A 105,582-nucleotide genomic window follows, 5' to 3' on the forward strand; every position below is an offset into this window, starting at 1 on the left:
TTTCTTTTTTTTTTTTTTTTTTTTAGTATGAACCAAATAGTTTAAAAAATGTTTGTTGGATTTCTGTTTGTAGTAGCCATACTTTAATGACAATAAATCATAATAATAAAGTGAACTTTTCTAATGTGAATGACAACGCAGAGTACTTGTATGTATGCAGATGCTATTAAGTTTCCTGGAATGTTCCATAGTAAGGCATTAAGCTTCGTTTACTCCCTGTATTGATGAGGGATAGCGGATATTGACTTGAAAAATGCTGTTTTTGTGAAACAGGATACCCACAGGAAGGTCAAATGTGGTTGTTTTCGTTGAGCTGATGGAGAGTAGATATATTTGGAAGATTCAGATATAGAAATATTTTGTTGTAGACTAAAATCTTGGAGTTAGCTCTTAGTATAGTATGGTTGAATGGTGCGTGCATATTTTTCGTGTGTCCAAGCTCGGAGGTGGACAGTGTTGTCAGCAGTAATCTGAACTCTTTCATCAAAGTCGCACGTACACAGGGCTACAGCAGCACGCCTCATGTGGAGCAAGTGAGACAGGAGCTGCTGAGTCACCATGGAGACGACGGGCTTGGCGGCCATGACAGTTGAGCTGGTTTTGGTACTGCATGATGACACCTTTATGTAATAAATATGTAGCTCATTCATTCATATTGTACTTCATTCTCACTTTTACATATGAATGACTTATATTATATTATACACTTTCTTGTTTTTGTTATATAATTTGCCCTATCTTTTAATTATTTTAATCATATTTAACACTTTCTTTTTTGTACTGAACAAGGCTTTGGTTGTTTTAAGTTGTTGTAAACATGGTATATAAATAAGTTGATCTTGACCTTGACCTTTTATTATTTGGAGTAAGTTGTATCCACATTTTTGTGCTTTTTGGGTTAGTCCTTGTTTAGAACTACTTCTGGTGGTACTCAGAAAACCAGATATACTCAGTTTGATTATTTTTATTGGTTTACTGATCATGGCCATATTTCCCTCATAGATCAATCAAGTTTGTTTGTGTTTCAGTTGAAGAAATCAGCCATTACTTATTTGAAATGCACACTGTATTTTTCTATCTTTGTTTTGTTTGTAGGATCTTGTAAATAAGCAGTATTGCGCCTAGTTTAGTTCATGAGTAAAGCAGTTTTAAAGCAGACACATCAGCACATCAAGTGGAGCACAGCTGCAGAAGGTGTAGCTAAATGTAGTCCTACACTCCACATAAAAATACTACACAGCTTTCTTCACCACCAGATCTGTTTTTAAGCATGTCTTTCTGGTTATGATCTTATAATACATTTCTGTGAACATAAAAAATAGCCAGGCAAGTTTATTGTTAGTAGTTAAGACTATATGTTTTAAAATGACCCATTCATAAAATCAAAGTTGAGTGAGTTTGAGTGAAATATGAACTGCTAAACTACAAGAATCAGATTATGTTTTAGGACATATAACTATCAAGTATTTTGATAGTTTGGTTGTTTGCAGAGGAGTGGCTTATGGATTCAAATAATTATAGTCTATATAATGTGTTAATTGCAACCCTGTCTATTTGATTCCTAACCTATTTTAACCTCCGAGTTTTGGCTTTATTACCCCTTCTCCTAAACACATAGCAATCTCCAGTAACTTTAATTCTGCACATTCACTGTTATTACCATAACACTGAAACTGACCTAAGATGCTGTTTTTGAGCCAACAACAGTGAAAGTGTGGTTCCTGTGGCGATAGACCTCTTCATTCATCAGGACTGTGTTACATCATCGGGACATGCTCAGATCCTCTGGTGAGTCATAGGCCTGGCTGACCAAGGGCGGCAGAGTAACTTCGATTTGATTAGATTATAGTGAGTGTAGGGGGGCAAACAGCTGTCTGCTGGGACGGGCTGAGTCATGGTTTGGGTTACAGCTTAAACTAACAGAGATACAAAATCTTGGCCAAATCAGACACATTTTATGATTGAGTTTTCAGTTTTCATCTAGTGAATTTTAACTTAGATTAGTTCAAAAATATTAACTGTGCAGTTCAATTTTGGCTTCACCATTTACTTAAGTTAATATTTTGCATGTAACTACCTAGGACTTGACCCCAGTTGTACACACATAGGAATAAATTCTCATGAGATAATTTTTCTTATGGGTGCACAATCTTTTTGTAATTTTGTCTTGTGAGATCATGTACCATGAGATCTTATTCGATCTCTAACATGAACAATGCATAATAAGAATAAACTAATAATTATTTTCTACTACTCGCCAGTGCTACTGCAATGGAGATATATATTTTTCTGTTTTATTGTCTTACCATATCTTGAATAGAAATTTGCAGATATTAGTTATTGTTCCAGTTTTCAGGGTAATTTATATCTTATTATCACATATTTATCACTTACCATTATTTATTGTTTGATTGCTGTACAGCATCTTGCTGTGACTGTGCTAAATATAGGCCCTGCCTCCGCTCTCCTCGAATGTGACAGTTTGTTGCTACTGGGTTCACTGCGGGCAGAGTTGAAAGTTTGGTCATGTTTGTGTTGTTGTTGGTGTATTAGAAAACAAATCTAAACCAAGCTAACCCTATATGTTATGTCCTAGGTTCATTGAGTTCATGTAGAGGAGGAGCAAAGGATTGTGGGTAGACAGGCTGTTAATCCTTAGGAGTGCAACAGCTGTCTCACCCAGCAAACGCGTCATCAGTTCGGAAATGATAACGTATACAGTATATAATAATGTCATGTATTGTGTTAGACTATAGATTACATCTTTAAAGGTGTAACTTTTCCTGTAGCTGCCACCTGCCTGCTTGGAAATTATCTTGCTTTACCTGGAATGTTACACAGTGCGCTATTAAACTCATCTTGCATCTATCCAATAGAAGCAAAATAAGTTATTGTGTTTTGTGTATTGACTAAAAACAAACACCTTGAAAAACATACTAGTGGGGTTATGTTTGCTGCTCTGATCTGTAATTTGTCTCTATGGAGATGGATAAATGCAATCCCATATGGAAATACTGTCTCCATGGAGACAAGCAGGTGGAGGACCCCATCAAAGTTATAGTATACCTTTAAATATGACCCTATTTTCATTACCAATAAACTAATTATTACTAAAAGAATAACATTTCTTTTCAATATTTCCATTATTTTCAATTGCCACGTGAACTCATTGACTTTTTGTACTTGCAATCACAAATAGGGATTACATAATATTTTTAGCAGACCCAGATCCATGCTGCTTGAAGATGAGGTTTCTACATTTTCTTTATGTTAAGAAGTGTTAGTCAGCCTTTTAGTCCACAATTTGTCAAAGTCTAAACATTGAATATTGAACAACGAATTGTTCTAGTCTTTGTCTATTAAGAGGGGAACACTGTGAACACTGATTATAATAACACCTTATGAAACTTATCTAATGGAGTGATAAACAGCAGATTTATGAATAATTAAATGGGGATCAGGAAGCTCTGTTTTAGGTACTGCATTAGAAAAATTGCTGAGTACAATGCTAAGTGCAGTCCTATCTTTTTGAATACAATGCTCTACAGTTTCACTAACTCCTTACTGTACATCCAGGCTCTGGCTCCCCTCCATGTACTGCAGTTGTGTGTGTTTGTGTGTACTTGGGCGAGTTGTGAGACAATGGCAGCCTGTTCACTGGGAGCAGGGGAGATGGCGTAAACAGAAACACAAAGAAAGGGCCAGAGAAGAAGAGTTTGTGCAGGGGTCACACTGTCAAAATGTCGGGACAGTAGCTCTATGGTTGAGCTTGGATCACAGTTGAGTGGGTTCAAAGTTACTACAGTGTGTGTGTGTGTGTGTGTGTGTGTGTGAAGGAAAAAAGGAAAATTCTCATACCCAATATGTAATGTACATATTAAAAACGCAATTTAAAACATTAAACCTCAATTGAAAATGGTGCCTTGTCCTTCCTTGAATTGCTAAATTCAAGATTCAAGTACCTGAAATATTGCTTGTTTTTGTTTTTTGTTGCTGCTCTTTGTTTACATGCAATGTGTTGGTCAGAATCATAAACTAACTTTGCACTAACAATATAATTAAGAACAGAGCTATGTAATCAGTTTTGGGATGTTAACATTATAGACATTCCTAAGGTCCTGTTTCTTATATTACGATATTCCCAATGTCATTTCCTCACAGTGAAAGTCAATATATCTAAAACCTGACCCTCCAGGGGCTGTAAAAAATGTAATTACTTTGATTTTATTCCTATAACTTATGTATTTTTTTTTCTTGCACAGATAAAGAGTTATGGACCTGAGCCTGCGAGATGCTCTGGGAGGAGGTGGAGGGGGGGTCCCCGGGGGGGCTCCCGCTGAGGCCCTGCTGAAGAGAGACTTCATGTCCACTCTGGAGAAAGAGCCCTATGACGACAAGGTGGGAGAGAGTGTGGCCAAAAGTGACTACAGACCCCTGCTTGACGGGAAGGACCCAAAGTGTGGTGAGTCCAAACACTATGCATTCAACATGTGTCCCCAAGTAACAAACAAGTACTTACTTTGCTTTTCCCTCCTGAATAATGGCAGGACTGGTACGTTTACAGGTTGTCAGAGTACTTATAGATTGTTTTATACCGCTTTTCCTTTCTTTTTGAAACAGTGAATGACACACTATATGATGAGTGACTGGAGTATTGTTTTTCTAAATATCTTTTGAAAAGTGAATGAATCTAGTAATAACTTGGCAGATGTATTAACCACTAAAGCATTAGACACAAAATGCCCTGTCATATATTCTTGCTGTTCACTGCCCTTCATCAGTGTAATGCGATGTCAGCTGAGACACTGCTGAGGTGGCCTTCATACTGCTCTGTACAGATTTAGCTCGTAGCAGAACTCTGTGCTGGGAGTTGCATGTTAACCTGCCCCATTGTGTGGCACGAAAGTATCCAGGACTAGGGGGAATTTAAATCATAAGAAGGATACAGTGTTCAGTGAGCTGCTTATTAGAGGCTTAGAGAATTTATGCTTAAAACTTGGAGCGTTAATTACATTTTCATTGAAACAACTTGTTTATGTTCATTAAATTAAGATTGAAGATGTATATTACCATATATTATTATATTTATATGTAATATACATAAGAAAAAACAAAGCACACAATATCTTAATTTCACGTTACAACAACAAAACAAAGTCAAAAACATATAATAGCAGTTCAGTAATGTACATTGCAAGTCCTTCTCATAAGCAGTGACAGACACTCTATCCTGAAAGCTGATGATTGGTTTGATATGTCCCTCACTATCTACTCATGGCTAAATACTCATTCTCCTTGCATACTGTCATCTCATAGAGTCTGACAGGTCCCCCACACATGATACAGCTATGATCCACAAACAGAGCTGTGACTTGAGACTATGCAGTAAGATATTAGACAGTGATGGTGGATACAGGGCTCTTGGCTGTATTTTCTATTGGCCATATGGGAGGTGTGCGTGATACTGTAGAGCAGATGTTTTACCATGGGGCTTTTTCTCATTTACATATCAGAAAGCACGTGAATTTAAATTTTAAAAATGTTAGGCATGTGGGTGCTGTCTTGAATATCCTAAAGTGTCATGAATGAATATTTGATAGGGCTATTTGATAGGGTACACAAAAATTACGGATTGGTACATGCTTTGGTTTTGAGGTCACAATTCGGTTAATTTTTGGTACAGTATGGGAACAAAATGCAAAACCATTTGTTTATTTGTATGTTTATTAAACCAACTATTTGTTTTAACATTATAGAAATGGGAAAATAAAATAAATGCAAAGTGCTGCTTGGTAATACTAATAAGTTAAATAAAATATTCTCAAATAAGCAACAAATGTATGAAATATTATAAAAAAATAAATTCCTTGTAAACAGTAAACAAAACTTTTCAAAATGTAAAGTGCAGCACTAACAGTTCCAGCATGAAATTTTACTCAATCTTCATATTTTTGGCCAGAAAAAACAACTTTTGACATTGTCTGCAGTAAGTGCAGATCTGCTGCAGTTACAATGTCCCCAGTGGTTGAAAGTACCTTTTCACTAAGGACAGAGGTTGCGTGTATGGGGAGGGAAGCGGAGATTCTGTGCTGGTGAAAGGCGAGAGTGAGGACCGGGGCGAGACAACCGTAGTTTTGTGAGGATTCAAGTGGTTCGGATGGGGCGTAGTCAAGGCGGGGGGCAATTGTTGTCAGTGTGGCTGCCCTAACTATAAAGCACTTCGGGAAACACTGCCATCCCAATCACGGAGAAGATCCCTTGTGAATATTAAAGAGCCAAGCCTTCCATGTAGCTGCACATGTTGTGGCGGAATGTAAACACTCGTGCACAGCCCTGCACCGAACCGAACTTTCCGTACCGAAACAGGTCGGCGCGAATATATGTACCATTACATCACTGATAATTAATTGATATAAACTATAGAGGGCAACAGAGGTACCTATTTTGGAGAGAAAATCACTAAAATGTTATTCAGTTAATGTTTATGTTTATACATTAAAATTGCTTTTGTATTTTGGGAAAGGATGCAATAAGCAATAATTTGGTGTGTTGAGAGTGACAATAGGTAAAAATTATGAACAAAGCATCCACAGTCCCAGTGACATTTTGACATTTTGAAATTATGTTGTAAGTCCTGCTGTCATTGTAAGGCATGCTGTTATATATAGCCACATTTTCAGCATGTATTGTTTATGTCTGCATATCTGGAATTTATACTGTCACATGGATTAAGATAAAATACTAAGTAAGTAAGCAAGTTTTTACCTAGAATTTGCATGTTGTGCCTATGGTTTTCTCTGGCTCTGCTTTTGATCACCATCAACCTACATCTTACACTATAGGTCAAAAGGTCAACTTTGCAGCTATGTAGTCCTGTCCGTGAACCTGTAGAAGATCAAGACCTGCAGAAGGGTTTCTAGGGTTACACTGCACTCATCCACTGCTCCTGACAGGTTGACTCAGCGGTATGGACGTATAGGTCAAATTGTACCTTAACCTTAAATATAAACTGCATTTTGAACTAAAATTTATTTGACAGTGCACTGTGCCACTTGCTTGTCTCCATGGATAAGTTAATGTCATATTGTGGGACATTCTAGACAAAGCAATAACATCCACTGTTGGGCAAGTTACTTCAATTCTATAATATGTTATTTATTACTTGTTACTGTCATTTCAAAATAATACATTACCTTACAGTATTACTACATTTAAAATGTAAGGTATTGCACGACTATTGCATTACTTTTAATTTACTCTCACCAAAATAACTGTGTGAAGATGCCGAACTTTGTGCCGTATATGGACTGAAGCAGGACTAAACCAGGACTGAACCGAGAACTGAACCAGGACTAAACTAGGTCTAAACCCGAACTGAACCAGGACTAAACCAGGACTAAACCAGAACTGAACCAGGTCTAAACCAGGCCTGAACCAGGACTAAACCAGAACTAAACCAGGCTTAAACCAGGTCTAAGCCAGAACTGAACTAGAACTAAACCAGGACTAAACCAGGTCTAAACCAGAACTGAATCAAGACTAAACTGGGTCTAAACCAGGTCTAAACTAGGTCTAAACCAGGTCTAAACCAGGACTAATCTTGGACTAGGACTTGGAATCTAGGACTGCCCATGAGAGAGCAGGGTGTCCGCAAAGCGCGATCGGATGTCAGCTGCGATTAGCCCCATGGGGCGTGGAGTTCTGCACTGGTCCTTCTGGCTTGTCCCAACATTTGGAACCATAACGATGGCGTTTCACCACTGCTGATCTTGCAGTGATTTTAGCAAATTTGTATGAAGAAAAACTGTAACTGCGTTACAACAAAAAGCAATGCATTACAGTAATTTGTTTTATAATGCATTACTCCCAACACTGATAACATCTTTATGGAGACACTCCCCCAGAAGACTAAAATTGACAACATCAATCAATGGATATAATCGGGAATTCACACATTTGTCTACTTTTGTTCTGTTGGTATTTTTAGAACCCCAATTGCATTTGCTGCTCCCTCCTCCCTGCAGTGCTACTTCCCTTACTGTATTCCTCGCTGATAATGATAAACGAGAGCACATACCCATATACACACACACACAGATAGGATATTCAGGTGGTGTATTAAGCCTGGTGGCGCAAGGGCCTCTGAGAGTGAGCAGGCTCCAGGACTCCGCAGTGACATGTGACTGCAGTGGTCCCACGCACCTTCACTGTCAGGGCGTATAACTCAGTCGGTTACTTTGTGTTGTGTGTGCTGGGGAGGCAGATGTGTGAAAGAGGAGTATGATGCAAGAGGAGCACTTCTGAAGTAAAGCTCCCAGACTGATGTGATGACGCTGCCACATCTGAACTACAGTGTCTGGGTTTAGGGCCTGGTTAGAGTCTACACAAGCAGAAGTGATGATGTGGCGGTTTTATATGTGTGTCCTTTAGTGTCACTCAGTTGATGGGAAAAGGCAAAGATGAAATTACTTTAGAAATACAAATGTTTCAGAGGTGGGAGGAAGGTGGGTGAAAAATGGACAATATGGCAATGATTGTTTTGGAACTATGCAGAAATAGCATGTGTGTAATCTTTAATATAAAAAACACAAGAAAGAGCTAATTAAAAATAAAATAAACTTAACTTTTTAACTTAACTGATTATTTGGTTAATTCATCATTAGTGCTTTACTTCAATCACCACAAAATGTAAAGTATAGATATATTATTGCCCACTACAAAGGGCACATGACTGAAAACAACTTGTTTAAAGCAGTTTTAAAGATTCTCATATTCTTGAATGTAATGATTAGTATGCCCTTTAACTGAAACATTACAATCAATTCACTGCAGCTCCATTATTACATCACAGGACTAACTGCATTAGAGACATGCTTTGGGTTCGGCTCACCAACAATGTTACTGTAACCTTGACACAAAACGGTAGCATTAGCTTATCTGTAATATCCTTCAGAAAACAGTTTATCTCCCAGGGGAATCACAGTGTTTGAGTGACAGTAGATAGAGAATCTTTTGTACTGTGCTCACACCCCTGGAAAATACGAGCAATTGTCTTTAATAATGTACGTATTTCATGTATTGTTCTCCTCTGTAAATAAATTATATTACTACTTGCTTAGTTAACTTTATTTTCATGTGTAAAGAGCGAAATTAAACTAGAACAATGTACTTTTTGTCACAGTTTACAGATAGTTTACCTAAGCAACCAATTTTACTTCTACTTTGTATTTTACTATGGAGCTCAAGACATACACGGTAGATAAATCTATGTATTCTATGTATGGAATTCTAATAACGTAACTGTAATGAAAGAAATTAACCTAGTCAAAGTATGCCATCTTCTAAAATTAATGCTGTTTGAAAGATCCAATGGACTTGATTGTACACTGTTGTCTTTATGGTGAGTCTATATGATGTGTCTGGGAGTAGATCTTGACATTGAGCTTGGCATGAGACATTGATCTATAAATAGTGGATGCAGGTCAGTCAAGCAGCTGCCGGGCGTCATGTGGAGACGGCGTTGTTTGTGTGGTTTGTTGTTCTTTTTCTTCTTTCTGGTGTCCACTACAAATGCACTTAAGGGACTCTCACAAGATGCACTTTAACCTTTGTAGTATGTTACATTATGTATGTTATGTTAGTTTGTTTATTTTACAAATAACTCAAAAGATGACCATGTGTCTTTTATTACCCCAATACAAGTGTGAATGTTTTGTGTATTTTGACAACTTTGAACTTCTTCATCCATTGTAAAATAACAAAATTGCAATGTTTTTTTTTTTTTAAGATTTTAGATTAGCCCTGGTTAATCAATGTGACATTACACGACTATTGATTCACTTACAAAATATTTTTCTCAATTTGTGAAACAACTAGCCCATGAACTACTGTACAATTGGCAATTAGCTGTCATGCTGGAAGCGTCTTCACATAAGACACAGGTGTCAAACATAAGGCCCGGGGGCCAGATCCGGCCCTCCAAGACCTTTAATGTGGCCCTTGGGTGATTTTCTACTTAAATATTGTAATGATATTTTCTATTAAAATCGTGTTAATTTTCTGTGGTGTTTATCACAGCAGCGTCTCCAGCGTCTCTGTACGTGGCCCCTCCCACCAGAGCAGCACAAATGAAGACTTGTCTCTTTCCAAACGCTCTTAAAGGACGATCGTTTTGACTGTTGACCGTGACACCCTCATCAGAAAAATGTCCAACATGAGAAAAGTGGAGCCGAGTGCAGGATTTTACAACAGAAATTGACTTATTCCTGTTGGCATACAAATTATTGTTAAAACATTGTGTTGAAATTGAATTTTTCTTCAAGTTTCAGGTTGTTCATAATATTATAATATTATAATAAGAAAGAGTTCATCAATTAAAAAAGATTTCTGTAATAGATTTGCGTTTCTCTGCACAAATATTTGAACTTATTGTTATTTTTGGGGTTTATATGACATGAGTTTTCTGATCTGGCCCCTTTGGGATCAAAGTCGGTTGGATACGGCCCCCGGAACAAAATTAGTTTGACACCCCTGACATAAGACATTGTCTATATCAGTGTTTTGTTGAGCAAATACAATCCTACAATAACATAATAACATAACAACATACATAGCAAACAGATAGCAAGAAGATATTTTTCTTTAATTCCCAAAGCCATATCCTTGGTGTTGAATAATTTGGTGAGTTTTTCCTTACTGGTAGAATAAAGTTTAAGGGGATTCAAAGGCACCAGTGCTGAAAAGATCTTTAGGCTTATTTCTGCTTTTTGCCTCTCGTGTGCTCAAAGCACTTGCACTTTATTAGTTACTAAACCAACATAAATATTTTGCCTCTGCATACAGCATACATTTGTCTCCTTTAGGTTGTAATGTATAGGAAATATAAGAAAGGCTTAACTTTGTCTTTGTCTGACTCAGAATACAACACCAGTAACCTTGGGAGGTTTCAGGACTCAAACTCACAGTAAATGCACAAGACTTTAATTATTTATAACATTCACTATTACACTGATGTACTCAGAGTACTAAAAATAAACCAACCTGAATATTTATAGAAGCAATTTAGAAATCCATGAGAAGTCTTAGCATGAAGCATGTTTCACAACCACCCACTGACAAAATTATGCTATATTTTAATGTATAATTCATGTTTTAAATTTATTTTAATTTTTTTAATTTTTTTTTTTCTTATTTCACCTACCCCTATCTCCACCCATTGCTCTATACTCAGAGAATTAATGATGTGGATCTATTCAACTATAATGTTTGGTACCAAATATGTATCACTCAACTCTTGCAATACCAATAATAACAGATGTCTGTATTTATTTGTGATGATAAACTTTAGCCTGGTTGGCACTTGTCCACTGATCCCTGAAGTCTGATCAGCTGGCGCCTGGGTTGCCCTGGGAGACACAGATGATGTTGATGATGTCGTCCTCTTTTTCCGTTACCATAGAGACAGCCTGGCAGAGCTTGTTGTGTCTGGGCGATTTACTGTCAAAAGATTTAGACACTGAGAGGCAGCTGCAATTGAGAAATACAAATTCTCAAATTGACAGAGCAATCCAGAAAGACAAGAGCATAACAGATTTGAACAGATGACTTACTGAAGTACATTGATTAAAAAGGTCAAATTGTTGAAGATGAGCTGTTTTTGTACTGTGGGCCTATAGTGTGTTAGCATGTGTAATAAATATATAAAACTGTGATTATTTTTAATAGAATATGTATTTACATATGTTCTTATGGTGTTATTTTGTGCTTTCTTGCAGGTCCTGGAATGATGTCCTCCTTAATGTCCACAGGGGGGCGCCAAGACCCTCCAGGACAGACTGCCTTCAGTTCTGACTATCTGACTGGTGAGGAATAAAAAAAAAAAAGATTTGACTTTGAAAGAACAATAACAAGGCAGTAGTCTTCTTTATAGCATTATAGTCTTTCCAATCTTCATTGCAGTTTATGTTTAGATTGCAATTTATGTTAAATGCAAAATGCAAATTCGTTAACAATTCAAATTTTTTGAATAGTGAAATGTTTTGTTAATCAGTGTATAAAATCAATAAATCAGAGTAAAATTTGTAAAAAGTATGTTTTAATAAGATTAACCTTTACATTTTGCTTCTGGTCAAACCACTCATCAAAATATAAACGTATTTTAAATATGCAACTAAATATGACCTAAATTGGACCACAGCAGCATTATGCTAGAGGTGCCAGTGTGTCTTTCATTCCTTAATATTTAAAAAGATACAATGACAGAGTGAAAGAAAAGAAACAACTGTAAAAGGTCATATGAACTCTTAGCTCCCTTATAACCTTAAGCTACAGTATTTTATCTGGTGATTTGTGTGTAACTATTACAGCTTTAAAATGATTTATCATAAGTTTCATTATTGAGCCTTGTCTCCATTCTTGTCTGCCTTCCTTTCTTTCTCAGGTCCAATGATGGGAGGGATGGGAGGTCAGTGGAGCCCAAACAAGCCCAAGGACAGCAGCATGACTGACTCTTTTCTAGGTCCTTTTCTCCTTATCAAAACCAATATACTTCCAATATAATTCAGTTTTATGTGACCTGCTATTTACTTGGCTACATAATTCCATACATCTTACTTCATATACTTTATGTGCTCTGTATGTATATCAAATGTAGAAAGTATAGAAAAAAAAAAAAAAAACATTGACTGTTATAAAAAGAGCAAGATATAGAAACATCAGACATCAGGTTAAGTCACAGGTCAGATCTGTGGAGAGATGACCATGCTCACAGTGAGAATGCAAGAGTTTTTGAACAAGAAAAACGCGTTTTTATAATTGAATATAGGGCTGGGACATATGAGAAGAAACATTTTCTATTAGAATTTCTATAGTTTTTTTAATTAAAAAAAATCAAAATGGCTAACAGTACAGACTTCTGTGCCATTTAACACAAAAAGTCCTCTCAATTCAAAACCCCCAAACATATCTCTTGATCTTTCAATTAATTGCCCAGCCCTATTTGAATACATACAAGATAACTTTAATATCATACTGTTAAACATTATAAGCAAAGTTAAATAATCTTGAAGAAAAGAAGAGCTAGATCTAGGTTAAGATTAATATACAACAAATTGAAATTTCTATTGGTGTAAGTATATAGTATAAGGTCTTTTTTTTGTTGTTGTTTTGTAGGCTTTTCACAGTCTGGCCTGGGTGGTACTGGACTGCCTCCTTTCCAGACAACAATGGGACAGTCCGCTTTGGGTTCCTCAAATCTAGAGCCTCAGAAATCACCCGGACTTTTCGGTTCAGACCCCAAAGCTCCCACCAACACCAACAGCTCAGGAGGAGGCCTGTTCAAACCCAGCGAGCCCCTCTCCACGGGCGGGATCGGGATGCCGTCCACAGACCACACCACAGGTAACAGTGACTTCTTATGATGCATGTGTTTTTTATGGGCAGTTGGGAGGGCGCAGTCAAAACAAGATGGTTGTTAATCAGGAGAATAAAAATGTAATAAACATCAGTGAATTATCAAGTAGCTGATGTTAAGAATGAGAGGTAAATTAAACTCTCTAGTATTGACAGAAGAAAGCTAGATTTTCATAAATAACAAACATTTATGTATATGGTCCTTAGAGCATCTTGCCAAAGATTGCAATTGGTAAAAATGCTGAAAAAATAAAAAATATGTAATGTGAAATATGTACTTAATATGTAAAATATGTACTTTGCTCATTTGAACAGCAGAGGGCACTACTTTTTATAGATCTAATTCTGCTAAAGCTTCTCTGCAGCTTCTACTGTGATTCTCATTTTTTGAGCTCACTATTATATTTTGAAACTAACAAAAATGTTTCCGTCTAGTATACTCTTCTTATATCAAATAGCTGCATATTGCAATTGCTATGAAAAGAACACATTTATAAAATAAAATATTGGCAGATACCTGACCGTTTTGAACAGCAGAGGGCAGTCTTTTCCTTAGATGTAATGCTTCAGTGCAGCTTCTACTGTGCTTCTTGTCTCTCTAGGTTACTAATTTTTGCTTGGTCAATGAAAGTATGTGCTTTACGTTTTATTGATCTTTATATTACATTTCATATATTCACACTAACATTTTATCTTCATAGTGAGAAAGAAAAGTACGCAAAATTATAATATTTAAGAATATTTACTTCTATGTGTTCTGTAAACTGCCTCGTCCATACAGTTACATAACAAATACTGCTCAGCTAAATGCTATTATGATATCTTAAAACTTTAAAGATTCAGTATTTCAAAGATTGTCTATTTTCTTTCTGTAGTCTGCCACTAGATGGGGACAGAGTGATATATAAGTTAATATTGCTCTGATGTTTTCAAACAGTCATTTACAACAAGTTTGGATTAGATAACAATGTGCTCTCTTCATGAATTTGAAGAAACACTCTCTCAAAATACTGTTGCATAAGATGTGTTTAAAATAGCCGTGCTGCTGCAGTAATGTTCCTCTTGGCAGTGCTCCGGTCCCAGATTAAGATATACTCCCATTAATACCTCATTACATCAAATATAGATAAAGACTTCCTGGAGCCTTTATAACAGAGAGGGCCTTGGAGAAAATATCAGCCTCAATTAATACATGCAAACATTGTGTTAAATTTACAATAAAATGCAAGGTAATTTATGAATGTGATTGACAAGGTGTCATAGGGAGCATTATATTGTAGGGAATTCTTGTGGGTGCATCCAAGCATGCTTTGTCTCTTCTGTTGTTTTTAGCTTGTTTCCATGTGCACAATTTGATCTACTCGATGTAAATGCAGTATTTTATTTTGTTAAGTATATTTTGTTGTGTATGGCTCTGCAAACTGCATGCACTAGTGTGGAATCACACATTTCATTTGGTGTGTTATGTTTTTCTTTTCATGCCTGCTTTCTAAAAATAAGATCTGCCCCTGATATTTGAATGTGATTAAAGATGTCTCCAAATCCGTTCACACACCTGTGTACTATAAAGGGTTACCATATTACCATGATTAATTGAGGAGTCTCAGCCTAGTTTAAAATAGTTTGTTTTTCTCTTCCTTACTGGATCCACTAATAGAATTGCAGGTTTATTCTCCTCGTAATTACTTTCTAGAGAACATTGGTGTATTTATAAAAGTACTGACCATCACATACTTTTATTTATTGCGTCAGTTGCCTACAAGCAATCAGACCACGGTTACTCTAATGCACAGTTATGAAGTATCTGAATATAATTTCATTCTTACAAGACAGCCTCTTTACAAACACTGGTAACTTTGCAGCGTCCTTGGAAAAGTTCTCTTGAGTAATTGAGTTTGTTTCCTACACAGGTTTGGTGAAGAATATTCATTAAGGTTTAATTATGCATATAGTCATCAGGAGGCTAAGCTGTCTGCTGTAGTAATTACAGCTTCAGTTACATGTCCACAATTAGATGCAAAACACTTAGTTGTCTTTTTCTCACAGATAAATATATGCTGCTACTTTGACTTTCTTTAACACATAATTAGACACAGGTAGCAATAAAACAAAACTTAAAGATGCATTATATAACTGCTATTGAATAAGTGCAAGATTTTAGTTTAATGACATGTAGAACATTCCAGATGAAGCTTTAAAACCACATTTAACATTTTAATGCCATGTCATTGTACCAAGAACAGAAATCTTAGAGAAATCTAAATCACATAAAAGTTTGGTAACCAGTGATTCTGAGTATGTGATGTGATTGGGTCCCCCTGTTATTTAAAAAATTATACATAAAGCAATGATATACTTAATATATTTGGTATTAAAACCATATTTATGATGTTAATGTCAGTATACCACGAATCTTAGTGAAATCAAAATCACACAGGTAGTAGTTTGGTAACCAGGTGATTTTGCGTGAGTATGTGATTGGTTCCCCCTCTTATAAAACCCTCCCCTCGGCAGCTCCTGTCCTCTCTCCCAGTGGCTCTTTGGATGACAGCAGCGCCACATCGTCAACCTCCGAGCCCATGAGCCCCGAGCGGTCCGGGCCGGGGGGCGAGCTGGGCAAGCAGAGACGCAGGAAGAAGAAGAAGAAGGGGCGTGACGAGGTGTACGACTTCCTGGACAGACAGGAAAACAAAGAGGACACAGGGGAGGCGGAGGAAGATGAAGACGACGAGGAAAACTGGGAGTGGGAGATCAGAGAGAGCGGAGGTGGGGGGCGGGTGAGGGGCAGGAAGACCAAAACTCGGGCCAGACTACCGGAGGAGTGGGGTGCGCCTCAGCAGCCGGTCTCCCCTACACCTGCAACTGTGGCTCCTTCGTGGGCTGATCCTCTTTCTAAGTCTAGTCCTAACCCAGAACAGCCCACAGCCCCTTCACCAATACCCACAAGCTTCAACCATTCCCACACTGCCACAGACGCCTCTCCACGCTCTTATGAACCAATGTGCATAGACAAAGAAGACAGTAAACCCATAGCTAATGTCAGCACAGCAGCTAACAACACTAACAAAGCTGGTCTAAGTGGGGATGTTAATAGTAGTTTAGCTTTAATGACTGGAGAAAACTTGAGCCCGGTTTCCCAGACTTTCTCATTCCTGGATTCAGTGCTCCAGACCCCTCCTGGTTCAACCCCCGATTCGCAGACCACCACCCCAATGACCACCACCCCGGCGCTCGCGACTGCCCCCCTCGCCAAGACAACTCCCCCAGAAACAACCAGTGTCCCGCAGTCTGCTGTCTTCACCACTCCTAGTACCACTACCATTGGATCTGGCCTCAATGTTGACGCTAAGCCCTTTGTCCCTTCAGCTGCTCTCCTGTCCTCTACCGTTACACCCGTCGGGGCACCTGCTACCGTAGCACCTGTCACCAGTGCTGCTTTTGCCCCTGCTCCTGTCGCCACCAGTGTTACCCCATCCTTTAGCCCAGCCACCACTGCCCCTCCCTCCTTCACTCCTGCAGCCCCTCCCTCTCACCCTGCACCCTCTGCGCACCAGGAGTCCTCGTCGCCACTGCTCCCCCCACTGGAAGGTTGGTGAACTGCAAAGAAGAATCCCAGTACAAAATCAGGCTAATTATGTCAGTTAAGATAGCAGGAAGTAACTAGTATTGTATTGTCTTCCTGTTTGCATGGCTTATTTCTGCTGATCGAGCACCAGGCTTGCTTGGTGTTGGATCTGTTGTGTGTTTGTAATCATCATGAAACAGCGTGATGCTATTTTATACACCACGGTTTACGAAAAACACATATCTAGACACAAAGTAATGGTTTTACATCGTATATTGGTCATAAATCGTTAAAGTCCCACATTCAAAAACAATCCTTTGCGTCTAGATATATGTCTCAGCTTGTCTCTATGTAATTGCTCTTAACTGGTTTGCTGTTTTGATAGCTCTACCCCTTTCTCTTTGTTTCCTCCCTATATGAATTAAATACTCATGGTTATTGTTTTTTTTTTGTACCCAATAATAGGACTACATAGATAATTTACTATTTCTCAGTTACCAATAAATCCAAATGGTTTGCTGAAAGTGTAATTTCATGATTAAAAACAATGTTTAATAGTTATATTTGTGCTTATTTCTAAATTTATCAGTTCTTCTTGATAATGGGTTTTCCTACTTTCTGATGCAAACCAATAGTGGCGCAATTTATAGCTGCAAATATCAAGAACAGTTCCCATTCATGAACTGGGGATGACGCAATCAACTTCACCCTTGTCGTAGTAGTAGTCTAATTTACTTTATTACCACTATTCCCAAATATCTTCAATTATTATTCAATGATTCTTGAGTTTTTGTGCTGACTAAAATGCCTTTCTAAAACTACAGCTTTCTTTTCGACTACTTCAGCTATGTTTAATCCTGTTTTTTTAAGCTTGCATACTGGCCCACTTAACATAGCAATTCATGAATTATATTAGAATTACAGTAATGAGCATTTGACTATTCTATTGTAATGATCCAGTTAGATTTTTAGGATGTGATTTCTAATGAACTGTTTGTAACTTTATTTCAGCGAGGCAGAAGTGACTGAACATTTCCTTCTTTCTCTCCCTTCCCTGCTTTCTCCCTCTGCTGCCAACAATAATGTGATCAACAACAACAGGTGAGTACAGTCTATATGTGTCTTTGCATCTTTTTAAAAGGACTACATCTCATCATCATCATCATCATCATCATATTCTGGTGAAATGTCTTTGATTAAACATGCGTCAGCCACACTACAAGGGAAGTAAAGGCATAAGATTAGACTATAGCTTGAACACAGAAGCTCAATTGTGCTAGAAAACATAAAATTACATAAAATAGTAATAAAATAATAATTACATACAAGAATATGGAAAATTATGAATCAAGAAAATAATAACCATAATAAGTAAATACAATCAGTAAATATGGTAACACTTTAGATTAGGGACCACATATTAATACCTAGTTAATAGTAAAATGCATAATAAGTGCTTAATTACATCTTTGTTAGTATTTATAAAGTACTTTCTATGCATTTTTGTCTATGGCCGTTTTTTGTGTGTACTAACCCATTACCTATTTTCCACCCATTAAAGTAGAGGAGATCACAATAGATGTTTTTGTGCATATACTGAAATCTTAATAAGCATTAATAAGTGTTTGATTAATACCAACTAAAAGCTAAGTAACAGCTAATTAGCATACCAATTACCACTTAGTTGGCTATTAATATGTGGACCTTAAATTAAAGCGTTACCTACATTTCTATACACAACTAAACAATTTTCTCAGACTCTCGTGAATAATTCAGAAAAATAAAATAATATGCAATGCAACACTTTTGTCAGGTTACACCACTGTTGTTTAGCCGGTTTGACTTCGTGGAAACCATTTGACCTCACAGCATTAGGATTTGTTCGCTCGACTGTAGGCAGGTATTTGTTTTTCATTTAACCAATCGCTGCTATTTGGTCATGACGTATGTAATGCATGACTAATGGGGCTAACTGGTATATTAAGCTTTTCCCAAATCTCATAGGAAGAAGGACAATAACGTCTTTCCCCTTGATAAAATTCACTGAACACTCACTTTGTTACAACTTTAAATCCTCGTTGCCAACACAGAATGTATGGTTCTTCACTGATTGGCTGGCGCTCGAACTCGCACTTCCAAGGTTTTTGCGAACTGTCTAGTGTATTCTGATTCTTGACCTAGTTGCTGGAGAGAAATTAAATTGAGTGGAGGCACTAGGTGGTGCTAGCCTGGCTAACTGTTGTTGGGATAGGATCTCAAATCCTTTTCAAATTTATGAGTCACTTTGTTTTGGTAGCAACATGTGTTCAGGAGGAGTTGTTCCAGAGAATCTCTATTTCACACCACACGACGAATTGTTATTGTGACACTATTGTGAGTGTGAGAATATCCCTTTAATATCAATAGCACAACAGAAGTTCCCATTTTCATTCCCAGCATGAGTTATGATGGGCTATGTTGGACTGGCTTCAATCTGATTATGTCTGTAGGAAGTTCATATGTCTCCTCTGCTAGAGATAACAGCACATCCTTTGGCCTTATTACCTGCCTGTTTGCCTTATATGGATATGTATTACAATATGTGACCTACGTGTCTGTGTAAAGAAAGAGAAAGCTGAAGTAAAGGCATTATATAAAGATGACAGTGTAAACAATATCCCTGAAGTGATCCAAATTAGCTTTAATATTCATTGCTTGTTAAAAATGCACTGTGTAACCTTTCTACTTACCATGGATATGTTGCTTTGCTTCATATTTGTTTATTGCTGCTTTAGCTACCTGCAAGACTAGAAACCATTATTCTAAAGTACTATAGAAATTATACTGCTGAACTTTGCACTTTACATTTTCGTATAAAATGAGTTTGTTTTGTGCTTGAGTTTCACCTTTTGGCCTTTCCACATTCTGCCAGTTGTGTCTAAAAGTATCTCATTATTTCCTTTTTAAACTTTATACCTGCTGTGCATCTCCATTACCCCTGCTCGTCATCTGTCTTATGATTTGACCTTCATTTGTCTTCTTTATATCTTTATCCTGTTTGTATCCTCCTCTGCTCTCTTACCCCTGTCTAACCATTTTATTCTGATAAGGCACAACAAGATATTTCCTATAGGTATGCTGTGAATGTAAAGGGCCTATATTAAGTGAGCTATAAGACATGTTAGAATGTTGTTATCTTATCAAAAACATACCTAGACTTTGCTGCACATCACTTGAAGTTTTATAATTTTCTATTATATGAAAGAAAGAAAAAACATTGTAATGCAGGGGTGCAATTGCAGTTATTGATTAAGGATGTAACAATAACCGAAATATCGTGATATCATGTCATCAGAGTTCTCACAATAATATCGTGGACTGTCACAATATATCGAATCACAAGTTCCTTTGCTTAAATGCATTGTTTTATAGTGGCAACATCTTATAAACATAGAGAGCTACACATCCCATGATTCATTTCAGAAGATGAAGTGATCCATTTTTAATTTCAAAATATCGCAATAAATATTGTACTGTGAGATGCATATCCTGATAATATTGTTCCATGAGATTTGGATATTGTTACATTCCTAAATGTGACAATAAATGACTGGTCAAAGCATTTTATAATGTCAGTCTTGTTATTATGTATATATCGTAATATCGTGAGCCTCCCAACCATATTGTGAGTTTTCCCACAATACTGCAATAAATATCATACTGTGAGGTTCATACCATGACAATATCGTATCGTGAGATTTGAATATCGTTACTCCCCTTTTAATGATTTGTGAAGGCAATTGTATACATAGATTTATTATAACAAATGCAGTACATGACAGAAAAATTACCAGTTTACCTCATTTAAGCACTTCTTTTGTCTTTGGTGTTTGCTGAAATATCTTTGTTTAGAATATCATCGTTGTTAGTACATGCAGAAATTGTCGAACATAATCTGCTCATTAAATGCAAGTTATTGGCTTTCAAAAGTACAAAATGCTTATAGTGACCTAGATTCCTCAACTGGATGTTTAGTCTTGTTTATTTTTTGTTGTTAAATATTAATTAAGGTTAGTTAAGTCCTTGAATATTCTTGTATTAATAAAACTGATGGCATTTGGTTTGTATGCATGTAAATGTGAGGCCCTCAGACATCCAGCTCTGTAATGAGGTCGAAGTATTTCATTAGAAACAGAGGATCTTTGACCTTTTTGTCTCGCCTCATTCCCCTGTATCTCCAGCCACGCTGTAATAATCACTGTGCATCGACTGGGGGGTTAGGGATGGGGTTGCCTTTGGGGGGGTGGGGGGGTGCTGGTTGTCAGGGAGACACAGGAGGCGGTTGCTGTGGAAACAGTAGACTCTGCTCGTGAGCAATGGTGTACTGGGTGTGACAGTGGTAAAAATAGAACCGCTCTGACAAGATCCTGCTTCCTCCTCACACCTCCACAGCAGCCCCTTCCCTCTCCCCACGTTGCCGCGGACGACCAGCTGCGCTTCCTCTGCCTTGTCTGCAGCTCGCGCCGTTTGACCTTCAAAAACAGTGCTCCGGGTAACCTCCAGTGTTGGCCCGCACAGAAAGATGATACTATGATTTGATTTGATCCACTCTCTCAGTCTTCCCTAAACTAAATATACAACTTATTTTCTTCTCAACAACACAAGGGGGAGTGACAAGTGGAGCCACAGTAACATGGGTGAAGGTCATTTGATTGAGAAGCAGGAAGGCTTAATAATAGTACCAGACAATATTTAATCATTTTGCCTATAACCGCAACATTTATTTGATCAGATACACCTTTAAGCTTAGAGTTGTATAATTCAACAGGAATTTGACTGATATGTCTTGCTGCAAAGCTGAAATCTTTAAATCACAATTATTTTCCTTTTTAAGCAATACAGAAAACTAAAAGAAACATACAGAAACAGACACACTGACACACTGACACACTGTTTGTGAAAGTTACATTGCACTAAATGACTAGTACTATATAGATTAACTGATCAGTTTCAGGGTTGGCAAATATTCCTATCACCTTTCACCTTTGACCTAAAGTCCTCATTATTGCATAATATCTGCAGCATGAACAACACTCCGCTGTTCTCCCCTTCTCCCCTCTCCCTCTGCCATACAGTAGACAAATTGTTTATGGAGGATTATGCAATGTCACCCCATTTGTTTTCATTCATGCCTAACGAGTGGCTTCTTTGCCTCGGTCTAAGTCCTGAGGTGAGATGAGTTCACTAACAAGGGACAGGTCAAATTTGAAATCAAAAAGCAGGTTTATAAGTTGCATTTTTCGTATATTTCTTTTGTATGGTCTTCTATGGTATCTGTCACTGCAACAAACAACAGAGAGTAGTTAAGACAAAAATAACAAAAGTTGCTGTAATCTGCATCATAAAATAATGTAACATTTTAATTACGACTTGACTTTGCAATTAATCTATGGATGAGGGAGATTATTCATTTGCCATTTTAGAGGTCAAGATAACTGCTAAAATCGCTTTGAGCTTTTGAGTAATTGATTTTCCACAAAAGTCTAAAAATTTAATGTAAAGTAATTTTTACAAGATTTGTGCAAAGAAGAACCAATAAAGCACTTGACATTATATTTCTGTGCCAGTGCAAAAGTACACTCTGATTTATAGTTATCATAAAAATTTGTCATTGGAAATCAAAAGTATTAAAGTATTAAAAAAAATAAGAAACTGGCTTCCACAGCATTTTCTGAATTTAAAGAATAGATAGTATGCATTCTTTTGGCTTTAATTATCTTTTAAACATGCTTTTGGTCATTTTGAAATAAGTCAGATGCATGTCTGCAATTGGAAAATATACTTTATGAGCTTCACGTCTGTTTCCAAGTAGGCATTTAGGCTTTGGAGCTCCATTTGCTGTCAGCAATAGGAATTAACAATCAGAAAATTAACAGTTGATGTCCTTATCCCCTGAGAATGTAGCACAGCCAAAAAATGTGTAATGAAGAAGAAAAAACATATATAAGTCACACCGGACTATAAGTTGCTTACTTTTTGGGGGAAATTTAATTTAGAAAATCAGCGACCAGGAACCGACATTTCATCTTGAAAGGCAAGTTATTGTAATAACAATAGAATACAGAACAACAGGCTGAATAGGCGTCTGGTATGTTAATGTAACATATAAACAATTATTCCAATAACTATAGCATAAACAACAGAACCTAACAACTTTACCAAACTCTCCATCTCATTCCAAATCACTAAATCCATTGAATTCTTCATCCTCGGTGTCACTTCTGAGCAACTCTGCAACCTCTGGTGGTAAACAGAGCAGCGCTTCCTCTTCTGCGTAGCTGTAGACTCAGCATTAGTTCCAGTTAGAATTATTCTGGCCTTTCTGAATCCTGACAGGATGGTTTCAGTTGTCACTGAAGTCCAGGCTCCCGGTTGCGTCATGCAACTTTCCTGAAAGTCATTGGACGGTTGCCATGAAGTTCTCCATTCCCCATTTTCTGCCAGTTCCTCACAAGTGTCTTGCTCACTCCAGACTTTCTTTCTGCTTCTCAATTTTGGCTGAATATTTCACTACTTGCAGCAGGACAGCGGCTTTTTCTGCAGGAAACATGTGCAGTGGTACAGCGCTAATAGGAGTAGCACTGGCACACAAGCCTAGAGCACCCTCTCGTGGCTATCAGTGTGAAAATTTTAATATATAAATCGCGCCAGATTATAAGTCACAGGACCACCCAAACCATGAAAAAAAGTGCCACTTATAGTCCAAAAAATATGGTATGCTAATAAAGCCATGAGTTTGTTGTAAACATAGTTTGACCGTAGATTGAGTCTGGTGATGATTTATGGGTTTTAAAACTGCGTAGGAAAAGTTCAGAGTTTTACCTGTGACACAAGTAAATAGCTAAAGGCAAACAGGGCATTTTTGTTTGCTCAGAGAAGACAACTTTGGATTAATTGGTTAATAAAACAAGCGTGAATGAAGCAAAAATACAACTCCAAAGCAAGACTGCGCCAAGTCACAGCAACATTGCGTGACTCTTCTGATAATGACTGCAGAAAGTCATTGAAATATGTCAAAGTAAACAAACAAAACTGGTTTGTTAGATGAAAGCAAAAAAGTAATTTGAAGAAAAGAAGACCAAATGAACTTTTTGGAACATGAGATTTTAACTTAATAATAAATACATTTTGATTTGAAACTTTTTAATTTATTTTATTTTAGATTTTTGCTGTTTTTATAGAAAAGCTTTTTTGAGGTGGAGCTTCTTAAAACATAACTCAACAGCGATTAACTCTCAGATGTAAACACATATTTTTCAACATTGCCATTTAAAATTATACATCCAGTTCCATAGCTCAAATACAATAATGCATTTATTTATGTATTTACTACAGTAATGCACACCATGCGTACAGGAAGTCAGGGCTAATGTTATCATGTTATGTTTCTCTTTTTAACCTTGGTGGAATCACTGCTCAGACAACCATTCATTTTTATTTCCAGTGGAGAATCTGGTGAGAGAATACTTGTGTCCAGATGGCTGCACTCCTTGAAGTCAAATTATACACTTTCTGCTGCTTGAATGGAGGTCTCAAATTGTGTTAAGAAACATGGTGAATGGTCACTTTGCAAACCAAACACATTTCAAGTAGGGATGGGTGATACTGAGGAAAGAATATTGCAATATCTGTTTGGATTCTCTAGAATGATATTCAACAAAAGATGAACTATGCATTAGGAATGTGTTAAAATGTACTTGCAGATGTTTTGGTTGCTCTCAAAATGTGAATAACAGCAATTATAATATTATCAATTCTATGTATTTATTTATTTTAAATTAATCTCCCACCTCTAGTCTCAAGCACTTATAGGATGTTATTTTAGTAAAAATAAAAATAACATCCTATAATGTCACATTAGGGCTGAAAGATTAATTGCAATCAAATCAAAATCTCAATTTGAATGGGAGCAATTTGCCAGACGCGAAGGCTGTAATTTTTGAGATACCATATTTTTTCACAAAAAACTAAATATCCTGTCTTATTCTAAAAACTGCTAACCCTGTAGTTTAGATCTGTACAAACATGTCCTTCTATTAGTTTTTTTTTTTTTGAGCCCTACTTCAGATAGCCTTTTTAAGTGTAATGGGGTACCGTACTGTGTTTGCCCCCTATAGGATGAAAAGACACATGGATATCAGTGTATATGTCAGGTGCAGCAGTAGAGCAGCAGCAGCAGCAGCCCACAGTGTCCCGCTGTGATGTTCAGAAAAGACCAAGAGCACAGAGACTGCATTTAATGAGTATGTTACAGGGAGGTCATTAGGCTTTAGGTCCCTCACACTGTTCATTAATGGCTAAAGCCTCTCCGTCGATGAGGCAGGCTAAATAATTAGACTGTTATGCAAAATAGCATTAGAGCTAAAGTAAATGTACATGTCTGGATTGTAGCATGATAAGTTATTTTTGTTGACCAATCAGAGGTTAGAGATACTAAATGAGTCTGGAGAAGCTTTTTTCATATGCAGTATGGAAAGTAGCCTACTGTAGAAAGAAAAATACTTAAATGAAAATTGTTCTACAGTACTGAGCTTAAATTATATGTTCTGCATTCATTCCATGTATGGCTTTATTGCTTAAAGAAAGAAAACATGCACACTTGTTGTGAGACGTTTGCCTCTCCAAAAGTTTGACTTGTAACTTGGCTTAGCTATACAGTATTTCCATGGAAATACATGAGCTTAATGCTATACTGTGGACCATTCCAGGTGAAATAATAATACCTCCATGGAGATTAGCAGGTGAGGAGCCCCTGGAACTTAGAGAAGTTACATAGTGTATCTTTAATGTAATCATTTTTTATGACAGTATAATAATAATTTAGCTACATTTGATAGACAAGGGATTACATCTATCTTTAGATGTGTATGTACTTGTATGTAAATTCTCTCCTCTGGTTTTCAGATGACTTCACAATATATTATAGGTCCACTATGTTTAATTGAGATGGAGGCAGGTAAAATGAATGAATCATTGTACATTTTTTCTATACTGAAAATATTGTACAAAAACTGCTTGCTGCCTCATATACTCTAGATCCTGAAATATATCCTGCCAGTTACAGACTGGTTATTTTCAGTTTTACCCATTTTACAAATGTATGACTCAATTTCTACCTCAAGACACAGTGAAGTGCATGTTTCTCTATTTAAACCTCACTCTTCCTCTGTCATATGATAATCTCCCATATTCAGATGTAAATACAATCCCTCTTTTATCCAGTAGATTAAAAGCTTGATCTAAGATGTTTCAAGTATAGCAAAGGCTCGTTGCATTTTGTACTATCCTATTAAATATCATGCAAATGAATATGGCATGTACTGTATTTAGTATTATTGTGTTATAATGCTCAATGGGTGGTACTAAGTGGTCATTAAAAGAATCATTCCATTTTACTTGGCTTTCCATGTTTCTACTTGGCATATTTTGCTTGTGATTGTAGGACTATGTGTAATGTATTTTCAAAAACACACAACCAAACTTGAATATGCTGTATGTTATTAAATTTTGTATTTGAGGAATTGCAAATATGATTCACAACTAACTACTAAAGTGAATTAAAGAAGTAAAGAAGAGCTAAATTACAAGAACTGAGAAATTGCTAGTGTTATGTTCATTGTTATGCTAATTTTGACATTTGTGTGCTGTTTTGTTTTGCTTAATACACTGAATACTTGTGTATTGTTGCTTTTATTGAAGACCTGTTGGAAATGTTTACTTTGCTACTGTTTGCTTTTAATTGTTTCTACTAATGTTTTGCTTTTTAGTATTGGTTTAAGAGGGAATATATCAAACATTCTGCACACTGAATCTCATAATAATCTCATTCTCACTGGCTGTCTATGAGCAGTCCCCATCAGCTGCTTGTTTTGACTGTTGCTCCGTGATCTCGTTCTCTGCTGTTACATGTGACATTATGTATCTTCCATCTCCATGTGCCTCCATATGTATTCGTGTGCTTTGTCGCTAGGAGGCTGGGCACTGCATCGATGTGTGTGTGTGTTTTTTTCACCAGCGAATGAGGGAATATTTGGGGGAGGTCACGTGACGGTGTGATGTCAGAGGGGGAGAGGGATGAGGATAAAGAGAAACAGACAGACAGAAAGCAAAGGGAGAGCAAGGTGCAATTTACAGCTGATCCGCGCTCGGAGAGAAGCTAGAGCGGACACGCGCGCACTGTCTCTTTCACTCCAGTTATTTATACATCACTTTGCATATGGACTTTTTACGCCAACAAGAACTAGGAATTTCAAAGAGAAAGGTTACATTACATCTACTTCACGCAACAATTTGAAAGATTTTTTTTCTCTTTTGGAAACCACTTACTTGGAATAAAAGAGGAGAATTGTATATTTTGCTTTTACCTTGTTCAACAATTTGGAGACTAAAAACATTTTCTCAACCATCTGGGAGAAGAATGATCAGGAATACTACAAGATAAACATAAGATCTGCTTTATGCAACAGTTGGGATAGTGAAGCTATTTTTGCATCAGACAAAAAACATATTCAAAACAACAAAGGGGCTGGCATCTTAATAGGACAATGTCTTTCCTCTCTGGCTCCACATGGCAGCAGCAGCAGTCTGGCATCTTAGGCAGTAACAACAGTGGCTACATACAACCCTCCGGTGGGCAACAACAGAAACAGAACAGCTCACCTGCGACCAGTGCCCCTAATATTATCACTTCCTCTGCTCATAATCACACCGACTGGCACTGCTCCGGCCAAGGCACACAGGGCACCCAAGAGATCTCCAAAATGGACTGGACTGGCGATGATGTTAAATTTGGAAAAAACAATAGAAATGAAGGGACTCTGAGTGCAGGGTTACTGGGCAGCACAGGACATAGCCCAAGTAGTCCACTCTCTCCCTATTCATCACCCTCCTCTCCTTCAATATCACTCGGAAAAGACTTTGTAAATACACCAGTTGAATCGCAGTCTAACTTCGGGCACAATAACTTGCATCAAAATTATAACCCAGCTGCTAGTCGAGACAGCACAGACGCGTTTTACATCCAAGGAGCGCAGCTGATCACTCAAGGACAGGGAAACCAGGACTCACTACCTGTTGATAGCAGCAGAAGTGTTGAGAATAAGACATCTGGGGACCTACTTTGCAATCAGAATGCTGCAATTACAGGTCTAAGTGGAAGTCAAATTAAACCATCTTCGGGAAAGCATAATGATGTTTTGAATGTTTGTCCGACAATGCAGCAAACAGGAAGTAAAAATAGTTTGGGATCTATTTCTCTCTCTTCAAATGCAGCTAAAGAGGATGATTGTAATAAAGAGTGTAATGTATTTCCTAAGCCTCAATCTCGTACTAATCCCTCAGTGAGTTCAAACCCAAAGGATTCAAATGCTGATGAGAAAGTACTTGGATCTTGCACTGCGTTGAACAAGGACATTAAAACTACCCAGCAACCTCAGCGGAACGTAGTGAGAAGAGCTATGTCTGACTGTTCGCACCTGGCGGTTCCCATGGTGATGACCGGCCCATATCCGACCGGGATGGGGGGTTCTCCGGCGATGGTTCCACCAAATGTCCCAAACTTTGCCTTGATGGGAACAGCGTGTCCCCCCAGACCACCATACCCTCATGTGGCGGTGAGACGCGCTTTCACGGTGACGGACGGGACGGAGGCGGCAGCGGCGATGCTCATGGCAACGCCCCTCACACCTGTCGTGCCTTCATCTCCGCCCCCCAAGCGGCATCATGGGAGCACGGAGACAAACCTGTTACTGCCTGTGCCAGCGTCTGTCAACAGCAGCACAGATGGGAAACCAAATGCTACAGGTAAAAACATGTACATGTGTTTAATGAACAGGAACCTTGAAATGACCATTCATTGCTAATAAAAGTTTGAATGGCAGTCTAGCTCTTGTTTAGACCCTGGGAAGACAACAGCTGCTTAAAATGCCCAGATTACACTATGTTCTGATTTATATTATAATGTCCTTGCCTCATCACAAACCTACCATGTCTTAAAGCTCACAAGAGTCCATTCTGTGTAATATAGGACCTTTATCATGCATACACCAAACACAGATCTTAAAAGGACAAGTGCGTGTATATGTGTGTGTAATTTGTGTGTTGATTTGTCTAAATGCCAATGCACCAGATTAGACAGTTAATACTGTGAAGTTCAGTGGTTTATACTACTTTTGACAACAAATATTTGACAAAACCAATAGATTCTAGCTGGTACTATATGTCTGTTTTGTTTTTGTTTAGTTTAGTTTTTTGCTTGGCCATTTCATATCAGCATCTATAATCTACAGGTCTTTTGTTGTGATTTAAAAGAGTTGTTTGATCCAGAGGTAGTTTGAAGAGCACTTTGAGTTGTTTGTATATTAAGATAAATGGCCATCTGTCAGTGCGGCACTGGTGACCTCTACCAGAGCTCATATAACAGCCCTCTACCTTTTAATGACCAGAGCTGAGAGAAGCAGCTTTATGTTTCCTAGATATGCACATCTCATAAATATGAAGTTCATACTGTCTATTAACTTATGTAACTTCAATCCTGAAAGATTACACCATTACTGTCGCATGTGTCAGGGTTTTTTCGCATTATGTAATCCTTAATCCAACAGTTCATTACTTCCTGTTGTGTCTCTTGTTGCCTTGTTGAGATGAAAGTAACTTTGCTTTTAAGTCTACGATTTTTTATAAAATACATGTTGGACAGCCGCAATAACACATTTTGAAGTGTGATATATTGCTTCAGAAACACCTCTTCATGCCAATCAGTAAGCCTAAATGACAATTCTAGTAAACCCTTTCCTAAATGAATCTAAATAAAATGAGTTTCAATTTACTAAATAACACAATAAAAACTAATATAGTCAGTATCGATAATGAGTCATAGAATGGAAGTCAATGCGATGTCTCCAAAAAGCATTTAAGAGCAACATGTGTGTGCATGTGTGTTGCTTTGTGTTGTTTGTCAGTAGCAGTGCATTGGTCACACTCATTACACTGATGGCTGTCTGTGTTAATGGCTTCTTCCAGTCTCTGATCTCACAGCTGACCGACCCTTTAATTTGGTTAACCTGGGCTTGATTGGTTCCAGGCATACTTTGAACGTACAAATTGAACTTTCTTTTATGCTTTTCGCTGCACAATAGGAAATCAGGAACTCAATTGAACAAGGCGTTGCGTTAGTAGCCAAACTGTGAAGATTGAATGTCAAGTTTGATTTTATGGGAGCTATACAATATTTGATGGAACTATCCAGACAAAGAAACAGAAAGTCCACAAATGTTGGCGTAGACTTAGACAAATTTTATTGATCCGCAAAGGATGTATATGTACAAGTAAACAGAAATAAAGTGATAAAAATATAACTCAGATATATACAAGAGGTTGTAAGGACCCGTAATGTATTTTGCAACAGTAAGTACAGGAGCTCACTTTTTTAAATTTATTACGCAGTTACACCATTCTGATCATCATCATCACTGATACTTTATTGCAGACTTATAGTCCAGAGTTAAAAGACATACAACAATTAAAAAACAGCACGCCTCCATCACATTATTTACAGCAAACAGCTGTACCAGTGTTTCCATAGTTCAGACTGGTACACGAGGCACTGAGTTCAGGCTCATGATAAGAATGTTCTCACAGTCAATAAGGCGGCAGATGAATCTGTGCTTTATACAGAGTATATTCTCCTTAAAATTTCTGATCCCTGCTGACACAAACTGGTTACTTGCACTTTCCCATCTCAGTCTTTTCATTGAAATCCTTCAGCAGTCATTGTATACCACATTGAGTTTGCGTATACTTGCTCTGTTGTAGTTTGACTACTGGTGTGCTGGGTATAACACAGTACAGTACACTTTAAAAAAGTGTCTTTTTCACTTCAACTGTATAGGCACCAAACAAATCAAATATTAATGACAGTTTTTTGAAACTAGTGAAAGCATTATTTCTAAAATCTGACCTCCATCTATATTTCATTTTGACTGCAGTGAACATTTTGCATACTCCATAGTTAAAGTTAAACCCAATTTATTCTCCACATTAATATTCATTTTCCGTACTTAAGCTTTTTAGGTGTATTTTTCCTCCTTACAACAATAGAAAAATCAAGAAGCATAAGCACAGAATTACATTATCAATTCAAATAGTAGTACACATTTGCAAGTTTAGGAAAACTGCCATTCATCAAATATAAATTACATTTGAATTACATGTTACATTCAGAGCCTATTCTTTCCAGGACAATGTGTTCTAATGGGGGCATGGTGCATTTATGAGCTGCACTACAAACCTGTACTTTAGACCTATTCAGGGATATTATATCAATTGCATCCTTCACAATGATCACTAATGGTGGTCTGTAGCCATACCAGCTTGTCAAAGCCTGATCTCAGATCTTAGAAGCTAAGTAGAACTGGGCCTGGGTAGTATTTGGATGTGAGACCACTGGGAATTCCAGGTGCTACTGTGGGGCGTCATTGGCAAAAAACATTGTGTCCTTTGGCAAGACACTTGGGGGGCCGATGGCGCAGATTGGCAACCTTGTTTATGTCTGTCTGCCCCAGAGCAGCTGTGGCTACAATAGTAGCTTACCACCATTGAGTGTGGAGTGAATGAATAAAGAACTGTAAAGCGCTTTGGGTGTCTTGAAAGTTGCTATAAAAATGCAATGGTTAATTAATAAAATTAATGATTAATGTAGAGTGTTGCATGGTGCAAATCAAAGGAGGTCAATTGTTTTCCTCAGTATCAGGTATTATAATTTTATTATAGTTTATAGCACAACCAAATGTTTACTGAGCCAAAATTTGTGAGTCTAAGATATGCATGCATGCTCTATACAATACACTTTGTAACAGTGTGATAACCCTGTGATAACCCTGTGAAACACCCGGTCAGGACACAATTCTCCAAAAATTATTTGTAAAAATGTGTAGACTGGACACCGGGTTTGTCTCCTGGAGTTCAGATGAGTATGATTGACAGGTTAGCCAATAACGAATATATATGGCCCATCATATCAAAAGAAAGATTCTTATGAGGCAAATAGAATCACAGAGCACTGAAAAACATTAATGCAGAAATAATGAGCAAAGGTGAGAGAAGTTAGATTAATTGTCCTAAATAATAGATAACTAATTAGCTCCTCAATTTCCCATGTGAAATAAACAAACCTGATTGGATGGCTCTGTCTGAGTTTGGCCTAAGGAGCAAAGGAGGAAGACCAGACTGAACTAAACTTTTACACTTTTCCCAACTGGACCAAGTTCAGTTGAGTCTCAGTGGATATAAATTAAAACTACACCAGAATATCAGAACTAAACCTGGATTTAGGCAGGGCTGCAGTCCAAAACCAGGACTGAATGAGGACATTTCCATGGCAAATCTAGGACAAAGTTAGCAAATAAGTCTGGACTGAGTAGTGCTGTTTGATTTTATTTTCCGACCCAATCAGGAGTAAAGGAATGTGTGTGGAACTGTTCCTAATTTAAACTTAATTGTGACTATGCTAACACTTTTTAATTAACTATTTTGTCATTATAAATTAGGTTTTTGTTCATGCTTTATTATTATTTTTTCCCTTTTATATTAACCAGGGTGTTAAACTGTAGTTTTTATAAAGTGGCATAATGACTTGTAAAGACTCCAGCTGAAGCCTGTTGCTACCAGTCACACTCAATCCCCAGTTTCCCCTTGTTACCCCTGTTCTAGTCAATTCTGTGTACAAAGCAGAAAGCTCGAATTTCCTGTGCATGTTTTGTTGTTGCAGTATGTTTCTCTCTGTTTAATGATCAGCCCATTCATCAATCCTCTGTTTTTCTGGTGCAGTTGGCGGAGGCATTGATTAGAGATTGACTTTGGCTGTTCTGGTTCCAATATAGAGCAGCTATTTCGGTCTCTGTGTCTGTGGCGATGTGCGTTTGCCAGTGTCTTTCGTTGCGCGCAGCCTCCAGTGTTGTGAATCTGACTAATTTTAAACATACACACTTCTTTTTCTGCACAGTGTTGCACAGACAGATAACAGCTGGGGTGCAATGCCTGCTGAATAGATATAGACAGGCGGATGCACACACAAAGCTCACAGCTGTAGGAAGCAGTGGGAAAGTGAAAGATGTGATAAAAAACTCAAACTGTGAGATGGAGACACAGCAGATGGCAAAGACAACACTTGAAACAGGTACAACGGAGGTCCAACCAGCAGAGATATCAATCAAAGCATGGGCAAAAATTTCATCTACATTTGAGTGAAGGCACAGATTCCTATTTCAGTTGACATAATTATTAAATCGCAAAGGCTGCAGTTATTTAGGTAACAGAATGTCCTCTACAAAGGACAAAATATCTTTGTATAGTAAAATTTTGTTGTGCCTGTAGCAGATGTGGGGATTTGCGAGTCATGACTTGGACTTGAGTCAGACTTGAATCATTATTTTTAGGACTTGAGACTTGACTTGATAAAATGAACTTGGGTCATTGAGGCTTGTGACTTGAGAAGACTTGATGCTTCTGTTAAAAAAAAAAACATGCTTTTCTTTTTTCAGTTGATAAATGCAGTGCTGAATTTTACAGGAATAAATTGGAACATGTCCCTCCCTCTTCTCTATTTGTTACTTTGGATATAACTAAAGTACTGCGATATGGTGTCATCAAATGTGCTACAGTGGTATACAGTACAATACAGTAAAACAGAGAGAACTACATAGAGCTACAGAGAACATGATCCTTCGTGACAAAATAATGTTATTTAGCACTTTAAATCTGAATTCTTTCTATTCTGACCATAATGATTCACACTGAGATCTTGACATTTCTTATATAAATACTCTTGTATAAATATTCATATATAATTATGCCATGATTTTAAGTACAATTTACTTTAAAAGTCATATAATCTGCAAAAATCTAAGGTACTTTGGTTTAAAGACTTGAAAGGACTTGAAGCTCAAAGCAGACAACTTGGACTTGACTTGGACTTATGGGCCAGTGACTCAAGACTCGACTTGGACTTGCCTGTATTTGACTTGACTCGGACTTGAGGTAAAAGACTTGAGACTTAAAGTACTTGAGACTTGCAAAACAACAACTTGGTCCCACCTCTGACCTGTAGTTTGTACCTGTGCAAACATGTTCTCAAATTCATGAGATTCTTGTATTACTTTATCAGTTCATATTTTAGTCTTCTCGCATATGTTAATGTTCTTGATGTTTACAATACATTTAACATATTGCTGTATATACTCTGAGTGGGTCTGCCTGTCCACAGATCCAACATGTAATTTGGTGTTGTCTGTTTGTATCACCTGCTTATCTCCATGGAGATAAATACGGTTAATGCCGTACTGTGACTTGGCACATTTCCATGCAACAAGCAGGTGATGGTCTTTCAAATAGAAAAGTTACACAGTGCTCCATTAATAATGATATACTTTACATTGTTTAATTGTACAGAATCCATAATATGTCCCATTTCTTCTTATTTTGTGTATTGTGCAGAAATAGTTTTGTGAAAAATGGGTACTACCTAAACTTTTTAATCATCTCCCAATGTCATCTACAGTGCCTATAAACAGTGAAATATTTGACACTGAGCATGATGAGGTTACAAGAGCAATCAGATAGAAATCTCATTATGAATTGTGCCACTATCAAATGGCAAAAGCTACAGTTATTTAGGTAATGTCCTCTCTGGATCGAATGAAATCTCCTTCCTTGATAATGAGACCCTGCCAGCCCTGCTGTTTAGACCTTTACAGACATTCTAAAATTGAACTATTGATCTACAAGGAAAATTGTTATCCATATTAAATCAATTATACTTCAGTCTTCTAGTAACAGTAAGAATTAATAACGCATATATATATATTTATAGCATACTGTATATATATTTAAAATCTAAACTCATCATTAATATTCTCAGAAAAAAGTATTGCATTTACAAATAAGTTAAGGGACTTTTCTTTTTTTTTTATTAGTTCTTTGTATTATCTTTCAATTTCTGTTTAAACTGTTATGCCGAATTTATACTAATGGCAAGGCGGGTTTGGTATGTACTATGAGTGAGTTACTTGCAGATTGTCTGTTACACCAACTATATCAACTAGGGTACGTATTTAACCAAAGCAATGTGGGTTCACCCGATAACATCTAATGACCTGAAAAATGCTCCAGACCACTGTGGTGTCTAGGAAAATTAGACTACTTGTGGATACTTTCTGCAGACCCACGTCAGATCTTGAGATAGATTTGATATAGATTACCCAGTTGTAAGACTGGGCCATTATATCATTGTCTATCTCTTTCAAAATTGCATAAGAGCGAGAGCAATCGAACTAAAACCACCATGCCCATACAGTCCATGTCTTATCCTTTCCCATTTCATTGGACCTGACGGTATATTATTACTGTCGCCATTGGTCCGTCGATCAGTATGGTGTTATATAGATACGGCGGTCGATACAGTGGGATTTCATGTTACAGAGATGAGATATGGGCCGCCTTAAGTTTAAAAGCTCATCTTGGGATCTCTGTCCTTCTGTGTTAGCCACGGCTGTGTCTCCTCTGACCAGGAGCGAGGGTACTGTAGCGTTTCATTAGATAGATCCGCCGTTCAGAAGTTTCATGTGTGTAAGTAATAATGCTTTTGTCACAGGGTGGGGCAAAACTGCAATAAAAACAGCACTGGTGTTATGACTGTATTATTAAAGAGAGGTTTATGCATTCAAATGGTCACAATGGGAATCAGGCCCGGGCCCAGACCAAACCAACTGAGGGTGCATTTGAGTTTCAAAGGAGTGCAAACACAATACGCTTCCATTAACTGTCATTATTTTATTTGCCTGAAATTAGGGTGCAAACACTTTTAACTGAGGTTGTAATGCACCGGACCTGACACCTTTCTTCTAAGTGACAGCAATGATACAGATCAGGACTCAGCAAGCCATAACCAGTAAGAATGCTATAGCTCGATCCACTGGTTATGAAATGTGGTTACATTTTGTTTAGCGTTGTTTGTATGTTTTTAAAGGGAATGTACTTCTGCATCTTCAAGCATGATCTTAAGATGTGATCTTAAATCTGTGGATGTGCCCTTGAGATAGACAATTCTTCCTCCATTACCTGTATGAATGTGTTTGAACCACTACTATCCTAATAATAAAACTACAAACACTCATAAAAAAAAAAATTTAAATTGAAAGTTTTATTGTTGATCAGGGCAGAGTTAGGATCAGTTTCTTGAGACACACTGCCACTTAGTCCTCCATGTCCTCTATCTCCTATTGTCCACTTTATAGCCAGAGTTTTTCTTCACTCTGGATCGCAGTGTGATCCTCCTTTTCTTGTTTGTCCTCACAACCAAGCAACAGTGTGTCTCCTTCATGTAAGGCACCACAGGATTTGGCCTTTTCCTCAATCCCAGAGTCAGATTGTTGAACAGACTTGAACTGGAGGTGTCCATCTGCTCACACGTTTCTTCACCTTTCACAGTGTTAGAGGAAATGGACAGACACTCAAGTGTTTCTGTCAAATTATCCTTTTTACCAAACACTGGGGCAACTGCTCTGTGAAAAACACCATTGTCTTCACCCGTCTGTTTGGATGTGCATTGTAATTCACTCTTGGTTCTCTTGACTCTCATCTCTGTCAAGTGACAGACTGCATCGCCGGATGCACTGAACAGTCTTTTTCTGGTTCTCAGTGTTTTTTCCCACAAGCACCTGGAAGAAGATAAATGGACAGATTCTGAAATAGATCTGCCAGCAAAATGTCATCCTTGATGTTGGTCTGTTTGGAAGTGACACTGGTGTTGGCCGGACAAGAACATGAAATGTCCATCTCCTGAGATGTTTTCTCAGAGGAAATTGTCTATAAGATCGTCCATGCCCCCACTATTGTTATTTTAACTTAAACCCAGAAATAGGGATATGTTTGTTTGATTAGGGAGCTACCTGTCAGAAGCAGTGGGTGACCACAGTACAGTGCCCATTTCCAGATATTGAGCTAGGTTTGTGTCCTAAATGTCCAGGGTAGAGTCTGACAATTGTATAGTATACATTGTACTTGTTGAGCTACTGTGCAAGTTGTCTCCTAAAGAAAATATCAAAATGTATGAGTGTGCCCCTTTGTTGCTGTGGGATTGAACATGACAGGTAAATAATGTACCATGATAGCCTGTATTGGAATTAGGTCAACTTTAATGAATCAGACAATATTGTGCGTTGGTTTGGTGCCCTCCCTGTTTCCAGTAGAAATCGTCTAGTTTGGTTGGTCAAATTGTCAGGTAAAATAACAGGCTTTAACAGCAGCCCCAGATACATGACATCAATAAAAGAAGGATGATTTGCAAGGCCCCAACAAATAATGGAGACCAGCCAGTCTTTGATGAGCTTAACATTCTTCGCGATGTTTTATGTTCATTAATTACTGCAAAATCAAGTACATTCTAGTAAAGCATTTTTTAAAAAAAAATATGAACCTGTAGCAATATATTAAAGAGAAATATGAACATATAGAGAAATAGAAACATGGATATTATCACAAATTATATACCAAAATTTCATGATAACCAACTACAATCTATATTTTATTTAGGTTAGGAAATTGTGTTACTATAAATTTGGGGAACGAAGTATTTGTTACCGTATCTGTTTAATTTACTAAGATTTTGCGTATACACATTTGTTTGGTAATTCTGATACTTTTATTAATCTCTTTTAAAACGTGCAATACAATTAATGTGAGAATAACTAGGCATATTCTGCATGAATGAATTTTGCATTTTTGATCCCACTGATTTGTTATTCAATCCTTAATGACATATTTTGATCTGTCAAAATACATAATTGGCTTGACTGGCTTGCTATTTGACAAGTAAGATTGGAAGCAAAAACATTTTACATGCTGTTTAAACAGTCCTCTGAACTCAGTCTAGTTGGATGTCTCAGTTATTTGGTTGAAATCACACAGAGTTGAGATATGTGGCATTAAAATGTATGAAAGATATTGAGAAGGTACTGCAGCGAGTGATGACTTTGCATTACCGTCAGCTTAACAAGACGAGGCCGGCTTTATTACAGCAGAGGAGGGATAGAGCAGCGGGAGTCCTACCAAACCATATTTCATAGACTATTTTCTGTTCCTCACACAGCAACACATGCTGCTTTAAAGAGAAAATTATACAACAAGTTATAAGACACAGAAGTCAAAAATAGCACATGGATATGGTAACACTTAAAATAACTACACTTTCATAACATAAAAGAATAAACAAAGAGTTAATTAACTAACAACTACATAATCAAGACTCTAACTCATAACCCTAACCCCATAATTAAGCAATTACCAAGCCTGAATCATTAATGTCAATGTTCATGCTTTATTAAGGTTTATTAAGGTGTAGTTATTATAATGTGATACACAATACAACACAGTGTGGTTGACTGAGCATAAAAAAAATATATATATAATTGTATCAAAAGTGTTGGTAAACCTTTTCCTTCAGACATTATGAACATTTTGTTGATACTGGTATTTTTACATTTTAAGGATCTTTTAAGTTTAGATGTAGTTGCAATTTCCTGGAATAAAGGTTTTCCCCAGTTGAATTTTCATTGTGATGTTGTTTTCATTTGGAAATGCAGAAATTTGGTGTTTTGTAGCTTTAAATGAACAAAATCAAAATATTTCCATGTTATGTTAGTCAAATCATGTTTTTTTCTCATATCTTCTCATATTTTGTTTTTAAATTCAGTCTGTCTTTCTCGCTGCAGCAGTCAGATCTAATTGTTGTTGTTTGGGGACTTGGGCATAACATTGTGCAGTGAGGAGAATCAGATGGACATGTCCACTGTTATGTAACTTCTTTTTGTCGTGACACAGCCAGAGCCTATTCAGTCCACCTTTAGCCATCTGGGCATTTTAACCTTATCTGCTCCTGTCATCTCCCTGTGAAACGCCCATTGACTTATTCTTAGTGCACATTCTTACCTAACAAAGCGCTTTGCCCTCTGTGGTTTTTATCTTATTGTAGCTCTAAACCAATCAATGACAATTGGGTATAGAAAGGTTTTAACGTTAAGTAAAAGTGAAGAATGTATAACTACAAATTTAGATGAATAACATATTTGTGGGTGGGATATAGCCATAGAATATTTGATCTTCAAAACGTATGTGTTGGAAACTGGTCTTGTCAGGTAATCCAATCTACGGGGAAGGTCAGTAGCTTATCATGATATAGGTCCACCATTACATTGCAATTATATAATAGGAAATACAGTTTATAATATTATCAAACAATCACACTGTAACAATTCTGATGAATAAATAATGCTATTTCTGAATTGCTTTGTGCTGTGCTCTGGTCATAGTTCTCTGTCAGACTAATGGTCTTATCTCGCTTTTGCTCTGGATTTTATGTAGTTAAAGTTAATGGGATGTTATTGTGTTTAGGTTGCTGGCACCTTCTATGGCACTTAGTTATGCACGGTTTTTATGTTACCTTGGCAGGCTCACCATTGTGATCTTTTCTTTTTTTTTACTTTATATATTTTGTCAGTCTTTTCTATACTAATCATCTAAAAAGCAATTATAGATAACAGAGTAAAAAGCAAAGTGAAGAATAAAACATTTAAACTTTTTTTTTTCATTTCTCTTGTACATTTGAATATGTTAGTTTTTTACTGTTACAATACTGACCAAACAAGCACAAAACCAGATTGACCATAGTGACCCTAATTAGTGCTGAAAAAGCTTCCGAGGGTGAATAATGGTGTTATAATGTTGCAAGTTACATTCACTTATAATTAGTGTTTAAGAGACACAAGAATGGATTTTATCAGCCTGACCTGCACCAAAGGTTTGTTTTGTTGTTTTTTTGCCTGTTAGAAGGAACAAATCTAATTGCTCAATTGACTTGGATTTTTATTACATTTCCAGGATGCGTCAATGGGTGAACTGATCCCCTGAAATTGAGACCTGCCATCTTTTATTGTTTTTCATTTCTTCATACGTCTTGTAAATAATCTGTTGTGTCTGTTGACTTCTAAATATAGACTGATTAATTACACTGTACTGTAGATAGGTTGTTTCTCATTCCAGTTAAGTTATTTGGATATAGTTGATTATCTCAATCTCACAGCTGTCGCCTCACAGTGTTTCACTAAAAATTTTGATTTGACAGAAAAAGGTCAACCTTGTAACAATGAAGTAACAGTCAGGGTGAAAGCAGATGGCAGGAAAACACATATAGTTATATAGATGTACACAAACATGCCCCCAAAAAGTAAAAGTAAATGTGCAATCTAATTGGAGGACAGTTTCTAATGATGTGGCTATATCCAATCTCAGTGTAGGATACTTATTGTGATATTTTGGAGACTTTAACAGAATTGAAAAAAAAAAAAAAAAAAGCTACTAGCCTTTTAAAATGCCTTCAAAAGACTTTGGTGTTACTGGCATTACTGTCATAATCCAGATAACTAACTGCTTATTTAATAGTTATTTGTTAAATTTGTCTACCCTGGATCATGGTCTATGTAGTTTCATCTGCTTTTTTTAGCTGTTGCAACAAAACAAAGCATTTCAACAAAAGAACTTCGATATATTGTGATGGTCCTCATATTATTGTGAGACATTTGATGACAAGATTTCACAATATTTTGATTATTGTTATATCCATGACCTGAAAAGTCATCTTAAAATGCCACTCTGCATATTTGAAGTTGCTTTTTTATCAGCACAGCATAATAGGTCTATCCAGGTAACCCATGACCTGTTTACTCAGCAGCATCTGTGGCAGTGCCCTATATAAGTTCATCCACACCAGCATCTAGACTATTTATAAAACCCTGGCTCTGTTTAGCTACAAAGTTGTTAGTGGTGGTTCAAATGTCAAACTATATTCTCATAAAATTTAGATTTTAGAACATTTTGACAACCATTGGCCTTATATGATCAGGGAAATGTGACAGTCAGTTCTATCTGTATTTATCATTATTGTGTTTTAGTTCAACTCAAACAAATGCAAATGCTGTTTGTTCCACATTAACCAAGAAACATATAATGTCCACACATTATATGTTGCAATACTTTATCCTTATCAGCTAGGGGTGTTAATGTGCCAAATCACAATCACAATTTAATCCATAATTCAATTCACAGTTTCAGATGTATCATGATTGAAGTACCCTGTCTTTAGGATGTAACAAAAGAGGATGACCATGGGTGGGGGAAAGTGCTTGGGTTTCAGCAAAGTAGAGATAGAGAGAGATAGTAAAGCATTGAATCACAAAACGGCATTTTCTCCAGAATAACATTTTCACAATTACATCCTACTCTCACTAATCATGTGTTTGATGTACAAGAGAACTTTAAATTAAACAGTTTTTGTTGTTGTTGTTTTTGTTATTTACAGTGAAAAGTGACAATAAGGACAAACAGGATAACATCATGTCCAAGATGGAGCCCCTGGAAAAGAAAGAGGAACAGCAGAAGAAAGACAACATCCTGGAGAAAAACCAGAAGATCTTAAAGGAGGAGGAGAAGAACGAGAAGCTGAACGCAGACAAAAACAACAAAGTCACAGAGAAGGCAGAGAAAGTGGATAAACCCGAGAAGACCGACAAAGATGAGAAGAAAGAAGAGAAGAAAGAGGAAAAGAAAGAGGAGAAGAAAGATGAGAAGAAAGAAGAGAAGAAAGATGAGAAAAAAGAAGAGAAGAAAGAGGAGAAGAAAGAGTCGAAGAAAGACGAGGAGAAGAAAGCTGTGGAGAAGAAGGAGGAGAAGGGCAAAGGGCCAGCCAAGTCTCCCACTGGGACCAAGGCTGCACCCGGAGCTGACACCAAGAGCAAGGTACATCACACACTGTGGCACTCATTCAATAATAAAGTGTTAAGGTGTATGTCATTTTCTCAAACGGCGGTGCGTGTACTGTGGGTCATACGTGAACTGCTTCTGGTGGCAGCAGTTGTAGTTTATCTTAAATGTAGTGACAATTCTATTTTTGCTCCCCTGTTTTGTTAATGCTCTTTTAGAACTAGATTGGTTTAATCCATTTTACCTCAGTTTCTGTCTTAATTTAAACCTGATATGATCTTGTTTTAATTCTGGTTTAGATATGACAGTACTCGGAAGGCCAAATATTTGGTGGTACTACTGAATCAGAATTATAGAATTTTGGTTACAAGTGTTTTTTTTATAGAGCTACACTTATTTTAGCCCTAGACTAGACTGCAATTATAATTTTGATTAGTTGACTAGCAGTCAAGCAGTTATTTCTATTTTGAAATAAAAGTTAAAGAAAAAATGTTACCTACTAATACAAGAGAGTTTTGATTTAATAATGGCACTTATTTGTGATATATCCTGTTTTCATAACAAATGGTATGTGATATGTCTGATTAGGGATTATATATTTTTTTACAAATTATTTCAGTAGTCATGATTAGACTGATTAATCATTGCAGTCATAAGCTGCAGACATGTAAACATCTCTTATACTGTGTATTTTTCAAAAGATATGTGTCCTTTATTGCAAAAGTTCTGCACTGAGAACTATATTTTTTGGATGATGCATTGGATTATTTGTTATATTTGTAAATAGCATCTCTAAATTGAATTACATAGTTGATTACTTAGAATTCTTTGGACTTCAATAGGAAGTGATGCAACTGAATTAAGAATGAATTTCAATAAAATGTAAGTGTAAAACGTTTCACTTTCACCAATGACCTTGCACACAAAGGATGCCTAGACGTCTCAAGTGCAGCCCTTTCATATCGTGGTTGTAGTTTTGACCTCGACAGCTGCTGCGTCTGACAACAAATGAAACAGTCCTTGGGCCAAACACACTTTTAGGTTCATTATTTGCTGCGTCACCGTCTCTCAGCTGCTCAGCACAGATATCTCTTTGAATTGTCTGTGATCCTGCTCATGTCAGGCTTGCCTTTCATATCATACGCTATTCAATGCCTGCTTTTAATCCTAGGCTTTGGTTTTTATCAGTTTCTGGCTTGTCTGACTGATTTTGTTTTTGTTGTAGTTAATGAGACGTTTCAAGAAGGCTGTGCTGCCATATTGAACATGCTGTCATTGCAATCACTGACTCCATTACTGCTATTTTATCTTCTTTTTTCTATTTTCTTGTGTTGCTGTGACTTGTTTAAATTGCATTACACCAGCCTGATGTGGATTCAACCAAACCAAACTCAGCCAAGCCCCGCCCATCCACGCTCACGTCCAATAACGAGGCTAATGCAGCCAAACGGCCCTCCCCCACTACTGCGTCAGCCAATAAAAAAAGCCCAGTTGCCAAGGCGACCACACCTACCGCCACTAAGAGACCTTCAGCAGCAGCTGCCAAGGCTGCCAAGGTGAGTGTTGTATCATTTAAGGGCAAGCAAAGATGGGGACAAGGAAGATAGGAATATATGCTGTCCAAAATCTTTCATCTAAAACTCATATACCCTAAGAACTGAATAATAAATATACTTATGTGTCACTAATTTATTTAGACATTTTCGATACAGTTACAAAAATAAATGAGCTGTAAGGTTTTTGGTGGTTTTGTTTTTTTTCTTTCCTGACAAACAGTCTCTCTGGACACTCATCATCATCATTATTCATTTGATTATTTTTATCTTCCAGACCCCAGAGAATGAGAAACGTCCTCCTGTGCCAAAAGCTACTCCCACTCCTCGCGCCACAGCCAACAAAAATGCCTCAAACGCTGGTATGTGGACATCACAAGGACATTCATACACTTTAAGCAAATACATCTTTTTATAAATAAACATGAATATTTAATCAAACATTTATGAAACTTTAAGATGTATAGACAGAAAAATTCGATGAAACTTTTCTAGTGGGGGGTCTGCCACTTGCTTGTCTCCATGGAGATATTGATATGAAGATATATAATTACTTTATTTTTTTAATGCAAAAGATACCGTCACTTTTGTGGAATAATCGAGGTAAAGCTATAAAACATACATGAAGATCTTAAGGTGACTGACCATAACAAATAAATATTACATAGTACCCTTTTAATGTATTTTAGTGAAATTATTACCATAATAGATTTTCTATTGGGATGAAAGAATGACAGTCAATCAAAGAAACAGCAGTGGCGTCAAGGAACCCTCTAAGATGTTACATATTTACAGTATATATAAACAAGATAAAGAAACAGTTGCTTTAATTTACAATGTACTTAGCTTTCCATGACCTCTTTGAAAGATAAACCCAAGGCACTAATGGGAAATCTGGCCCAGAACTGGTAGAGCCCGAGGGAACAGGCCCCAATATCAGACCATATGTCACTGTGTTTCTGTTTCTTATATTCTTGTTCTTCAAAGGCAGGATACAGAGGTTTTAATTCACACTTCACAAACATTTTGTCATCTTTGTAAAAAAGTGTGACCGAGTGACTCACTGTGCCTCTGTCATTCAGACCCAGCACACCTTACTCAAAATGATTTGTTCACAATTTTACTGCGAGATGTCTGAAGAGGTGCCAAAACACATTTCTAATTTCATCCTTTTGGATTTGATATCAGCTGTGAAATAGAAGAGGATTTTTTAACTGCAATACACTGTGAAAAGGAAACTATGTATAGCTATTAATTATTATGCTTTTCAGTGTGACCTCCTTTCCAATTAATGGAAATTGACAGAACGAGGAAAATTTGAGCAAACTTAAAAGCTACTTAGAATCTTGTACTAATTCTATTCTTTTCTTACAGCTAACAAGAATGAGAAGATTGAGAGCAAGACAAATGAGGCCAAGAAACCCAAGACTACAGGTACTACATTGTAGTCTCAAAGTTTGAATTATTTATTCTTGTTTAGAACCAAGAAAATATAGATGAACAACATAAAATCCCACAATCAGAAAATAGGTAGAGACACAAGGCTGATATTATTTGTATTGATTGATGAGGCACACCAACAATTTGACCTCTTTTATTTGTACAGGACTTCTAATAATACAAATAGCTCCATAAGGTGCATAAAACAGCATTCAGTTCTGCCCCATTCACATGTATTTTTACACTCAAAAAGCAAAAGCAGAATCAATATAATATAATGAAGGCTGACAGATGTGAGAGTTTTGTGCTGCTGCTTGAAGCAAATCATCATCACAATCAGTCTGATTGTCTTTGGCATACATCTCTGTTTGGTTCAGACTATTTTAAACTGTGGTACTAAAACTATTGGTCAAAGTTCCAAATGTTTATAGCATTGATTAGAAATTATATGATGTGGCCATGCAATCAACAAAAAAGGTTCTCAAAAAGTGGGGTAGGGCTCACATTTGGGTCACAGCTATTTTATTTATTGGAAGTTAATTTGATGAGGCAAGTCTTAAAAAGAATGTTTTAATGTTAAGTGCATTCATTATACTACAAGATTAGAGAATAATTTGCTTATGACACCAATGATCACATTGGTCCAGTGTTCCACCACATACCAAAATACGAATGTGACCGCCAGGAATGAAAAAAAAAAAAAAAAAAAAAGCACACCCCTGCCTTAGACCTTGGCAAATTAAACTGTATGTCACCAAAGTTTTACCAAATGTATTCTTGCTCTAAATCTTTCTTTTCTTCTACAGCTCGCCCTCGTCCTGCTTCCACTACCACTCCAGCCTCAGCTCCAGCCACTAACGGTGATGGTACCTCTCAGCGTCGCCGGGTCATCACCAAACCCCCGGTGCCCAAACAGACCCCCCTGGAGAAGAAACCTCCCGTTCCCCGCGCCCCCCGAACGCCTCGCCCCATCAACGCTCCCACACCTGACCTCAAGAATGTCCGCTCCAAGATTGGATCCACTGACAATATGAAGTACCAGCCCGGCGGAGGGAAGGTAAGATGCACACAATTAATTACCAGTTTGACACAAGAGATAATGAGGTGTTAATATCTTCCTATATATAAATATGCTGATACGCATGGTATTTATAAGTCTGAATCCCCATAAGAAAAACTAACAACATCTCTCCTGCTGACAAGTGCTATTTGTTCACACTCTTATTGCTTTGGTCCCTTAAAGCTCCATGGTGATCACTGATAATAATTACAGCTACATTTACAGTTCTCTTCAAAATATTTTAGTGAACACAGAACATTCATTTAGTTTTTTCTGTCAATAAGCATCTTTTGATTTTCATTGATGAGGAAATATAGTTAGGATAGATGGGTAGTCTAGACCTAAGCTTAGATCTGGAGATGAGTGGCAGCGGCATTGAAGGATGGGTCAAATGCAGAGGACATTTGTTCTTTTTACCTACTATAGTTTATCTTACCTTACCTTCCAAAGCTTCAATATTAATATTCAAGCACACTTTTTTTTTAAACATTTAAATGTGCACTATGTAATTCTTCTTGAGAAGGGGGTTTAACTTTTTCCATGTAGATGTTAATACTTTGCTTAAATTTGTCTATCTTGCATTTTTTTTTAATTACCAGTGCTTAATGGGCTAAAGAAAATGCCTTAAAAAGCTTGTATTCCTGTAACATGTAACATTCCAAGCAAAGCAATAACATCTCCATCGACACAAGCATGTAGCACACCGTCCACCTGAAGTTACATAGTGCACATTTAAAGAAATTCCTTGTGTTTTTACATCATAAAATCACTGACAATATAGCACATGCACTGCTCTAGAACTTGGTCACCCTTGATCACGCATGAGATGACCTGCAGTCTATGTACTCTTACCACCTGCTGTCCCCACACACGGCCACATACTGCATTTTATTACTTTGATAAAGCACATAGACAGGACCGGCTCAGACACCTGGACCACTGTCATCATCTCTTCATTTCTGGGACAGTTTGAAAAATGTTGTCGCTTTGAATCATATACACTCCTGTCCTTGTGATGTGAAGGAAACCAAACTTCAGCTGTCCATCGCTATAGTGGCTTCCTGATGAGGATGGCTGTTTATTGTGAATGTCCATACGCCAATCAAGCAAGACATTATTTTCAATGACCTGTCATTGTCTCAACACTGTGCTTAAATTGTGTGGGAACATTTTGTCTTCTAATCTGCTAGAAAGGAAAGCAATTGTAGTTTGACAAATTTGGATAGCTAGATAACTAGGTCAGAGCATCCGCCACATTGATTTTGGGTCACCAGCCTGGCCAATAAACAGGAAAAGGTAACCCAATGAAGTAGCAGAGGTTTTAGTTTAGTTCATTTATTACACTATAGAATAAAAAATGGATATTGATTCTGAACAGCCAATGATACTGATATAAAAAAATATAGATCTACATCATAACGAGTATAAGACCACTTTTTTTTTGTTATTATTTTTTTTTATTAATTAATTAATTATTATCATTGTGGTATTGAAATTGGTTTTGAGGGTCAAACATTATAGAGTTGATATTTTAGTACACTGTTATGAAGGGCAGAAGTCTGATGCTTCTTCTGTTAATTTATTCCCATCATTAACTGTATTTGAATAGCCAAATGTGATTCATTTATCACTCACACACTCCCCATTCAAGAGAAGCACCATGCACTTCCTTTAGTTAGTACATTGCACCTTTTCATTATCATAAAACATCTTCCCCTTAAACCCTTATCACTAAAACCCACTCACACACATCTCAATACACTGTAACATCCCTGTATCATATTGTTGCCTATAACACGATAGCCTATCATTGTTATTGGGGACTGTAGTTTGATGCATGTGAGTTTTTCCCTGTTATTTTTCCAACGTTTACTTTTCAAAGTCACTCTCTTGCAGTGTCAGGCCTCACTCTGCTGTTCTGCTCTGCATCACAATAAGAAGCACTGACTCATTCATTTTCCTATGTTATGGATATCATTATGTATTCTAATACGCATTGGTGTTCAACAGGCTCCTTTCACCCTGAGCTCCAGATTGTAATGCTGGTCGTGAGATTTGATTTGTACAAAGCTTTTGTTTGAGTTTGTTCTCTCCTCTGTGGTATTTTTGAGGGTAATTATTATGCTCATTCTGTGCTAATATTGGATCATTGACTCATTTCATAACATTTGTTTTAGAGCTAAGCTAATGCCATGTTACCTTCCATTTCATCCGTACTCTTGCATAACAAACTAATTTAAATGTAGATGTTTTGTATATATAATGCATTGTAACATCCAATAAAGCCATTTCTTAATGCCCAGGTATCATGGATAGTTTTGAACTTGCAAATGTTTTTAGATCTAAAACTAAATGGAAATAAACTGTGTCCTTATGTATCTTTTATAACTATTACTGTTAAGCATAAGCAATAAGTATTTCAGATTATTTTCAATTTATATTCCTAATTAGAGTTTTTTTTTTCTCATTATATACATATAGTTTTATCTTGGGCAAAGATGTCAATTAGCCAAGAAACCCTTTCTAAATACATATAATGTTTAACTTCATCCTATATACAATAATCTTGTTCACTTGATTGACTGGTGCTAATTTTCACATCTTCACTGCCATTGCCTTCGCTCCGCCCCTTTGTGTTTGTGTTGTGGTGTGTGATTGGTAGAAGGTATTATTGACCAGGGGACTAATTGTCTCCCCAGGGCTCCTCCACCCCGAACAACAAGACATCTGACCCCTCCACCCCTCCCGCCAAGGCCAGAGTGAGTCCCATCATCGCACCCACACACCCCTGACATCCACCCACTCTCTCTACATACTGTACACCTGCCATTTTACATCAGTCTAGGACACTAAAATTTATACATTTACATTCCTTGTGGTGCATCATTAGACCAAAGAAAGATCTTGTGAGGTACTATATATGATTTTTAGGTAAACTAATGCACAAATGGCGCTATACCCACTGTAGAACAACAATCAATACAGTTATGAGAATGTGCAGTACAGTAATAACACGTAACATCAAGTAAAGATTTATTTAGCTTTTAGTTTCATACATTTAAAAGAAGGAATTTATTTTCTACTCTTAACTGTCCTATACATTATTCAGTTATATTAAAACATTCTCAAACATCTTAATTGCAGTATTTAAGATCCCTGCTTAAAATGTTGCATATGCGCCAAAAACTGGATTTACCAATCAATGCACATTGCAAATTGTGTACATGTACATATAATAAACATAAAAATCAATGTCTTTTATAAACAGCATGTGGCAAACCCTCCTCCAGAAAAGTTACATACAAGTGACTTTAAAAAATGAACCAGTTTAATTTACTTGTATAGCTCAACACTAAGTTAAAAGGTCTTGACAGCTACAATAGTTTTACAGGGCACCAATATAATGGCAATGGGGACATAACTAACAGTGCTCAATAAAATATATTTATGGATATTAGTGTATATTGTAAACTATAGACAATAAAGCACCAGGATTCTATCTAATTCAGCTTGCTCTATAAGCTCAGGTTATATATTTATGTTCCCACTGCAGTGTACACACAGCTCTCCATACTTAAATTAGGCGACATGATGAACCACAGGCTTGTAGCTGCCACAGTTGTTCTAGATGATTATTCTATTTCATGATGAAAATGGGAAAGAGACACTATACAAGCTGCAGAGTGTGTAGACCATACATGTGTGCGTGTGTTCTGATATTAAGTCTATGTCTGCTAACTATTCTGTGAGTCATCCTGTGCTGCTGCCACCTGCGTCATCGAGCCATTTTCATCCCTGAGAATGAGACCGAGGCAGTGAAAGGGGAAAGGCGTCTCGTGGCCATTTGAGAGCTGATATCACAAATGAATTGGGCACGTTATCAAGCTGACAGCCATGTTTTATGGCCTTATTAAAATGACTTACCTTGTTTTTAACAGGCTCTACACTGTACATGGGGGATTATACTATGCTCACCTGTTGTCTTTTAAATGAGAAAGAATGAATCACTTTTTGAGATATGACATTTACAATTGCACAGTGTAACTTTTATGGTGGAGTATATGCCATCTGTCTGTCTTCATGGAGATGTTATTGCTTTCAGTTCCAAGTGTTTAATTGCTTAAAAAAAACCTTGTGGGTTCACGTCTCCACAGACCCAATATGTAATTTCGCCTGGTGACATCACCTGCTTATCTCCATTGAGATAGATAAGTTTAACAAAACTTAGACAATCTGGACAAAGCAGACAAACATTTCCATGGAGACAATCAGGTTGTGACCTCTCCAAAAGTTAATTGGTGCACCTTAGAATGATATTAAAATGTATTTATTTCAGTATAGTAGAAAATACAACTATTTGTACAATAAAACTTTCAGAACACATTACAATTATTAAACCACTGAAATAGTTTATTCTTCCACATTGTATTTAGTTGTGTCTTGCCTGGCATTTCTGCTCCATGAAGGATAAAATAAGTTTGACCTTTGCTTCTTTTGTATAGGATCTATCATACTTTCTACAAAATTAATGAAAATGAACCTTGCTCTTTTTGCAAAATACAAATCAGATTTCATTTTTAAGACACACAAACGCCTTTCATTTTAACTGGCTGTTAACATTAGGTGTACAATATGTGTTGCATGTGCACTTGTGTTGTGACATTTCTCTTCAAGCTGTGTACGGAAGCGCTCTGTTGCTATCAAATATATCCACATAACTACTACTAACTACACTAGTGCACCTTTGAGTATGTTTTTTTAATTTTTTCTGAACCTCAAGCTGTACAAAAATTTGGATGACAGAAGAGCTTCCATATTGACAGTGCGAAGCTATTCTGTATCTTAACCAAAGCCATTAGCTGATCTACACTTCTCTACTGCCTGCTTTTTATGTGTCTATCTCCTATTTTCTTTTTCCTCCACTCCCTTCCCCCCTTTTTTTTTTGCTTTTTTGTGCGCCTTTGTGTGTCTGCCCGTCTGTTCGTAGGTTCAGATAGTGCACAAAAAGCTGGACTTCAGCCATGTCACGTCTCGCTGTGGCTCCAAGGACAATATCAAACATGTCCCTGGAGGTGGCAATGTAAGTAACTGGTCATGCTGAAGTCACACTATGGGAAGAGTGGACTCCTAATTCTGCAAAAGCTCTGGTGTTTTTCACTTTTTTTTGCCTCTTTTGTGATTGTGTTCCACTTCCATCACTTTCATTGGTGTCTAGTGATATCTTTAGTCAGTGCTGGTATATTTGTTAATAGAATAGATGTGATTGCTGGTTTCAGATTGAGATGACAGCCCATAATTCTATAAGTGTACAATATTTAATACAGATGAGGAGGCAAATACATAGAATGTAGTTAAAATGCAGATTTTAACATGATTTCAATATGGTTTAGGTATGGTAGGCAATAGAAAAAGGTAGGAGATGGGGGGTATGACATCACATTATATAATCTATAAACTAGAAAGACAGACACTTTCTTTTTAAGGAATAATCTTGTGATTAACACTACCTTAATATAATATAAAATGGGCAACATGCACTTCTTTCTGTTTCCCTGAGAGTATTTGATAATTAGGTTAATTTAATATTTTTCAATAACATGACCTGCCAATCTATTTTAGTCCTGTTTTTGTGGAAATAACTAAACTATTATATATTCCCGTTGAGGACTTCTGCATTTATCTTGAATGTTTTTTTTGTCAAATTTTAAAAAGCAAAAACTTAGTACCAAAGGGCAACCACTTGTGTTAATAGTTGTACATGCATTATTAACCGCCCCATGCTCCCAGCCGTGTTTGTCATTAAAAATGCAAATCTGATTGATCTCATTTCATACTGTCAGTGACGCTTGTGCCAGCTGCCATCACATTCTGGTCTTGATTGTCAGACTTCTAAATAAGGGACAGAAGAACGCAATGTTTTTATGATTGAAAGGTGAAGCAATATGATATTTTCTCCTCCCCAGGTGCAGATCTTGAATAAGAAGGTTGACGTGAGTAAGGTGACCTCCAAGTGTGGCTCCAAGGACAACATCAAACACAAACCAGGTCAGATATTTTCTTCTACAATAGCTTTAAAAATAGTTTAAACAACACCTCTTCTCTTGGTCTAAAACTATTTTGCTGTTTATTTTTAACCACAGGTGGTGGTGACGTGAAAATCGAGTCCCATAAGATCAACGTCAAGGCCAAATCTAAAATTGGATCGCTGGATAATGTGGGACCAGGCAATGGACAGACCAACGGACACAAGGTCAGACATCACACAGTAGACTAAAGCAGATTACATTGATATTTTTATTGAGAATCAATCTCCATTTACATGACAGCATAAAGTTTTCATAAACCTGTTGTCACCAATCAGTTAACATTAGTAATATATAGTTAACAATATATGAAGTTACATGTAAATTGTATTACATTAACAATTAACAATAAGTAGATTCAGAATGATGATTTATTCCTATTATTTATAATTTTTTTGTGTACAAGTCAAATGTTTTAATTTAATTTAAGTTTTATGGGGATGCAGGTCAGTTCAGAGAACGGACACGTCTTTCTATTTTACTTAGTGCCAAAGAAACATTCAGAATTATTTTTTAAGAAACGCTTTTAATTTAGTATATTTTTAACTGAAATATTACGAGATAGTGCTTTAATATTTAAATACATGTGGGTAGTGTATTTTGTTTAGTACTGCATTTATTACTCACTCTGCTCGAGGGTGTGAGTTCACCCTGACACCACTAGATGGCAGACCTGTAATCATGTCTTTTTTGCCTCTGTATTTGCAGGATCCAAAGGCGGAGGAGAATCTGTCTTCACCTCCAGGTGGCACCAAGGAGAATGGGGTGAAGGAACCCACACCAACTCCTTTTGGGGGGGACGGACTGCGAGATCCCATAAGCTTAGACAAACGCATCACTGAGACAAGTAGGTGCAGATAGTTTAAGATTTCAACCATTATTATGTAACCTTATTTATATTATTATATAACCATATCAAAGTTTTAGATAAGAAGGTCTCAGTATAACCAATATGTCCAGATCAGTCGTTACTTTACTTTTACTTCTGCTTTGAAGCTAGTGAGCTGTAAACAGCTTTTTATTTGCCTTTTATTTATTGTGGATATAACATAATGTTCAAAACTAAAAGGGCATGGACAATGATAACAGAAATAAAAAATATGTCAGTTATTAAAAATATTATTTTAGGGCCAATATTTGTTGATATTTGAACATTATTAAACACCTTTTTCAGTCCTTTTTTACATCTGAATTGTGAATGGTCTGTGAGACATTGACAGAGCTTAGCTTTCACTGTGTCTCTGTGGTTTAGAGTGTGGATAAAAATAGCATCCATTTTTCCTACTAAATGAAATTATAAGCAGACCTTTTGTCTTAAGATGTCTTGTTTTTCTATTTATTGCTAGCCAAGTACCAGACTCATGTTCACATGGACTCCAGACCTCTGCTCTGTGAAGTCGTTTGCAGATTTCACCAACGTGACAAATGACCACTGGGTTAATACAATAAAAACACAGGATTGCTTTGTAATTTGGCTTTAACTCATTAGGCCATTCACCAGACGCTAATGGCCTTTTAGCATGGGACTTGAATGAATCCGACTTGAAATGAACAAGCTTCATAATCTAACTGGGTGGGGTATGCATATCTTTTGTACTATGTTATAATCATAAATGGATAAACATAGTATTTTAATAGATGTTGGAAATACATCTGCTCTCAAATATAAACCACACACCTTTTAGCGATTCTCAGATCAGAAAAATCACAATATTTTCACAATGTATTATTTAATTCTAATAGTTGCTGTAGAAGTAAGTGCTCTCGAACAAAGGTTCTCAAAACACATTAATCTTTTGTTCCTCTCCTCAGACTGAAACCCTTGTCTCATATAACTTGGTGAGCCACGCATGGCGCTTGCCCATCTGCCAACTGACGACCAATCAGCCGACTCACTACAGCGCAGTCACCTTGATCCCGCCCCTTTGGTCATCTCGTCTACAAAAACCACACCACAAACAAACCGGTCGTCTCTTCGTGTTTCTCCGGGGGTCTGTCTGCCTCCTGCTAGACCACCAACTTTGACCCCTCAATGCACCCACATGTACACCCCTTTCTCACAGGGAAGAGCATCTGCTGTTTGTCTGTGTTCATACATTATTATGGGACCATCCCCAAATCGGATTCTAAAATGTGTATAACCCTAACTTAGGTCACTTGTTGCTTGATTAGAAAAAAAAAAAAAAACTTTAGTATTTTCCAAATGAAGACTTTTATCACTAACAAAGGTTAAATATGTCCACTTAGCTTTGCATACATGCATCCTGCCCTGCTCCTTGCTAACCATATCTCAGTTTGGGTTACATATAGTACTTCACATTGTCCATCTATTGCTGTTACACTTCACCTTTACAGCTTAATGCAGTGTTAGCAGTAAAAGTGAGGCAAAAATGCCTTTAATGTCGAGCAATGTTAAAAATATGAGCAGTTTCAGAACTTTTTGAATTGAATGAATTACCTCAAACTTTAACGTTTGTTATATTACTTATAGACTTGTGATAATGCACTTGTAATGTAACACTAATCTCACTGCATCCATTGCCGATAAAAATCTACATTCACATTCAGATGGATCATGTGAGCTATATATTAACTGTATTGGCAAACATAGGCACCAACATATTTGGGTTCAGAGACATTAACAAACAAACATGTTAAACTGTGTCCTTTCAGATGAGCAGGTCTCAACATGACCATTGTGTCCAAATCTTGCTTTCTTGTTGTCTGCTTCATCTTTGAAGTTAAAATACATTAGTTGTCATGTCCACACAAGGAGTAATTTGTTTATTTACTGTGTATAACTGAGCAATAACTTAGTTATTAGAAAATGTTTAAATATAAAAGAGAGATCTAATCCTATAGGTTATATTCAGTGTGGCTAAATTTTATTATGATCCAGATTATGATTGTCCATGGTCCGCATTATCCACTAGGGCTGTAACAAGCCCTGATCACATGGTCTGAGCACAACACTAACTAAAGTGGTAGACAAATACCACTGCAGTCCTTTCCTTTTATTTTATCCAAGAATAATACATGAGAACATTAACATCTGGGGGTGCTAAAAGAATAAATATCATTCATACAGGAGGTAAACTGACAGGCACCTAAACAGGGCAGTGCTAGTGACAGTGTGGGGCGACATATATCCAGCTTAAGAAACCATTGACTAGTATTGTCATAAAACTACATGGAAGCACATAGATGAAACATGCTTATGCACTCTTAAATTAAGTTTAAACAGACACTTTTAGGCTGTAACATGCATAAGACATTTTCATTTCATGCTCATTCAACTTTCTAAGCAGCAATAGAGAAAAGTCCTCCCTTTACTCTTACAAACCTACAGAGTCACAGACTGGCAGAGCAGAGGGTGAAAGAAGTAAAAAAGAACCGGTATTCGTGGATAATGTTACATTCATGGCAAGTCGGAAGTTGGAATTCTCTGCAAATACAAAAAGTAAAAAGAAAACATACAGCTATTACAGATATTTGAGTTTTGATGTAAATAGAAGGGATATCTAGTGTTTTAAATACGCTTGTACCAATTTTGTTAATTATTTTCCTATTGTTTTTTTACATAAATGAGACTGCAGAATGTTTTTTGTTATACTGGACAGCAGGAACTGGCCAACTCCAAAATGCCATGAATGCAGCAATATTTGAGCATTAGGCAGAATTGTATTCTGAGGTGTAAAATGTATGTATTGAAAGTGATTAAAAAAAAAACAAAAAACTACTGCATTCACAGTAAGAAAAGTTTCAGAAAAACAGTTTCAGAAAATAATTGTTCTTTTGAAAGGGTTACATATTTTACCAACAAGGCAGTTTATGCATAGAAATCCTAATAGCACTGTGATGTGATTTTAATTTACAGACAAAGTATATGTTTTGTGTAAAATCTGGTCTTTACTGTACTATTGGGATGGTCCTGTGTACTCACTGCATCTCTATGCACCATGCATTTATAACTGGAGTGATCCCTGGTGAAACAGTGAAGGATTAGTGTTTGTGGCACATATTTGTCAGATGTGTGAAGTGTTTACTACTGCATCCATCCTGTAGAGGGCGCTCCTAAGCCTGTGAAACACTGATAGTCTGGCTTTGATACAGTATTAAACCTACACAAAAATCTGTATTACTGTTACATTACTTTAGAAATAGTTATTTAGCCTTGATCAAATTATATCAAATAATAATTTACCCTTGCCCACAAGTCTTGTGCACTTTGAAAGTTGATGCACTAAAGTGACGTCGCTTTACTGTAATACATTGTCAGCTATGTATTGTATATGTATACTCTATGAAGTAAAGCAGATGTTAAAGTGTTAGATATAGACTAGTAATGATAATCAAACAAGCAATCCATCATAAACAACAGTAAGTACAATTTGTATATGTGCCCTTGTCACCTAAAAGGGGAACTCCACAAAACCATGTCAAAGTATAATGTGAATTGCTCTTTGGTAATGAAGGAACAAAGGGTCGAAAGCACTTTGATAGGTGTAGGCATTGGATTATGTATATACAGTTAAGTAGGAACAAGTAGCAGTCTTAATGTTTATGTTAGTATTTTAAGGAGGATGGTACTGCTTTATTAGTGGATTTTAGTGGATCTTTGGTCATCAGTGTTGTGCTATGATGGTTTAAAACTCAACTCTCCAGTCTGCTTTCCTCTTGTTCCATGTGCTGTTTTTCACATTTTGGCCAACCTGCAAAGGCATATTTTGCTTCATTAACTGCAAAAGTAAATACTTCTTCACATTGTTTTTCTTTATTTGACAAAATAGACAACAGTATTAGTCAGAATGTGAGTTAGGTTAGCCAGGCAACTAACTTAATATACACAGGGTAATTAATAGAGAATTTGAATGTTTTCGAATGTCTCTGTGTTATTTATATAATTTGGAAAAACTTCATAATTTTGTCAGTAACTTGTCATTGACTAACTTTTTTAATGTGCACATAGATATAAGCTGCTTACTGTGGATTATTATTATTATTATTATTGTTATTATTATTATTATTATTATTATTATTATTATTATTTATGTCTGTTGCTGTTTGATCTTGTGGCTTGGTCAAAATGTTATTGCAATATTCACTCTTTTGTCCATTGACTGCTGTATGCTCCCCATGTAAGTAATAGCGCATAAATGACACTTTCCACTAGTATCTCACTGTCCTTTGTATATAGATATCATGTTTTTATATCACTCCAAATATATAAAAATAAAAACACAAAAAATAATTCTTAACAAGTTGTTGTGGATGAGGACAACACGAAGGTAAATTAGGGTCAAGTATTATTTAAATTTGGTAGTATGGGGGTCTGTATGTCCAAAAGGGCTGTTTAAAAATTCAAGAATGTTTTCCAAGATTTAGCATTTGAGCAAAATGTTTGAAAATACTTTTAATTAACTTGATTGGAAATGTACAGGAAGGGTGGCAGTGTGTGTCAAGACTTGGAGAAATGGAAAATGTAATTGAGAAATTATTGTCTTAAAACAATAACAATTAAAGTTGTCTATTTTGACTTAAATTGCACCCTGTAGGTCACCTGACTTACACTGGTTAGCCCTTTCTTAAACCCTGTATTACACGGTAACCACAGTTTTGCCTTGAAGCATGGTAGACAGCAATGTTATGTATTAGACAGCTCCTAATCATTGACACCTTAACCATGCCTATACCAGCACAGACTGAAAATGGTGGTAGTACTATGTAAAACAGTAATTTCATATTTAATCAATTGATAGTGTTGGTAGATATGCACTGGAGCCCTACCTTTGTCTCACCTACGGAGTCTTGTCAGCAACATGGAACTGAAATGAAGCTTTCTCTTATAACTAATAGTAGGCCTATGTATATCAGAACACCTATTTGGTATTCATTGACAATAGCTACTCTTGTGGCATTTGGTGTGTTAACTATATTTGCTACTTGAAGTAAAAGCCTAAGTGAAGGTGCCTTTCAGTTCTGTGCAGTGGATCTACTCTGTGCTATAGGCTACAATTCTGTATGACAACATCATAGCAACAGCATGCAGAAGACAACAAACTGCTGGTTGTTCAAAGCGTTTATTGTCCTTTTAGGTAGACCTTTCCCCCCTCTCAAATTAGAATATTTGGTATGAAAGAGATCTTCATTGTGATTGTTAACCAGTGATGTGAATATTAATCATGAAAATAAAATAAGAACAAAATTTTGTTTATGTGATTTATTGTACAATTGAACTGTTTATCTATGAGTTTATCTGTGAACCATAATAGCCTGTATTTCACCATTCTGTTCTATAAGTATCTAGTAGGTCAAAGCTGGTTTGTCACATGACTGACAGACGGGGAAACTTAAGGGAGTAAGATCGTGGATCTGGATAAGGTCCGTGAGGTCTCTAGGGACACGGACAGGGACCAGACCAACCAGAGTGTCTGTTAGAAAGGTTACAAGGTGAGACAGTAAAAGGGCGTGATTTTTAGAAGAAGAAAAAATGACAATACATAAGCTGACTAACAATACACAATACAAAATGACAACAATACATAAAATGACTAACTTTTTTTACAGTCTACATGGATATAGCCAGTAGCATAAACTTTTTTGTCATTTATCTAATCTGCAATTCTTTTTCCTTTCATTCACTGAACTGTTTGGTGCTTTTCATATTTTGGTGAAATATGCATCAAGCATGTCTTTCAAGATGAGACTACCAGACTGACAGGTGAGTGAATGAACAGATTTAACACTAAATTGGATTTGGTGAGGAGACAAACTGCTGAAGGGGCTACCTGTGGATAACGTCAGCACCATGGACAGTGAACATTGCAAGTTTTCAATTCATGCTAATTGTGCTTTCATTTTTACTTACTCATGATGTAAACTCAACATTACTAGTCTAAAACTCAATGAAATTACATTTGAATATAGCTTGCCTGAATATTACCAACCTGTTAGTACCTGCTCACTGTGCATCACATTCATGCCATTGGCCCTTCTTGTTATTATAAGGGCTCTCACTTCCCAGATAACACGAAAGTGTCAAATTGTCTATAGCTCTATAGGATTCATGAACTGATACTTTCCAGTGGATGTCATCAACATTCCCTGGGGGTGTGATGCTAACAGTAAGCACTGCCCTCTCTGAAGCTCTGTTACTAAATCAGACTGTAATCTGAGTTTTAATTTAACGCAGACAAGAAAATAGTCACATAAAATTAAAGTTGCAAGATAGATAGCATTAGCACAGCTTTTCAATTAGTCACTGGCAGCATTTTGTTGAAAATCAAACACTGAAGTACACAGATCCCAGGCTCTTGAAAATGTGATGCTTAAATCCATGTTGTATTTTTTCCTGAGTTTTCATGCAATCTTAAAACGTTTTTGCCAGTGTTTTCTAATGTGTAACTAATGAAGATTCCATCATAGGCATGCATGTAGAACACCCCCGTGTGATGTCAAGTATCAATGAACATGATACTTCAGCATTCCCTGGGGGTGTGATGCTAACTGAAGCTCTGTTAGACTTTAATGAGCTTTATTTTAACACAATCTGACCATGAAGAGCTGAGTTAGTTGAAACTACAACAGATGAGCTGATTTGTGCTGTAAAGTCCCTCGCACATAAAATTACTGGCACAACAGTGGCGGCTCGTCATTAGAGGGCGCAGGCACTCCCTAACTTGACCTAGAAAAAAATTAATTAATTATTTATAAAAAGTAGTTATGTTGTATTAGGCTATATGTTTAATATTTTGTTTAAAATTGTACATGTATTTGCATAGACATATTTTATCATGTTAAATATGATCATATATGTTTATTTGTGTGTTTGGCCTTTGAGTTCGCTGGTCCAGAGCTGAGTTATTTTAATAGAGTTAATAATAATAGAGTAATAAAATACAGTAAGTAATAGAGTACAGAGTTATTTTAATAGATCCATGGTCTAGAGAGACTTAATGGAGGTCTATGGGAGAGCCTGAAGTTTAGACAACATTTGACGTCATTACGTTGCTTCTGCCCTTTACTTTACATTACAGCCCTGAAATACATCTTGGGGGCGCAGGGTGGACGCGACCTGAAATCAAGTGATTGGTCTGAATAACCTTATCACACACCTTGACCTATTGTAATCGCTCTCTCCCGCCCAGCCTCAATGCTCCACTGGCGGTATGTTACCGCAACAGGCTAATGAATGGATAACAGAGCTGTGTGCTATACAGTTATGGCGAGTTCATCTTCAAGTCAAAGTGCGTTACAGGAACAGTTTTAGAGAGTAAAATATCTTCTCTTCAGCGGGACCCTTCTGCCAAGCAAGAAAAGAAGCATTAAGTTGGAATGATTGCATCTGGCTGGGTGATGTCCTATGGCTCTTATTGCACACTGGCTAATGGCGGCTAGCTTCTTCAGTTTAGACTTCAACACAGTAGAGCTTGAGGAGAGCACCCAGGGAAGTCGCATACTCTATCCGCATCTGCCCGCTTGTTTTCCGTTGTAAATGTTTCACCTGAGCGTAGGGCTCAGAGGGCTTAAGTCCACCTGGTGCCCTAGTGCTAATATGGACTGGTCATAACTTTCAGATTTAAGTGGGAAGTGGGATTAAGACTAGTTTTACAACCAGCTCGTTCACTCGGCTCCCAGACCTCCCGTCACTGACCTCACTGGACCGGATTTGGACCGGTTTGATCTCTTCATATTGGACAATACACTTTTGGAGACATAAGCCGTGGTACATCGGCTAGAGGTACACTCTGCTTCAGTCCTCTGGAGAAGGTAAGAGACTTGTTTTCATTAGTTTGGGGCAAATCTGAAGATGGAGCTTTGCAGGCAAATAGTGCGTAAATGAATGTCTTTCCCCTTGACAAAATTCACCATATATTCTCTTTGTTCCGGCTTTAAATGCTCGATCTCAGGAATCGTTGACAACACAGAATATATGACTCTTCGCTGATTGGCTGGTGCCCAAATTTGCACTTCCAGGGTTTTTGTAAACCATCTAGTGTATTTTGATTCCTGACCTAATTGCTGGAGAGAAATGAAATTGAGCGGAGGCACTAAGTGGCGCCAGCCTGGCTAATTGATCCCAGGCTCCTGCTTAAATCCATTTTGTATTTTTTATTGCGTTTACAGACTTAAAATAAAACATGAAACTTTTTTAACTTTTTGACATTCTACCATAAAGATACATGTAGAACACCCCAATGTGACGTCACTGCACAGTATTAATAGCATGGAAAGACAGCTGTGTTACCTTTTCAAAAATGTGTGGTCAAATTCTACAACACTTAATACAAAGTAGGCCTGTTTTGCTGGAGGTTTACTGAAATACACATGAAGTCTTGTATTTAAATGTGTTTAATTCTCTTAAATTTAGCTTTTGCTTGTCCAGTCTGCAGCCTCTGTGAAACTCAAGTCTATAACAGCCACTTTTAAAGGCCTCATTCTCAGCTGTCCAGAATCCTTGTGTCTCTGACTTTACAATCACATACAGCCCAAGCAAATTAAGTTGTGAGGCACCATCTCTCAAGACCGAAATCGGATCCAACATTGGTTTCGAATGAGGCTATTGTTAGCTGTTGTTTGAGAAGGTGCTGAGTATTTGGAGCCTGCCTCTAAGTCCTTCTTAGCCCTTGCTTTGCCCCCACACCTTGCCTTCATTTAGTGTCTCGAGTGAGTGTCTGGTGCATTTGTGCATACATCTATGTTCCAGAGGAGAGGAGAAGAGAATGGATCAACATGTAAGGTATGATTTCAATTTTATCTTATATATTAGAATACAAACATTTATCACTCAGATTGTATTTCCTGTTTGAAAAATATAACTAGATACACTATTAAACCATGGGCATTTTTTCCCAGAGCAACCAATATGTCCAAATTATTGTTATTTTACACTTTTTAAAATCTCAACCTTTTGGAAAATGACAGTAATAAAAGCACTTGAGCTTTGTCAGGGCAATTTAGTAAAACAAACAAAAATAAATAAATTGTTTCAATGAATATAGTGTGACAACATTGTACTATAAGATTTGGTCAGTACCTATCACTTTTGTTAGGGTAATGGTAAAACAACTGAGATTTTAAGATGTTTGTTAAATACTAAACATAGCATTTATTCAAAACAATTTTGACACTACAATGTGATAAATGTGTTTTTCAGTAGTGGCTCAGTTTATGAGGATTATGAGGATGTTGCATATCACATTTGTTTACTGTTTTATAGTTTTTGCTAATGCATCACATTGGGTTAGTTTTTGATATTTGATTCTCAGCTCTTTTCATGAAATAATAATTGTGCAAGTACAAGGCATGCAGTATCCTTTTTATTTTTTGTAAAAAAAAAAAAAAAAAAAAAAGTATTTTTTATATGCTAATAAACACTGCAGACTCTTGGGATGCTGATAGTATTTATTCTTTTTCTACAACTAGTATGCTTAAGGAGACACCATATTCTCACAGTCTCACAGGTTCAACCTTATTCCTCATCATGACCTTTCTGCAAATAAAAATAGAAAAAATGAAACGTTAATACAAGTAAACATATTTATATATGTACAATTTTTCATACTAAATTAGTCGAAAACCAACCTTTGAACCCACATCGCGGCTTTTAGCACGCAACTTATTGACCTGAGACTCAGCAATATCAGCTCTCTCTTCAGCTTCATCAAGCTCATGTTGAATCTTACGGAACTTACTCAGATTATTGTTGGCTTGTTCCTCCTTTGGAAAGACAATAATTCAATGATGACTCAACAGCAATATCTAATGGTGATCTCTTACTTAAAACAAATGTGTACTTACTGCTTCTTCAGCAGCTCTCTTGTAAGCCTTAACTTTCAGCTGCAACTTGTCAACCAAGTCTTGAAGACGAGCAATGTTCTTGCGGTCCTCTTCAGTCTAAAAAAAGAGAGAATTACTATAAAAATGTAACACTATAATACATATAAGTTTGAATTTATTTCAGTTTACTTCAAGCTGTGCTGTTTTACCTGATAGGTCAGCTCTTTGATTCGTCTTTCATATTTTCTTATTCCCTTCACTGCATCAATGGACTTCTTCTGTTCAGTTTCTACTTCAATCTCCAATTCTTTAATCTGTGGTGTACAAGTCAGACATATTTTCTATATCTGTAAGTTCTATACTTTTCAGTAAAATTTATTGACTCTCACATACCCTGGCCTCTAGCTTCTGTATCTGCTTCTTGCCTCCCTTCATAGCGATCTGTTCGGCCTCATCCAGACGGTGTTGCAGGTCTTTGATGGTCTGCTCCATGTTCTTCTTCATGCGCTCCAGGTGAGCACTGGTGTCCTGCTCTTTCTTCAGCTCCTCTGCCATCATGGCTGCATCAGTGATAGCTTTTTTGGCCTTGTCCTCCGCGTTTCTGCATTCTTGCACGGCCTCTTCCACTTCAGTCTGAAGCTGGGATGTATCAGCCTCCAGCTTCTTCTTTTGGTTAATCAGACTGGTGTTCTGGATCAATATAAAGTTATAATGAGTATTGTGTTTTATATCAAAGTTTGATCTCATGTAAAACATTGCCCACCTGTGAGTGCAGTAACTGCACTCTCTCAGATACATCCAGCAACTCTTGTTCAGCAAGTTTTCGGCTTCTCTCAGTTTGCTCCAGAGCCGCTCTTAATTCTTCAACCTCAGCTTGAAGCAAATTATTGCGTCTCTCAACCATGGCAACGTTTTCTTTCATATCATCATTGGCACGAAGAGAGTCATCCAGCTGAAGTTGCACATCCTTTAGAATAAAGTCAGAGAATTCATTAATTTAAAGTTGCCATAAAGCATAATTTCATGTTGGTTTATTAAAGAAGGTAGCATATGTGTTTCACATTGAGGGTACATCGTGCATAAAATGTCTGACAGAATGAGTGTGTTTAGACACTCAATAAGCACATGCATTAATAATCCAGTTGTGCTGGTACCTTCAGATGGGCATGGGTAGATTTGAGTTGTTTCTGAGCCTCAGCTGCCTGCCTGTTGGCTTGGCTGAGCTGGATCTCCATCTCATTGAGGTCTCCCTCCATCTTCTTCTTCAGACGGAGAGCTTCATTTCTGCTGCGAGTCTCAGCCTCCAGAGAGCTCTGAAGAGTATCTACAATTCGTTGTTGGTTTCTCTTGGCCTGCTCCATCTCTTCATCTTTCTCAGTCAACTTGCGCTCAATTTCAGCCTTCACTTGGTTGAACTCAAGCTGAACTCTTAGAATCTTTCCCTCCTCATGCTCCAGAGAGGCCTACAGAAGGTAAAGATCATTGCATTTAAGCACTATTCATTGGTTTGTTTTCTGCCAGGATACATACGGTACCTCTGCCTCCTCCAGTGCTGTTTGTATCTCAGACTTTTCTTGTTCCAGTTGTTTTCGTATTTTTTCAAGTTCATGAATACTTTTTCCATTCTCACCAATTTGCCCAGTTAAGTCAGCTATTTCCTCTGTGAATCAAAGTGGGAATGATTTACCCATCAGATCATGCAGTTAGGTTCCCTTTGGTATTTGTCTTACCCTGTAGATTTTTGTTTTCTCTCTTCATGGTGTCCAGATGCTCCAGAGATTCTTCATAGGAGTTCTTCAGCTTGAAGAGCTCAGTACTTAGAGACCTGGCTTCTTTCTGAGAGCTTTCCAGCTCTGTCTGAGACTCTTCATATTTTTGTTTCCACTCAGCCAAGACCTAGTACCAGGAACAACACAAAACTATATGAACCATTTAAAACTATTTGATTGATAACCATTAACACAACAATGCCTACTTTATCAAAGTTTCTTTGTTTCTTGTCCAGAGCAGCTGCAGCAGCATTAGACCTCTCCACGTCCACCATGAGATCTTCAATCTCATTCTGGAGTCTGTGTTTGGTCTTCTCCAGAGAGGAACACTTGGCATTAACTGCTTCCACTGCCTCCTCAGCTTCTTGCAGACGCTGAGCCAACTTCTTTCTAATAAAAATATTCAGAGTTATAGCTTTGGTGATATTCACTGTAGTTGTGTTTTGTAATGGACACTTACTTTGCCTCCTCCAGTTCCTCAGTCCTCTGGATGGCATCAGTTTCATACTTAGTTCTCCACTGTGCCACTTCAGAGTTTGCTTTGGACATACTTCGCTGCAGCTCACCCTTGGCCTCCTGCTCCTCTTCATACTGCTCTCTGAGCAGGTCACAGTCATGGCGAGCAGACTGCACGGCATGAGCTAATGCATTCTTTGCCTGGAAAAAAAAGTATGTGTCTAGAAATATTGGGATCTTCTATGTGGCTTTTTGTACAAAATCAGACTTCAAACTCTACCTTGACTTCTTCTTCCAGCTGCCTTTTGAGATCTTCAATCTGTTGAGTGTAAGACTGTTTTCCTCTGGTGAGTTGAGAAACCAATGAATCCTTTTCTTCAAGCTGCCTGGTAAGTTCACCTTTTCCACCAAAAAATCTGTGTTAAGTATTTAAAATTATCATATGTTGAGTTGTGTCAGAATACCATTCTCAGTTTGAAGCTTTGCTTTGTGCATGGTGAAGTCATTGATGGTTCTCTGTCCTTCTTCAGCCTTAGTTTTATATTCATTCATCTGGTCCTCCAAAGACCTGCACATTTTCTCCAAATTATTCTGAAATTTGACAAAATTACATGTTCAATCAGTGAATTTCCAAATACTCATTTTAATCATGGGTTTAATTAATTTTTGTTTTACTTTGTTCTTCACAATCTGCTCCATATTGGAAACCACATCATCCAGCTCCAGTCGCAGCTCACTCTTCTCTTTCTCCAGTTTCTGCTTGACTCTCTGGAGGTTATCGATCTGCTCTCCCAGGTCAGCCACACTGTCGGCTTGTTTCTTTCTGAGAGTGGCAGCGGTGGCCTCATGCTGCAGAGTGGCCTCTTCCAGGTCCCTCCGCAGTTTCTGAAACTCAGCCTCCCTTTTCTTGTTCACCTCAATCTGGGCAGATGTTGCCCCACCAGCCTCCTCCAGCCTCTCACTGATCTCCTCCAGTTCTCTGGCTAAATCTGCTCTCTGCTTCTCCACTTTTGCTCGAGCAGCTCTCTCTGCTTCCAGCTCTTCTTCCAGCTCTTCAATACGGGCCTAAGGTGACAAACACTCTTACACAGATGTCATTTACTCTTATATTTGAAACAGACGGATATGCTTTTACCTGTAACTCCTTTAATTTTTTCTGGAGTTGGGCATTTATTGCTTGTTCATCTTCTATCTTACCATTAAGTTGGCTCAATTCGAAGTCTTTTCTGCAATCAAAAAATATTTTAGTGATTGCAATGCCAAAAACAGCCCCTATATCATATATATCATATATATATAGATAGATAGATAGATAGATAGATATAGATATAGAACTTAGGTATTACTTTTTCAGCCTCTCTTCAAGTTGCTGCTTGTCATTTTCCAGATCCATGAGACTTTCCTGAGCTAACTTCAGGTCTCCCTCAAGTTTACGTTTTGCTCTTTCAAGATCCATACGGACCTTTTTTTCTTGTTCCAAGGATCCTTCAAGCTGTAAACCATTAGAATAACAGAATATCATTCTTTCGGTAAGTTTCATGCCTTTTATTCATTTAAAAAATGATTCAGTTTAAATACTAACATCATCGACTTGTTGCTCCAGCTTTGTCTTAGCCTTGGTCAGAGTGTTGACCTTGTCTTCCTCACTCTGCAGGTCATCCAGTGTTTGCTGGTGAGCTTCTTGTAAGGCTTTCTTCTCTTTGGTCAGTTTGGCTATGATTTCATCCAGCGCAGCCATTTCCTCAACCAGGTTTTTGACCTACAAGTCACGCAATGTACAGATCTAAGAAATTGACTCATCTAGAATTAATCAAAGCAAATGAATTCAAAAAGCACCTTATTCTCAGTGGCATGTTTCTCCTTCTCCACTTTAGCTAGTGTTAGCTCTAGATCATCAATATCTTTCTTCAGTTCAGAGCACTCGTCCTCCAGCTTCCTTTTCTTTGCAGTGAGATCTGCATTCATCTCTTCTTCATCTTCCAACCTTTCAGTGAGCTCTTTGATTTTTGCTTCAAGTTGAATTTTACTCTTGATTAGACCTTCACATCTTTCCTCAGCATCACCAAGATTGTCTTGCTCCTGTTACAAAATAGGTACAGATAAAAAAAAAAACAACAACAAAAATAATGCATTGTGTCTAAATGAGTCCTAAATTTCAAAATTATACATACAGCTTGAACTTGGAGTTGAAGGTCATTCTTCTCTTGGAGAAGAGTCACCATTTTTTCTTCAAGTTCTTTTCTGCGAGCTTCAGACTTTGCAAAAGCTTCCTTTAACTTAGTAAACTCTTCCTTCATATTTGCCATTTCTTTCTCTGTTTCTGCAGATTTTAGCAATGGCTTAATTTTAAAATACATTTTCATCCAAGGCCAATTTTTGACCCCCATGAAAGCACGGATATTCCACTGGATTACAAGAAGGGCATCTCTGTTGGAAAAAATTACAGTTGCAATGACTTGAATACTGTCAACTTTTTTTTTTTTTATTATTATTTTTGCTTAACCTACCTTCTTTCAACTATTTTCTGGAATTCAATCCTTGCCAGAAGACCTCTGGACCGTGCCTGAATTCCAGTAATGATAAGCGCTAAGCGTTCATCACGCATCTCCTCAAGTTGTCCAAGGAGTCCGGCTTTGAAGAACACCTATGTAATGGGAAATAATAAAATGCTATTAATTTATGGACACCACTCATGTGTTCTTTTATCTGAAAGACTGACCTTAGTATGACCCAGTTTGTACTGGTTGTGATCAATTTCCAATGAACCTAGAAGTTTCTCTGCTGCCTTCTTGTTATCAATAAACTGGCCCTCAGGAATGGCATTTGGGTTTAGTATACGATATCTGAATAAAACAATATTATTATTTTTCTAACCATATTAATATGTTATATTTTGACATCTAATCATACCTCTGCTTAAAGTCTCCGTAGAGGATCCTGTTGGGGAATCCTTTCCTGCAGATCCTGATGCCTTCCAGCACACCGTTACAACGCAGTTGGTGCATCACCAGAGGGTTCTCCATGGCTCCAGGAGTCTTGGTCTCATTGGGGATGATGCAGCGCACAAAGTGAGGGTGAGTGGACCTCAGGTTGGTCATCAGCTTGTTCAGGTTCTCCTGTTGTATTGATGTATTGATTGATCAATTGCTTGATTTTTACCGTTTTAATAGTGTCTAAGTATATGTCAAATTTTCAGTTGTGAAATGTACCACAGCTTTTGAATAAATGTGTATATATATTAACATAAAACATTTCCCTACCCTGTGCAAAGCAGAAACAGTTTGAAAAGAAGAACCTTTCTTCTTTCCTCCACCTTTTCCCTTCCCTGAGTCTTGAGTTAATGAAATAAACAGTCAGTAAATACCTTATCATTATTATCTTTTCCTGAATAAAATGCTGCATGTAATTGACGTACCTGCATCAGATCCTGCATATCCAGCGAAAAGCAGAGCCAGTAATTTAAGGTTGGACTTCTGGAAAAGGCCCACAACAGTTTCATTCAGGGGGTCCTTATTCTTCACCAGCCAGTTGTTGATATTATAATCCACTGTTCCAGCATAATGAACCAGTGAGAAATGAGCTTCTGGTTTTCCTTTGACAACTCTGGGCTTCTGGAAGTTGTTTGATTTTCCCAGATGATTGTCATAAAGCTTTGCTTTGAATGTGGCATCACTGGCTTTTGGAAACATGCACTCCTCTTCAAGGATGGACATGATACCCATAGGCTAGAGAGAATAGATATGTTGTAGGTAAATGGAAGAATAAACTACAAATTAAGCAAACTTACCTTTTCAATCAGGTCAATACAGGCCTGTAAATCCATACCAAAGTCTATAAACTCCCATTCAATGCCTTCTTTCTTGTACTCTTCTTGCTCCAGTACAAACATGTGATGGTTGAAAAACTGTTGCAGTTTTTCATTTGTGAAGTTGATGCACAGCTGCTCAAAGGTGTTGTACTGTAAAATAAAAAGGGACTTATTAGAATTTTACTCCTTAATTCAGTGTATAGAAATGTATTTGATTTGTGCATACATCAAAGATCTCAAACCCAGCGATGTCCAATACTCCAATAAAGTACTGGCGAGATTGCTTGGTATCCAGGGACTGGTTAATCCTCATCACCATCCACAAAAACATCTTCTCATACACTGACTTTGATAGTGCTCCAATAGCATAGTTCACCTAGAAACAGTGTATTATTATTATTATTATTATTACATTATAATAAATATTATCTGGTATTTTTTCCACAAACCTGAGCGACATTCTGTCCTTTGGTGACCCACTCATTTCCAACTTTAACTCTTGGGTGACACAGCCCTTTGATCAGGTCAGCAGAGTTTAGGCCCATCAGATATGCAACTTTGTCAGCATCTAGGAAATCAGCACTCCTTTTTATTTTTATTGTGCGTCTTTGGGCCCCATCACGTTTATGCTTGAAAGTACTATCAAAAACCTTCAGTTCCATCAGCCTCTGCCTGCTCCTCGCGTTGCTTCTGCTTGAACTTCATGTTTCCATAGTGCATAACGGCCCCTGTCAGCTTGTAAATACTGTTCTTCTCCTCTTGAGTGAAGCCCAGCACATCAAAAGCATCCTGAGATATGTAGAATGTAGAAATACATATCACTGTTTTAAATCAGTGCTCCAAAAATAATGGTTTTGCTCACATCAGTAGCCATAAGCTCTTCAGAATCATTAATGGAAGCTACGGTCGTCTCTCCTTGGGAGATGAAGGAGTAGTCATAGGGGTTGTTGGTGATCAGTAACATTTCTAAAAAATAATAATAAAAAATTATTATATATATAGAGAGAGAGACTGAGAGAGAGAGAGAGAGAGATATATATATATATATATATATATATATATATATATATATATATTTTTTTTTTTTTTTTTTTTTTTTTTTTCATACCCAACAGCTCAGGTTTAGCTTGAGAAAGAATCTGGTAGAAAATATGGTAGTCTCTCTCTGCTTTGAGCTGAAAAGTCACACGAGACTTTTCCAGGAGGTCTGTAAGAAGTAGTAGCAGTTATAATATGTAGGATAAAAAATATATTATAATAATAATGTAATTAGATGTTCATTGTCATTAGATCTTGTACTTACAAGTCTCAATGTCGGCAGAAGCGAGCTTCCCACGATTATCAAAGTGAATTCTGATAAATTTGCCCTATTGGAAATATGCTTTTATTTATTTTTGTTAAATTAGTTGTTCAGTTTCTTTCTCTTTAAAAATCACTCACAAATCTGGAGGAGTTGTCATTTCTTATGGTCTTGGCATTTCCAAAGGCCTCCAGAGCAGGGTTGGCCTGAATAATTTGATCTTCCAGGGTTCCCTGCATAATAGATGACAGTTTATTTTACATTCTGAATCAATATACAGTACATCATCTAACAATGCATGCCTTCTTCTCAGTTGCAGCATCTTTCTTTCCGCTTGGTACTGCAGCAATGCTGGCAAAGTACTGAATGACACGTTTTGTGTTGACAGTCTTCCCGGCACCAGATTCTCCACTAAGAAAACACAAGGGCTTTTTAAACGTAGTTGTTATTTTTAGTTCATTTGCAATCTTGCAATATTTAGGACTTACGTGATTAGGATGGACTGATTTTCTCTGTCTGTAAGAAATAGTGTATTAAAAAAGGATCACACTTCACAGGATTAAAGTTATCACTGTACCTGCCAACATGTACTGATAGGCATTGTCAGAGATGGAGAAGATATGAGGAGGAGCTTCGCTCCTCTTCTTTCCTCTGTAGGCAACAACCACCTCTTGGTTGTAGACTGGCAGCCACTTGTAGGGGTTGATAGTCACACAGAACAGCCCAGAGTAAGTCTATCAAATTAGAGACAATAGTGAATGACAGTAGTTTGATTTTGTGTAACGTCCCAATACACTGAAAATAATCTCACATAGATCATCCATGCAGCATAACGCTCTTTGAGGTTAAACAGCACAGCAGGCTCATGGAGGAAGGTGAACATCGCCATGTCTTCAATTTTATCAAACTTGGGCGGGTTCTGGGGGTGTACGTCGCAGTCCTTTACAGTTACAGTCTGCAAAAAGATGCCAAAATGCCACAGTTAACAGATGTAAGATATATACTAGTACATACACAGTTGTTATAGGCTACGTACCTTCCCTGTTTCAGTTTGAGCTGTGACTTTGTCACCATCTCTTGATGTTATAGAAGCCTTCACATACTCAACCTCTGGATCCGGAACAAAACATTCCTTCTTCATGTCAAATGGTCGAGTTTGAGCTTCAAGCCGCTCCTTGTCTGATTTTCTCAGAAAAGGAGCTGCAGCCCCAAACTCCCTCATGGCTGCATCACCCATTTTTTAAACTAAAAATACAGCAGTAGAATTATTGTTGTATTAGATGAATGTAGTAAAAGAAGTAGAAGCATAAAATAGACCTTACTTGGTAAATTAAAAAAAATAAAGAATTGAATAAAATTACCTGTGGTGCACACGTGAATAAGTCCAAAACTGTCCTGAATTGCCTCTAAAATGAACCAGAGACAAATGTATTTTTAAATACTATAAAATATAACACAGTATAATTTCCTTTACATAAAACAGAATGTTGTAGCTGTTGATAGAATCTTACTATAAATAGCATGCACAAGGAGAGACGTCTTAAGTAACAGGGTCACAACCCTCACGTTTCTATCTTGAGTCTTACCTTTGTCAAGTGCCCTGATGGATCCAGTCACTGACACCAGGCTTCCTTTGCATTAATAAAGGGTGTTAGTCAACCAAATATGGAGATGAAAATCAGAGAAATGGCATCCAGTTTGGCATATCACATAAAGCATCTTCCAAATTCAGTAGAGCCTTGCTTCTCTTGTTGCTCCCACCTTTTGGACAACAGACTAATACAATAGACTATGCATGACAAAAGGAGGCAGGGACTCTGATATATCAAGTGATACAATGATGCAAGATAACTCAAGTAGTGTATCAGGATCAGGTTTTATTATGACATCCAACATCAAACATGCTAAATATAAGTACATACATATATAATGAAAAGTATATATATATATATATATATATATATATATATATATATATATATATATATATATATATATATATATATATAAACATTTGTGTATTTAGACACTTAAACGACTGTGGTTAATAAGCATCTGCCCTCTTAACAGAGGATAACATATTCAGATCTCATCTAATGCTCAAACAGTAGTTGTGCCTTTGGTTTACACACTTTATCCACATTGCTACTTGAGTCACATTAGTGGGGATAGTTTCATCTTCCATACAAATCTGCCAAATCCTCGTTACTACTATTACTGTTACTGCGGTGACCTTTAAAGGCATCTTAATAATCATTTGTTGGATATTCCTTTTGTTCCAATGACAAAAAGGGAAAGTTAATCTCAGACACCTTAAGATCAACTCAGTGGTAGTTTGTTAAGTGATGGGGTGTGAATTACATTTCAAGAGACAAAATAAAAATAACAACAGCTGTTGTCTACATTGAGACAAGACAAGGCCAAGGTCACAGCTGTGAAATCCCTTTATTATCACTCAGCACTGTTTAGAGTAGGCTCCACACTTACATTTAACCTCAGTTTAGGTGGGTGCACTTTGAAGTGCGCCTAGGAACATAATTTATTGTAAAAGGAGAAAATGTTTCTTTTGCTTTCTTGCAACATGCATTAAAAACATTTAGAAACAGATTCGACAATTTAGAGCTTGTTGCAACTATGTTATAATTGTTTTCCCTTCTCATTTACCTACTTAAAGTTTTGTTTAAAGTGATTTAAAGGTTAAAGTTTAATCTTCTTCTGTTCAAGAGGTCATTGCTCCAAAATTCCTTTGTTTTCACCGTACAAGCGCAGTGTTCTTTACTTACTTTGTTCTAAAATGTTATTTATTTCTTAGTCTATTAGTGATACACAGTATTCTCTCTAACATGATTTATCCATAGGACGTTGTGATGAGTGGACAGACAAGAATTGGCTCCCATTGGGCTCTCCAATTTTCCAACCCGGAAGTTAGCAAAATTGATTCTTTTATTAAGTTTGTTGAGTTTTAGATGAACAATGTGACTTTAAATGTCCAAAATATAACATAATTATCCATAAATGTCATAAATTAAAACTATATAGAAGACAAAAGCACTCACTAAAAATCAAGACAAGCAAATTGAGCAGTTTGAGTAGATTCAGAGGTAGTTTACAAAGATAACAGTTACTAATTGGCTATTTTCAAACTTCGAAGTTCAAAGTTAGCTTCATTGTTCATTTCTTCACATGTACACATACAAAGGAATCGAAATTACGTTTCTCTCTATCCTGTGTGTAGACAACGACTGGGAGAGTCAAAATGAGAGATTTTGATAGTGTATTTATAACATTCTGATTTTGTTTGAAAAATATTTCAGACTTCACTTCTGTAGAAGGTCCTATAAGGTAGAAGATGTATTTTATTATTTTTGCATGCAATATTTTTGCTTGTATTTTTCACAATAAGCTTTATTACCATTGTCAGTGAACAGAATTTACAAACTAGAAACTTGCTTCAGCAGCATAGTGTAAACTGCAAAATAAAATAATGAATAATAATAGAAAATTTAAGATATGATCTTTTTTTTTAAAATAGTTCTTTATTGTATTTTTTTGGTGTTTGAAATATTTAGTTAATAGTAATATAGTAATGTTGTAATATTAGTTTTTAGTCCTGACCTGAACTTTTAGTTGTGTATCCAAAAGGATCAAAAGGCAAGTGCCCTTGTCCTGTTTCATTTGGCATGGCATTGTCTTCTTCCATTTAGCCTTGAGCACAAAGATAACTTGTGAAATTCCGGGCTGGTGGCCTTTGAGAGCGCTGGGATTAAAGGGATAGCTTGGGGACAGCTTGGGTACAGCTTGTGACGCAGGTAGTCATGTTTGCATAGAGTGTGAGATTAGACATTTATGGCAAAACTTGAAATACTTAAAACAACATTTTTCAATTATTCATGGAAATGGCCATGACAATAGCCCAATACATGGCCTTGTCTAGATTACTTTTTCTTTTACTTAGGGAACATCTATTCTTGGCCTATCTTTCATTCTCAGCTGTCCACAGCCCTTGTCTTTGACTTCTATGATCTCATTAGCTCACAAGGGAAAGTGTTGGACACTTTTCCTCACTTAAGTCTGAAATAAGATCCTGTGCTCCCTGTGTGTTTCTATTGTTAGTGTTTGTTATTTGTTATTGTATAAGGTCACTTTTAAGGGACTCTTGGGAGGTGTTGAGTTCTGTTACAAAGTTTGTCTCTGCCTTGCCTTGTCTTACTCACTTTTATTCACTCTTTCTGGACAGAGTATGGCCATTGCATTTGTTTGTTTAACCCACTAACATGGCGACCCCAAAGTATCCAGGTATTTTTTGTTTTGTTTCAGCTTTAGAATTGTACCTATTTTAAATGTAAATGTATCCTCATATTATGTCTTATTATTTCTCTTTGTAGACTTCAGTTATCTAAAGACTGCATCATCTGTGTGATAATGGATCCACCACCACTATATGACTGAAAACCAGCAAAGCAGCAGAAAGCTCAACTTTTACTGTCTATACCCAGGTATGCATTAGATACTAATAGGGCATCATACAACAACTGTAAACCTATTTATTAAACCTATCTAGACATAGAGGTTATTTAAAGTTAGCTAGTTAGTTTGTAGTTAGTTAGCCTTGAGGTAAAAAAAAATCCTATTTCTTAATAAGAATGCACAAGATTGTTTATTCTATTCCAATTAGATAAGAATATGAAAATTATGTAATACTTTGTAATGTCTTACAGCACGAACTTAATTAGCTACAGTAGGTGAAGTTTAGATTGAAACATCTATTCCAGTAAAGATGTGGCTCCCTCTGTTGATTGTAGAATGTCATTACACATTGGGAATGGGGGCAAAAATAAAGGAGTTTTGAGTTGTGGAGATCTCATATCATACTATGTACTATGCTTACCTCAAACTCTAGCAACCACTGGTACATTTAATTTTTGACACCTATTGATGATTCACAGTTTTTACTTTGCCTTTTTGGTGTGTACTCTAGTATTCATCATGGACATCAAAGCAACATCACCAAAGCATGGATTGACTTTGAGGTCTGTTCTAGCAAATACTATACATTCAAATGACACTTTTTACTTTTTTCTTTTGTAAGCATTTTTAAGTTTAAGGCATTTAAGCGGACTTGTGTTAATTTATGCAATAATACTATACATCACCTCTGTTCTATTTATGATTTTCTGTTGAAAAATGCTCACAGTAAAAACAATAACTTATTAGTATTAGTATTTATTGTCAAAGCTGAATTTCCACATTAAGATTACTAATATTATTGAAAGTACTCAAGTAAAATGGCACAGCTGTTATAAAAAAACAGCCAATGTATTGTGTAGCACTGGAACAAGTGCTCCAGAAAACACTCCCTCTGCTGACTGTAAAAAGTAATTACAATAGTGATTGTTATACCTTCAAGCAAAAAAAAAAATGTATAACTAAAATAACTTATGGTAACTAGATAACTAGGCTAGACTAGACTTAACTAGACTTAACTAACTAGATGATAATATATTTTGCTATTTTACTTTTAAACACCAGTTTTATATTTATTAATTGTTCAATGTGGTGTCTGATTAAAACTGAAAGAACGATTTTCCACCTGTGCTCATTTAAAAAGATAATTTTGTAACTTATATATTATGCAAATATGTTATTTACATCTCCCTACCACATGTTTCTTTAGGTTTTGTTTTGACCACCTCTTGTGTCTTCAGTTTGTCTCTTCTTTGCTTTTGTTTAACTTTCTTTTGTGAAGCCAAATACATGAAATGCTTCCTAAAGGAAACCCCAAGGTCAAACTTAAAGATGGTGAAGAAAGACTGGGCCAAGGTCGTGTGGACAGACTGATAGAATGGTAATGGTGAACGACAGTGGCTATGTTCACAGGCACACCTGATTATTATGTGATTTATGGATAGTTAAGATCATTTAAATGGCATGCAACCACAAAATCTGATGTATGTGTACCGAAGGAATACCTACATCATGATCAGAAAGAAATTTTAATAATTCATATTTAATATTTAATATTTGTTACTTTCAGCATGTGACAAACAAGGTGAATACTCTACCTAATTCAAAGAAAAGTCGGTGCAATAGCTGGTATCAGGACTAGCCTCATACACTTATTTTCATGCCAGTGTTTATATATAAATATAAATATATATAGATGTGTGTATATACATACATATACATATATATATATATATAGAGAGAGAGAGAGAGAGAGAGAGAGAGAGAGAGAATGAATGAAGACATTTCACTTCAGAAAAGTCCAGTATAGGACCAGCAAAAATACTGCGCAGAACTCTCCAGGATCCGAGCTGGATGAGGGTATGAGGAACACATTTTTTATATATATAATCTCTTCCTCACCCTCCTCAGGTGGTCTCTCTCTCATTATCAGTTCCTAGTACGGCACTTTTCTGGACTGAGATTTATTTTCAATATATATAATAATAATTTATTATAATTTAACCCTCCCTCAATTTGTCACACTCATCATGTTTATGTTACATTTGGGATAAGCATTATTAGCATTATTGTATTCAGTTTCAAAGTGCACATGAGTACACATTTGTAATGGCATTTTCCAGATCTATATTACATGGATATTTGGATATTATTATTAGCCATCTCTGTACTGGAAAGAAATTTTAAAATAGGTAAGGTTTCCAAAGTCAGAATCAGCAAGTTCAAACTAGGGCCAACTAAATCCCAAACAGAAGGCTGACAATTAAACTACAAACTTAATTACTTAACGTGTTTGGTACCCTCATGCAGCAACTCCTAATCAACAAGATAAAGTTCATGATCAGGTCATGTGAAGGGGGCTGTGAAATGCATTCTGGAGAAAATAAAGTGGTGCAGCTGTCGAGAGAGTATTAAGGTCAAGGACTTTGAATTATCACTCAACACCACTCAGCGCACTGTGGTCCACCACATTTGTCTCGTTCTGCTGTCATGGCATTGTTTCCTTTCCTTTGGCCTTGATGATGACAAAGATAGCCCTGTGAAATTCTTGTCTGCGTTTTTTCTCCTTGATTGAGAAGGACATTGTGATGTAGTATAACAGGTGTTTGATATTGGAAATATAATCTAGATAGACAGAGGCCCATGTTAAAGTTTCATGTGTTGCAAATAAATGTATTCTATAATTTTTGTTCTATTAATGTTAATAGAAAACCAAAAATGTTGCCCTTACACTGTGATAATTTGCCATTTGGTTTGTAACTAAAACAACAGGCAGCTACTCTGACATGAAGAATAACACTTGTAATGTAATGTTTGACCATAAATACTGTTATTTTTGTATGTGTTCATGTTCTTCAGATTTCCATTGTCACTGGAAAGCCGAATGGTAGTCTGAGCATTTGAATGTATTTGCTTATGCTTTCCACCATTCCAGATCTTAATTTAGTTTTATATTTTCAGTTCTTGCAAAAAATTCTTTCAGTTGGTTGGGCTGCAGACAATAAAACACAAGTGTGAGTTTATTATGTATTTTACATTGACTAAGATCAAATATACAACTCCAGTCTCCAATATCACTAAACTCACATGATGTGTTTACAGGTCAAGTGTTGACATTAGGTGGCAGTAGAGACACTTTCAGGTCATGGGCTGTAGGCTGATCAGCTCATATTCCTGTCAAAATCATGCTATTACAGATTATTACTATAATTTATCCGAATGCAGACTTGATTGACAGAGTCAACATAAGTAATTATTGGACAGATTTTTTAAAATTCACTATATCACTATTCTTCTTTGGATTACCACTTAATTTTCATCATTGTACTTTTTTTTTATTTCTTTTTATAAGGAACAAATTAGAAATGCATCGGTAAAATTATGAATAAACCATAGCGTGGCATGTGTGTTTTTTTAATAAATGAAAAACAAGGTTACACATAATTTAAACGATTTGCTTTATTCTACAGAACTACATTGGAGATAGAGGAAACAAGTCACACAAAAACTTGAAGATGCATGGCCTGCGAGTTTCACTCCTCATCCAGTCCTTTCTGTAAGACACAATGTGGAAAAGGGAGACAGGTCAAAGCTAGAAGGCCACAGAGACTCGAGATACAGTGGATGCCAAGGTGAGGTTTTAAGGACACACACCAGTTGGGCAATGAATGTGTCATGAATATAAAACACTTTCAGTCGTCTTAATGAGTAATCTGCATTTATAATTTGACATTTTATTATGGTGTTATTTGTAATAACAATAAATCACATTAATCATTTAATCACACATTTATTCAATCAATTTGCTTTTAGAATGCCCATTCTCATTTAATCTTGGAAGCTAAGCAGGTTTGTTAGTACAGGATGGGAGATTGGGAATGCCAGGTGCTTATGGGAAGGAGATGCTTGATGTATGTTCATTAACATGCATTGTTCTGACGATTTGTTTATACTCACATACTAAGCACATTTGTATTACTTTTTAATTAGTAAATTAACATTATTATTTTTATTTAAAAAGCAATAAATAACAGTTTAACTAATCCATACCTCAAATACCCTGAATCAGAATAAAATTATTCTATACAAAACTCTGGTCTGATTTCTTTGTATAATTCAGTTTCTTTAGTTATTTTGTCAAAGTGAAAGAAGTCTGATTACCTTAGATCCCACATCACGGCTTTTAGCACGCATCTTGTTGACTTGAGACTCTGCAATGTCAGCTCGCTCCTCTGCCTCATCCAACTCATGTTGGAGCTTACGGAACTTGCTCAGATGTGTGTTAGCCTGCTCTTCCTATAAATTAAACACAAATACAACTTACACAATCTCAAATAGAACTACTTACTGTATCTCAGAAACAATAGTATTTTTGTTTTTTGGCTCCAAAAGTGTGTTCAAACTTACTGCCTCCTCAGCAGCTCTCTTGTAAGCTTTAACTTTCAGCTGCAATTTGTCAACTAGATCTTGCAGACGTGCAACGTTCTTACGGTCTTCTTCAGTCTGTTAAAGAGTGAAAATAGATTAATTGTTGGTGCATTAGCTATAAGAGCTAAGTAAACAGATTTAGAGAAATTACCTGATAGGTAAGTTCTTTGATGCGGCGTTCATATTTACGAATGCCTTTCACAGCTTCAGCACTTTTCTTCTGCTCTGACTCAACCTCATTTTCAAGTTCCCTCACCTTAAAGTTTACAACAATATGATATGTAATTTTAATTACATTTTGTCACAAAAATAAGTAAATTTCTTCTGTTGTCATATTGACTGTTAAATATGATGAATAATACATACCCTGGCTTCCAGTTTCTGCACTTGCTTCTTGCCTCCCTTCATAGCGATCTGTTCGGCCTCATCCAGACGGTGTTGCAGGTCTTTGATGGTCTGCTCCATGTTCTTCTTCATGCGCTCCAGGTGAGCACTGGTGTCCTGCTCTTTCTTCAGCTCCTCTGCCATCATGGCTGCATCAGTGATAGCCTTTTTGGCCTTCTCCTCTGCATTTCTGCACTCCTGCACTGCCTCTTCCACTTCAGTCTGAAGCTGGGATGCATCATTCTCAAGTTTCTTCTTTTGGTTAATTAGGCCTGTATTCTACAAATCAAGCACAAACTGAGTAGTATTAATCATTCTGCATTGCATCTATTTATCTTTCTAAGAGATAAGAAATACTAAGATAATAAGTAAAGTAAAATAATTAGGTGCTCCAGTTTACTGACTTCACATGATACAGTTTAATATCCAGTGACATTTATGCACCCATCCCACCATTTCTCTGACTATTATTTTACCTGTGAGTGCAGCAGTTGAACCCTCTCACTGACATCAAGCAGTTCTTGTTCAGCAAGTTTACGACTGCGCTCAGTTTGATCCAGAGCAGCTCTTAGTTCCTCAAGTTCAGCTTGTAGCAAATTGTTGCGTCTTTCCACGATGGCAATATTCTCCTTAAGATCATCATTAGCACGAACTGAGTCATCCAGCTGAATTTGGCAATCCTGCATGTGAAGACATAAAGGATATTACAGTAAAGTGGCATTCCAGTAATAGAAAGCCATTTATAAAGCTATTATTGTGTACCTTCAGGTGAGCATGAACTGATTTGAGTTGTTTCTGAGCCTCAGCTGCCTGCCTGTTGGCTTGGCTGAGCTGGATCTCCATCTCATTGAGGTCTCCCTCCATCTTTTTCTTCAGACGAAGAGCTTCATTTCTGCTGCGGGACTCAGCTTCAAGAGAGCTCTGAAGGGTATCAATCATCCTCTGCAGATTTCTTTTGGTTTGTTCCATTTCTTCATCCTTCTCAGCCAGTTTCCGCTCAATATCAGCTTTTATCTGATTGAACTCAAGCTGTGCCCGGAGAATCTTTCCTTCCTCGTGCTCTAGAGATGCCTGAGAGGTAACAGTAGACAGATACAGTTAATAGTTATAGTTATAATGAGTTATACTTAGTTATAGTAATATAGTAAAAGTAATAGTACAGTATACTACTATAGTAGTATAATAATAGTTAAATCTTACTTCAGCTTCTTCTAGAGCTGACTGGATCTCGCTCTTTTCTTGTTCTAGTTGTTTTCGCAATTTCTCCAATTCATGAATATTCTTTCCTGACTCACCAAGTTGCTCCGTCAAGTCAGAAATCTCCTCTGTAAAAAAGAAACATGTCAATGTATTACGGCAAAACTAGTGTACTGTATACAATTCTCAAATGGTGATGGACATTACCTTGCAAGTTCTTGTTTTCTCTCTTCATTGTCTCCAAATGATCCAAAGATTCTTCATAAGAGTTTTTCAGTTTGAAAAGCTCAGTGCTCAAGGCCCTCGCCTCTTTCTGGGAGCTCTCCAGCTCTGCTTGTGACTCCTCATACTTTTGTTTCCACTCAGACAAGATCTTTTAATACAAAGTACAACGACAATTCAGGTCAATTCGGGATATTTAGTTTCAATAATGATTATGGTAATTCAACAATGCCTACTTTATCAAAGTTTCTTTGTTTCTTGTCCAGAGCAGCTGCAGCAGCATTAGACCTCTCCACGTCCACCATGAGATCTTCAATCTCATTCTGGAGTCTGTGTTTGGTCTTCTCCAGAGAGGAGCACTTGGCATTAACTGCTTCCACTGCCTCCTCAGCTTCCTGCAGGCGCTGAGCCAACTTTTTCCTTTGTAAACAATGGACAACATTCATGTCCTATTGATGTCCTGGTTCCATTATAATTTTAATTGTAAGATCACTGGCTGCCCAGTCATCTAACAGACAAACTTTTTGTTCGTCTTACATTTTAAAAGGAACATAACACAAACAAAAAGCTGATCTGACAGATGCACAGTATTCCATAAACACTAGTGTTACGAATACACTTACTTTGCCTCCTCCAGTTCCTCAGTCCTCTGGATGGCATCAGTTTCATACTTTGTTCTCCACTGTGCCACTTCAGAGTTTGCTTTGGACATACTTCGCTGCAGCTCAGCCTTGGCCTCCTGCTCCTCTTCATACTGCTCTCTGAGCAGGTCACAGTCATGGCGGGAAGATTGCACTGCATGAGCTAATGCATTCTTTGCCTAAACATAACATAAATATCAATACCAAACTTAATAAGATTATTTATGAAGATAATAGTATAAAGATAATTTATCACTGCTAATATCTGGTTCTTACTTTGGTCTCCTCTTCCAGCTGACGCTTTAGGTCCTCAATCTGCTGTGTATGACATTTTTCCCCTGGTCAGTTGAGACACTAGGGAATCTTTCTCTTCTAGTTGCCTTGAAAGCTCACCTTTTATGAGGATGTGAAGAATATACAAAAATGCCGTCGTTATTAGATAATAAAACTAGTGTCATTTTCACAGACAAAGACAGTGAAGTCAATTACCATTCTCAGTTTGAAGTTTTGCCTTTTGCATGTTAAAGTCATTGATGTATCTTTGAGATTCTTCATACTTTGTCTTATATTCATTCATTTGGTCTTCCAGAGTCCGGCAAGTTTTTTCCAAATTTGTCTGAAAAGTTGTTGTTGTTGTTTTTTTTCAGAAATTAAACTTTCTTTGAACATAAAAAGAAAACTGATGATTTTTTTGTGTAACCCACTTTTGTCTTTGCCATATGTTCCATATTGGAAACCACATCATCCAGCTCCAGTCGCAGCTCACTCTTCTCTTTCTCCAGTTTCTGCTTGACTCTCTGGAGGTTATCGATCTGCTCTCCCAGGTCAGCCACACTGTCGGCTTGTTTCTTTCTGAGAGTGGCAGCGGTGGCCTCATGCTGCAGAGTGGCCTCTTCCAGGTCCCTCCGCAGTTTCTGAAACTCAGCCTCCCTTTTCTTGTTCATCTCAATCTGGGCAGCTGTTGCCCCACCAGCCTCCTCCAGCCTCTCACTGATCTCCTCCAGTTCTCTGGCTAAATCTGCTCTCTGCTTCTCCACTTTGGCTCGAGCAGCTCTCTCTGCTTCCAGCTCTTCTTCCAGCTCTTCAATACGGGCCTAAATCGACAGACATGGCAATAACACTTTTTTGATCAGGATTAGAACATGATGATAACTACAAAGACATTCTATACCTGTAGCTCTTTCAGTTTCTTTTGAAGTTGAATAGCAATAGCCTGCTCATCTTCAATTTTACCATTGAGCTGACTAAGTTCAAAATCCTTTCTGAAAAAAACACCACAAATATTCCAGACATTTCATCAACCAGTATGGTACTTTACTCATTTTATGCTTACTTTTTTAAGTGTTCTTCCAGTTGCTGTTTGTCATTCTCTAAATCCATCAGACTTTCCTGAGTCAATTTTAAGTCTCCTTCCAGTTTTCTCTTTGCTCTTTCAAGATCCATGCGGACCTTTTTCTCTTGCTCCAGTGATCCTTCAAGCTAGAATGTAATGTAATGTTTTTTTAAGAGAACAATAACAATAACATCAATATGTACAGAGGTGGCTATTGATACATGAGCATTCCATTACTGTATTAAGGGCTAATTTATCAAATATTATATTGACTTAAGAAATCATTTGTGGGCATGTTGTTAGCTGTTCTACCCTCTACAAGTAGGTCTATCTATGACAAAAGCTTCTTGTCATATAATTTGAAGGTTTGTTTTCTTCTTAGTTTTCTTTATTTCAGTAAATTTTGAACTACTCTAGTACTTACATCATCAACCTGTTGCTCCAGTTTTGCCTTAGCCTTGGTCAGAGTGTTGACCTTGTCTTCCTCACTCTGCAGGTCATCCAGTGTTTGCTGGTGAGATTCTTGTAAGGCTTTCTTCTCTTTGGTCAGTTTGGCTATGATTTCATCCAGCGCAGCCATTTCCTCAACCAGGTTTTTGACCTACAAATCATGCAATGTACAGATTATTAAATCTACATGACTAGACTGAATCAAAGCTAATGAACTCAAAAAGCACCTTATTCTCAGTGGCGTGTTTCTCCTTCTCCACTTTAGCTAGTGTTAGCTCTAGATCATCAATGTCTTTCTTCAGCTCAGAGCACTCATCCTCCAGCTTCCTTTTCTTTGCAGTGAGTTCTGCATTCATCTCTTCTTCATCTTCCAACCTTTCAGACAGCTCTTTGGCTTTAGCCTCCATTTGGATTTTGTGTTTTATCAATCCCTCACACCTTTCCTCTGCATCGGCAAGATTGTCTTGCTCCTAATATATTATTATGAATAAATAAAGTTACATAGTGTTTTATTTTTTCATAAATCATCATAAGTATCAGCACATACCGCTTGAACTTGGAGTTGCAGATCATTCTTCTCTTGGAGAAGTGAAACCATTTTCTCCTCTAGTTCTTTTCTGCGGGCTTCTGACTTTGCATACGCCTCTTTGAGCTTCATGAATTCTTCTTTCATGTTTGCCATTTCCTTTTCAGCTTCAGCTGATCTCAGCAGAGGTTTGATCTTGAAGTAGAGCTTCATCCAGGGCCAATTCTTGACTCCCATGAAGGCACGAATATTCCACTGGATCACCAACAGTGCATCCCTGTTAAAGTTGAATGTTACTGGCAAATAAACTGCTGTTTTAAAATACCAAAAAAGCTTTAGCTTCTAATCATATAGGTGCTGTTTTAATTAGCATTGTGTTCAACATGCACTGTGGTGCATTTTGTCTTTGTTATTATCTACGGTAAATATTTCTCAGTCTAAATATTTCAATACTACACAGATATGTAGTAACCCTTTACCTTCTTTCTACAATCTTTTGGAATTCCACTCTTGCCAACAATCCCCGAGATCTTGCTTGGATTCCTGTGATAATCAGTGACAATCGGTCATCTCTCATTTCCTCTAATTGTCCAAGAAGCCCAGCTTTAAAGAACACCTTTGAAAGTTCAAAATGACATTGTCTCAGCTCAACCTTTCATTTTCATACCACACACTAAAAATATAATTGCTTTGCTATTTTGCCATTTCATATTTTACCTTGGTGTGACCAAACTTGTATTGATTATGGTCAATATCAAGAGACCCAAGAAGTCTTTCAGCTCCTTTTCTGCTGTCAATGAATTGACCCTCAGGGATAGCAGCAGGATTTAGGATCCGATATCTGTAGGTGTTCCACAAGATTAAATCTAATTTCTGTGTTATAGTACACAATGTTTCTGTAAAATGATTAGTACCTCTGCTTAAAGTCTCCATAGAGGATCCTGTTGGGGAATCCTTTCCTGCAGATCCTGATGCCTTCCAGCACACCATTACAGCGCAGTTGGTGCATCACCAGAGGGTTCTCCATGGCTCCAGGGGTCTTGGTCTCATTGGGGATGATGCAGCGCACAAAGTGAGGGTGAGTGGACCTCAGGTTGGTCATCAGCTTGTTCAGGTTCTCCTGTTGATTTAACAAAGTTTTATTTTATTTTATTTTATTTCTACTTTTTAAGCAGATATTATAATTGCTAGCCCTACCCTGTGTAATGCTGACACAGTCTGAAAGGATGATCCTTTCTTTTTTCCACCTCCTCCTTTTCCCTTTCCAGATTCTTGAGCTACATTTGAACCACATGAAGTGATTTTACATTCAGTTGCATGTCAAAATGTTTAATTAATTAAAATGATTTAAAATATAGCTGTTAAAATACAAACCAGATTCTGCTCCAGCATAATTTGCAAAAAGAAAGGAAAGTAGTTTTAGGTTTGACTTTTGGTAAAGTCCCACCACCGTCTCATTTAGAGGGTCCTTATTCTTCACCAGCCAGTTGTTGATATTATAATCCACTGTCCCGGCATAATGAACCAGTGCAAAATGAGCCTCTGGTTTTCCTTTGACAACTCTGGGCTTCTGGAAGTTGTTTGATTTTCCCAGATGATTGTCATAAAGCTTTGCTTTAAATGTGGCATCACTGGCTTTTGGAAACATGCACTCCTCTTCAAGGATGGACATGATACCCATGGGCTAGAGAGAACAGATGTTTAAGTTAAACTGAAGAGTAAACAAAAAATCAAGCAAACTTACCTTTTCAATGAGGTCAATACAGGCCTGTAAATCCATGCCAAAGTCTATGAAGGTCCATTCAATCCCTTCTTTCTTGTACTCTTCTTGCTCCAGTACAAACATGTGATGGTTGAAAAACTGTTGCAGTTTTTCATTTGTGAAGTTGATGCACAGCTGCTCAAAGGTGTTGAACTGCAAGAAATCATAATGTTGTCAGATACTTTATATGACACCTTTGACAATGACACAAAGAGTTACTTTATCAAGTGTCTGCCCAAAAGCCAAACAAAAAAGAGGAATAGAGATTTTGGGATGTAGCTCAGTTTTGGAGTGTTCCTGGGGTGTTTTTGTCAAAAAAAAAAAAAGTTGTTGTTGTTTTTACCACATATCACAAAATGCACAAAAATTTTGTCAGTGATGGGTGTAAACCTTTTGAAGGCAAGGTTACTGAAAATGCTCCCAATATCTGGCCTGAGACAGTGAATTAGGAATTTCCTCTTTTCTGCTTTTTTACCTCACAGCTACACAACAGAAGGCCAGTGAAGACACTATTAAAGTCATAACCTTATTTTCTCATTTCCAATTTAGCACTTGTCTTGATAAGTAAACACCAGTGTCTATTACATACATCAAAAATCTCAAATCCCGCGATGTCCAGCACACCTATGAAGTACTGGCGAGGCTGCTTGGTGTCCAAGGATTGGTTAATCCTTACTACCATCCACAGAAACATCTTCTCATACACTGCCTTAGACAGCGCACCAACAGCATAGTACACCTATAAAACAGACATCCGCACATATTTAAACCAGTTTTTCTCACATGATCTTCCTCTGCAATTCTCAAATCTGTACCTGCTGGACATTCTGTCCTTTAGTGACCCACTCATTTCCTACTTTAACTCTTGGATGGCAAAGTCCTTTAATGAGGTCAGCAGAGTTCAGACCCATCAGATAGGCTACTTTGTCAGCATCTGGAAACATAGATATGTAAATGCAGTGTTTAATATTATGAAATGTGACAAACCATTAACTCTTTTTTATGAACCTAACCTTCAGTTCCATCAGCTTCTGCCTGCTCCTCACGTTGCTTCTGCTTGAACTTCATGTTTCCATAGTGCATAATGGCCCCTGTCAGCTTGTATATGCCATTCTTTTCTTCTTGAGTGAAGCCCAGCACATCAAAAGCATCCTAAAACAGAAAAAATAACTTTATTCAATCTCAATGTGTTTTTAAGCAATCATTTCATAGAGATTGACAGATGAGGTTTAGTGGTTAAGACAGAATTGAACCCCAGGGATCATACAGTAACCCTGGGCTTACATTTGACTGAAATTATTTTTAATCCTTGCTATATTTCTTTTAGGAATCCAATGATCAAATTTCATTAGGACCTACAGCTAGAAGTAACATATATTCCAGTCAACCCCTGATACCTAAACCCTATCAAAAATAAATCTGAATAAGACTTTTTTTTTTTTTGATTTTCACATCTCCACTCACATCAGTAGCCATGAGCTCTTCAGCATCATTGATGGAAGCTACAGTCGTCTCTCCTTGGGAGATGAAGGCGTAGTCATAGGGGTTGTTGGTGATGAGCAGCATTTCTAAAACATATGGAATATTTATTGTTATTTTGATCTTAATGTGCCATGTCAGATTAGTTTAACGTCTTCTCTGGCATACCAAGCAACTCTGGCTTTTTCTGAGAGAGAATTTGATAGAAGATATGATAATCTCTCTCAGCTTTGAGCTGAAAAGTGACTCTGGACTTTTCCAGCAAATCTGTGAAGATAGTTACAATTTGGGTTTGAAAATGGCATTTATTATAGCATGATGACAATTATAAAAATTAAGTCATCTAAGACCTTACATGTTTCAATATCAGCTGATGCTAATTTTCCACTTGCAGCAAAGTGAATTCGTATAAATTTGCCCTGAAATTAAAAATATTAACAACTATCATTAAAACTCTGCAAATCTATGAATGTGCATCAAACCATACAAATCGGGAGGAGTTGTCGTTTCTTATGGTCTTGGCATTTCCAAATGCCTCCAGAGCAGGGTTAGCCTGGATGATTTGATCTTCCAGTGTTCCCTGGAAAAGGAAACCTAACCATGAGTTTATAAAAAATACATCTGTGTCCATGGGTTATATCTTACTGTAAGAACTGACCTTTTTTTCAGAGCCTCCATCTTTCTTCCCACCTCCAGCTGCAATACTGGCAAAGTACTGTATGACCCTTTTAGTGTTAACAGTCTTCCCTGCACCAGATTCACCACTGCGGAGACAGTTTGCATATATTATAACAATAATAATACAGCAGTAAGCCATGAACACATTTAAAAAGGATGTATAATTTATTTATATATTTCATTATTGGAAATACGCACTCACGTGATAAGAATTGACTGATTTTCTCTGTCTGAAAAATATAGATTTAAAGGAATGCCATATGAATTGCTGTTCATATATCCATAGTAATCATTAAAAATGACGGAGCGCTTATTTACCAGTTAACATGTACTGGTAGGCATTGTCAGAGATGGAGAAGATATGAGGAGGAGCTTCACTCCTCTTCTTTCCTCTGTAGGCAGTAATACCTCTTGGTTGTAGACTGGCAGCCACTTGTAGGGGTTGACAGTCACACAGAACAGCCCAGAGTAGGTCTGTCAAATTTAGGGACAATAGTGAATGACAGTAGTTTGATTTTGTGTAGCATCCCAATGCACTGAAAATAATCTCACATAGATCATCCATGCAGCATAACGCTCTTTGAGGTTAAACAACACAGCAGGCTCATGGAGGAAGGTGAACATTGCCATATCTTCAATTTTATCAAACTTAGGTGGGTTCTGGGGGTGTACGTCACAGTCCTTTACAGTTACAGTCTAGAAAGAAAATACATAATGCACATTATAAAATATTTAATATATTATAGAATATTTTTAAGCTTTTCTCTTTTTATTATTAACTTTAAACTTAGCTTGTAAAATACAGCTTTTACATATTACTAAAGCAGATAGAGTAAAGCAGTGTTGCATACATTACTATATCATATTTCTTTCTATTTCTCAGATATTTTTTAGAAGAATGATCCTTACAAACCTTCCCTTTCTCAGTCTGAGCAGTGACTTTGTCTCCATCTCGACTGATGATGGATGCTTTAACAAACTCCTCATCTGGGTCTGGGACAAAGCATTCTTTCTTCATGTCAAATGGACGGGTTTGGGCCTCTAGACGTTCCCTGTCCGACTTCCTTAGGTAAGGGGCTGCTGCCCCAAACTCTTTCATGGCAGCATCACCCATTTTTCACCCTATATAAAACAAAGTAGGGTTACAGATTGTTGTTGTTTTAATTATCTAAACCAAAACACACAGTTTACTAACCTTAGCAGTGCCTTTTGAGGAGAATGAAAGGGTCCTGAATAGGAGGAAGAATGGATGGAAGTTTCTGCTGTTAAACAGTTTAGAAATGTATAGAAATGTTATATCAACTAATCACAGACTGCTCTGGGACCTTACCTTGAGATAGAATGGTGACCTATTGGAGGATTCACCATGAGTTCTCTTTTTAAATGAAGCCTCTACTCCAAATATGGAGGAGATTTAAGGGTCTCAGAAGGGTATTGTGTCTGAGATGGGTTGGGGACTTGCAAAGGGGGGAGGGGGTTAATGAATGACATAGAGCAATATAGAAATCAGCAGGTCATTCTTATCAGTGATGTGTCTCCCAGCGAGTCCATATTAGGCACTCCCTAGAGCAGGGGTGTCAAACTCATTTTGGTCCGGGGGCCGTATCCAACCTACTTTGATCCCAAAGGGGCCAGATCAGAAAACCCATGTCATATAAACCCCAAAAATAACAATAAGTTCAAATATTTGTGCAGAGAATCGCAAATCTATTACAGAAATCTTTTTTAATTGATGAACTCTTTCTTATTATAATATTATGAACAACCTGAAACTTTAAGAAAAATTCTATTTCAACACAATATTTTAACATGAACTTGTATGCAAACAGGAATAAGTAAATTTTTCTTGGAAAATCCTGCACTCGGCTCCACTTTTCTTATGTTGGACATTTTGTTGATGAGGGTGTCACGGTCAACAGTCAAAACGATCGTCCTTTAAGACCGTTTGGAAAGAGACAAGTCTTCATTTATGCTGCTCTGGTGGGAGGGGGCACGCACAGAGGCGCTGGAGACGCTGCTATGCTCAGCACTGCAGAAAATTACCAATATTTTAATAGAAAATATAATTAAAATATTTTCGTAGAAAATCACCCAAGGGCCACATTAAAGGTCTTGAAGGGCCGGATCTGGCCCCCCCGGGCCTTATGTTTGACACCTGTGCCCTAGAGCTTAGTGATTAATCATAGGTATCCTCAAGCACCAGGGACAACACAATCTTTAAATAGACACTGAAAGGAATTCCTTTCTCCTCATCCCTTTACGAGGCTTCTCTTACTAGATCATGTAGAACTAAACTTATGTCTTCCAACAGCTAAGCTGTTGCCTTAGTCCATGGACAAAAATAAGTCAGCTACAAAACAACCATTTGAAAGTATATATTCATATATGAATCGCTGTATGTTGTAACTGGTACGTGTTATATGATATAATGATTTTAGGGCTAATGGCTATGCAAGCTATGCTATTAACAAAATTGGACAATTTTATTGGACAGAGAATCCTATGAATGCAAATTAGTGTTGTTAGTGTGTTGTTTACACACAAATAATATTGCATGCAGTAGGCGAGAAAATTACAAGTATTTCATGCCTTGGTATCATTTACCCAGTGGGATTAAAGGAAGTTACCGCAAGGCATTGACCACATATTGTGCTCACTTATCACAGACTGGCCTGTGTGGGAGCAAAAACAGCCACGAGATACTGAGTCTGTTGTTCTAAATAAGGAACATTCGTCTATGAGATTAACCAGGCGACAAGTGCGAGGCAGCGCAGACAGAGGTCTGCCACAGGTGACATACTTGAGATTTACTCAAAGGCAATAATGATGACACAATAGAAGGCTATGTCTGTGAGCCATGCTCCAGTGTGAAGCCAAGGTCACTGTGGAGGCCCTCTCCTATTATCATGCAGCAGCCTGTGAACACTGGCCCCTCTGTTACAGGCCTGTCGACATGGCATTGTGTCTTTGCGGACAAAGATAACTGTGTGAAATTCCAGCCCAGAGCTCCACACTGATTGAAGGAGATGGCTAAAGAGGCTTTCAGGAGCCAACATCGAGGATCAACTCAACCAGAGAATGGCTTCTCGCTGTTGGTGTGTCATAAATATCATGAGAGTGTTTTTTCCAGTACATCATCACAATTTATTGTGGTCGGTCTGAACAAAACAGACTAATATTACTAATATATACTAATTCTTTTCCCTGTGCAATTTGCATAAAAATAGCAATTACTATTTATATTGTCAAATTGTTTATTGACAATTGTATGCATTTTTTACTAATTCTCTGCTATGCTCAGACATCATCACTATTTATCAGCATCTTCTGAAAGGTGAAGAGATAAAATTGGGGTCAAGTGCTGCTGACAAGTGCTGAGATTATTTCCATTCTGATAACCACTCTAGCTGTGCCTCTGGAAGCAGGCGTCAGAGTGCCAAATTGCCCTGAGAGATTCCAGGACCCGACTAAAGACAGCGCTGACCTTTGAAGCACTGTACTTGATTTTTCTCTTAAAAAATGTAAAAACATTTGTTGTTATAATTCATTCATTTTAAACTGTTTGCAGCAGTTCAAACTAATCCCCCACTTTCCTAAAGTATTGCTAGCATTGTAAATATTCACTAGGATTACACTTCTTGAAACCAGCAATATTTGATGCTTTGTCACCGATAAAAAAAAATGCTGCAAATTTTTATCAATTATATCATTTTTGATCAAATTCTTTATATTAAATGTAAAAAAAAAAATGACTCAATCAAAATATATATTACACTGACATGACATTAGTCAGTATTGTACAAGATGTCTTGCCTTGTTCAGGGGTTCACTACATCACACTGATTATCACTCACACAGGGTGTCAGTGTCAGCTGATGGCATGCATTAAGAGGATATATTGAGGCATACAGTTTCTCTATCTCCTGAGTCTTATTTGGTCTCACAAAAAACACTGACAGTCATAATAACAGTATGCATTCCATCGTAATAGACAGAGATGAGTAATAGTATTGATTATCTTGTCAAGCTAGTATTTGTCAGGAAGTTGGTAAAGAAAGATTACATAGTGCACTTAATATCAGCTGTATGTAAAGTTATAAACTTAACAAAAGGAGGAAACAGATGAGGTGCTGAAGAATCTTTATTAATTGCTACATTTTTGTGAATGGGGATAATTGAGGGAGTCTAATAAACACAGCAGACAGAGGATTATTGTATTGATGATACAAGCTTCATTCCTCATCAAACCCTTTCTGTAGCAAGAAAAAAAGTTTCTGATTAGTATCAGCAAAGCAATAAACCTTGTCAAGCAATGTGCTTTAGCTATTTTTGTCAATATAAAAACAGTAGCAAAGCAAAACATTAGCAAAGGCTATGTGCGCATGCTTCAAACCTTGGATCCCACGTCGCGGCTCTTAGCACGTAGCTTGTTCACTTGTGATTCTGCTATGTCAGCTCGCTCTTCTGCTTCATCCAGTTCATGCTGCAGTTTGCGGAACTTACCAAGATGAACATTAGCTTGTTCCTCCTGTAAGAGATGTTAGACATTTATGTTAGCCATTTAGATAATAAACATTTACGTATATTTATTCAGATAAATGGATACAGTATATAGAGCTGAACTGGAAAATGTTGAGACTAGGTTATAAATCAGTCCACTTCCTTTGTTTAATAATTGCATTGACATTGGATAGCCACTAGACAGACAACAGTGGATAGCCATTATTGTAATAATTATAAACAGAAAATTCCAGTACTCACAGCTTCCTCAGAAGCTCTCTTGTAGGCTTTAACTTTCAACTGCAGTTTGTCCACCAGGTCTTGTAGACGTGCATTGTTCTTTCGATCTTCTTCAGTCTGTTTAAATTGAGCAAACATCAGGTTATAATGTTGTGAAAATGTAGCTATTGTAACATGAAGAATTGGTAGCATACCTGATAGGTAAGTTCCTTAATACGGCGTTCATATTTGCGGATGCCTTTCACCGCATCACTACTCTTCTTTTGCTCCATTTCCACCTCATTCTCCAGCTCTTTCACCTGGAGAAAATGTATTTAACACTTGACAACAACATAGCTCAACAGCACCACATTGAATAAAGGTCACTGCTGTGTTTAGCTCACCCTAGCCTCTAGCTTCTGTATCTGCTTCTTGCCTCCCTTCATTGCGATCTGTTCAGCCTCATCCAGACGGTGTTGCAGGTCTTTGATGGTCTGCTCCATGTTCTTCTTCATGCGCTCCAGGTGAGCACTGGTGTCCTGCTCTTTCTTCAGCTCCTCTGCCATCATGGCTGCATCAGTGATAGCTTTTTTGGCCTTCTCCTCTGCGTTTCTGCATTCTTGCACGGCCTCTTCCACTTCAGTCTGAAGCTGGGATGTATCAGCCTCCAGCTTCTTCTTTTGGTTAATCAGACTGGTGTTCTGGATCAATATAAAGTTATAATGAGTATTGTGTTTTATATCAAAGTTTGATCTCATGTAAAACACTGCCCACCTGTGAGTGCAGTAACTGCACTCTCTCAGATACATCCAGCAACTCTTGTTCAGCAAGTTTTCGGCTTCTCTCAGTTTGCTCCAGAGCCGCTCTTAATTCTTCAACCTCAGCTTGAAGCAAATTATTGCGTCTCTCAACCATAGCAATGTTTTCCTTCATATCATCATTGGCACGAAGAGAGTCATCCAGCTGCAGTTGTGCATCCTGTGTGATTTTATATCGACACAATTAGTTAAGTGATTATACACGACTGTGCTGACTGTATAAGTCTTATATTACCTTGAGATGAGCGTGGATAGTTTTGAGTTGTTTCTGAGCCTCAGCTGCCTGCCTGTTGGCTTGGCTGAGCTGGATCTCCATCTCATTGAGGTCTCCCTCCATCTTTTTCTTCAGACGGAGAGCTTCATTTCTGCTGCGAGTCTCAGCCTCCAGAGAGCTCTGAAGAGTATCAATCATCCTCTGCAGGTTTCTCTTGGTTTGCTCCGTCTCCTCATCCTTCTCTGCCAGTTTCCGCTCCATGTCTGCCTTGATTTGGCTGAACTCAAGCTGGGCTCGAAGAATCTTTCCTTCCTCATGCTCTAATGAGGCCTGTATTTAAAAAAAAAAATATTAATACAAGCTTTTTGCTTTTGACTTTTTGTGGTTTCACTTTGTTCTCACCTCAGCTTCCTCCAGAGCTGACTGTATTTCACTCTTCTCTTGTTCTAGCTGCTTACGAAATTTTTCTAACTCATGAATAGTTTTCCCTCCTTCACCAACTTGTTCGGTCAGGTCAGAAATCTCTTCTGCTCATAATTAAATACATTAGATCTTTATATATATCTTAGATTATATGTTGTTTTAAATTATTTCATGTGTGACACTACCTTGTAGATTCTTATTTTCTCTTTTCAGTGTTTCTAGATGATCCAAAGATTCTTCATAAGAGTTCTTCAGTTTGAAAAGCTCAGTGCTCAAGGCCCGTGCCTCTTTTTGGGAGCTCTCCAGCTCTGCTTGTGACTCTTCATACTTTTGCTTCCACTCAGCCAAGATCTTTTAATCAAAGTACCACAAAAAAAATTGGTGAATTTGGGATATTTTGTTTTAAAAAAAACTCAACAATGCCTACTTTATCAAAGTTTCTTTGTTTCTTGTCCAGAGCAGCTGCAGCAGCATTAGACCTCTCCACGTCCACCATGAGATCTTCAATCTCATTCTGGAGTCTGTGTTTGGTCTTCTCCAGAGAGGAACACTTGGCATTAACTGCTTCCACTGCCTCCTCAGCTTCCTGCAGACGCTGAGCCAACTTCTTTCTAATAAAAATATTCAGAGTTTCTTATAGCTTTGGTGATATTCACTGTAGTTGTGTTTTGTAATGGACACTTACTTTGCCTCCTCCAGTTCCTCAGTCCTCTGGATGGCATCAGTTTCATACTTTGTTCTCCACTGTGCCACTTCAGAGTTTGCTTTAGACATACTTCGCTGCAGCTCACCCTTGGCCTCCTGCTCCTCTTCATACTGCTCTCTGAGCAGGTCACAGTCATGGCGAGCAGACTGCACGGCATGAGCTAATGCATTCTTTGCCTTTTTATTCAGAAAAATACATGAGAATGTACGTTATGTGTTTATGAATATGTATATACATATAGCATAGTGCTTTGAGTTAACAATTTTTTCACCTTTACTTCCTCTTCCAACTGTCGTTTCAGATCTTCAAGCTGCTGGTTATAGGAGTTCTTTCCTCTGGTTAGTTGAGAAATTAGTGATTCTTTCTCTTCAAGCTGTCTGGAAAATTCACCTTACAAGGCATTTCAATAAAGTCAGTTGTTAGCATTATTTCTTATTGTCTATTTTATAAATAAATACCATTCTCAGCTTGAAGCTTTGCTCTCTGGGTGGTGAAGTCAGTCAGGGACCTTTGATACTCGTCACACTTATTTCTGTATTCATTCATTTGGTCCTCCAAAGATCTGCATGTCTTCTCCAAGTTGATCTTAAAACACACCATATATATATATATATATAGTATGATAGTATTATAGTATTTTTTTTTTTTATTGAATACAATTTAAAGTGTTATTCACCTTGACCTTGACAATCTGCTCCATATTGGAAACCACATCATCCAGCTCCAGTCGCAGCTCACTCTTCTCTTTCTCCAGTTTCTGCTTGACTCTCTGGAGGTTATCGATCTGCTCTCCCAGGTCAGCCACACTGTCGGCTTGTTTCTTTCTGAGAGTGGCAGCGGTGGCCTCATGCTGCAGAGTGGCCTCTTCCAGGTCCCTCCGCAGTTTCTGTAACTCAGCCTCCCTCTTCTTGTTCATCTCAATCTGGGCAGATGTTGCCCCACCAGCCTCCTCCAGCCTCTCACTGATCTCCTCCAGTTCTCTGGCTAAATCTGCTCTCTGCTTCTCCACTTTGGCTCGAGCAGCTCTCTCTGCTTCCAGCTCTTCTTCCAGTTCCTCCACACGCGCCTATTGACAAAGCAGCAGAGTCGTACACAACAGGGCTCCAATAACTGTCACTATACCTGTTTACCTGTAGCTCTTTAAGCTTCTTCTGGAGTTGAAGGATTATAGCCTGCTCATCCTCAATTTTTCCATTCAGCTGACTAATTTCAAAGTCTTTTCTGTGTGCATATAGGTCAGAACAGGTATTACAGTGTAGTATTAATTCAGGAGTAGTAGTATAGAGTATAGTAGTGTATTTTTTAAATGTCAGTATCATACTTCTTTAGACGCTCTTCCAATTGTTGTTTGTCGTTTTCAAGATCCATTACACATTCTTGAGTCAGCTTTAAGTCTCCCTCCAACTTTCTCTTTGCTCTCTCTAAGTCCATTCGAGCCTTCTTTTCTTGTTCAAGGGATCCTTCAAGCTAAGAAATACGTAATGAATTTTTAGTAACCATTGTTTTTTTTGTTTTTTTTTGTTATTGTATGTGATATGTTTCAAGTCTTACATCATCCACTTGTTGCTCCAGCTTAGCTTTGAGTTTTGTCAGAGTGTTGACCTTGTCTTCCTCACTCTGTAGGTCATCCAGTGTTTGCTGGTGAGCTTCTTGTAAGGCTTTCTTCTCTTTGGTCAGTTTGGCTATGATTTCATCCAGCGCAGCCATTTCCTCAACCAGGTTTTTAACCTACAAGTTGTGCAATGTACAGATCTAAGAAATGTACTCAATGAATCAAAGCTAATGAATTCAAAAAGCACCTTATTCTCAGTGGCATGTTTCTCCTTCTCCACTTTAGCTAGTGTTAGCTCTAGATCATCAATGTCTTTCTTCAGTTCAGAGCACTCGTCCTCCAGCTTCCTTTTCTTTGCAGTGAGATCTGCATTCATCTCTTCTTCATCTTCCAACCTCTCAGTAAGTTCCTTGGCTTTAGCCTCAAGTTGGATTTTGTTTTTAATCAGGCCTTCACACCTTTCCTCAGCATCACATAGATTGTCTTGCTCCTGTTAGGAAGATTTTGTTTATAGCACACACTAATTGAATATGACTCTCAGAAATTATAAGAGTAGTGGTGTTTCTTACCGCTTGAACTTGGAGTTGCAGATCATTCTTCTCTTGGAGAAGTGAAACCATTTTCTCCTCTAGTTCTTTTCTGCGGGCTTCTGACTTTGCATACGCCTCTTTGAGCTTCATGAATTCTTCTTTCATGTTTGCCATTTCCTTTTCAGCTTCAGCTGATCTCAGCAGAGGTTTGATCTTGAAGTAGAGCTTCATCCAGGGCCAATTCTTGACTCCCATGAAGGCACGAATATTCCACTGGATCACCAACAGTGCATCTCTAGATCATAATAAAACACATATTTTGAGCAGTCATTATGAAAAATTTTCATGTGCTATTGTAATTTAAAATTGGTGTTACCTGCGTTCCACCATTTTCTGATACTCAAGTCGTGACAGAAGTCCTCGAGATCTAGCTTGGATGGCAGTGATAATTTTGGACAGTCGCTCATCTCTCATTTCTTCTAGCAAACCCAGCAGTCCAGCCTTAAAAAACACCTGTAAATATAACCTGCAGTTTAAGTTCTTATTCAATGTCCACATGTAGTCATGTTGCTAATTACAGAACCTTTGTGTGGCCAAATTTGTACTGGCTGTGATCAATGTCCAGAGATCCAAGAAGCTTTTCTGCTCCTTTTCTGCTATCAATGAACTGACCCTCTGGGATTGCAGCAGGATTCAAAATACGATACCTGTGAAGAATAAAACATCCTCTCTTGTGAATTCCAGTTCACTACAACAAGAAATTGTATTGAAAACCTGTTTTACCTCTGCTTAAAGTCTCCATAGAGGATCCTGTTGGGGAATCCTTTCCTGCAGATCCTGATGCCTTCCAGCACACCATTACAGCGCAATTGGTGCATCACCAGAGGGTTCTCCATGGCTCCAGGAGTCTTGGTCTCATTGGGGATGATGCAGCGCACAAAGTGAGGGTGAGTGGACCTCAGGTTGGTCATCAGCTTGTTCAGGTTCTCCTGTTGCATTGTGAGACAAATTTCAAATATGTATTATTATTATTATTATTATTATTATTATTATGTAAAATAATCTAGAAGTTGTACCCGATGAAGAGCTGATACAGTTTGAAATGAGGAACCTTTCTTCTTTTTCTCTTTTTTTCCTTCTGTTCCTTCTGTTTAAAAAAATGTATTGCATTTGTATTATTATACTCTTGAAATATCAAAAACATCATATATTATACCTGAGTCTGTTCCAGCATAATGTGCAAAGAGAGTTGCCAGCAATTTAAGAGTGGACTTTTGGTAAAGTCCCACTACCGTCTCATTTAGAGGGTCCTTGTTCTTCACCAGCCAGTTGTTGATATTATAATCCACTGTCCCGGCATAATGAACCAGTGCAAAATGAGCCTCTGGTTTTCCTTTGACAATTCTTGGCTTCTGGAAATTGGCAGATTTTCCCAGATGATTGTCATAAAGCTTTGCTTTAAATGTGGCATCACTGGCTTTTGGAAACATGCACTCCTCTTCAAGGATGGACATGATACCCATGGGCTAGAGAGAACAGATGTTTAAGTTAAACTGAAGAGTAAACAAAAAATCGAGCTAACTTACCTTTTCAATGAGGTCAATACAGGCCTGTAAATCCATGCCAAAGTCTATGAAGGTCCATTCAATCCCTTCTTTCTTGTACTCTTCTTGCTCCAGTACAAACATGTGATGGTTGAAAAACTGTTGCAGTTTTTCATTTGTGAAGTTGATGCACAGCTGCTCAAAGGTGTTGAACTGTAAAATAAAAGTTTTCACTTTACATTATGAAAATAATATGTAAATGTTCAATAATATGTAAATGTTTATTATTTTACTTACATCAAAAATTTCAAAACCAGCAATGTCCAGTACACCTATGAAGTACTGACGAGGTTGTTTGGTTTCTAGTGACTGGTTGATTCTTATGACCATCCACAAAAACATCCTCTCATATACTGCTTTGGATAAGGCACCAACAGCATAGTTCACCTGTTGATGCACATGTGTTGATGAAACAAATCAAATTATTGTTATAATATGAAGCGTACATTTTTATATATTTCTTTTAAGTCTGTACCTGGGCAACAGTTTGTCCCTTTGTGACCCACTCATTTCCTACTTTCACTCTCGGATGCAGCAGACCTTTTATGAGGTCAGCTGAGTTCAGGCCCATCAAATAGGCTGCTTTATCTGCATCTGTGTCAAACAGTAGTCATATGTCTGTCCTCTGAAGTGGACTAACTAAAATGTTACTTTTCTGTGATAACATTATATATGTTATTTTTTCTGGATGATTGCAGCTTTTAGGGATTTAAGAATATACCTTCAGTTCCATCAGCCTCTGCCTGCTCCTCTCGTTGCTTCTGTTTGAATTTCATGTTTCCATGGTGCATGATGGCTCCTATCAACTTATACACAGAGTTCTTTTCTTCTTGTGTAAAGCCCAGCACATCAAAGGCACTCTGTAAAACAGTATTTTCAGTCTCTCAACCAATGAGTTATAATAGGTTTAAAGCAGTAAACTGGGTCAGAAAGTAATAGGCCTGACATCTGTGGCCATCAGCTCATCTGCATCATCTATGGAGGCCACTTGGGTTTCCCCCTGAGAGATGAAGGCATAGTCATATGGGTTGTTTGTGATTAACAGCATCTCTGGAAAAGATAAAGGGCTATGGTATAAGCATGTCAAACAGTTGGGCATTCATTTGAGAAGTGGCCTCTTACTGACCTAAGATCTCCGGCTTTTTATTTGACAAGATCTGATAGAAAATGTGGTAGTCTCGCTCAGCCTTAAGCTGAAAGGTCACACGAGATTTCTCCAGAAGATCTGCAAGTGGGAAAGAAGTATATATATATATATATATATATATATATATATATATATATATGTATATATATATATATATATATATATATATATATATATATATATATATATATTATATATTAAACAAATCATTAATACTATGTTTTATTTATCTTACATGTTTCAATATCAGCTGAAGCTAATTTTCCTCTGGCATCAAAATGAATCCTGATGAATTTGCCCTAAAAATAGAGCTTTATTTCAGAATAAACTTTTGAGCAGGGGTGCCAAACTTTTGCCAAAATTTATATGCACTAATATGCCAAGATGTAAATTTATTATTTAATTGTACTCAGTTGTATTGAGCTTTTTGTTTGATCTCTCCAGCAACTACTCTTTTCATTGCAAAATTAAATAAAAAATAGATAGCTCTTAAATCTGAGTGGGCCAAATTTGACTCTTTAGAGAGTCAATTTGGCCCTTGGGCCCACTTTAAGCACCCCTGCTTGAGAGAGTAAGATGATGCTATGTGACGATTACATACAAATCTGGAGGAGTTGTCATTTCTGATGGTCTTAGCATTTCCAAAGGCCTCCAAAGCAGGGTTAGCCTGGATGATTTGATCCTCCAGTGTCCCCTGACAAAAAAAAATATGTTAGATATCTCATAAATAAGTTTTTCACTCTCCGTAACATTTTGTTTGGTATGAAAGAATATGTGAAAGTAAACTATACACATTTATCCTAAATAAACTCAATTGCTTTTAATAGTTTGTTGTTATTTATATAGAACTTCAAACCTTGTCTTTTGCATTGGGATCCTTCTTAATTCCTCCAGCTGCAATACTGGCAAAATACTGAATGACTCTTTTAGTGTTGACAGTCTTTCCTGCACCAGATTCTCCACTGAATTTGATAAATATGTTGTTAATACAGAGACATTCAATAATTGAAATAAAGTGAAATAAAAAAAATGATACTTACGTAATCAGAATTGACTGATTTTCACGATCTAGAAAAAAATCATATTAAATACTACTCAGCATAGTCTCTATTATTTAAAAAGCCATGTAGATAGAAATCTCTTCCTACCTGCCAGCATGTACTGATAGGCATTGTCAGAGATGGAGAAGATATGAGGAGGAGCTTCACTCCTCTTCTTTCCTCTGTAGGCAACAACCACCTCTTGATTGTAGACTGGCAGCCATTTGTAGGGGTTGACAGTCACACAGAACAGCCCAGAGTAGGTCTAAGTATGAAAATAAGTTGAAAGATCAACAAATCATCCTGTTGTTTTGGAGAAACATGTGATCTGCTCACATAGATCATCCATGCGGCGTAACGCTCTTTAAGATTAAACAGCACAGCAGGCTCATGGAGGAAGGTCAGCATAGCCATGTCCTCAATCTTGTCAAACTTTGGAGGATTCTGTTGCAGAACCTGGGTATCTTTCACAGTAATAGTCTGTAGGAAAACAATATATACAAATATATATATATATCTTAAAACCCAAATCCTAAATTAATGCTTCTTTTATTATATTTTTGTGTAGTGTATTTGTGTCCTATGTCACAGCACTAAGCGTGCCATTCGAGGTTGTTGCCAGATGGCAGCAGTGCCCTGTTTCGCCACTCAGCTGCTTAGCATACTGACAACAGTCTCTTTAATTGCAAGCAGCCATTTAAACTTGTATTCACGTTCACTCAAGGATGTAGTCTTTAAATTACAGCCAGCTTTACACTGAGATTAGCACCTGATCCAGGAGCAGTGCTCAATTACATTTTAGAAAACACTTAACATCTTTCCTGTCTTAGTTCTGGTGAAGGATAGACATATCTACTGATGACTTTACTAACTTCACAACTGGATCTACACTGTTCTTCCACTTTTTCTCTATTACCTGCACTATATCCTTACGTTTAAGCAAGATATTGGCAGCATTCACATGAGTGTTACATTGATGTTTTAGTATGTTAAAGTTATTTGGGCTAACATATGTGTTTCTAATCATTAGAGGCACATAGCTTTTTGTTGCTTTCATCTGTCAAAAGTGTCAAGCAAACCTTTGCTCTGTGTTTATGTTTACTGATATTTTAATGGTGAATCTCCTATACTATTCCTCATCAACACTATGTTGGTAAATAACAGCAAAGATGAGGGCTGATGAGAGGAACTGACCTTGCCATGCTGTGTTTCCACAGTGACTTTGTCTCCATCTCTACTGATGATAGAGGCCTTGACAAACTCCTCCACATTGTCAGGGATAAAGCACTCCTTCTTGATGTCAAAAGGACGAGTAGATGCCTCCATCCTCTCCTTATCCGACTTCCTCAGGTACGAGGCAGCCGCCCCAAACACTGACATCTCTGCATCACCCATGGCTGTTGGGTGGGGACTTGAGTGTGAAAGATAGTATGAATCAGTGGTCCAGAAACATAAATTTGTACTTTTATATTCTAATACAATACAACATTTCTGTAGTAATATTCTAATATGTTATTTTGTACCTGTTTATTCCACTGAATAATCCGGTGGGCTCAAACTACGCTGTCACCTGTAATGCCAAAAAGATGTAGAAAATTTTTGTAATAAAAAAAAAAAGAAGATATATTTATATATATAAAACTGTATAATTGCAGACTTACAGAGTCCAGGTGAAGAGGAAGCAGCTTCTCGGTCAGAACTGTTGGTGATATCAAATATATAACCCTAGCTGACCCTCCCCACTGAGGCCAAGGACACCACCCTGACCTGCAAAGCAACACACAACCACAGGTAAAACATGCCCCGCATGCGCTGAAATAATCACCGTCACTTCCATCACTTATGGCAGGGCTCTTTCTGGCTCTCATGAGGCCTGGCTCTCCTCCCGACCTTTTGGTTTTTCACATCCAAATAATGTGATTTTTTAGGATCACTGCCAGGAACTATTTTGAATAACTTGTGTATGACTCATTCACAGACAGCCTCTACACTTGACTCTTCATATCTCATGGTGTGATAAATATTGAAGTGGGGTCTACATACATAAACATCGGGTAGGCTAAGGTTAAGGTACACTTTACTATATACATCCTTATACTTAAAAATAACTGACAACCCATAAAATATGAATGATAATAATGTATTATCTTATCATATAGAGAAGATACACTTGTTTTTCAATTTAATACAATGTAAACAGAACATCAAATAGTAAACAATTTTTTGAGTTAGAAAAGAAAACGCAACTGAAGAATTGCATGACACAGATGTGTTGATTTAAAGGTTTTCCATTTTTACTCTGTTAACATTAGAGATATCTGTTTCTCCTGGCACTGTTCAGCTGTAAAAGATCATAACTTATGCAGATTTTAAAAAGGTTTAAAGGATTAACTTATTTATAATGATAATATTTTTTTAATTACAATTTCAGATGAGGAGGAGGTTTGTTTTTAGACATTGTCGTCCTGTCTGCAGCATCACAAGCACATCAGTAACACTTATGCCATAACCACATGTACTTAAGACCTAACCCTCTCCTTGGGGTCACATAGACCCGAAGACACATTTTTTTTCCTTCCTGCTTTCTTGGGGCGGGTCAATCAGACCCAAAAATTTATTTTCTCACCTGGCGAGAAAATAAATGAAAATAAATTTTTGGGTCTGATTGACCCTCCCCAAGAGAGCGGGATACACACACTCAGGGGATTCAGTGATGATTGATGCAAATACAAACCATGTCCGCACAGAGCTACTGACACTTACACGCAAGCATTTCTTTTGAACATATGTACATCAATCCTGATCACAGTTATACTTTAGTCTCTACAGTTTTGAAAGTTACATTTCTAAATTAAAGGTTACTAAATTGCAGATTAAAGTTAGGCTCATCTATTTATACTTTGGTTCTGGGGGAAAACCTTGTGTAATAATCTGCATTACAAATTGATTAATAATTGCATCCAATTTTGTAAACGATTAGTATATGCTAATCAGTCCATGTGTACATGTTCAGTGTGTTGTAACTTACAGATTTATATGAAATTCTTTATACTTATTCTTTATAATACTCTATCTATTGGTCTATTTGTAATACTATTATATTTTTTTTTTCTAATGCTTGTTTGTTAGGGATAATTTCTCATCTTAGCTCCATATGAACAAGACTATAACTTCACTTAAACCCTTTTGAGCTATCTCTGTTTATATTGCATTATACTAGGCTCTGCAACTAATAATGTTAAGACAAAAATGGCAGCAGAAAGTGTTTAAAAATATCATGACAATTACCAGTAGCGTTTGTGGATTAAAAATGGGCAGTGAATTCAGCCAAAGCTATGTCCTTTGATTCCCTCATCAGTTTGGTATTAAACATGTGAGCAGATTGTTAATACTATGTGGGTGTGAAGGATGTGATATTAGGATATTAATAAACCTTTTGTTTGATAACCTTATTTGACCTGGACAACACAAGCAGACCATCCAAATAGTCTGAAATGTTATCAGAGGTATTTTAGCATGAAAGATAATGGTACTCATTGACGAGAACCATCCATACAGACAGCAAGAAATATCCCAGTGGCTAGACAAAGAGCCTCAGCTTTTTTATTTTATACATTCTGTTATATGTAGTAATTGCTTTACACACATACATTTGTCAAAACAGGCTAAAAATGAAGGTAAATGTGACACAAATAGAAAGATACAATTTTATAAATTGTGGTCATATAGTGTCTGTAGACTGCAAATAACAATTGTATAATGAAAAATATATATATAAATAATTATTGTTATACACATTTCAAATAATCATGTGCTTTTGAAAGTTTTGAAAGTGTTGCAATAATACAGTACATTTCAATACATTTTGGACTTAGTCCACATCACTTTCCACATTACTATGCTCTTATCTACTTTGAGATGCCCTTTCCTTCCCTTTATAAACTGAGCTTTTCATATTGCCTTTTATTGCCCGAGCATTGGCTGACATTTCATTTTAAGGCACATGTGATAATGTCTCCTTGAATTCCAACAATAAAAACTAAGCTTAACATTGTATCATATTTTTATCTTCCAAAGGCAATGAAGTAGAGGCTCGCGACACATCCTTCTTCTTTGTTTGGAACAATGGCTAAGGGCAGCTGTTTGTGTTGTCACTGTGGGTTTATGGCGGATTATCCAGGAGAATCCACAGCTGACAGTCCCCCGAACAGCCTGGACACCACACACCTTAGACGGCTGTGGGCACACAGGAGCAGCACATAGTCAGGGTAACTTTATGGTTTTCAAGTAAGTACTTAAAATAGGGAACTCATGATAACTTGAAGGCGGGGCTTGACTGAAAACAAACATTCACAAACATGTGAGCATGAAAATTCAGCACAAATTGTGATAACTGTTTAGTATATATATATATATATATATATATATATATATATATATATATATATATATATATAGTTTATTCAATTCACAATTCTTAATTTCCCTTGTGGATCAATAAAGTCTAAGTCTAATTCAGGGTACACCATCCTTAGGTCAAAATTGGATAAACTCTTTCTGCTAATATGATGACAATAAATAAATGCATAATAATAATAAATATGCATCTTTTTTATATATCGCACTTTTGTAGAAATTATCTCCTTATACTCGATGGCAGTAAGCTCCTACTTTAACTCCTCCCTGTGGCTGCCTGAAAGAGATGTGGCTCCAAGTTTGCACAAACAGCCTCTCGGGCGAGTCATTAATCATTAGTCTTTAACTTATTCATACAGCACATTCATCATACTTCATACTCCCGGTCTGCTCAAAGACACAACATGCTCATGCTCTGAGTGAATGTGGTGTTAACATACAACATTTGGGGATCTAATATGTTAAAAAATTTCCCCTCCCAGTGTCCAAATATTGACTGAAAGTGCATTGTTAATTTTGGTCCACAGTGTGGCACTATTGTCAGAGAGCAGAGAGCTTGTAGAATGGACGATTATTGTCAAAGTAGTTGGATTAGATTGCTTAAATAGTTGTATTAATACTTCTGACTACTTGTCTCAATATATTTAGTTTCAGTGGGCACATATGGGCACATACGTATTTATCTCACATTGGCTTTTACTCAAGAGCTGAAAATGCAACAATGCATTCTGAGGTTTGTTCACTTGGAGGTGCTGTATTCTCCAAAATGTTTGAGCCTAC

General features: G+C 37.2%; 3 protein-coding genes and 1 pseudogene across 3 annotated transcripts; 1 reads left to right on the plus strand and 3 right to left on the minus strand.

Moving 5' to 3' along the window:
* Positions 1 to 4,272: 4,272 nt before the first annotated feature.
* On the plus strand, positions 4,273 to 53,908 carry LOC110170357 (microtubule-associated protein 4-like). Its single transcript, XM_055152019.1, has 18 exons — positions 4,273 to 4,462; positions 11,775 to 11,861; positions 12,440 to 12,517; positions 13,171 to 13,398; positions 15,925 to 16,998; positions 41,421 to 41,647; positions 41,756 to 41,857; positions 43,186 to 43,191; positions 43,255 to 43,377; positions 43,652 to 43,736; positions 44,749 to 44,808; positions 45,621 to 45,871; positions 48,574 to 48,633; positions 50,862 to 50,954; positions 51,838 to 51,919; positions 52,015 to 52,124; positions 52,666 to 52,804; positions 53,770 to 53,908. Exons 1-18 carry the CDS (start codon positions 4,273 to 4,275, stop codon positions 53,772 to 53,774), a joined length of 3,000 nt encoding a protein of 999 aa, XP_055007994.1. The 3' UTR covers positions 53,775 to 53,908.
* Positions 53,909 to 62,343: 8,435 nt separating this feature from the next.
* On the minus strand, positions 62,344 to 71,693 carry LOC110170424 (myosin-7-like; annotated as a pseudogene).
* Positions 71,694 to 77,974: 6,281 nt separating this feature from the next.
* Positions 77,975 to 88,747, minus strand: LOC110170425 (myosin-7). Its single transcript, XM_055152196.1, is given in 39 exon segments — positions 77,975 to 78,087; positions 78,695 to 78,829; positions 78,941 to 79,036; positions 79,113 to 79,217; positions 79,328 to 79,624; positions 79,822 to 80,025; positions 80,108 to 80,416; positions 80,546 to 80,670; positions 80,750 to 80,915; positions 81,001 to 81,184; positions 81,388 to 81,584; positions 81,682 to 81,730; positions 81,732 to 81,798; positions 81,895 to 82,021; positions 82,110 to 82,499; positions 82,577 to 82,667; positions 82,739 to 82,884; positions 83,163 to 83,339; positions 83,416 to 83,658; positions 83,736 to 83,991; positions 84,194 to 84,330; positions 84,432 to 84,555; positions 84,629 to 84,834; positions 84,912 to 84,961; positions 85,089 to 85,398; positions 85,459 to 85,629; positions 86,066 to 86,215; positions 86,292 to 86,410; positions 86,490 to 86,628; positions 86,941 to 87,044; positions 87,124 to 87,222; positions 87,311 to 87,374; positions 87,443 to 87,535; positions 87,614 to 87,719; positions 87,836 to 87,863; positions 87,952 to 88,041; positions 88,044 to 88,107; positions 88,186 to 88,329; positions 88,547 to 88,747. Coding segments are annotated over 39 exon segments (5,784 nt in total). The 3' UTR covers positions 77,975 to 78,066.
* A 3,009-nt stretch (positions 88,748 to 91,756) lies between these two features.
* On the minus strand, positions 91,757 to 101,781 carry LOC110170426 (myosin-7-like). The gene is made up of 37 exons (XM_055152195.1): positions 101,581 to 101,781; positions 100,723 to 100,866; positions 100,495 to 100,651; positions 100,387 to 100,414; positions 100,203 to 100,308; positions 99,948 to 100,040; positions 99,582 to 99,645; positions 99,326 to 99,424; positions 99,146 to 99,249; positions 98,921 to 99,059; positions 98,675 to 98,793; positions 98,437 to 98,586; positions 98,182 to 98,352; positions 97,812 to 98,121; positions 97,672 to 97,742; positions 97,379 to 97,584; positions 97,179 to 97,302; positions 96,972 to 97,108; positions 96,635 to 96,890; positions 96,313 to 96,555; positions 96,065 to 96,241; positions 95,835 to 95,980; positions 95,644 to 95,734; positions 95,190 to 95,579; positions 94,972 to 95,098; positions 94,785 to 94,903; positions 94,493 to 94,689; positions 94,235 to 94,418; positions 93,993 to 94,158; positions 93,787 to 93,911; positions 93,406 to 93,714; positions 93,127 to 93,330; positions 92,757 to 93,053; positions 92,568 to 92,672; positions 92,395 to 92,490; positions 92,027 to 92,161; positions 91,757 to 91,886 (listed from the first exon to the last, which is right to left on the minus strand). Exons 1-37 carry the CDS (start codon positions 101,779 to 101,781, stop codon positions 91,866 to 91,868), a joined length of 5,811 nt encoding a protein of 1,936 aa, XP_055008170.1. The 3' UTR covers positions 91,757 to 91,865.
* Positions 101,782 to 105,582: the final 3,801 nt, after the last annotated feature.

This window comes from Boleophthalmus pectinirostris, unplaced genomic scaffold, assembly GCF_026225935.1.
Source record: "Boleophthalmus pectinirostris isolate CB_2022bp ecotype Guang Dong unplaced genomic scaffold, ASM2622593v1 HiC_scaffold_16, whole genome shotgun sequence".
Classification (NCBI taxonomy): Eukaryota; Metazoa; Chordata; class Actinopteri; order Gobiiformes; family Gobiidae; genus Boleophthalmus; species Boleophthalmus pectinirostris.

Excerpts from the sequence above, each read along its gene's own strand:
- LOC110170357 (XM_055152019.1), top strand. The coding sequence starts at position 4,273 with ATGGACCTGAGCCTGCGAGATGCTCTGGGAGGAGGTGGAGGGGGGGTC. Across the intron at positions 4,463-11,774 it reads CGGGAAGGACCCAAAGTGTG|GTCCTGGAATGATGTCCTCC; the intron begins GTGAGTCCAAAC and ends GCTTTCTTGCAG. Across the intron at positions 11,862-12,439 it reads CAGTTCTGACTATCTGACTG|GTCCAATGATGGGAGGGATG; the intron begins GTGAGGAATAAA and ends TTTCTTTCTCAG.
- LOC110170426 (XM_055152195.1), bottom strand. The coding sequence starts at position 101,781 with ATGGGTGATGCAGAGATGTCAGTGTTTGGGGCGGCTGCCTCGTACCTG. Across the intron at positions 100,867-101,580 it reads TGGAAACACAGCATGGCAAG|ACTATTACTGTGAAAGATAC; the intron begins GTCAGTTCCTCT and ends GTTTTCCTACAG. Across the intron at positions 97,585-97,671 it reads CTGTATCAGCTCTTCATCGG|GAGAACCTGAACAAGCTGAT; the intron begins GTACAACTTCTA and ends ACAATGCAACAG.